Source organism: Pipra filicauda, unplaced genomic scaffold (assembly GCF_003945595.2).
Source record: "Pipra filicauda isolate LSUMZ 115617 unplaced genomic scaffold, ASM394559v2 scaffold82_size2718185_pilon, whole genome shotgun sequence".
Lineage (NCBI taxonomy): Eukaryota > Metazoa > Chordata > Aves > Passeriformes > Pipridae > Pipra > Pipra filicauda.
In genome coordinates, this window is record NW_024105009.1 from 2,212,970 (window position 1) to 2,357,148 (window position 144,179).

At 41.1% G+C, this 144,179-nt stretch overlaps 2 protein-coding genes across 3 annotated transcripts; both read left to right on the forward strand.

The window, feature by feature from the left end:
- The first annotated feature begins 6,234 nt into the window (after positions 1-6,234).
- Positions 6,235-79,666, forward strand: LGR4 (leucine rich repeat containing G protein-coupled receptor 4). Its single transcript, XM_027735704.2, has 18 exons — positions 6,235-6,468; positions 37,779-37,850; positions 51,925-51,996; positions 53,540-53,611; positions 63,240-63,455; positions 64,115-64,186; positions 65,623-65,691; positions 66,284-66,355; positions 66,442-66,513; positions 67,178-67,246; positions 67,689-67,760; positions 68,886-68,951; positions 70,018-70,089; positions 70,980-71,051; positions 71,351-71,476; positions 72,866-72,987; positions 73,595-73,663; positions 76,678-79,666. The coding sequence occupies exons 1-18, from the start codon at positions 6,284-6,286 to the stop codon at positions 77,952-77,954; spliced, it is 2,847 nt and encodes a 948-aa protein (XP_027591505.1). The 5' UTR covers positions 6,235-6,283; the 3' UTR covers positions 77,955-79,666.
- Positions 79,667-85,709: 6,043 nt separating this feature from the next.
- CCDC34 (coiled-coil domain containing 34) lies at positions 85,710-104,731 on the forward strand. Of its 2 annotated transcripts, none has more exons than XM_027735706.2 (6): positions 85,710-85,957; positions 89,472-89,604; positions 92,075-92,182; positions 102,495-102,653; positions 103,074-103,215; positions 104,505-104,731. In XM_027735706.2, the coding sequence occupies exons 1-6, from the start codon at positions 85,767-85,769 to the stop codon at positions 104,717-104,719; spliced, it is 948 nt and encodes a 315-aa protein (XP_027591507.1). In that variant the 5' UTR covers positions 85,710-85,766; the 3' UTR covers positions 104,720-104,731. The 2 variants fall into 2 exon arrangements, with proteins under 2 accessions (XP_027591507.1, XP_027591508.1); XM_027735707.2 differs by having other exon boundaries at positions 85,710-85,887.
- Positions 104,732-144,179: the final 39,448 nt, after the last annotated feature.

A 144,179-nucleotide genomic window follows, 5' to 3' on the forward strand; every position in this document is an offset into this window, starting at 1 on the left:
AAAGTCAATCCTAACGAAACTATGGCACCCACAGATTAGTTGTGTTTATACAGCTTCAAAATATGGATAAAAATATAAATTTTTGTTCCGCTGTTGTATTTGAGTGAGAGACAAAGAACAACACAAAATGTTGGACAGTGATGAGGAATTGTGTGCTACAGGAAAGCAAACCCAACACTTCTGTTCATCTTTGAGGCTCCATGTATAGGAAGAAATCAGTGACCTAGTCATTTCAGAGAATGTGCCAAAGGTATCTGGCGTGTGTGCAACGTGATATAAATCAATGCATTGCACCTAGGATGTTAGTGAGTTAATTTATACTAATAGAAAATTCAAGTCAAAACTTATGGGGTGTGTATCCCCTCAGTCCTCATCACAACACTAAAAAGAAATAATTTGTTAGCAGTGCACTGAAAATTGTTCAGTACTAAATGGTTACATTATGGTTACTTGTTCCCTTATAAGATCCCCCGTATTTCTCCCTATGTATTTCTTTTTCCAGATTGTTTGAGTTATTCTGTGATGACGATAGTTAATGTACCAAATCAAGTCTTCCTTGATAAAGGACTTGAACAAAAGGATTTTATTCAGTCTTACATAGGAGCTTTAATAATATTTGGCTAAACATTTTAGGATCATGGGCATGTGCTGGGAGTAATTTATCATTGAAGATAGTTTACTCCTTTACATGGGCTCTAGTATAATTCTTCAAAATAGTGTTTAAATAGGTTTACAGCTACATAATCCTTAAGCTGGCCCTCTGCAGAGGCAGATTTCCCCCTTAAAGCACTGCTTTGTTTAGGTTTTTTAATTCCTGGTATAATGTCTTGCCTTCAATTTTATACTGGTCAGCACTTCAGTGGCTTATAAAAAAAAGTTAATAACAGGTTGTGTGACTTTAAAAATGTGATTCTTTTTGTTTCCTGTGGAGGATCTCAGAGGAAGGGGTATGGGCAGGATGGGAGCTGCTCCAGGGTGGCGAAGCCCACACTAGATGCTGCCTGAGAGCCCCTGCCTGCCCCTGCCCACCCCTCACCCAAAGTGCTCTCCCTGCTAATCCTCAGTTGGCCACATATGGTGAAATATGCCAGAATGCACAGAATACATATGGGTGGATATGGACGTTGCCTTTTTTGCTTCTGGTCTTAATCTGCATGCTCTCCCACATCAAACCCCCATCAAATCCAAATGAATTCATGTCTTTGAAGGAGGATTTTTGCCAGAAGCAGTTATATTGCTGGACAGTTTTGTGGCAATAAAAGAAAAAAAATCCAATGTCCATACTTTTTGTATTTTTTTCCCTTCCTCTCTCAAGCTTTCCTAATGTCTTTTCAGTGAATGTCTGACAAAAGTTTTACAAACACCTGCCTATACATCAGTCTCTAAATCCTGAAGAATTTATGCAGCGATACAACATCAGTTCGTGGTGCTTTCCAGTTTCCCCAGAGCATAGTTTCTCCACAGCTCAGCTAAAGTGAACCTTTCAACTATTTTTTTAGTTGGCTCGATTGTTAGATCCTCATGTCCTTCACCTGGTTTAAAGCACAGTTTGGGATTTTTCTCTCCTTTGCAGTTATTTTTTTATTAAATAAGCTAATTGCTGCCTTATGCTGTATTTTGAGGGATGCTTCTTGGCATTTGTGACACTAAGGACTAGATTTTTAAACTATGATAATTTCAAATTCCATGGGTACAATTTTTAGTTAAGCGGGTCATTTAGTAAAATGTGCCCATTTTTTTCCCAGCTTAAAACACCTTGTAGATCTTCGTTACGTAAATAAACCAGCCTTGCAAAAAATATTAGAGTTTTCCTTATAAAGGAAAATAAAACCAATAAATGCCTGCAAACAGGTTCCTGCATAAGAAAGCGAGAGAAATGTGGGTTGTTGATGGAGAGGAGAGAGCAGTGCTCTGACAGTACTATCAAGGAAGAGGCAGAGGTTGAAAAACTAAGGAAAGTATTAATTTGCCAGGATGAGTTATGGCCTAAATGGAAACAGCAAAGCAGTATTGACTGTATGGCAAAGTCAAATGGATTGCTCCTAGGACAGGAGTTTCAAATATGGAGACTTGAGAGAGCTGCACTATGGAAAATACACCTGAAGCCATGTTGAGAAAATTAATGGAAAGATTGAAATCAGATAAGGATTTGAGAGGAAAAGCTAAACTGTTCCAGTGTTTCGAAGCATGAAGAGAAAAAAAAACCCAACAACTTTGCTATTCTGCTTTTACTAAAGATTTTTTGTCCTTGTTTTCCAGAAGTTCTGTTTCTGTGGGCATTGCAGGCCACCACTGCTGCGGCACAAAGTAAGCTCCCTGCTACTATTCCTCTTCCAAACGCCAAGCAGGCACTGAGGGCCATTTCTGCTCCCATTATCTTTGGTTAGTCAAGTGAGACTATTTGCAGAGTGAGTATAAGTGCTTTGTTATTTTTCTTTGCCAACTGTGGAAGAAAAAGGTCATTTTTTTCTTATATGGATTGGTTTGAATCTGTTTCATTGGAGTATGTCAAGATAACTCCTTTTAATTTTTTTCCCCTACTATTCTGGTTGCTGCTGCTCCATCACTGTCCCTGAGCACAGGCACAGAGGGTGACATGAATGCACAGTTTTTGACCCTGACATTTCTTAGGACAACATGGCTTTGATGATGCATTTCCCTGCCAAGATCAACCAGGGAGAAGGACAAGAGATAAACATATGTGTCTGTATTTGTATGGCAAAGTTTTAGCATACATTGGTGGATTCAACTTTGAGAGCTTCATATTTCTCACAAGGTACAGAACAAGCACATAGCCTGTTATTAAATGACCTTGCTTTTGCACTGATGATGTCCACACAAAATCAGTGTGTCAGGAGTAGGATTCTGAAATGGAAGAGAATAACATTTTTAGAGACTAGGTAAAATAGTGTTAGCACTTTTAGAAGAGAGAAGTTGAAAAAACTTGAGGAGAAAAGTAGGAGGTGGAGGAGGTGGCTGGAGGATCTATATTTCTAAGGTCCCCACTGTGAACTCTACTTTCTTGGGCACAGGTGATTTTAAATCTTCAGGTCTCTGCTATTTACCTGCTTGATTCTTAATTTTCACCAAACAACCACCTTAAAACCAAGACTTTTCCTTTTTTCCCCCACCTCAGTCAGCACAAGGAAGGTGTCATTAGTCCAGACATCAGCCCGGCGTGGGGTGTCCTCTGGCATGTCAGTGTTGGTACGAGCAGTCCTTGAGAAGATGAAGTGTAAGGGATGGGTGTGAGGAACTGGACTTTTTTAATTGCCTTAAAACATTTGTGAGCTGTGCAAAGAAGCCAGGAGAGTGAAGATAAAGGCTGAGGGGAGGAGGCTTTGGCTCACAAACTGTTAACTCTGATGGCCCGAGGGGGGAGGACTCTTTAGGTGTGCGATTCTTCCCTAAGTGTGTGATGCCTTTCTAAAGACAACCAGCAGCGACTCTCTGGGTGTGTGATGCTTTATCTCCCATGAGCCAGGCTGTGTCAAAAGGGGCCCTTTTGTGCACACACACACCCATTACCCTGCAGAACGCCTCGCTTTTAGCAGGGGTGCCTCGAAAGCGGTCCCCCCACCCTCAAGCCTAAAATGACTTTGCAAAAACCAGCACCTCCAGCTCTCTGCAAAACCAGCATCACTGTGCCAAACAGCCCCCTCCCCACACACATGGGGGAGGCACCAGGAGGGTGTATAAACCCACCGAATTTTATATTTCATGGGCTTCTCTCCCCCCACCACCCCAATGGACAAAGACACCAGCAAAAACAACAACCAAGTTCACCAGAGACCTTTGAGTGGTGAGAATGAACTTTAATTCTTTTTCTCACTCTTTGATTCTCTTTTATTCTTTCTCTCTTTTCCCTTACACATTTTCTTGGGTGATACATTTATACTTTTGCATTGCTATATTACAACCAAAATGGCTAAATACTTGTTTTCCTTTGCAATACCTTTATGCTTTTATATTTCCATGTTACCATAGATAACAACAACCAAAACGGCTACATATTGTTTTCCCTTGCAATCAAATTGTTCTAGAATAAACCATATATATAAATATATATTTATCTGTAAACACTGATACGTGTTTACCTGATTGATACTGATCATCTAGTATCGATTTACTTTAATTCACACCAAGGGATTTATTAGCAAAAAACAAAAGTTACTCCTGCCTGGCAGGGCAGGTCGTAACAATGGTGTCCTCAACTCCTGACTGCCCTGCACCAGTGCCAGGCCAGGGTTGCTGTGAGCTTCACTGTGTGTCTGCTGGGAGCAGTCTGCCTCACCCCTGACATGTTTGACTTACCACGTACGTGTGGGTATTTGGGATTGTTTGGATGCAATTGCAGGAACTTGAAGTAAGTGCTGCCGTGCCATGTGACGCCCTTGCACAGTTGCTTTTGCTTTGCATTGCAAATCTGCTCCTGGCTTCGGGGAAGCTGGCGGAGCTCGGTGTTCGCACAGCGATGTGGTTCATCCCATTTCCCTGCTGCGGTGGAGGCAGGTTGTCAGTCACTGCGCTTTCTGTGCTTCTCCATCACCTACCCACAGAATGAACAGACAGGGACCTGCCTACCTGCACGGATCTGTAGTGTGCTCTCTAGGTGTTTGTGCTGTTTAGGTTGGGCTGCACAGACACCTGCCTGGGTGTGACTCAGGCTGGGCTGGCGGTGGAGCTGGGCAGGCAACTCCCCAGGTAAGTTCAGAGCGTCAAACGAGACATGTTAAGTAGGCGGTGTGAGTGTGCGCCAGGACAAGATCCGGTGCTTTCATAGTGCTTGCTTCAGTCTGATCTGTGGGCTCAGAGCTCGTTATGGAGTCTGGACCAGAGGGAGCCCACAGTAAGAGGTCCCAACTGGCGTTACCCAAGGGCTGCTGTGATATCTCCAGTGAGATGTGGTGATTGTGTGGATCATGACGCACGGCCGAGATGAGCTGAACGTGTGCCAGGCTTATTCCTGGCGGTGGCTGCTGGTTAGAAACATCCAAAAGAAATCATTTGGAAAAAAAGAAAAAACTGGGTTAAAGAGAAAAGCAGCACAAAGAGGGTGATGGAGGGCACTAATGATGGATGGATGGATGGGTTTTCAGCTTTGTTTAGCACTCTTTTTAAGGCAGTAAGGAGAAGAGGACCCAGACTGGCACAGGTTTGGTTTCAACATATAGGTTCTGTAAAAGCCAGGTGCCACGGCGGTGTTTCGTGTGGGAAGCAAACAGTTCTTTAAAAGCAAACCAGCTTTGAGAAGAGCTCGGGCTGCTTCGGGAACAGGAGTGTGAAATGCTTTACGTCCCAGAGGCAGAAGCACGGCACGGCCCCCCGTCCTCGCTTCCAGGGGATGGATGTGCCATGCCGGCTGGGATCCTCTGGTACCGAACCCCCCATGGGGCTGCCTTTGTCTCCTCCCACTGCATGTCAGGTCTCGGTGCCGGTGCCTGCCGGCTGCTGGGGGATGCGGGGCCAGGAGCCCTCACGCTCCCGCCGCGGCAAAGCTAGAGCTGGAAATAGTGTCCTGTGATCCCAGGGCCCGGCGCTGCCCTCATTCACAGGCCCGCCCGGCCCCGGCCCCGCGGCTCCTGCGCTCATCCCGCCCCGTTCCCGCGGGACGAGGCCCCGGTGGTTCCCGGTGGTTCCCGGTGGTCCCGGCGGCGCCCGGGGAGCGGCCCCGGGGCGCGGGGGGCGGGGCTGCCCCGTCGCCAGCCCCGCCCACCGCGCCCATTGGCTAAGGTCGAACTCTGCTTTGCATATTTCCCGCCCCGCCCCCGCCCCGCGCCAATGGGGGCGCGGGGGCGGGGCCTCATTAGCATGCGCACCCCTGCCCTGGGCGCGGAGCCGCCGCAGGACCGAGGTCCGGGAGGGGCGGGGGCGCCGAGCGCAGCCCGGGAGCCGCGGCCGCCGAAGGGCCGGGGACCGGCCCGGGACCGCCACGGCCACGGCCGCCCCCGAGCGCTGCCCGCGGGGCTGAGATGAGCGGCGGCGAGCGGCGCTGCGGGCTGTGCACGGGGTGGGCGGCGAAGGGCTGATTTCCCGCTGAGGCAGCCCTAGAGCCGCGCCGGACGGAGGCGCCTCTTTATTTTCTTTTTTTTTTTTTTCGGTCGTTGTTGGCTTTTTTCTTTTTTTTTTTTTAATTTTTTTTTTTTTTTTTTTTTTGCGGCGGCCGGCGGGGCTCGGTGCGCGAAGGGCGGCGGCGGAGAGCGGCAGGCCGAGCCGAGCCGAGCCGAGCCGGGCCGGGCCGGGCCGGGGCAGGCTGGGCGGCCGGCGGCCGGCGGGGCCGGCGATGCGGTGCCTCGCTCTGCTTGGCCTCGTCGCCTGGGGCCTGGGGAGCTGGGCCGGACCCAGCGGCGGAGCGTCCCCCCCTCCCTGCCCGGCCTCCTGCAGCTGCGACGGCGACCGCGGCGTGGACTGCTCCGGGCGGGGGCTGGCGGCCGTGCCCCCGGGACTCAGCGCCTTCACGCACGCCCTGTGAGTCGGGGCGGGGGCCGGGCGGGCAGGTACCCGCGGCGGGGAGGTACCTGCGGCGGGCACGGGGTGTCTGCGTGTCTGTGTGTCTGTGTCGGTGCGTGTGCGGTTGTTGTCGCTGCTGCGGGTCCAACGCGGCCGCCTCTCCCGGCCCGGTGCGCGGCGGGGCCGCAGGGCCCGCACGCAGGGCCCGGCCCCGCCGGGGCAGGTGAGGGCGGCGGGGACACGGGCGGCTCCCCTGGGCCCCGGCGGGCGGACTGAGACGGCCGAGCCCCGCCAAGGGATCGGTTTAAAAGGCCGGGAGGAAGCTGCCGTGGCAGCGAGAGGGAAGGTCCCGGGGGGTTCGCCGTCCTGAGCCGGGGGGGAGCTGCTGCCCGCACATGTGTGTGCGCAGCGTGAGGTCCTCGCCCCGAATCGCCTTTCTCCTCCTCAGTTTTCTCCAGGAACCAGTTCCCGGGCTAGACAGATTTCTCCCAAGGCATTTTCGGTCCGAAGCATGCACAAGTCTGGTTAAATAAGGTGCCTTCGCTTTTACAAAATCTCTCGCTGCGGTGAAGCACAGGGGGGACCTTGAAAAAAAGAACAGCCCAGCGTAAACAAGCGTCGAAGGTTTATCGAGTTTTGCTTGGAGGTGGAGAAAAATATAAACTCTTAAAACACTTTCTCCCATATTCTATGATAATATTGTAAAGCAGGCACAAACTGGTAGATCTTGTGTTGAGTTTTGGTAACTTTATTATTAAAATTTTAATTGAGGAATGAACACTCTGTTCTGTAGAGACACGACCGAAGAGGGATTTTCAGCTTTCAATATGGTAGCTTTGCTAATCCACAAACTTGTTAAGTTTCACAATAAAACCTGTCAGTCTTGCCCCACTTCTCAGCGCAGATTTCACAGGGTGGAGCGAGGTCTCGTATGGGCCAGTGGTCAAGTCTGGTATTACTAAAGCTTCGCTGCGTTTACAACATGTAACACAGCACACTACGGCAAATGATGGCGTGTGGTTTCACATCGGTACTGAACTGCTGTTTTGTCAGAATACGAGAGTAGTGTATGCTTTTGAAAATTGCACTTTTTTTTTTCTTTCTCTTTGTTTGCCTACACTTAATATGCAAAGGGAGTCTGATTCTTAGTTACTGGACGTTTTGTTTACTGAGGAGGTTTCCGATTTCTCCTACCTATTTAGATTGTTTCTTTCTTTTAATTGTTCAAGCTGGGTGGAGAAAGATTACTAGGCCTTTTCCCCGTGTAGCACTTGATGAATGGCAGAAGTTACAGGTCTCTGTTTTTACGTGGGCTTAAATATCTAATTCCCTTTTTTGTGCTCATATGGTGTTATTGGGACCTCACTTTGTGATTTATTTTTTTTTTTTCCTGTCAGAAATTGTGGTTTGTGAGCGTTTTGGGGTAGGGAGTCAGGAGCTGCCATTCTGAAGCCTTAGACTTGCTGGGAGGTTGTCTTCTCTTTCCTCCGCAGATAAAACAGGGGAGTTACCCAAATTCATAAAGGGCTTGAAGCTTCTTTGGTAAAAGGTGCGTTTAAGCGCCAGGTTTTACGGCTGCTGTGTTGTCTGGCTGCCTTGTGAAACGGGCTCGGTACATTCCTGCGTGTCTGCAACATGGCATTCGTTGTCTAATGGGCACGAGTTGCCATAACCAGCACCCATTAGAGATAAAGCTGCCAAAGGCTTTCAGTTTATAAGTTCCCCCTTACTGTGCAGGCAAATTTCCCGAAGCCAAGGGCGAAAATGAGGGGAGACCTCCCTAGCTTCAGTGTGCTTCGGGATGAGGTTTTGTAGCTGTTGGTTTTATGTTCTTTGAAGAACTGGAGAAACTTTGTAGCTAACTCATTCAGTGGCGGTGAAGGATACTCTTGATCCCCAGTTGTGTTTAGTTCCTGCTTCCTTATTGACAGAAGGAAAAAAATGGGTGACTTCTTGGCACTTCCAAGCTTGACTAATCTCTCTTGTAGCAAGGCCATTAGAACTTTAGGATATGTAGAAGGCAGTTTTGGAGGCAATAAAAAACCCCGTTTCCAACCTGCTGGAATGTGGCAATGTATAGTTTTCCCAGAGATGCAGATTTGGTTTGTGTGGAGAAAAAAACACATGAAAATAAAATCCCCCCCCCCAGCTGACGTGTTGGCATCATGGCAAAGCGCCTTAGCTACGTGAAGAAAGCTCTTCTATGCTCTCTGTAAGGCACCATAACGATGCCAGGAAATCCCCTTAGCATTGCTATGGGCCTTTTTTTTTGATTATAGCCATGGCAGGAGAGAGCCCCTAACGTGGAGATGGTTGCAAGAGTGTCACAACTGATGTTCTGTGATGCTAAAGCAAAGCTGTGCCTGGATTATTGCCAGGAGAGAGCAACTGAAGAGAAGTTGCTCACAATTAAAGTCGGCAGTGATTGAGTTTCTGGCCAGTTGAGAACCATGGAAGGGGCTGCTATTTAATTTTTACTACTTCTGTTTTCCTGCTGTCTTAATCTCTTTGTATTAATTCTAATAATTTAACCAAGCTTCAAGGTGCTGCCATGAATGGTTGGGCAGGGGGTTTATGTAGAGTGTTAAAGGCATAGCCTTTCAGGTTCCCCTTCATTTTCCTTATTTATGTTTACTCAGCTTGCTTTGATTCCCTTGCTGATTCCTTGCTTACTGTGGTGGTTGGAAAGCAGGGAGAGAGGGGCTGGGGTGATAGCAGGGGGTTATATGGTTACCAAAGTACTGGGAGGTCACGTGAGGGTAGTTGCATCAGACCCAGCAGCTTGGAAAGATGGAGTATCTGCTCATTACTTTTGAGTCACCGGGGCGCTTCCAGAGGTGGAATTTGAATAAAGAAAGGTGAGTATGTCATCCCAACCAGTTACCTGGGTAAAGAGATTTTTGGGACACGTAGAAGTGCTCAGAAAGGAGAGGTGAGAGCACTAGAGCCAAACTCTCTTAGGGGGCTGGATGGGATGGGATGAGATGGATGGGGAGGGAGTCAAGAGGACATAACCAGAGATAATTGCTTGATACTTTTACCGTAGGCAACCATTTGTTCTGTATAATTTAGGTAGATGTTTATGTAACTCTTAATTACCATCTACCTATTTTTCTGTTTATGAAGGTTGATTTTGCTTTGCTGCAAAATAAATGTTGTCTGTGCAAGTGATGCCTGTGCTAGAGTGTGAAAATGTTGTTTGTTTGGGTTTTTTCAGTGCATTGTGCTCCTGATCTTTGCTATGATGTTTCACATGCCATATTCTAGAAAACATTCATGCAAGTGAAAGAAAGTTATGGCAGGGCATATGTATGCTGGTATTTCTCATGATGTCAGTTTGAGAACTCGAATTCCAGTTTAGGATTTTTAATGCATGTGTGAGTCTTGTTTAGGAGACGAAAAGCAGATAATTCTGCATAATGACTTCGGAGACATCTTCCATGGGCCTGGCTGCTTTAGGGTCTTGCCTGACAACCATGAGGAATGTAGCCCTGTCTCAGTGCACTTGAATTTTCATTCTAGCGCTTCTTGCTTGTATTTTCAGGGAATGGCAGGGTCCCTTGCTTTAATTTTAGTTTCTTTGAGTTCGGAAAGGCAGGCTTGTGAGCTCTGGCTGCCCCAGACTAGAGGACAGACCTTCAGTCATCTTGGCATTTTGGATTTTATTACTCATTTTTGACCTAATAGTGCTGTCTTTCTGTGTGCTGTGTTATGTACTGGCTTTATAAGATCAAGATATGGCAGTTGAGAAGATCCTTTTTTCACTTGTTTCATACTGCGGGTCGTTTCAGCAGTCACAGGGTGTTTTGGTATGAATGCTATCTGGAAGTGCCTACTTCTCAAGTTTGAATGAGATGCCCTGCTTCATCTATATATAAATGGCAAAATGATATGGTTCTGTGTGGATTGAGCAGAGCTTGCCCTTTTTTTTTTTGTCTCTTCGTCTGTCACTGTTGTTTTTTTGTAGCGTGGTGATAAAATGCAGTAGGGAGATGTGAGATGTCTTCTAATACATGTGGTACAAAGTCACAGATATTTAGCATCCTGCTATGGTCAGATAAGCACAGTAAGGACTTGGTTGAGTTCTGTGAATGCTGTCTAACAGTGTTGTTATGGTGAAAAAAGAAGATGTCCAGACGTGACCTTGATTCTGGAAAATGTGGCATAATTGCAGTCCTCCTGAGATAGGACTTATCTAATTAGAGGTTTGAAGGTTTTACAGTTAAACCATTTAGTTTTTCACTTGCCTGTGCCACATACTGATGGGATCACAAGTAATAATTCCATACTTCTTTTGGAAAGACACAATAATTTCTAAATGATGATTCCCATGACTCAGCAAATGTTGTTACATTTGTACAGGCCCCTGAAATCCCACAGATGGGAGAAGGACTTGAGTTTGGGGCAGCATCCAGTGGCTCCAGCAGCAGTGTCTCCAGCAGATATCACACAAGGATTGGAGTCTTTATGATTCATTTTAAACTGGCTATTCATCTGTCAGTCTTGCAAAAAAGTAGATGCTCTTAGGTAGTACATACAAAAGTGAAGCTGTTGATTCAAAGTTTATTAAATATTTTTACCTTTTTTATGTTTCTGTTGGTAGCAAATTTGGTGTTTTCCTCTTTTCCTTTTATCCCTCCCCTCAAAAACCCCAATACTCTGCCATAGCATGTAATTTCTCAGGTATCTGGCATTTATTTTGTATGTGGAGCTCATTTGTATCAGCAATATATAGTTTCTTGTTTGATGCTTACTGCCAGAGGCTTGTAAGTATGACTTTGGAGAGTAAATACTAAGATAAGTCTGCAGCGTGGAAAAAAGTTGGACTTTAGTGTAAGCAAGTTTATGCTAGTAAATAATTACCTTTTCAGTTCTTGAGAGGAATTTACTAGTAACTATCTGCTCAGGAGGGGAAAATATGGAAGCTGTAATATAAGGACTGAAAAACAAAACAAAACCCAAAGAAACCTCCTCTGCAGGGATCTATCTTTGTTTTGTATTCTACATCTAAGCCAGCAATTTTTGTAGAACACAAGCTCTTATTTACCCAGAGAAAATTACTGGCCTAGATTTTAGGAGGGCTGAGCACCCATATCACATTTTAGGGAGCATGGGAGCTGCGGTGCTCCGGGAGTGTCTCTGAATGTCAGAGGTCCTCTGGCCACCCTTGTGCTTCTAAAAAGCTTGTTCCTAAAGATGAGCCTCTTATTGGGAATGGGCAGGAGCTGATGCTGTGTTTATGTTCTGGAGGATTTGCCAACCACCCGGGTTTGCCTGCTCCTTTTTTTGCAAACAAGCAAGGGATTGAAATGGATGGGGCTCTTTAGCTTCAGCATGGCTACATGAACTTCATGGCCAGCAGTTGTTCTATTGAGAGATAAATGTGTTTCAGGCAGCAGCCCTGTGCTGCCAAATTGTGGGTTTGGGGCTCTTTACAGAAGAGCAGAAAGTCAAAAATCTCTTGAGGAAGAATTAGAGAGCTGTGTATGATCATAGAAATAGGAGACAAAGGTGGGAGAGGGCACATAAGAGATGAGGAGAAGCAGCCACTCCTATTTGAAGAAACCTGTAAATTGAAGCAGAGATTTAAATGTTACAAGACCTTTGCTAACAGAGGTATCAACAGCATTTTGTGGGTTAGAGGTCCCTGGCCATCCTCCCCAGATGGTGGTAGGACTCACCATCTGCCTCAGCAGTGACCTGGGATTTTGCTACAGAGAAGTGCTCTTCTGTAGTCTTTCATACCTGCTGCAGTTTTCTGATAACATGTTCTCAAACTTTGGTCTGAAAAGAGATTTCTGGTCACGTGATATTGGTTCTTAGTGCTCTCCCACCACTAGCTTGCCCTGCTCAACCCTTTTGGGAAAACAGAGGTAGCTTTGCTGATAGATGGGCAGCCAGTCTGGTGATGCAAAATCGCAGCAACAGATGTCACAGGAGCTCACACAGGGGAGAGGAAGATCTTGGTGTTACCATATAAATACTGTCCTCACTATAAATATGTGTGAAAGTTCTTGTTTCAGAATCAGGCCCAGATTTATTAGGTTTTTTTGTTCCAAATAAAGCTGGTATGTCCAAACTGGGAACATGTAGCAGTAGATATAGAAGGTGCCTGGAAAGTGTAATTAAATAATGAAAAAACGCCCTGTGATCTACCTGGCAGAACAATTGACCTTTTTACTTTTTTTTTTTGTTTAAGTGCTGAGTTATTGTACCTGTCAGTGAGTTTCACGGAAGTTGAAATTTCCCAATATTGTCAAATCGTATGCCATTTGTTTTAAAATACATAGTTGAAATAGCAGAATCCATTTTATTTCACTGTTGAGTGATTTAACTGTTACAGGATTGTGACAAGGTCAGAATTTTCCACTTCCCAGAAACATATTACTGTTGCTGAAAGATTAGGGCTTCGCCATGAATTTGAATGATATTATACAGCTCTTCCAAAACAACAGAGGGGACTGTAGTGATCTCAAAAATAACAGCTTAAAGTTGGTGTCTGAAAACTGCTGTTGAATTTGAACGTGTAATAGCCAACTGATGGCATCACACATAACGTCAGCCAATGTGATAACATGATTTAAAAAATCCAGATAGCTATTTTTGAACAGGTGATATTGAGATATGTTCCCTGGTGGACTGTGAGGGATGTTTGTTTTTAGGAAATAAGAATATCACTTCATGAATTTTTATCAGCCTCTTTTTCCCCCATGTGTTTTTCATATCTGCCATTTATACTTACTGAGCCAGAGGAAAGTCATATATTTGTTTGGTGGCCTGTTTTGGAGTTAGTAAAACTTTGGTGAACCTTTGGACATTAATTTTTTAAAACCTATTAAAAAGTATATTATTAAATATATCTTGTTTAATTCGATGTCTTCACAAAGGAAGAATGGTCTCCATAGCATGGCAAAAATAAAAAAGTTAATTCCTTAGGTTTCCCTTGTTTTTTTTGCATTTCTGTCTGATGAGTACAATCAGCAAGGACACCTGTGAAGTAACAAGTGTGTGGAAGATAAGTGATATATTTTTTACAATTGAAAAAGGTTTCTTGTGTTTCTCAAGTCATAGCAGTTTTAAATGTATTCAGAGGTTTCTGGTATAATGTGAGATAAATATAAAACATCTAAGGTCTGTTGCTGAAATTTGTTTTTTTGTTGATGTTCGAATCTAATATTGATAAATACACATGTAATTAAAAATCTTGCTTTATAACTTGGTTACCTGTTGGTAATTCAAACAATGGCTGGTGAGTTTTGACAACTCAACCTCAAGATTTTGGCACAGTAAAGGTATAATTAAAGTAATTTCTGGATCTGAAGATTTTTTGTTTTGTTTTTGATCTGAAAATCAAAATTAAAGTTAAAAATTATGAAAAAAATTTTTTTTTTTCATTAGGGGTAGGGAAACTATTACAAACCCCAAAAATACTATCACTTTTTTTTTTTTTTTCTAAATGTAGTAATTAATTCCTGTAAGCTTTGCACTAAAGATGAAGGAGGAGCCTCTAATCATTATGGTCTGGCAGATGGGACTGAAGTTGCACAGAAGGTGCTGTCTTTGGGGCAGAAAAAGAGATCTTCTTTCCAAGAGAGCACGTGCTAATTATTTACCTTGAAGAAAAGGCGAAGAAGAATCCAAAGTCAGGTGAAGTTGTCGAGAGGCCTCTGGAGAGCACGCTCAGAAGTCAGGCCCTCGGAAAGTAAATAGCTCTCAGTTGAGCATTTTCTTCCTAAAATATAAAGACTTTTTTTTTTTTTTTTTTTTTTTTTTAAAGTGGTGTACCTCCTCCTCCTTTCTTCTCTCTCTCCAGCCAATCGTGGTGGAATGCTAGGTCTTGCAAGGACATTTTTTTTCCACCCTAAAACTTTTTAAGCAAATGCGTCTGGACTTTTAAATGGTGAACGATTAGCAGTGAATCATAAATGAATGTGCAATTTCAGAGGTATGCAGGGGAGGCCCAAACCTGTTTAATTTGGCTTAATAACGCAACTGCAGATGCAGTTGCGTGTTTTACAAGGCTGCTCTGCGAAGATGTTGTTATTTGGGAGTTTTCCCATCACCTCCCTGCAGATGAACGGCCTGACCCAGCGGCCGCGCTTTCAGCAGGCGTGTCGCCGGCAAAGGCAGCATGTGGAACATCTCATTCCCATCTTTGCGAGCGATGCGTGGGGCTGTAAGGGCAGGGGGGTGTGGGGACTTCCCACCTTCGTGGTGGGTTGGCCATAGGGTTTTGCCACGAGCCGTCAAAACGCTCTCGCTGAGGGCGCCGTGCTGCGCCTGGCGCTGGGCGTTGCTGCGGCACCAGAACCCCGGGTGTCAAACAGCACTGTTGTGGCATTGCAGTGTCACTGGTGCAGTGCAGCTCACCGTGGCTGTGTTTCATTGTTCCCTGTGTGTGATACCAAGCAATGGTTTTTCTCGATCTTTTGGGTGTGGGGGTGGTCGGTATTTGGTGTTCAGGAGGTGTGAAAGATGTGAGTGCGGATGTGGGACGTACCTGGGGATCAGTCTCCTCCTGTGCCCGTTGCTTCCCCTTTCAGAGCACAGAGTGAGACCTGCTGTTCCCTGCCATCCAAACAGGACAAGGCAGCGTGTTGGCTTGTAAAGTGAGAGTTTGTTTCTCCTGCACTCAGGACTTTGGGGTTCTGGCAGGAAAGTAGGACAGTTTACTCCTATTGCAGGAGGAGAACACAGTTGCAAGTCAGGAAAGGACATTTGGGGAAGTTTGTTGCTCCATGTCAGAAGGACTTGGTGGTGTCTAACTTCAGTCCTTCCTTTGTTACTAGAATTTGATGAAAGGGATGTCCTGACTGTCCTTTTTAAAACTTTGTCTTGTGTTACTTTAAAAATAACTACTACTTCAGAAGTTTCCTTGCTGTTTTTCTAAATGCTGATCCAGAATAGTAGCTGATGTAGTTGGTTCATCTGGAACAGTGAAGAGACTGTGAAACCTGTGACTTCGGAGTGCAGACCTCTCTCTCTGGGGCAGAGGGTCTTTCTGTGTGGAAATGTGTCTGGTGTTCTTCGCTTGGAGGAACTAGTGGATCTGCTCTTCACTCTTGCACATAAAAGCTGTAAAGAGGCTGTCATCTTTTTCAGGTGCTCTGGTTGGAAGCTCTAGAAACGTGCTGAGGTTTTTTAACTAGGGGAAACCTTTCCCACACTGGGGCACATGCTTGTAGTGCTCTTAGCATTTCTCTGAGCTGCTCCTGCAGATTAGGAGCCCTTAAACCTACTGAAGGGAGCCCTGCACTATTTGAAAGTTTGGTGCCAGGCTTACGTGTTCTTAAAGGGAATTTTGCAAAGCCACTGCCAGCAGCAGTATGTTCATCTCTCTCTAATGGCAGTTTCATTCAGAGCAGCTGCTCTCTTGAGGCATTAAATGCTCACTGTGCTGGGTGGCCCTTTGGGGTCTTGGTGACCTTCATGGAACTAGGTAGGGAAAGCTGAGCTGGGGAGAGAAAAGGATATAGTCCTGTGTAAGGAGTCCTACTCTGAGAATGCAGTTACTGATGGTTTGGGCCTACACAGGCTTTTGGTAATTTTTTAATGCTGTTGGTTTTAACACTTGGGTTAAAAAAAAGAAAGAAAAAAGAAAAAAGAAAAAAGTGGATGTGCTAATATTGACCAAACTGTTAATATTTTACAGAACTAGTGTGAGTCTTGCTAGGTGTAGAAAATCCATGTCTTTCCCAAGGGCAAATCTCTGGCTCTGTGCTAAGTGTTTACTAGCGGCATTGTATCTCTTCAATATCCAGGTCAATCGTTTATTTATCATTGACTTGCTCTTGCTTGACATTTTAAACAAAATTTCAACTAGTTTGTTTACATGTTGGGTTTTTTTGACCTGCTTACTGCAAAGACAGGTCTCTAGTTTCCAGACTAAAAACGTACAATATCTTGATGTTTAGGAGCCTTAAGCAGGAATTTAATTTGTTTTCAGGATAATAAATGGCAGTTGTTTATTTCTTCAGCAGAATCCTTTGCAACTGTGCAACAAGACCAGTTTTTCCTCCTTAAAGTTCTTCAGCTCTCCTAAGTAACTGTGCCAGTAAAATAAATGTACACATTCAAAAAAGGCTGTTGTTAAAACGATAATATATAAGAAATCCTGCTTAAGAGTAGGACTGCTTGCACTGTCACTTTATCTTCACTTACATAAGATAATTTTTTTTCCCCTAGTAACTTGCTGCATCAATGGGAGAAATTCTGTAACATGCATCAGATAAATATCCAAATGCCCTGAATATTTTTCTTTCCAAATATATTCCCTATGTCCTTCGGGCAAAGTCCATCACCTGGTCTCGGTTGATTCAGTGCCATCACAAATAGAGACCAGTGGAATGATAATGTAAACATTAGAAAATATTCCTCCTTCATGCCATTTTTCAGCGAATCTGCCCCAGTGAATTTGGTGTCCTCTCTGATTTATTTACTATAAAGGGGTTACTGAAGGTTTTCTCCGCTGTGGGGGAGTGTGTGTGTGTGTGTGTGTAGGGGAAAGTGAACATTATGCAGAGAATGTGAATGGAGTTTGGGGAGACTGCCTTCGTGTTGCCTAAACAATCCCACTTCAGATCGCCCCTACCTTAATTTCCTTCCAAGAAGATTGTAGATAGGTCTTGCTAAGACACTCGAATATTTCAGTGTTCACTCCCCCTATGTGATTTAACACGCACAAGCTTAATTATTCTTTTCTGGCCTAGGGAGAGATTTCCTTCCAATAATTACCTTCACTGCCCTTTACCCTTCTGCACATTAGTTTGTTTGGAGAAACATAGTTGCTCGGTAAGCAATTCCAAACAAGGCAGTGCCTGGAGCTGTCTTGGAAACGTAAATTATACCTTTTAAATAGCATGTTAAGCTTCAGTTTGCAGAAACTCAGCTACTAGATGTACTGAATTAGCAAGCCCTAAACATTTCTTCCTTAACTAAAGGCCCCATGAGTTCAGCGGGAAAGCACCAGTTTACATTGCACTTCAATACTGTAGTGGGGCAATACAGGTACAAAGGAAAAGACATTCAGGTTAGCAAACAACATCCATTATTTCAACCATTTCTTTCTACTAGCAGCCGTTTAGTCATACAGTATTTAAATGTCAAAAGAAAATGACTCCTTATGAGATGAATGTGATGCAATGCTGCCAGACTGATTGCTCCTGTGATAGCAAAGAAATTTAATTTTAATCTTTTTAATCTTAATTTAATCTTGTGGAAATTTCTCGGGATCATATCCTTCTGTTTGCCTCCCATGCTGTCCTTCCTAATGCATAGTATGGATGAAAGAAAAGAAAATACGAATAATAAAGACCAACGGGAATAGAGTGTATACATTCTTTGTTAAAACCTTTTTCATTTGAAGTCAGTGGTAGTTAGAAGAGATGTGATTGATCACCTCTTGGTACAGAATTATTTCTAAAAGCTTTTTCTTTTGAAACTTTTATTAATCTATAAGATTTACAAAATACAATCTGATACGTCAAAGGGATGGGATGCTTCCCTTTCTATCATATTTACCATAAACAGTACTTACGTCATTTTAGCTATTTTGTGGTAAATATAAAGAAAAGTAGCAAAAGGTTCCATTGGTCTTGGACCTTTGAATATTTTGTGCTCTTATTAAGATGGACTAATTATATAACTCTAGTTTAATGACACAGTATTTGTAAAATTTACTGTCTCTGTGTATATGGAAAAAATAAACTGTTTTGAACTTGAGAAAGCTATCTGTGTTTTTAAATTACGCTGCCTTCTTCATTGTATCCTGGTGCTTGTTCAAAAACAGCCAAAAAGTGATCATGTTTTACATGTTTTCTCACCTTTTTCTTTAAGGTAGTCTCTTAAAGCTCTAATCTGATCAGGTGGGGGAATACCTGTCCCTCAGCTGAAGGTTAAAATAAACCACTGCATCTGGTTTATACCTTTCAGGTTTGGTAGCCAATATAAGATGTGTTGTTATTTATTGTGGAATCTGACACCATAAATGCAGAGTACTACTTAATTTCTGGTAGCTTAAATATTGACTTTAGTAGGTGTGTTGTGTTAAAAACGAGAAGAGGTCACGGTTTGCCAGTTTCAATAAAACCCTTTTCACCCTCTCAACTTTCAGGGCATTAATTTTTTTTTTTATTTTGTTTTAATATTATCATCATAATTTTGCTGGTGATAAATTGGAAAAATCGGTGTGTTAATGGTAGTGAAGGATTAAATTGGTAATGAGGAAGCAGGGTGTCAATAGCACTAAGGTGACTGTACGAGGAGCAGGTTTCAAGCTGCATGGCAAGTTTTACTGGCCCCAGTTTACTGATTCAGTAAAACTCATAGTCTTTCAAAGTAGAAGAAACCAGACTTCTTTGAAACGAGCAAGAACAAGACAAACCAGATCTCTTTATTAATGGAGCCTGGGAAGGATATGTTTTGTCCACCTTGCATCCATTATAGTTGTCTTAATGTCAATTTACATTGATCAGTGGCCTTTAGGTAAGACCTACAGTGTATTTCCTTCCCTGTAGGATAGCTATGATGAAGTAAAAATATGCCCATTTTTGTCATGTGGAGATAGCCAAGGAGATAAGGGTTCACAGGGCAATTTTTTTTTCTTGGATTTCATGTGTAAAATGCATATTTCTGGAAAGATGCATGTGCTATTTCTATCTATGAGCGGGCTAGAAATTCAGGCAGATTACCTGATTGCCTTTTGTGGGTCGCTTGCTTTTCCCTCACACACGAATTAGATGTGTTTATATAAAAATTGATCCTATGTACATGATTAAACTTGACAAGCCTTAATCTCTGTTGCAAAGAGTGTGGACTGGATAGTTAACGTGGTAGGTCTTTGTTTTTCATGTAAATACTTGTAATGTTCTGCTTGCATTAAGTATGCTGATTTTTTTTCTTGACAATTTAGTGATTAAAATCTGCTCAGTTTTAAATAGGTGTAGTCATTTAAGTACTGAGAACAAAGTTAAGCTGAAGGGAGAACTTAACTTTTTCAAGGAAATTACTAGTAATAAGTGCTTCTTTGACCTCTTACTTATAATTGCAAGTGATGGCTAGTGGTTCTTTTTGGCAGAGGGTTACTGGAAAGATTTCATATGCTTGTATACATTTTCCTTAAAAATTAGAAAATATGCTAATTTTTAATTGGTTTATATTCTTGGGTCAGCAATGGTAAGTATTATTATTTTTATTTATGTTAGGGTGGAATCCTGAAGTCCAGAGCTGTCCTACTAAATTTGGTTATCACAGCTATCCAGTTTGAGGTGCAATTCCTGACTGACAAAGTCATTCTGGTGAGTGCCTCCGATGTCTGGATAGTTTTTGGAGGATTGTCTGGTTTCATGTTTTTTCACAGAATCACATCATTGTTAGAATTGGAAGGGACCTCTGGAGATCATCCAGTCCAAACCCCCCTACCAAGACAGGGTCACCTAGGGCTGGTGACACAGGAACACATCCAGGTGGATTTGGAATCTCTCCAGAGGGGGAGAGTCCATGCCCTCCCTGGGCAGCCTGTTCCAGTGCTCTGCCACTCTTAATGGAAAGAAGTTCTTCCTCATGTTGAGGTAGAACATCTCGTATTTTAGTTTATGGCCATATTTTCTTGTTTGCTTTGGTTTAGGTTGGTTTTTTTTTTTCCCCTAGACCACTGCAGTTTAGGCACAGAGCCATGCAAGCAGTGAGAGGCAGAGCCTTACCCTTGTGTGGGCTTTAGGGTGCATGGACACGCTGGGTCTTGCTTTGCTTTTTTACATTATATTGCAGTGGCATATTTTCACATTATATCGCAGTTTTATCAGATATTCTTGCAACATTTTTATCAGCTTGATATGGATTTGGATTGTAGTTTATGCATCGGGTGCACTTAGGATGACATTTCACGCTTGTTCTTTTAGAATGTGAATTGCTTTTCTTGCTCTTTGCTGCTAGAGAGGAGCCCCTCCTGAACTGCTCTGGTAAATAATCACAGAAATTGTCAATAACGTAACAGAACTTGAGTGCAAACTCCTCCTTGATCAACACTGAACTTTGTCAAGGTCAATGATGCAAGATGTTCCGATAAAGGCTTGTGAACAGGCTTTCCAAAAATGTGTGCTTGGAGTTAGGCCTTCAAACCAAGTCATGCAGACATGGCTGTGTTTTTTTTTCCTCCTTGTATTTTAGTATAGTTACATCATATTTTCTTGTAGGAGGAAACAGGAACACCATGTAAGACAAGTGATAGTCATGTAGTGTTTGTTGGGGCCTTAATTCAGTGGTCTAAGGTAAGACTAGAAAGAGATTTTGATGTATAATACGTAAGTAGGCAGTCTGATCTTTGAAAAGCAAAATCACTGAGTACCATTGGATTACCATTCCTGAAAGGCAAGTTACTTCCTTGATTATGTGAAAGAGAATTACAAGAAGTTGACTCTTTGGTGTATTTTTTAAAAAATAAGTCAATAAAGGTCTTAGCTGATTTGTACTCAGTTGCGTTTTCATAAAATCCTAGAATGGTTTAGGTTGGAAGCGACCCTTAAAGATCATCTTGTTCCAAACCCCCTGCCATGGGCAGGTTCACCTTCCACTAGACCAGGTTGCTCAGCCCCCCATCCAACCTGACCTTGAACACTTCCAGGGATGAGGCATCCACAGCTCCTCTGGGCTGTGTGCCTGTTCCAGTGCCTCACCACCCTCACAGTAAAGAATATCTTCCTAGTATCTAATCTAAACCTACTGGCTTTTGCTTTGAAGCCATCCCCCCTTGCCCTGTCACTACACAGTCTTAAATAGTCTTTAATAGTCTTTAAAGACTTAAATAGTCTTTTTCCATTTCTTTTGTAGGCTCGTACCGGAAGGCCGCAATTTGGTCACCCCAAAGCCTTCTCTTTCCCAGTTTTTGCCCAGATGCATTCAGTTCTCTTTATAGCATGTGGTGCTTGTTAAAGAGTGCCTGCCGGATACACAGGTAGTGTAGAGAGGAGGATTTTAAACCATTGCTTTTTGTATTCATTCAGGTCGGTGCTTGTAATAAAAACCATCTTTGTTCTGTTCTCTCCTTGTGTTTTGTGGGGTTTCCGTCAATCATAAAAAGGCTGTTCCGGTTTTCTTGCGGGGGAGAATTCCCAAAGCTTCAGCCTGTGGTTCTTTGACGTGAAAAATACCCTCTGCTAATGATTTTGGTAGTTTTTGGCTGGACTGGCACGGCCGGTCCTGTGAGGAAGCTGCCTGTGTGCAGCCTTTCACAGGACAAGGGCATTTACAACATAATGGACTGAGGCTGCAGCACACTGAGGGGCTTGGCCCGCGGTTGGCGGGGTGATGGCTTTGTTAGGTGGTGCTTGTACCTGGTGCTCCCCACCCACCCCTGTGCCCTTCACCGCATGCGCTGGATGCCCCACAAAAACCAGCAGCCACGTTATCCTGCGGTTTGGAATGGTTTGGAGTGGGAAAGGATTAGGTGACTGGGTTTCCGCCAACCACAGCCTGCATCTGTGAGGATGATATTTCAATAGCATTTTCTTAAAACCGCTTTGTTTCCTATTTGTGGCTCAAACACTGCAAGTCTCTGTAGCATTTCTGTTAAGCAGCGTCCACCTGTGCTGCTGAAAAGCAGAGGCAGTCCTCAAATGTCCTTTTTGGTGCACAAACATCGTTTCGGTCCTAAGTAGCGGAGTACAGATTACCTTCATGCTTATTAAACGCAAGCAGATATTTAGTTGTACACGAGGCCACTTACCCATCAGGGTTTAATACCTTAGCCTTCACCAGCTCTATTTCCAAACAATGACAGCGTGTCATGTGCAGCCTCAGCACTACCCGGTCCTTTCTCAGCTGTCTGCTTCAGGATGCCCAGGGATGTTTCAGCAACATGCTTTGTTCCACTTGCCTTCGTTTTGGAAGCTGCTGTCTTGTGATGGATTTGAGCGAGCTGTTGCAGTTGGGCCAGTTTTCTGCCTGCCTGTATTTACTTTTTTTTTCTTGACGTAGCAAGGGAGGTACAGCAGAGAGTGGGAACAGTAAGCTTGAACTTCTTGTTATTGACGATAATATTTAAAAGCTAAAATGTAACAGTATTTCAGTTGTGAATACATGGAAATTGTGTGTACTGCTTAATGTGTTTCAGAAATCCCTGTTACTTTTCTTCCTTAAATACAAGAAAACAGGCGTGTAATGCCTCATTGAAAGAAGCCTGTAGGGGTGCTTTGTGAGGGTCTTAATTAAGGGCTTTGAAAGACTAAACAAAAGGAAAAAGAAAATGCTACAGGGTTATTGTTATTCCAGCCCATTGGCTCGGAGAGCTGACCATCCATTGGTGCCTTCTGTCCTTTTGGGAGCTGAATGACACTTTTGTTCGTGGTTAACAGAGGTGAAAGAAGCCAATTATTGGCTGTCTTTTCCACAGGGCAGCTGCAGACGGATTTCACTGCAGGCAAATATGGACTCTTCTGCCACAAGGATGGTTGTGATGACAGTTATTTTTGTGGAATTGTATGAAAGAAAACAGATTTTTTTTTTTTTTCCTCTTCCAGTGACTTGTGTAGATGTTTATTGAAAACTACTGTGAATATGCTGGTACGGAATGGGAATGTGTGAGGGACTGGATTCCCCATGCTAGCAGCGTACTCGGCTTTTTCTGTGGGCGTGTGAGTGAGTGAGGTTTTTTGGGTTTCTTTTTCTCCTCATACTTTATTTTTTTTTCTTTGAAATTGCAGTTGATTTTAGCTGTAGGTTTTTCTAACTGGTGTGCAGTGTGCATTAACCCTCTTGTGACTGCCAGCTCAGGCAGTGCTGGCTCCTTTGTGTGCCACAGTGATGGAGAGACAACCTGTGCAGGTCAGTGGGAAGCCCTACAAAGGCAGAATACGTGTCTGCATGCCGTTAAGGACCTCAAAAAGTGCCTCTGTGCCTGAAACTTGTCACCCCTTCTCCCACATCCCTATTGCTTGGTCCAGTACATTATAAAAATATTTTTCCAAAACTCTTTCTTTTATAATTCAAAGTTAATTGTTTTCCCCCCAAAATTTTCTTTGTTTAAGCCTCTAGTTGTAGTTTAAATGTGTGAAGAGACTCAGCTGATTATGAGCCATGTTCACTGACTGGATTCTGGAGAAATCTCTTCCGGTTTGGGGCAAATTTTGAGCAAGGATCCATGTCTCAGTCAGAGTTGATCCAGCTTTGTTTGGTTAGCTGCTCAGCAGGCCTGTCAGGGGATGGGGTGCTTGTGGTGGCCTCTTTGCATTTAGGCAGAGTTCATAATAATAGTATTAAACAAAAGGGAAAAGGTGATGTTCCTCACCTTACCTCTGCTGCAGGTGAGAGGAGAGTCTGTCTGCCTTTTGTCCTCAGACCTTTGGAGGTGGAAGTGCATGTGAGTTCATTCCTCCTTCACCTCTTTTTGCATAAAGAGGAGTTTTTGTGCAGCTCTTCTCTAGGAGTGTCCTGGCGGATGTTTTGAGCAGCTTTCATTTCAATTCATGTCTAATGTTTACTGGAAGCTCAGGTGGATGCTCAACCCGTGTCTTCATATACATAAGGGACTTGGACGTCCATCTCAAATCCAAAAAAAAGGAAAAATGTAGCTGAAACCAGAATAAAGATCAGGAAGCTTATACAAAGCTGCTGAGGCTGTATGGATTCTGGTATTCATCCACACTCCTTGTCAATAGGCAGCAACCCTCACTTTGCTGTTTGCTAAAGGTACCCTTTCCTGAGAGGAATACAAGGGTTGTGTGTTGGCACACGTGAATGCTGCCATGTGAGAAACTTGAGACAGACTTTAATCCTTTAAATGTCCCAAAGTGGAAATTACTCTTATGTTAAAATGCCGTGTGATTAATGACCAAGAATTTCCAAAACTCAAGTTTTACATCTTATCAGAACTGCTCGTGCTTCGTCAGCTAATTTAAGATGCCATGAAAATTGCTACACAAAAGCATGTTTGGTTCTAAAAAGGCCATTCCAGGTGCTGCCATGAAGTCTATTTTGGCACTAGGAAGCTGTACTATGTGCTTTTAGTTTTCCCACAGCTTATAGATAATTATAGTGCTTTTTGCCAGAAATAATTTTTAGTTACATCCAAGTTACATGTTATATGTAATTGAAAAAAATTCTTAAATGCTGAAGCTGTTGTATATAGGTTTGGATTGATTGAGGCATTTACATTTTGTCATCTGGCATCATCATATCAGTGACTGTGTTCATGCACCAATTTTGTTTTGCTTTTTTGCTTTTAGTCATCTAAAAATGTAGCTCTTGCCCAAACTTTTGAGGCTCTGGTTGCTTTCTAAACATTGGGTGGGACAGACTAGAAGACCAAAATAAACCAGAAGAAAATGAATAAAATTCAAAGTACTTAGAGTTACTAAAGTTGGCATTTTTATGAAACTGGATTTGTGGCTGTTTATGTTCTCTTTTTGCAACAGCAGAAACACTCAGTGAAACTGCAACAGAAGACTTTTGTATGAATATGTGTGCAATGATAGCAGTGCTTTTCTATCAGTAAACAGATTTAAGTGCAGGGCTCTGTCTAGGCAGCATTAACCTCCTCCTTCCTCACGGAGATGCAGAAAGATTATTCTCCTTTGAACCGGAGGTTTGGGAAAGGAAAACAACCTATCCAAACCCACGAAATGAGTCTCTGCTGGGGCAAGTCGCTGAACCTCGCTGGGTCTGTGTCCGGAGTTGTAACGGGGAGCTTTTGGTGCGAAACATTTGTTGTTGGTAAATACAGTGTTGCTAGGTGGAGAGAGATGTGTCCTTGGAGTCCAGAGGGTGAGCGTGGCTCCTGATGCTCCCGTTGAGGTGGTTTAAGTTTTATGGAATTGCCCTTGAAGCTGTTAAATGGAATGAAACGTGCCTCGTAGGTGTTGGTGGTTATGCAGCAGAAACCTGAGACTGGAGCAGGGCGGGGGGACCCAGATCTCATTAAACTGGTTAGATTACATACTTTGGTGATGTTCCTAGTGTTTCAGCAATGGTTGCTCACTGAGGTTTTCGATAAGGAAAAAATGCTTGAGAACTTCCTCAACTGTAATGAACAAAACCTTGTCTTGATCACGTGTGAAGTGTCGGTGTCAGGTTTAGCAATATGTACTTAAATCAAAACTCAGATTATGTGTTAAATTTGGGACTGACAGCTCGTTAAAGGAAATTCAAAGTTAGAGTCGTTTAAAAATGACATAGTTAACCTTGGTGATTGATGGTTCAATTTGATTCCACGATGGTAAGGACAATTGATACAACTGGCAGTGCTGCCCTATTTTAACTCAGTTGCAGATATAGTGTTAAACTTTATTTACTTAAAACATGACAAATATCTTTCCATAGAACTCCTTTAGGGCATCCGGTGTGGATTTCATTGCAGGCGTAGCTACATGTTATATTTTCTCTTAGCATGAACTTCCCACTGTCTTCAGTACTTCTGCTCTGTCCTGTTACCATAGGAGTCTGCTGCTTCATAGTTGGGCTGATATGGCTCTTTCTGGGGCCATAGTATGTTGACAGCTAACCCCTGATTTCATCTGATTAAAAAAAAAAGGGGGGGGGGGGGGGAAGGCCACAGCCTAGAAATACACCTGGAGGGTGTGACTGATTGAAGCCTTAAGCGTGTAACCTGTTGCTGCATTCTGTTTTTCCCGATGTGTGGAGACCTATGGATTAAAAAAAATTAGAAATCTTTCTGCTTTCCTTTCCTGGCTTTACAGATAATCTCAAGCTTTGCCAGAAACGATGATTGTAATGCGTGGTTTTAGATGCGTGTGTTTTGAGCTAAGATTATCTTACTTTGTATAAATGATTTTAAAAAACTTTAAAGTCAGAGGGTAGCTGTGATGTAACCGTGCTTCCCTACCAGGAGTGTGCGTGAGAGCAGCCCATGCAAATTGGTTACAGATGCGGATGATCCGAGTTCCCATTTGGTTTTGACCATGGACCTCTTCGTGGTTTTGCACAGGTTATTTGCATTTTGTGATGAATACTCAAAGGTACAGGAGTATCTCGGCATAGGCTTGCCTTCAGACTGCTTGATTAGCATGCCTGTCACACGATTTGATTTTTTTGTACTTAAATTCCCTGGCATTACTGTATTCCACAGAGTAAATAATTATGAAACTGTGAATAATACGTAATTTTACTCTCCGCTGTAAAAAATCTCTAAGTATGTAAATCTCTAACTGTGTAAAAGAAATGCTCCTGCACTGAAAGACATTTTGTTTCCTCCTCCAGTTTACAATAAGCCCTTCCTTTAGCCCTGTAATCTGCACCAAAAGTGTGGCTCTTAAAAATTAACTGAAAAGCGTGTTAATTTGCGCTATATTCCTATTGTGGGATAGGATCGCTTTCATAATAATGCAGTGGAATTTTTTTCTAGGTTAATTCCCCACCATGTGTCAACATAGGCCATTAACCGTATGTGTGATTGCTTAATGGCTGGCATGCAGTGACTCAAATACCAGTTCAAAATAGGGCTTTGCATACAAGTATTGTTCCCTCTAAGATCTTGATGATGGCTTGATTGGCACATGAATAGGGTACATTACAGCTAGTTACTGTGTCTGAAAGAAAGCTAAGACATCACGTTGGAAGGAAAAAAAAAAAAAAAAACCAAAACAACAGGTTGATGTGGCATGGGAAAGAGAAGGCAGGAGAAATAACTTGGAGATACGGTGGGAGAAAGAGGGGGATGTTACTTCTGTTGCAGGAACAGACCTGTCTGAAATTTTGCAGCTTTTCTGTTGTTGTCAGTAAAAATGTTGTAGGTCCTGCTTCAGCAAAGTGCTAAAAGCTTTACTGGAATAGGCAGGATTTTTTTTTTTAATTTATACTGAAAAAGGGCTCCATGCACTGCTGTTTTCTAAAACCTCTGATAATCAATATCCCCTTTAACAGCCGGGGGTGGTGGGTAATCTGAAGTTTGATTGTTTCCATGAAAAAACAGGTTAAGAGCCTCATCCCCACTGATGGGGCACTGCCACACGCTTTCCAGCTAGTTAGAGCCACAGAAAAGTGGATGAAAACGTCGCATATAAGCCGCTTGCATAGCAGTTAGAGCTTAATTTCTTTCCGCCGCTACCAAATGGGAGAGAACCTCCACATCCAGCAAACGACGAATTGTCAGAACCATCTCCTCTCCTGTTTTCCTGCTAAAAAGAAAAAGCCGGGAGGGGGTCAGGGGCGGGGAGAAGGGGAAGAAAGGTAATTAATTTGTTTTGGAGATGACACGGTGGGCAGTAGCTGGGAGCAGAACAGGGGAGCAGCACTGGGCAACTGGAGGGTCTCCAGGCTCTCTGGGTGATTTTGGGCAGCTCGCTTCACCCCTGCCTGCCTGATTCCCCTCCCGCGCTGGTTGTTCCGTCCACTGAAGCAGCAAGCTCTCGTGGGTGAGGAGTGTCTCCAGCTGTGTATTTGTCCAGCGCCGGGCCCGTTGACATGTTGAACAGGGCCCTTGGCTTCTCGTCGCAGTACAAACAGCGGATGATAAGGCGCTGCGCTCATTAGCGAGATAGCGCGGGCACTCAGGGAATGGCAAGTGTGTTTGCTGGGTGGGAAGGCAACCTGGGTCTTTCTCAGCCAGCCACAGCAGGTACTGACTGAGGCTTGAAGTATTTGGGTATTTCCTTTTGTATGGGAGCGTTTCCTGGAAGAATTGAAAAATGAAACGTGCTCATAAATGGAAAATGGCACGTCTGATAGGGTTTTAGTGACTGCAGAATGGGCTATGAGTACAGAACCGGTTTCTGTGCTTTTTTAAGTTTTGGAGGTCTCTGTGATCATGTCAGAGGCAGTAGGGACATGCTTGAGGTTGTTGGGGAGAGATGGAATCACAAGGAGAAAAGTCTACATTAATGCAAAAATTGGGTTTAAATCTTCCATTTTATCATTAACAGATTTGCCCATGTTAAAAGGAACAGTAGATGAATATCAGGAGGAGAAAATTGTGCTGGGATGTGGTAGTAAGGATTGGAAATAAGGGATAGTTAATACTGCAGAGTTTTGGCTGTTGGCCTACTCAGGGGGCCCTTTCCACTGGGAGATGGGCACTGGCAGTTGTGGAGACCTTGTCAGAAAGTGAGAGAATGTAAATTTTAAATACAATACCAGTCTAACACTGGGACATTGGGGTCCTATTACCATATAAATGTTAGTATAGGTTTTATACTATTATACTATTACCTTGCAGTAATAGACGTAGGTAGTATATGAAAGGTAAGAAATTAATTTCCCAACATGTTATTTCAACTTTATTTTGAACGCAAACATCACTGTGAACTCAAACACTTTCCGAGCGTAGGCTCCTCTCTAAACATCATCTTTGTCTGGTACTTCTTTGATTCCTGTTCATGATTTCTTGCTGTTGGGGTTGGCATGTTTGCATGTAATGCATATCCTTGGATTTTAGCTGCATCACTGGATTCACAGTGCAGACAGTCACCGTTCAAAGCAGTAGTTGTGAGATGGTGCTTCTAGAAGAGAATTGTTTGCTTCTTGTCATCAGGATAAAAAAAGCAAAACACTACCACCAAATTTCTTTCTTTTTAATTGAATGAAATGAATTAGAATTTTCTTGCTGATCCTCTAGGCCTTCTATGCTTTCATTACATACTGAATACAATTAAGACATGGGCACTATTAATGCAAACTCATTTACTCCGTCCCTTCAGTGGGACATCTTCATCCTGAAGGAACTGGCTAAATGGGAAAGTGGATCTAAACCAGGGATGTAATTCAGCTCCTGCTCTCCCCTGGGACTGGCTGCTGAAGGGTGTGATTTGGATGAAAATTATGTTGGTTTTCATCAAGAGAACATGTTCCTACAAGGAGTTCGGCACTGAATGTGTTTCTTGAGGACTGTAGCACCACAGTACAATTTAAATTACTTTAACTTCGAGTTTCCCTGATTTTGTGTCTTCCCCTTGCCCACTTTTGGCTCCAGCTTCTCTGCCTCTCCCTCCCTGCTGCCACAACAGCAGGAAGTTCTCTTGGTTAACACAGATGGGACCTGGACCAAGTTTAAGGCACTGACCATCACCATTCAGCTGCATATGCTTCTGTCCCTTTTTTGGGGTTTTTTTTTGATCATTGGCAAAGAACCATTGGTCTCGTATTCTAAGAAGAATATATGTTGCTTTGTCTTTTTTATCTTCACCAATGTTACCTTAATTAGGTTAATCCACGTATCAGTGGTCCAAATGGTAACGAGTGGCGGGTTGTTGCTGAGTATTTTCCAGCAATGTCATGTTGACATTCGTTTGCAGTATCCTGGCTTATTTAATCTAGTTGCTAAAAATATTAACAGCCTCAGCTTTTCCTAGTACTGCTGAAGCTGGATCATAGTTACTACCTGGGGAATTTTATATAAGATTAAGACCTATTACCTAATGGTTTTGTACAAGTAGGTAGGAGGGCTTTATTCAAATATAGATAGCTCTGCCTAAGTAATTTTGTAAGTGTTATAATTAAATAACTCAGTGGCAGAGGGCCCAGACCTTGGAAAAGACTGAATGGAGCCTACAGTATTACATGCTATTATCTATCAGCAAACAGGTTAAGCTTGCTCAGAGGCAGTATTTTATAGGATTTTAAAGGTGCCTTGTTGAAACATGATCTTCTTTACTTCAACCAACACTCCTCTCTCTTTTTTCTCTCCCTCCTTCCCTCTCTCCCATCCTTTCTAAACTTCACAGAGTCAAAAAGCCAAAAAGTAGATAGCTAATAAAGAAATGCAGGGAAGTCCAGGGGTGTGTGTCAGTTTTATTTTTTAAACAGCAGATCTCAGTTTGGTTTTGCTGAGATAAAATTTTGCTTTGCTGTAGCTGGGCATTTCATGTTTTTTTCGGCCTAAGATCTGTCTTACAAAGGGGTGTGTTTTGGGTCGTTAGCATTCCTTGGGATGCCGGGTGTGAGTGTGGTGGGAAGGTGCCCGTGCCCCCAGCTCGGTGCAGATCCGAGGGTTGAGAGAGGAGCCTGTGAGCCAGGATGGAAAGTGTAGCACCGGCATCTCCTGTGAGTTTTAGGAGACGCTGGGTAGTGAGGAAGGTTTCTTTGCCTAAAATGTGCACACCTTTGGCTGGAGAGATGCAGTGATGCATGGAAGGTATTGTCAGAAAAGACAAGACTGTTGCAACTAAATGTCCCTCCGTTCAGAGAGACTGGCGTTGTTTTCCTTTTCAATGCCCATCAGTAATTGTGGGTCATTTGCTTTCATTCTCTGCTTACATCTTGGGCTAATTTATCTATCATTTTGTTGTCCTTTCTGTCCTACAGGAAGTCTATACTTCCCATTTTGTGGTCCCTCTTTGTTGTTGCAGCTTTTCTTCTCATGCAACAATTATTGTTCCCCTCCTCCCTTTCCATCGCCTCTTGCCCATCACTTTCTAGCCAGAATCACCCTCTGGCCATCGGTAACAAAGATGTTTAAGGTAAATGTAACAAGGATCAGGCTACTTTATGGTAGAGGCAGTACTTCAAAATGAGAGAGAAGGCTACCTGTGCCTGCAGGAGACACTGTGACATGCTGTGCATTGCATCTAATTCTCTTTTGTGTGAGGCCACTGATGAAAGCTGTGACTGAAACCGCTTTCAAAAGATAAGAGTTTCTATTTTTAAAATGTGAGAGAATTAGTAAGTTGCTATTCAAGAGACAAAGTATTTCTGCTCATCGTGAAGCCTGTGGAAGTTTGACTTTGGTTAGTGGTAAAATAAAGAATCCTTAAAAAAAAAATCCAACCAATCAAAACTTCACATCAGGAACTGGAATTCTTGCATAGAAGGAGTATAATTAAAAGTTTAGGTGCATTATATTTCCTAGTTTATGTTTCTGAAATCTCCACTGCTGGTTGATTTAAAAGTGATTAAATCTCTGGCTTCATGCAAGACAAGATATGGTGCTCTGTGTTTTTACTGTGTCCAGCAAAGATGCTTTCCTCTTCCAAGGAAAATGGACACAACGGCTTTAAGTTGGGGAAAAAACCCATCTTTTCATTTTCCTAAGGAAACATAAATCTCATTTGATGCCTGTTTTCAACAGAGGGAGGTTTTTGTAGCTTTTACTGTCCTTGCCAGCTAGTGTAAGTATTTTTAAAGACTTTAAAGTGTTTCTGTGTTAGGTGAAAGCAGGGAACTTTACTAAACTAAGCTAGAAAGGAAGATTCAAGTAGTTGTCAGAATAACCTGAAGGGATATCCTTGAGCAGGCTGGAGACAGCAAATGACTGCTGGAGAACCATGGCTTGATTCTTCACCTTTTGCCTTTAAAAATTAGTATCTGCAGTACCTGGGATGGTGAAATAACATTTACAGTAGGTTTCTTCAATCTACTAGTTTTAGTTGGTTTTATTCTTTTCTGTGGTACCTTCCTGGAAGAAGGACAAAGCTTCTGAGAGAGTGTGAGGAGCTTTACTTATCATTCAAAACTGCAGCCAGGGCAGCAGTAGTGTTGCAGGAGGGAGTGCAGTCGTGTTTGTTTTCTGGTGTTACCTCTGTTCTGCCTGAAATGGCGAAACTAATTGTAACTATAAGGCTGTGATTCATGTTATCCCCGAGATGCAGCCTCTTCTTGCTAAAGAGGTTACCACCTTCAGCAGTTCATCCTTTTAGTTTCAATGCTTCTTGCCCCATCACGTTTCCAGGGATGGGGCATCTGCCACCTCTGCCTTGGTTAAGGTAGGTTAGTGAGTGAAGAGCTAGCCTGGCTGCTTAGTACAGATAAACCCAGTTAATGGCTACCTACTGAAAGGTGCAGGTCTACCACAGCTTCTCCTTCATTTGCCTGATGAACCTACAGTGTAAAACCGTGGCATTACTGTCATCTCTTCTCTCTTAGAGTTGTTGTGTTGGTTTTGCGCTCTCTGGGGAAAACCTCCCAGATGTGAGTGTGGGTCTGAATTTAAATTCAAGTCAGAGCTGTAGTTTACTGGGCTGACAGCAAACTGGGGAGTTGTTGGAAGAACAAGAAACTTAATATAAGCCTTTGAGATAACTGAGTCTGAACATCAGTGTACCACTAAAGTTTAGGGCAGACGTAGGGAGGTTTTGGTGGTTTGTTTGTTGGGAGTTTTGTGTGCGTTTGTGTGTGGTGGCACTCGAAAGGTTTAGAGGTGTTGGGGGCTTACATCTGGATGTAATAACCCAGTCCATAGTGGGTCCTTTAGCTTGGTCCTGCTGAAACAGGGCCTTAGGCAACTGCTGACACGATCCTTCTGTTGTGTGATAGCATCGTTCCCACGGAATCATTCGCAACTACTAGAGGTTGGGAAAGTACTGCTAGTATTGATTTTGTTCATTCTTAGAACTTTATTTTATGTATTAGGGCCTTAAATAAACTCTGGGCTCTTAGACCTGAGGTCTTTTTAGTAGAAGTGGAGGTACAGGTGGAGTAGGACAGCTTCTCGGAGGAGATGTCTTTGATGTATCTAAGGCACATACTAATATTTATCTTCATTAAATGGACAGCCTTCTTGATACTGCATAGACTGATTTTTTTTTTTTTTAATTTTAGGATTAGCAAAATGACTATTTCCTAAAGTACAAGTAGCAAGGGCTATTTTTGTTTTGGACTGTGGTTTCGGGGGATTATTCGTCATTATTTTGTCATAATATATGGTGCTAGTCCACTTTTGTTGCAATTCTTCTATTAAGCATGTGTTATTAAAAGTATCTTCCCAAATTAACTAGGTAAGCTTCTTAGAGAGTAGTTATTAAGCCATCTAATTTTAGTGACCTGGGTGTTCCTAATGGTTGTAAATTCTTGTGTTGAAGCTGTCACGTGAAAGGCGGGGCTGTGCCTGACCCTTAGAGTGGGGAGATTTGCTCAACCCACAGAGATTTATTTGTCTGTTAGTGCCTCAGGGAAAACAAAACCATGTCTGTCCAACCCAGTCTGTCAGGTATCCCACACGGGAACCCTTCTCCAAACAGATTCACAAGGTCAGAGTGATTCGATTGCCCTTTTTCGGGGACTGCTGGGTAACAGCCTAAGGGAGAACCCCTCAGCAGGCCTTCCCATGTGTTATTCAGCACCTTATAAGGGACTCACCCCAACAGTTTACAGAATAACATACTTTATTAATACAAACTGTGACAAGTTAATGAGGTTCCTGGTTGTCGGTGACAGGGTCTAGCTGCAAGAACACACTTCAAGCAATCTAATAATACTACAAAGCAAGGCACAAGCACAAACTCTGATACAAAACAATCTACTAATATACAGAGCAAAACATGAGATCTAGTCCTTAAAGCAGTAATTAGCACATACAGCATAAGTTTCTCCCCCAGTAGGTGTCCCTGAAGTGGGAGGGAAAGACATGTTCAGCCCATCAGCTGATCCAGCAGTTTTGGTGGAAACTTTCCTCTGCTATTTCCCCATTTCCTTCCTTCCTTTTATACTATTTCTTTAGGTTTAGGTGGAGTTCGAGTGAATGGAGTCATAAGTGCTTAACTGGGTAGTTGTCCTTGGCATCAGTCTTTCTTGGTGGACAGGTATGGCACGGTCAGAGTGTCACCATGTTCCCCTTCCTGCAGGATGTTTGTGGAGGGAGGTCACAGTGCCTTCACAGCGCTCCCCTTTCTGGTGCATCCTCCAGAACAGGTGTTTATCAGAGTTTGGGGAACCTTTGTGGGGCATCGTGACCACGTTTCATCCGAGAAGCAGCAACTGGGTCTCCTTCTGTAATTCTTATTTTCCTTTAACTTTTAACCCTATCCATTACTCCACAGAAGCTCATGAACTATTTAATATTTTATTACCAACATATAATGCCTAAGAACTCATTCTCTGAGGTTATTCTGTAGAGTGAAATGAAAAGAAAAAATATTTCACACCTATATCTAGATATCTCTGTGTGTGTATGTCTATATATATATATATCTGCATCTATCTCAGCAAAGCTGCTTTTACAGAATGTTTTGAATTAAGCAAAAATTGCTTTAAAACTCACATGGCGATCGTTAAGAAACTGAAAGTTGGTGTTTTGATGTTCCCCAAAGCTTGTGAGTCAGTGCTATGAAGATTGGCTTATTTACTGACTAAGAGTGTCAGCTTATTTACTGTCACTAAGAGTGACAGACTAGTGTGCTGTATTGAAGACCAATACAGAAACTTTGTAATAATTCCAGCTTTTTGTAATAATTCCAGCTTTTTAGCGAGGCATCATGATGAGCAATCTCTAAAGATTCACATGATAAATACAATCTCAATTCATATTTGTGTCTGTTTTTGTTGTAAATTCAGCTTCACTGAAAATAAATTTCAGTGGAATTTGAGGATATTGATGATGTTTCTCAGAGCCTCATTTTTTAAGGTGATCTGTTTCGTGTTTACATCCAAAGAATCTACTTCCCATATTAAAATTGTAGAGCTAACTCTTGGAGCTACAGGCAAAAAAACATTCTTTGCTAATTTCAGATCCCAGAGAAAGCCAAAATTGCGTAGAATTTGGATGTCAGCCATGCTGTATGACTGCATGGTTTCCATTGACTTTGTTTAGGATTGCATATGACACTTCTGAAATTGGGCGTTTATAGCTGTGGAAGTTTCAAGACTGCTTCTTTCAGGTGGATGTGGTTTCTTTACCTCAGCTGTCCTAAAGAGCTGTTATGTAGTGCAAAAAACGTGGCTGCAGCCAAAATCTTTGCCAAAGTGGTGCATAGGCATTCATAAGGTGCTTTCTGGTGATAAGTACTGTTGACTTATTTTTACTACTGCCGTTTAATACCGCGTGTATGATAGTAGGGTTTTGTGTCACCTGGACAGTCTTTTGAGAGAGTTGTGATTTTCTTGCACAGGTTACTATTTTTTAGGGATTAGGGTCTCCACTCCCTTCTTACCCTCCTACCTTTTCCGTAAATGCTTCCCAGTTGATACTGGAAGGAGATTTGCAGTCCTTTGAGAAGGAGAGGATGTGTGAAATGTGTGTTTTTTATGACAATTTGAAAAATGTCTATGGGGGTAGAGAGAACAGAAGTTGTAGTCTCCCGTGGAGCAGGCAGCTGACGATCCATGTATCTGATACTTTTATTTACTTTCCTGCACAAGAAGAAAAATGTCCCCCACAACAACTGCAGCATCGCACGGTAACCGGGCTGCTGCTGAGACACAAAGCAGCTCTTAAAGCATGTGGGCTGTAGAGTTCAGGGATAAATCACCTCCAGTTCAGCTCCTTCTGGACCTCAGTAAAGGAGCTTCTTGTGCTGTAGTGGATTTTCTTGGGCTTCTCTCACAGTCGGGTTTGTTTTGTCTGTGCTGAACCTTATTTTGATCTCATTGCTCTTGAGTTACGTTAGTGTGCTGTTAACAGCTGCTGAGGAATAACTCTTGGTTTACATTGGGAAATGAGGAATGAAGTTTTGGACTACTATTTAATAAACATTTAGTTTAAAGAAACAGTTGCCTCTAGATTTAATGTTAGAGTGCAGTGATCACGTTGGTGGCGACCTGTGCCGCACAGTTGGGCCAGCAGACCAGTTGCCAGCTACTTGTTAACGTCAAAATGAATTCACTGACATCAGTTGACATTGTCAACTGCTGTGGAGAAAAAAATAATTTTTCCTCAGTAACTATGGATTTTTTTATTTTTTTTTTTTTTACAAACTGAATTCTGTTGTCAGTGTAAATAATTTATTTTTTTTAAAGAATTATTTTAGACATTATGGTCTGGTGACGGGAGAAATAATGTGAGTACTCTGCAAAATGTGATTCAAGTAGCTACTGCAACATTTTTGGCAGGTTATATGGTACTGGACATGGCATTTGGTTCATCACAGCATGAAAGAAGGCACAAATGTCCTGAGACACTGTTTCCTCAGAAGCAGCACCAACCCCTCCACGTGCTCCTTGCTCCCCTTAGGGGCCTGGCTTAGAATCTCCTGAGTCCTCTCTGAGAGCCATGGAAGATATCCTGAATGTGATTGGTTTTGCTGCCCTTCCAGGATAGTAGGAAAAGTCTAAACCAGCCTTTCTCTGCCTCATCAGAAACAGTGGGAATTCCAGTTGGGGCAGATAGTGGTGGCTATGGATGGGCTAAGAATGTCTACCCCAGCAGCAAGCAGGGATTGGTACTTTATTCCAAGGTCAAGCATTTCAGGTGTCAACCAACATCTGTTGTCCTGCATGAAGTCACTCACCAGCCCTTCAAATCTTTGTGGAGGAGGTTCAGTGGTACTGGTTGGCTGTCAGTGAGATGAAAGGAGTGTTTTGACTGTTTGCTTTTTACCTGAATTATGTAGAGAGGTAGCACATAGCTGCTAGAGAAAATTGAGTGGAAGACAGCAAGCAGGGAGGGCTCTGGTAACAAGTCTTACTGAATTGCTCGTTATACTAAAAAAAATAAATAAAAAGTCAATAACAAAGTGGAAAGTAAGGACTTGGGTTATGTCACAAATTGTTAGGCAGTTATTAGCTTAATTATCAAACTGAATTGTTTTCGTGCTGCTTTTATTCACATTGAGTAATAACTAGCTTCAGGACTGGATTATCTGTGATGGTTGTGTAGGTGTGAACTGAGGTGATGGCACCAAGTTTGCCACTTACTGCTCCTTTGTGAAGAAAAAAGCCGAGCAGGTCTGCATACCTATCGTGTAGGCACTTGCTGCTGGCCTGTCTCTGCTCACGGACTGAGAATGAAATCTGCTTAAAACTATTACCTCGAGGACTTTCATAGGTTTTGCTGAAGGAAAACAAAAAGCAAAAAACAAGCAAACAGAAAAATCACACACGCACACAAAAACTCAACCCCCTCCCGAAAAACACACACACACCAACCCCCCCCTCCAAACCAAACAAAAAAACCTGTGGTAGGGCTAGGACATGTTTCTGCTATTCTTGTCAGTTGTTCCAGAAGCCATATTTGCCAGGAGCTATTTATTAAGTCCTAATGCATGTATTTTTTTTTTTTTTTTTTAAGACACTGTGGGATGAAAATTTGCATGCTGGGTGGTCACATTTTTTTTTTCCCCCTATGCTGTGGTTTTAGAGCAGTCTTAATTATCTGAATTAAAACTGTATGCACATCTAAGTTGGTAAAAATTAGTACTGGGGATAACAGTACTGTAGAGACTCTTCCATGCGTGCCTTCCCTCTAGTTTTACAGTATTTATTTTTGTTTAGAGGTTTTGTAAAACTTGATTTAGTCAACTTCCCTTTTGGTAGGTCTTTGCTGCAACTGGATTCTCAAATTACAGTGATTTGAAAGTTTAGCATGCAAATTTCTGGAAAGAGATAATACTGTGTGATACTGGAATATTTTTTTCTGTTACTATACCATCTGATTAGGTTTTCTTCTTCTCATCCTTCTCCTAGAGTGTAAAAATTCCTTACAGGTTATTGATAAATCTGTATTTCCTCTTCTCTAGAGACATCAGCATGAATAACATCACAAGGCTACCAGAAGATGCCTTCAAGAACTTTCCCTACTTGGAAGAGCTGTAAGTATTTCACACGTGTTAAAGTTTTGCTACAACATCATATGGCTGTGTAAAGTGGAAGGTGGGTGGAGAAACAGTGTTGAGGTGAGCTGTGAACAGAAAAAGCAATTATACTTTAAAAATATAATCCTGTATATGTTTGGAAACCGGAACAGTAAATGCTACTTACAAGGGACTTTTTACAGTAATTATTTTAATCACGGCTAGAGTGATGACATATAATAATTACAGTGTTATCCAAAGATAACACAAGAGGTGTGTAATTACCATTGTTTCTGAAGGAGCTACAGTATAGCTGTTGCATAAGTTCCATGAAATAGATGTTGCTTCACTTAGTGAGCAGCTGGCTTCCATTGGCCTTGTAGGCTGGAGATGCCGTGCTCACAAGCCCATCCTGACCTAGATCAGAAATTCAGCTTCTGTAGTACAGGGCTTCTTGCTCTTAGTTTCTCTGGCAGAAATTTTTTCTCCACTTCCCGCCCCTCATTTGTCCCACTCTCTTTTTAGATTCGTTTTGTTTTACTTAGTTGATACTTAAGACTTCTGAATCCTTGAGCTGCACCGAGGCTCATGTGCCCAGTACTTTGCTGAACTGAAGGCTTACTGAGATGCCTTTGCAAAGTTGAAGCAGCATAGCCCTGAATTAGGTTGGGTTTCAGAGTCAATAAACAGGGAGGCAGCTTTGACGTTCAATTACTGCTTTAGTAAGTCCTATTATATGGCATGGGACTTCTGTGTGCCCTAGTTTCCTTATCTGTGAAGAGAGGGTAAGGCTAATGGTTCAACCTTTGCTAAAGAGCTTTAAGAACTTCCAGTACTAGGCAAATAGATAAGACAAAACTACTGCAATTTGCATTGCTTCTCTTGCATTCTCAGTGATAAAGTAGCATTTCTTACATCAAAGTGCATTTAAAATGCAAAAGTAAGGCTGTCTCTTTGTGACTTTGGCAAGACTGGGACTATGAATGCTGTGTTGAGAGGTTTTTTTAATGAAGGCACCTTACGGAAAGAACAGCTCCTGTCGCCGAAGAGACAAACCCTTATGAGGTAGGGAAGTGGTGTCCTGACTTTACCAATGAGGGAGCAAGCGAAGAATGAAAACCATTTGTAGAGGGCAAAAGGATAAATTAACCCTATAGCAGAACTGCAGATAAAGCCCTGAACCCTTTGACTCTGGTAATCTACCACTGCACCTCACTGGAACAAAGATATTGAGCAATGGATAAGGGATGGATTGCCTGCTGCTGAAGAAAGACTTGGGTTCCTGAAAGCTTCTCTAGTTTTATTTTTTGCACCTCAGCCTCACTGGTTGCTCTAATAAGATGTTCTACCTCTCCTTACAATTTTGATCTCTCTTATATCCTGGTAATGTAGCAGCTACCATTACTAATGCACTTAAATACCTCCATTTTCTCTGGTTCTTAAGTAGTTTTGACTCAAGTCAGTACAATTCTGAAGCACAGTTGAGCTTATTTATGTCAGATGAATTGTGTGCGATATCTTATTTCATGCTTAACAGGTTCTGCTTTACTCCCTCTGATTTTAGGTATTGCTTAAATTTGCAGTATAGCTGAGAATGCTTCATGAAGAAAAATAGATTTTCAGATGGTGCATTTGTGGAATTGACATGATTTAAGAAAAGCTCTATGGCATGAGTAGTAAACTGGAAAAAAATAAGCCTAGGAAGGCTTGGTTGGCTTCAGAATATATACTAGCCAACATTCCCTATGTGCTTCATGATGTGCTGCTGTGTGTCTGTGTGTTTTGTTGAATTAGATTTGTAGTCCCCCTTTTTTCTTTTTTGAAATTCTTCACAGTCATATTTCACGCCAAAATTTGAAAAAAATGCAAACAATTCTCTTTTCCCAACTTGTATGACTATGGGAGACTTTTTTTTTTTCCCCAATAAGTAATTAGAGCAATAAAACCTAACTGGTGGGTGTGCATGTTGTGTAACTTCCATAAACCCTGGGGTGTGTCAGGAGGTAAAGAGAAAAGGCAGAGCCTTCAGCCATCATCTGTTGTGCTTATTGCCTAAGAGCCATTTGCTACATGTACCTCTAAATCCAGCTTTTTAGTTTGAAAAAAAATAGGCTAGCATTAAGCTCAGAATTGTGTGTGAACACCCAGAAGCTGTAAATCATTCTTAGCATGCTTACTTGATGTGTTAAAGCAACTTCTGGGGGGAAAAGAAACTCCAACCAAAACAATAAACCCCCCCAACAAGTCAAGTCCAGGTTCTCTTTGTTTCAGCTCACGTTCATCTTAATTGGGAACATAATGAAGTAGATTCAAAGAAAAGCATTTCTTTAATAGAAATGACCAGCACCAGCTATGGCATGTTTTTGCTTCATTCTGTCCATTCCTTTTTCTCTGTGGAACAGGGTACAAAAATCTTTCAGCCTTTATTTTTGGTGGTTGTGAACAGAAACAACTATTGTAACTTCCCACTGTACAACCACAATATTTCTTCTCTACTCTGTGATTTTCAAACTTTCTTCCTGGATTTTATTTATACTTGAACAGATCCAAATTCTGACTGCCAGGCATTAACAAAGTTGCTTTTTCAGCACACAAAGCTGGATGTGAGTCTCCACACCAAAGAAAAATAACTTAAAGGAAAAAGTTAAAGTGGTGTTGAAATCTGTGGTAGGAGTGACTTTTCCATCAAGTTCTCCCAAGAATTATATGTCTAAAGCAAATGAAAATCCTATAAACTAATGGGAATGCAATAAGTACCCACACCAGCATGGACTCTAGTAGGTCTCCATCGAGGAGGCAGCCCCAGACACCCTTATCTTCATACCATGCTTTAGCCCTGCCATTGTCAAATGCTCTGGCCAATTAGCCCCTGGCAGAGTTAGTTAATTAATATTGCAAAATAGTATCACAGAATTTAATTGAATGTAAATGCCAGGCAATTAGATGTATTATGTAGGCAACTGAATTGCACATATGGAGCAGCTGAGATTAAAAATGCAGCAGGAGCCGCTTAAAATGAGGGTTGTCATTTCCTCAATGCAATGAATTATTTGGTAGTCTGGAGAGACTCCAGGGGATCATTTTCTGAATCCTAAAAAGAACACTGGTGAAAGAGGCAAAGTACCAGCCTTGGGAAAGGCTGGCTGCTGGATTCAGAGGTGCCTCCTGCGTCACCAAGGGGGGAGCGGGTCGGGCGCTTCGATGTGTCAGTCCCGGTCTGTTTTTAGATGTGCTGAGTTATCCGAGACACCCTCCCTGGAGTGGCAGGGCTGACACAGACAGGGAACCCAGGGCTGCTGTGAATGGCACTTGGGGCCAGGTGGAGGAAGACATCTGAAATGGCACCAAAGGGCTGTGTTCAGGAGACTGACTCCCCAGAAAAGTATCCAATTGGCGTGTATAACCTTGAGGTTTTGTGCCTCTGAGATAGTACCCTGTCTGAGTGTTACCTGCAGGTACACACAAGGGGGTTCCAGCTTGTCCATGGGTGGAATCCACCCACTGGGCTGTGTGCTCCATGTACCCCCATTCACAGCCTCATCATGCATGTCGCTGCATAGCACACTTATCATATGTCTGTAGGATTCTAGCACTATTTATAAATGTTATAAAAATTCTCCATGTCTGTGTAACTGATACCCATCTGGAAGTAATTTGCAAATTATTGAAATGGCAACGGTCAGAGTCAGTGAGGAACAGACCACCAAGGGTTTTGCCTCAGCAGTTACTGACGTGTATTCTCCAGAAAATGCTAACGTAAATATGCTGCAGCCCTGAACATGATATGGAAGCTAAAAATCCTTGAAGAACTTGGCCATGATTTTCTAACCACACCTTAAAGTATTTATAGAAAGCCAGAAGAGGAAAATACAGCTAAATAATGCAGTGTTTTTAGAAAGCAGAAACCATTTTCCAGGCTGTGTTATGTTTTGATGGCCTTTTAAAAGGTGTTAGTCCCTTCTAGTTATCTGAAGTAGTCTGAAGGATTTTAACTATATGATTGCCATTCACTGTAATTGTGAATGATCTGCTAGATCATTCACAAAAAGGCACTCTCTCATCAAGGAAGGCAAATCAAAATGGTTTTTTTCTTGTCCAGTTTTCCAGTTTCCAGAAGTTTCTTCAGAAACCTGAACCACTTGAATAAAGCAAAAGTATCCTTGACTTAATCACCTTTTAACCTTGTTTCGATTTCCACTCTTAACCCTTTAAAATGTTGTTGTCTCGTTTGCCCTGCACTCATGGGCAAGGTTTAGATGATAAGGTCTTGGCTGGCTGGCTGCTGGTCCACATGAGAGGTAGAGCAAACTGTCCTGTGTCTGTAGGTTGCCCCTTACAGAAGGATGTGTTGTCCTAAGGGGAGCACTGGTCACTTCCCAACCAGTCAGCCTCGGGGCAGGACTGTGACCTTCTCCAGCAAGGGTCAGGGAGGATACTCTCTGACTGCTGGGATTTTGAAGACCGTATCGTGCCCAGTAATACTGCAAGGAAAATAATCCCTCCTGAAAGCACCAATGCCTCAGTTAACTTCCAGATGTGGACTGATACCATGATCTGTTGTCGAGGGCTGTTGTGTTTCTGTTGTGTTTGCTCATACATGGTGTGAAACAGTCTCTCTTCTGTGTCACTACCCTCAGACATTGGGGGTATTTTTTATCAGGTGGGGGCAAAACTTTGTTATGTTTTTTATTTAATGGCTGATTGAAAATGGTTCAGGAAATAAAGTGATAAAAGGAAGACTTAGATCGATGAAAGTTTTCTCTTTTCTGAAACACTAATGCTGATCTGCTTTCTGAGAGGTGAATAAACAGAGAGCGAGAGACCGCACACATGCAAACTGTAATTTTTGCAAGAAAAGCAAGAGTACTGCAACCGAGTATTTGCTCGACTATTTAATGATATCCATGCTGATTACAGCAGTTAAGAGGTCTTGCTTAAATATCTCCTTACCTCCCCTCTCCCAGCCAGTGTCTCTGATCTTGGCTTTTAATTGACGAAGTATATTTTAGGAACATAAGGATTAATTAAAATGCATACTGGCAGTGAAAATGAGGTGGGTTTTTGCCATAAGGTTGTAATCAGGAAGTATCTGCAAGGGAAATGTCTAGTTATTTTCCCTCTTGACTGCAGCTGAAGATGACCACCTGGCTGAAATGGCACAGCTGCTTGCTTTTGTAGTATCTATTTCAGTGTGTAATTTAGATGGTACCCTTCCTTCTAATTTCTGCATCAGCACCAAGTTGCATTATCCTTGGGGAGGGAGGGGGGATTATCATGTCTCCTTTATTACTTGGGTTTTATGAATAAGACTGGTCTTGGAGTTATGCCAAGGCTGAGCTGTTAGTTCAGGATGCTGTGTCTTTCCTCACCTGGCTGTGGAACATTTGATGGAAGAACCTTTTTTTTGTCCTTCAGTGCTAGGTCTTTTAAAGCCAGGTCTTTCAAGGTAGAGTGTTGATGAGATGGTGCAATTCCTTTCTCTTTCATAAACATGGGTAGTCCCAAGGTTTGCAGTGAGAAGCTGGAGATGAAGGACTTGTTTTGAGTAGAAAAGGTAAGGATGAATCTTCCTGAGAAATCTGTCCTGATGCCTTGTGTTAGCTGACCTGTGGTAACTAAAACTGTGGTTAAACATTCTGTAAAACAGGCTGGCATGATTGGAGACATTACCACCCCATCTCTGTCCACTCAGCCCCTCCAGCAGACTCTGAATGGCTGAGAGCTTTCTTCAGCTGCTTTGTTATGAAGGCAGCCAGTGTAGGTGCCTTCTGTTGGTCTTTCAAAAATAGCTGTCTGAAGTTGTGTTGGAAGCCGATGAGTGCCCTTCATCCATCTACCAGCTCTGAATATTTGAACAGCTGGAGGAGGTGATTTCCTCAGTTGCTCCAGCTTGAATTCCAAGAGATAAAGTTTTAATGAAAAAAATGCAAGGTGTAGGTTTCACGTGTGGTAGCAAGTTAAGAGCCTAAGCTTTAACTTGACCAGCCAGCACACATTAGAAATGCATGCTGCCTTGTGTGCACTGGAGCTTTAGAAAGTGCACTGGCATGTTGTAACTTGCACCTTCAAATTCTAGTCAAGACAAACCTTTAGGCAAAGACTCCCAAGTAGAATTAACCACAGTCAGCTAAGATATTTTTAAACATCACTTGTTTGGTCTGCACTAGATGCTAAATGATGTTTAAAAACATGTTGGCTAGCTCGTGTTTAATTAGTGTTTGCTTATCTCTGCGAGTCCTAAATCAGTTTGATTCTGGATGAGTTTTAATCATGCTGATACGAGAATAATATTTCTGTAGTTTAGGAGGTTCTTGCTCTGTTTAACAGCCGCATGTTTTTTCCTGTTTGTGGGGACAGATGCTAGTAGACTGAGTAAGTTCTATTGTTTTTAGAAGATGAGGAAGTTTCTTTCCAGTCTCCTTTTCTACATATTAATTTCCAGTCGGCGTGGTTGTGTATAAGGATCCTAAGACTGGTTATTCTGCTGCAAGTACTTTTAGAGGACAATGAGACTTTATCTGTCCTTTTTTTTGCATCTTGCTCAATTCGCCTGCGCGCACACACACACACGGGAGCTGGGTTAGCTGAACGGCCTGGAGGCTGAACTTGCGGTGTTATTACACTTCAAGACCAGTCTTACGAGCCTGAATTTATTATGCTGCCAGGTTGGGGCTGTCTGAAGGTATAACCAGATAAGAAACTTCTGGAGGCTGAGCAGTAGCCTGAGAAGCTCTCAGGCTGGGTCTCTCCAGGTAAAGTTCCCCAAACGGTGCTCATGGCATGCAGTCCTCCTCCTCCTTCAGGTTTCAGAAATTGGGAGTGTGGGACAAAAGATGTACGTGTATGAGCGAGCAGGGAGCCAGTTCCAGGGTTAGGTGTCAGGAAGAGTCATATGAACTCAGCAAAAACCTTACACAGACGGAAAAGGAGGAAAACCAAATCCTCTATGTTGAAGGTAAATGCCTTATCCTCTAGAAAGTAATTGAATGCCTTCTGTCCTCATAGTATCATAGTATGACACTGTATGTTACCATAAAAAGACACAGTGATGTCATTCTTTTGCCTCCTTTCCTCTGTTCCTCTTGGGTATTTTTTTTTTTTTTTGTATTTTTTTTTGTTCATACAGAGGTACTCTTGCCTAATTAATGGATTTTATCCTAGCATAGAAGTAGTAACCAGCACTCCTGTAAAGTTCTTTTCCTGCCCTTCCTATATAGAATTGAAATTCTAGATGATTCTGTTAAAATATTTGCTCTTATTTCAGGTGTAAAAAAGTAAACAGTTGATTTAAATCTGAATCAAAGAATCGTACTGAAAATTACTCCCATTTCCTTAAGGTCATTCATCGTGAAGGTGTCTACAGAACCTGGGTCTTGCATTTACCCAGTATGTATCAGAAGGGGTTAGAAAACTAGTAACAGAAGTTTAATTGCCAAATATATGTAGATTTAATCCGCTTCCCCATTTTGCAGTGTCACTTGCTAGATGCATGGTCATTCAAAAAAGATCCCATGCCTGCATAGCCAATAAATGCCAGGACAAGAGACAAGGCTGTATGGACAGACCAAAGCAACTTTGAGGATTTATTATATCAACAGTAATTTTTTCATCCTTATGTCTGACCATCAACATATTTCATGGTCGTGGAAACCTGAGCATCCAAACAGCACTATCTGCTAAAAGCACAAATCTGAAGTTGGTTCAGTTGTTGCATCCCAGTTGATCAAAACCAGGCTTGGGTGCTTTTATCTCTGTGTCTCTGCTGAACAGACTGGGTGAGTGAAATGCATTTCCACCTGAGTGTCAGGGGAGAGCTGTCCAGGGAAAGGTCTGCCTGGCCTGAGGTAGAGCAGAGCAGAGTTACCACAACATCGTCCAAGATGTGCAAAGGCAAGTGGGGAGAAGAGGTTTGTGTTTTATAAAACGTGTTCTGCAGTCTTCTTTGGAAGTGAGAGGAATCAAGGTTTCTTACAGCAACAACTCAGTATTACTACTGTAGACTAGCTGTTAACCAGTTTTCAAGACAACGCAGTATAGTTGCTTATGTTTGAGACATACATGTCTATGTTCAAAAATTTATGCAAACTTCTGGGTTTTTTTGTTGTTTTGTTTTTTTTTTCTGAACTACAAAGGCAGCTTGCTTCAACAGCTCGTACTGTATAATAATTGTTTTAGGTTATATAATTTCCTTCAGTGCATGTGTGTTGTAGCCTGTGGGGTCTACTTCAGGAAGGTCTTGCCCAAATACAGTACTGCTTGAAAATAGAATGATAGAGCATATTTTGCATGGTTGGGGATGCTTGTTTTCTTCAAAATCCATAATAATCTATTTTCCTGTTAACAAAAAAAAAAACCAACTCTGATAGTCCATGAAAAGCAATATCATAGAACCACATTTTGTCTTGCAGTAGATGCTGGTGACTCTAGCTACGATTTACCCATAGAACTTATGGATAGGCTTTAGACTTTTTTTACTCAGTCAGTTTAGTTTACTTAGATATTTTAGCTTTTTAGACCATAGATGCATTTTGGAAATTACAACTATCTTAAAGTTCAGTATAACTTTGAGAAAGCTGTAAATGCTGGAACGGGAAGGCTCAGGACAAGAAGTGCTGGATGGAGTTGGTGCTGTTTTGGTGTTGGTTGTAGTCACAGTTGTCTTTTTTCAGTCATGGTGTGTCTTGGCATACATACTCAGGATCAAATAAATAATGCTTGAGGTTGTATAATACTGAAACTACTGCAAGAAAAGGAGAAGGAGACAAATGTATTTTCCAGTAGCAGCAGTAGAATAAAGTACCCATTTAGTTTTGTTTGATAGGTGTGGAGGAATTTGGAGTAATCTGTAGATTATTGATTGGTTTCCCAGCAGTGCAGCAGGCTGCAGCTGACAAAAGTCCCAAAGGGGCTGTTTGCTAATAACAGATAAGCAAAGCCAAATTTAGTCTGGGGATGCAGCTTCCATTTACCAGCCCTTCCCCTTCTGCAGCTGCCCAGCTTGGGCAGGAGCTGTTTGCAAAGGTGTGTGCCCTTGCCAGGCAGGCCATCCATCCCTCCAGGGGGGATGCAGTGAACCCCTGTATTTTCCTGCAAATGGCTGTACCTCTCCTGTAGAGCTTTAAACCTTGATGAATAAATTGTAGCACGTAACTATGCATCATCTGTTAAGAAAAACAGAACTCTCTTCCAGAATGACTGCTCTTCTGGAATAGGTGGAAACTGAAGCTCTTTTCATAGGTTTGAGAAAACTTAATCCATGCTGCCCAGCAGGTGTTACCTGTGAGGCGTTTTCAAAGGTTACTTCTGTTGTGGGAGAACTTGAAGGAAAACTCAAGCTTGTATGGGAAGCACAGAGAGCCCTGAAAAAGTGAATGTTAGGGACAGTCACGTAAGGATGGCAAAATAGTTTGATATAAGACAGCAAAAAAAAGTAAAGAGGTGGCAAAAATACAAGTGGGGAAACAGTGGAATATTTTCCAGTGGGGTGAAAATAGGTAGGTAAAAGTTGGAGAGCTAAAAGGAGAGGTTGGGTGGGCAGAGAGACAGTGATGGATGGTCTGTGAGGGATATGGAAGGTTCAGTCTTGACTACACCTTAAAGTAGGAGTCCTGGGTCTTACCAGAAAGCAGCTAATGTAGAAATAATAAATCAGGTGCTTTTTTATTATGACATGTCAGGATTTTGCGGTCTGTGTCACTATTGGCATTGTCAGTGAGGAAGTAAAATTAGAGTTGATCCATGGAAAAAGCAGCCATTGTATTGTTATCAGAGACAAGATAGACAGATAAGGTTATTAGGATCCCAGAATACAACCAAAATGAAAAAAAACACCCCAAAACAAAAACCCAACCCAGAATCCACAGCAAAAACGTTTTCTGTATGAGCACAAGACTTTCAGAAGGACAAAAGGAGGTGAAACTCTTTGCTCAGATATCCTGAGGTTCACTACCATCTGGGATGCAAGACAAGCAGAAAGGTTTCCAACAAGTTTGTGTTTGCATCCTGTCATAATAAGAGCGGTTCTAATTGTTACAGACAAAAATGTATCCCTGGGACATCTTCCCTAATTTCTGGAGTGACACCAGTGATTAACTTGGCTTGGTTAACATGCAGCCGGGTTGCCAGGCTCATAATTGCAGAAGTTTTAATTTCCCCAAAGAGGGAAAACAGTCTTAGCTGCAGTTTCAGTGCAAGAAGCTAAGCTTACTATGTCCTCTGGGAATGAGATACCATGGAAGGTTAGTCCTTGGCCAGATTGTATCCTGATGTCTGTAATAACAAAAAGGTGTCCTCTACATCTGGAGATCGTTTACTGTGTCACTTAAAATAATGATTAGAGGGTATTGCTCACCACTGTATGACAGGCTAGAAGAGGTATTTCTTTCCTCTGTGCGTCCTGCTCTGTTATCCTGCTATGCTGACATCGATTCTGTAAATTTGAGTTTGTCCAAATTTGCAGAAATTTTGTCCCTTTGAAGCATTCATTTTTTTATTTTTTAAAGTAAAAGTAGAGGACTACAAAATTCAATGGTAAGCAATTACAAGATTGCCCACCTAAAAGAAAGGTACCTACTGTGGTAATACATGGCAGCAGAAACTTCCAAGCTTTAACTCAGATGCACTAAGCTCTTGGTGCACTAAGCTCAGGAAAGCTCTTGGTCAGTGTGATACACATTTACACCCTACTTTGGATGATGTCTGATGCTGTGTCTCTATGCCTTGGAAAAGTAAGAGGCAGCAAATAAAGTTTTTGTGGCCTTATAGCATGTCAGGACACTTTGCAACGGTTTATTTAACTAAGTCTTTACTGCCTTAGTGTCTCTGCTTGGCTCAGTAGCAAGAGATAGACTTTCAGACCAGGTCTCTACCCATTTCCACTCAGAATGGAGGGAAGTACTTGGCTCTTGACAGTGTACATGTAGGGCTGCTTCCAGGTGCTGCTTCATGGCAGTGTGAAGCTGTCCTGCCATAGAGCAGAAATTTCCAGGGCAGTTCCCAAGCAGGTTAGTGAGTGTTGCTACGAGGAGAAGAAGGTTGTGTCCTTTCTGTTGTGCTAGAGTTTTGCCCTTGGTAAAGCTGTGATTTCCCTTAGCCCGTTTACTGTGTGCATGAGAGAGAGAGAGGTGCTTTTAAAATATTTAATAATAAATACTTTGAAGACTTGCTGAAAGGAGATAACATGGAAAACCTGACTGGATGATTTCAGTGACATCTTAATTTATAACGCTGTATGTGCGCTATGTACTACATGCTGTTAATTTTTCAGTTCTCTCTTTAAAATGAACCTGGTTATGTAAAGAGACCTTTCCATCCTCCCAGTTGCTGCATGTTGCTGCAGAGGGAAGCGTGTTGAGAGCAGCGTGTGATATGTTGGTCTTCGCCTGTTTGAGAGCTGCAGTTGGAACCTCCTCACGAGCAGCTCCCCAAGGCCAGGATGTGAATGATAAATGTGTATTTGGCAAACTGATTAGTAGAGCCTTTGCACACTTCCTGGAAAGCTGCCAGCTAGAGGAGAAACGGAAATGTAATGGATTGTAGGGGTTGGCTTTTTTTCTGTTGGTTGGTTGCAGAAAGGTTGAATAAACAGGAGTTGCCTTGAGGTAGGTGAAGTCTCGCTGTTTGAAGTCACGCAAGCCTTGCTCTGGCTCAGCTGTATTTTATTTCCAGTGCTTCTTAGGTTGTTGTTAGTGACACTCAGTGGGGTTGGGGGAGGCTATTCAACTGTATTTAGTTTAGTTTAGGGGTTTTTTTAATAATCCCCAGCCTCTCTGGGAGAGGGAGCAGTTAGAGCAGATGCCTGAGAAGCCACACACCCACCGGATTAATGGCGAACCTTGGCCGAGCTGCAGCCAGAGCTGCCTGACACACATTTACCAGGGCTGCCACTCCTTGAATTGTGTAATATGTAATCAGCATCAACTAGTTCTGTTTGTGTGCAAAATAATGAGGAGTTACAGCCTCGGTTAAATTTCACTTGATTTAAGGATTTATGTTTTGCTGTTTCAAGTACGTTTTAAAATAAATGTGTTTTGCAGATCACTGGTTCTCTGCTGTAGAGACCCAGCATGTTGCATCGCTATTTCTTTCTGTTTACAGTGAAATTAATAGGAAATTGTTTAAAAGAAAGTCATGAAATACTGCAAACCTCCCTCCCCGTCACCCCAGATGAAGTTAATAAAGTTGATTTGGACAGCTACTGACAACAAAATGAATTTTAGGGGAATGTTTAGTTGCCACCTGGAATCTTTCATTAATGTTCAAAATTCGAAGTGTTTGAAAAATCACATCCCAGCTCTGAAATTCTGAGGTCGTTTGCAGACCAGAGATTAAAAACATAAGTATACATAGATTCTTTTTAGTTTTCTTCTGGTTTCAGAGCTGTTTGTCTGCGTGGCTTGTGTATAACCAAACTTCTCAGCAGTCAGCACATGTGGGGTTTTTTTTTAGGCAGGCTTGTAATGATGTCAGAGCCATAACTATGGCAATTGGGGGGGGGGGGTGTGTGTGAAAATACCGGGGTAAATATTAAGGTCTGCCTTAACAAGCAAGAGTAACAGAGTTTTCTAAAAAGAAGTAGTATCTGCTGCTGTCACCTTCCTGTGCATGAGAAACCATCCTTTTCTCCCTTGATTTATAAATAAAACCATCTACCTTTGAGAAATGGATTTGATAAACATAGCTAGCACCCTCTCTATTAGGCAGCATTTTATGAAGTAATTAATTCTGTTGCAAGGAGATTTATGTAGGCATTAAATGCTTTGGGTAATCTCTTTTATGTAGTTAGAGACTAAGATAAAAATGTAATAACGTTGCTATGTTCTGGCAAGCTGATACTTTAAATGTTGCTCTCATTATTTCCTTCATTTGCCTCTTTGAAATAGTATTTTCCCCTTAGTGTTCTGGCTTGCTTCACAGTGCCCTGTAACAGCAGAGGCGGGTTTTGATATTCTGTAACCGTTGTTAAAGCACATTGATTGTTTTTTAATTATTAACACTTATTGGACCCTGCACGGTATTTCCACGGATGATTTCATTGCACAACCTTGTCCAACATTGCTTTTGCTTAGTCTTGGATACGAAACCAAGTCTGAAAGCAAATACTTTGGCTGAAATTATAGCATCTTTTGGCAGTTATGGGTTACCAGGTGTTTTGCATTATTGTCTTTACCCTTCATAAAATACAACTATTAGCAGCTCAACAAAGGCTGGACCACACAGGGTCTGCTGGTCAGAGGAGAGGTAAAAAGGTTGAAGAAAAAAAAAGAGTGGGGGAAGGAGGAAAGAACTGTTTGGAAGCAGCTGTTTTGGCTGCTGTTTCTGCTTTCCTGCTTTGTATTCTGCAGCATCTCCTGTATTTATTACTTTTAATATCACAGTGGTTTTCACAATTTACTTTGTGTTAGTGTCTAGCAGTCCAAGTTTGAAACCAGCTGTGTACCTTGAGAGACAGTGAGCACAGATGAGAATCCTGGTCCCTTTCTCCCTCCCCCAAAGCAGTTTCCTTTCCTAAAAAAGTTCCTCCAGATAACTGACCGAAAAGCTGAAATATTACCAAGGTGATATCTTGGTCACATCAACAGGCGTCCTGTCAACTGTCAGCACTGTGAACTTCCAATCTGCTTGTGAATATTGTTTCCACATTTGGGATTCTCATAAGGACTCTTCCTGCTTTGCTGTAGCATCTAGCTATTTTTACTTAGCTTCATACTTTCTTTAGAGACTGCTGCATAGATTAAAAACACGTGGGTACCAGAGCTTGTGTTTCAGCAGAGCGATGCTGAAAGCCAGAGGATCATGTTGGTAAATGCACTCTTCAAACCTAGTACCATAAGAAGATTCTTTATCATTCCGAGGTGTGGTTTTTCTTGCACATCTGCAGAAGAACATCCATGAGGCTGAGTTGTTCTCGTTGTTTAAAAATGTGCAATGGCAAAAATAAGTGTTAAAAAACTTGGAAGATGATGAATACAGCGTACTCGAATGCAAAATGTGTAATAGCTGCAAGATTTGATGTATCAGTGATTTTCCTTGTTAGATGGTTGTAGAAGTACTGTATTTTGTGACTGAAATTATTATTGCAATTTTTTTCCAGGCGACTGGCTGGCAATGACCTTTCTTTTATCCATCCAAAGGCCTTGTCTGGTTTGAAAGAACTCAAAGTTCTGTAAGTAATTGGGTTTTAGAGCTTCATAGCTAGCTGTACGCTTTCTTAGTGCACAGCCAGACTGTTTACTGGTAGGCTGGAGGAAATTTTTTTGCCCTCCCTCCCCCTAAATTATAGTCCTCCTACTTTTGTTTTGTTTTAATAATTTTTTGATAAAACCTGCTGTAAGTGGTTAAGGTGAGCCATGGTGAACTTGACTAAACTGTAATTATTGCATTTAATTAGAACACTTACTTGCTTCTGAAGTATATCTTGTAGCACAAGAACTGGAGGAAAAATCCTAAAAAGGGCATGTAAAACTTTTTGTTGTTTTCTACCCCTTCAGATTAGTCTGTCAGGTGCCCTGACATTATCAGATAGTACTAGTGCTTAGAGATTTATTACATTGTTTGACCTTTGACTTATTCTCTACTGGTGATAGAAATAATTTCTATGGTTTGAGGCTTCTTTAGGTGAAAATGGGTTACTATTAAAAAAAGTTTTTATTTTTCTTTCTGAGATAAGAATTTTCATGTCAACTTTTTTTTTCCCCCATAGCTAAGGAGAAAAAAAGCTTTCTGTTGTTTGGGATTTTAAAAACCTTTGTTCAAAAATTGTAGCATTTCTGATGATGTAAATATTTCCAAATGCTAGCAGGGTAATAGGTAGTTAATTAGACAGATATTTTTAAAAAACAGTGGACTCTGAGGTTGTAGAGGGAAAAAACCCCATAAACAGACACTATAAGCAGGGTACAGATTAGGGAACTGCCCACCTGCAATACTCCTTAATATGATATTTTGTAAGATGAATGCAGAGTGTCAAAGCTGTTGGGGGTATATCCATTGTGATACTCAACACTGGAGATGCCTGAAATTCTAGCAGTTCTTGAAAAATTTGGGACATGGATCTTAATTAACAACTTACTTGCCCACTTGCATTTTACCCCAGTGTGCACCAAAACCTAGTAAGATTTATTAAGATGTGAGATCTCTGTTATTTACGTTCTCTTTATAGAAGAACTCATCATGCTATAATACACTGTCCCATTAGAAAATTCTTAAGAAAACCCCAAACAGTATAGCTTAATTCAGCTTGGCCCAAAGGTGCCTTGTTGTGAACACACTTTGTAAATTAGATTGTTAATGTATTGTGTATTCATGTGGCTTCAGGAAAAAAATAGAGGTTTATGTGTTTTGTAGCATGTATTAGGATGATTCCACAAGAAAACAAGAAAATATCTATTGTAGCAAATTTCTACTAGTATTAAGTTGTTCAACTTCAGTGAGTTCCCAAGGGAATTTCAGCCTATTATGTCAGAGGCTTGTTCTCTGCAAATTAATGCTGTTAATTAATGAGATTAATGTGTCGCAAATAAAACTGAAATAGAACATTTTCTTGTTTCATTGTAGCCTTTGGGTATCTGGTCTTGATAATTTTACGTGCTTTCATGAACACTAGAAATCTGTGAAACCATAACAGGACTGTGGGCTTTTCTGTCACCTCGACTGTTGATAAAGATGACTGTCAAATTCTACTTTATTAATACAGTGGATTTTTACAGAACCCTCCAGAACAACCAGCTGAAGACTGTACCTAATGAGGCCATCAGAGGATTAAGCGGTTTGCAGTCCCTGTAAGTTTTCTTACTTTGCTTTTGTGTTTGGATTGTTCTCCAGGTTCCACTTCCAGTCACTCTTTGTACCCCTTAGCTTCGTTCTGTAGGGTTGTGACGTGTAATCGTGCATGTGTAGGAATGTGCCTGGAGTTTCTGATAGTGCAGCTGCAACCGGAGCAAAGTTTCACAAGTAAAAGTCAGAAGGAATTTTGTCATCTTTGGTGGGGTGACCCAAATGCAAAACTCTTTCAAAACGCAACCGCGGGTACAAGATTGCTGCGTAAATGCGGTGGTGATGGAGTTAAACCATCACCCTTCTTGCGTGTCCCGAGGCGTTTAGGCAGTTTTGAAACGTTGTGCAAAAATGAACGATGCCCAAGTCTTTTGTATCCAGAGGAGGGAAAGGGGTTTCTGGGAAGGAGTATTGCTTGAGACACGCACGGTATTGGTTTTACGGGAAGGTGTTGAAATCTCACAGACAGTTATGAATACCTCAGCCATTATTGCTAGTTGCTCATAAGGTATTTCGTACGTGTTTATACTATCTCCTGGCTTATTATGTTTTATAAAGCATTTTAATCAGACCTTAATAGTTAGTTACAGCTCTCTAGGTGGTAGATGCTTATCACTGTGATGAGGAGGCGGAGGTGGGAAGGGCCTCAAAATTTTTCCTCCTTTCTGCTTACCTACAGAGAGACAGAGGGTAGATTAGCTCTTCCCCCTGTGCCAAAATTCATGTTTCTGGTCTAAGATCCTGTTTCTTTCAGTGTTGCATCAGATTATGGATTTTTTTTGGGGGGGAAAAAATTAATTAGTTTTGAAAAATAGCTTTCCAGACTGTTGCACAACTTTTGCAAAGGTGCTTTCTGCACTCACTAAGCTTGGATCTTGGCCACTGCCTTCTCGTAGCTGCTTGGATATTCCTGCCTTTTCCACCTGAAGAAAGCACAGTAAGCAGCAAATTTAGTGTCCACATTACCCTCTTGTTTTAGCTTGTGTGTAGAAGAAACAATAACTTGGTCTTGGTGCAAATATTATGCATTGTAGTAAAAATCCTCCAAATTGCATGATGTGAGTAACCCTTTAGTAATTATTAAAACAAAGAACCAAACCCAGAAACTCCTTCCTTGCTTCCAACACTTTTGTGATGCCAAAAAGAGGAGCTGCTTTAGTAAATATGTTTGTTGACAAATCATCCATTGCATTTTCAGTGAACATTCTTTTTTCTCTACTTATTTACAGTAATGTTTGTTCTCTAATTAAAGTTTAAAATATTAAATATCCAACTGCTGGTTTGATGATAATTTTATGTGCAAAAGGGAACGGACAAAAGTAGGGGGAAAATAACGAATGTGTAAATTAAGTAATTGTATGTATCTATTTTTAAAAAATCCATATACTTTTAATATTATTGGAAAGAAAATTGTTAGAACCATTTAAAAGAATCAGACATTATAGATGCTGAAAAAAATAATGGAATGATTATGTGATATTGTATAATGTAATCAGTATAATTGCTTGGCCAAAACATCCTTACAATTAAAATATAAGAGTAACAATTTAAAGTGTGGTGAAGTTTCCTTTTCTGAGAGCTTCTTTGTTTAAGGGCAAATGCTAAACTATATCAATTTTAGGATGGTGAAAAAGGAGGAAATTTGGTTAATAAGTAGTAGCAAGCTTCTTGTTACTTTTATTTCTGAGGAAAACCAAACTGAGATTTCCAAATAGCTGCTAGAAATGTGGTGGGCAGATCCAGTCTGGAAGTCACTGGTGTCAGAATCACAGAATATTCTGAATTGGAAGGGACCCACAAGGATCATCCAGTGCAGCTCTTAAGTGAGTGGCCCATACAGGGATCAAACCCATGACTGTGGTGTTTTTAGCTCTAACCAACTGAGCTAATCTGAAGCTCCAAGTTTTTATTATGGGGGGTTTTTTCCACTGATGTGGATCAGGCTTTGGTTTACTCCTTTGTCTGCTCCTGAGGAGGATACCTGTCTGTACTGCAAGACCGCCATAATTTATTAGAATGGACAGGAATTTGAGAATAAATTGGTTTTTGAGACAAGTATAGTAAGAAATGTGTAAGGCATTTTTTCTATGCAATGTTTACCTCACCAGAATGCATTTCTGTGATTTTAACAAATTTCAGAAAAGCTTTGTTTATTGCACTACTCATGAATAATTACACTAATTATGCATATCCCCTGGTAATGCAGGTAGCACCTTCTGGCAAAGGAATGTAGTACTGGTCCTCTGAATTTTGTGCCTGAGCATGGAAGCATAAATGTCAGCATGCTGCTTTATTTAATTTATTAAAAAGAAAAAGATAAAAAAAAAGGAAAAAAGATATTTATTCCCCTCCCAAAGGAATCTGTGTGGATTCAAAACTCCCAAGTTTTGTGACCTTCTTTTAAAACAAATTGCAGAATATATTTTAGAAAACCTGCTTTCTACCCTTTTAATATATAATCTCCATCCCAAAGCTGCAAGTTTAAACATTACTGAACTGACTCCCTTTTTGGCAGCTTTCCATTTTACTCTGAAGTAGGGCTTGGGGGATTTTTTTCTTAGTGAAGACACAAATTGCTTGCTCATAAAGCTTTATAGTATATTGATAATCACTTGATTTGAAACTCCTTTAGAACTGTCTGTTTTCTCCCTTAATGTGCTCCAGTTTTTAGCTCCATAGGAAGACAGTTGCCATACTGTATGCATTAACAAGTTCAGTAAACATACCTGGGTGGAAAGAAGGAAGATGGTTATAGAACCTTCATTTCATGATCTCTAATGTTTATATTAGAGCTGGTGAGTAGCCAGCCTGGCTCAGAATAATGAATGACAGCTCTTTATTTTCTGTTTGCATTGGATATTTTCTCAGCTCTGGCCTCCAAAAGAGAGTTAGAATGGAGTTCTTTTTTTCTAATGGAGGTGAAATTTAGCAAAATTAAAGAGTTTTACTGAGTGGAAACTCGCTGTGTAACATCCCAGGAAAGTTTATCTGGCAGGATGTGTTCTCACACTGGAAGACACTGTGGCAGGTGGGGACTGTGGCACTGCGCTGCCAAAGGAGAAGGCACTGGTTGTCCACCTTGTGCCTGCCTCTTTTGGTAGCAGAAAAACATGGCAAATAAAGAGCTTCACAAATGCAAACAGTAGTCTTGGGGCGTTTCAATTGCTGCAAAGCATCAGCAGCATGTTTTTGTGAGCACGAGGTGCTGAGGTGGCGTACTTGGTGTTTTCGATCTGGAAATGGTGTTGTTGAGGTTTAGGGGCGATCCAGGGGTGACACAGAGAGCCGTGGGCAGCACAGCCCTGCTCCTTGGCAGCGTGTGCAGAGCCAGGAAGGACCAGGAAGCCATCAAAGTCACTCCTTTTAATGCCTTAGCATCTGTGACTGCAATGATTTGCTTGGTAGCACCGCTTATACTGAGCTTTGACCCAGAATCTGGGTGTTTGTAAAGTGGGTCTCTAAGCTGCAGCAACTTTTAGGGTTGCTCTGATTCTCCCCGGATTCTCTCCAGCTACATAGGAGTTTTAAGTCATAACACAGAGTATTCTAGTGCAATCCTCAGTGTGTGACAAATAGTGGAACTACACTGTTTAAACAAAGATGCTTTGGAAAGGAAAACTGTATTCCACTTGAATTAAAAAAAAACCATCCTAACTTGCCACTGACCAAGAGTCATTTTTGAAAGCCTGTCAATAGCTGCTAATGTACTGGGGACAATTTTATTATAGCTGCAGTTCAGGAATGACCAAGTTACTGTCCCAGCACGTGTGCACACATGCCCACATGCAGGGAACATCAGAGCGTTCTGCAGCAATAGTTCAAAGCACTGCAGGTTAGCTGTTCTGCCACATTCCCAAACTGTGGGATTTGGGATCATGCCAGTGTGGTACTCAGCTGTGATAGCTCCTGCCTTTCTTGTTGTGTGGATGTTCACCTGAGCTGCAAGGGTAAGTGTCTTCATGCATGTGGTCAGCAGTCACTTTGTGCTGTCCCTGGTGGCAGTTCTGGCTCCCTGAACAGCCTGCTCTGCTCACAGCCTCTGCTGCAGGATCCTAACCAATTTTTCAGCCTGTTTTCCTATCTCAGGAGGCTGGAGCAGGCTTGAGGCAAGGTGAAGCAGGAGATGTGAATGTGCTTAACCGGGATGTGACTGTATTTTCTGAGAGTGGGAATCATCTTGGCCCAGGCAGGAAACACTAGGGTCCTAAAGTGGAAGTGAAAGGAATGAGAGTGGGATCTTGCTTTGCAGGGTAAGGGTGTATGGTAAAAGCATGGGGACAGAGAATGGAGGTGTATTTCAGCCAGGACATATTTAAAATATGTGCCGTAGCCCATATATGCTCCAGCCTTTCATTTCTAGCATTTTCTTATTTTAGATCAAGTTACATCTGCATTTATTAAAAAAAAAACCAAAAAACAAACAATCAAATCTAGAAACATTCTGCTGGTAGTGAAACTGCCCATTTTTAAGCCGTAGTTCATGTTGGTGGCAATTTCAGGAATGTAAACCCATAAGCATGTTGAAATGTATCAGAAGGGAAGATCCCTGAATTTTTAGAGGACAATGCAAACATAGTCCTATACCAAAAATACACAATTCTGTTCCAATTCTGCTATTTTCTTCTTGATGAGTGCTTTTATGGCTTTAGTGATTTTGGATTACAGAGTTGGGAAGGACAAGGGGTATCTGTAAGGATAGTGTTGTCTGGGAGGCTGTGGAAGGTGTTCATCAACAGCAATGACTGGATGAAGTTAAGCATTAGATGGTTTTGTATGTAGTATGTACCTTTAACAGTGGCAGGTGGTTTTTCAACTAAGTAACTTTTAATGGGATGTCTTCAGGGGTTTTCTAGTTTCCTGCTTTGCTGTTAATAAAGGGTTAAAGGGGATCAGACCTCAGGTTGAGTCTGTGTTAAGCTGTGGAATTAATCAGAACGGGAAACAAAGAAATTCACACGTTTTCTTTTTAACCTGCAAAACCAATACAAACTGAAATTTGCTGAATATGTCTTTTTTCCTTGAATGTTTAAAGTACGTATAAGAGCTCTCCTGAGCACATTTGATTGTGCTGAAAAATCTTTAAATATGCAGCAGTTTAAATATACTGCTTAGTACAGTTCACGTACTTGCTGAATGACAAGAATCTTATTTTTCTATGCCATGTTCACCTTTAGAAGCTGTTATGGTTTACTTGAAACTGAAGTATGGGTGTTTCTTGTGAGCTTCAGGAATTTCTGGGATTTTTGTAGCTTCTTTTTTTTAACTGTCTGGGCTTGCTTAAGGAATTGCTGATGTTTAAATAAAATCAGGGAATTATTTAGAAATTGAATGATCAGGGAATTAATTGAGATGGTGGAAGTTAAACAGCATGTAGGCAAAGATCACCTGAATCATCTGTGGGTAATTTGCAGAAAACTTCATGATCCCTCACTGGTACCATGTTAAACATTTAGATGGAAGAAACAGATGTGCTGGCACATCAGTACCAGTGATTGAGATAGCTTTGGCAGGGATCATTAGTTTCTGAGAGCTGCTGCAAATTTGTCTTTGAATAAAGCAAATCCTTGTGCTGATGTTCTCGACACCTAATGCACAGAGAGCCACCGCTTGACACTGTGAGCAAACTCGCAGAGTGTTTTGAAGTGCCTCTGTTAACACGGGGGGTTACTGCCTCCCATTGTAGCAGGATTTCCGAGGTACCAGGCTTATCAGTACTCAACTGCAAAACTCAAAAATCTATTCCACTTTGAGTGATTTCTTTGTGGTTTTTGAAGGAGCACTTTAAAGTTCTTTAATAATCACCACTGAGCAGAAGTGGCTTAACACAAGAGTTGGGAGTGATTTGTCTTTTATTGACATCAGCAGTAAACTCCTGCTGTAAGCCCAAGGCTGTTAAAATTTCCCAGTCAGTGAAGCCTGGAAGACTGAAGTGGTCACAGATGAGAGCTAGCAAGGCTGGTCCTGGAAGGCCCCACAGGGGATGCAGGCTGTAGGGCACTTGCCCTTAGCAGTGTGCGTGTGTATATGTGTAAAATTTCATTTACATGTGTGTGTTAGGCTTGGAACTCTTACTCATTTGAATTGAGGTAGGAGTTCATGTTAGTCCTAGTTTCCCTAAAGCAGAGATAATTGTTTGATAGACCTTTCAGTTGCTATGTCCTTGTTTTAACGATATATCAAATACTGAGGTAAGAACTGCTGAATGTATAGGTTTCTGTCATCCTCCTGCTCTTTTCTTCTTGTGGAGCTGGTATTTGTGTGAGGAGGGAACCTGAAAGGTAATAAAAGTGAAGATGACAGCTCCCCAAGTGAACTCTGAATTTACAGACTAAAATGTAAAGGTCTCTCACAAGCCAGTGCCTATAGGAAAGCTGGAATTGGAATAGCTTTGGAAGATTAAGGAACTAAGTACATGCTGCAAGCTCTCATTTAAAGAACATAGTCTTATCTTCAACACTGCAAAGGAAAAACACAGTCTTTGTACAAAGTTCAGTCCAAGCAAAGAATATTACTTGTACTTTGTTAGTTATCGTAGCTAGGGAATACTCCCTTATCCACCTTGAAGAAAAGGTGTGGTCCTTAATTGTTAATATTTTGTGAAAGTTGTCAAATATTTTAGGTCTGGTTTTCAGTTGTTTCACTAAATGCTTCATTATATGCATTTCACACTAAATAGAAGCATTTCAGCCATGTTTTGTGCATTCAGCATCTCGAGGATAAGTTTTGACTGTTTGGAAAAGAAGAATAGCATATTAAGCTTTACACTAAGGGACATGAAGGAACACAAAAGAAATATGGGTAAGACAGAAATGTCCAAATAAGTTAAAAACTTCTCTTTCACCCTCCAAACCTCCCTGCTCAATGTCAGTGGGTGGGTGGTGGTGTTCTTTCCCCCCCACCCACATCTTCACTGCTCTGGGCAGGAGCAGACAAGCACAATGGACTGCATGGCTGTGAAGAGCCATCAGTTTAAGGTGCAGTTACTTGGGTACTGGGTCTGCCTGTGCTGGGGGACAGAGGTCTTGGCAAAGCAAACTAAGAATTCGGAGTCCAGCACCTTCTCCTTGACCCTCTTTGTTCTCCCTGGCTGAGAGCTCGACTCCCTCGTTGCAGGCACCCCCCCTTCCCCTGGTTATCTTCTGCTTTAAGGGCGAGGGAGGAGGAGCAGGACTTGGGGCTTCCTTGTGTGTTTTTGTTTTCCAGAGCCTGCTAGAATAAATGGAATTTAGCAAAGAGCCAGGGGAAGTGCAAATGCACTTGACAACCAGGCACAATGATTGAGGCCTGCCTCTTGAGTGTACTGCTTCTCTTAAAAGAACCATAACCACCCCCACCCCCCCCAAAAAAAACCCTCAGAACAAAACCAAGAAAAAAAAAACACAATTGGGGGGGCAGGACAGGGAGAAATTAGAAGACTCAGATATGTTTATTCCACTGGGAAATAATTCTTTTGATCTTCAGGGAGCTCTATGAATTTAGGAGAGAAGAAAGACAGGTAATTTCTAGTTGCCTTTTTTTTTTTCTGAAGCAGAGCCGCAGGCTTTTTTCCTCTCCCCCCTCCTTTTTTTTTTTTTTTTCGTTTATTATCATCAGACTTTAATTTCTCTGAAATGTTCTAGTGTCAGTACAGCCTAAGAACATTCAAACAGAATATCATACACACCTGTCAGACCATGGGGCAAATGATAAGGGGATGCCAGTATAAGAACCATAGGAATTAGCTCTTTGATGTACAGTTTTAGAGCTAATGGCACCTCACTCATCTTAAGAGAGAGTTTTGACTACAGACAGTTTTGTAAGTTTTCACTTGTATTAGTATATTTGTTGCTTAATTTGATGTACTTTTTGACTTTTTATTAAATGGAAATGCAGCTGCTGACTGTTCTTCCCTAATAATTTGAAATATGTAAACCAAGTGCATCACAACAAACTGTTTTAAGGAAATAGATTGTGTTAATTCATGATCAAGCTTGTCTTCTGCATTAATTCTTTGTGCTGCCCAGCTTCTCCCTTTGAATTCTACATGTCCTTTAAGTGTTGGGATCCAGAACCACTTTCAGTACTGTGACTGTGCCTGGGGACAAGCACAGCAGTCACTTGGTCCACGCTGCCTGCCCGGAGAGGGTTGAGATGAACGGCTGGAGGCAATGGCTTCTGAAACTACCAGCTAGACTTTCAAGAGAATGTCTGATCATGGCTTTAGAAACAAAGTGAACGATTAATGTAACTCCAAACCTGTGCTGATTTGTATCATAGTAAGCATCAATGCTAGTGGAGGAGGGTGTGTCTGTTCTGTCTCCCCAGACAGCAGCACACTGCCATGGCTGGTACAGCACTCATTTCAGAACAGTTATGCAAGGTGTCTTTTTCTGTGTTTGCAGTGAAATCACTGTGTGTGCAGCAACGTGGTTCAGCTGTGTGTTGGCCTAGAGAAGACAGCCTCTAGGTCAGAGGACAGTCAAGAGTTGCCTGGTGCTCTCAGCCCTATGCCTTCTCAGATCCATTACAGTCCATTTTTTTAATCTCCTGGGCTATCACTGCTTTATAAATGTTTTGCTTCTTCCTGGGTTATCCCTTTCCTCTTCTCATTCCCGGGACTTCCACATGCTTAAATCCAAGCCCAGGCTTTTAGTAGGGTGGTTTTCCACTTTTGTCCCAAGCATATCTTGTTACGTGGCATAGCACAGACAAATCTGAACCGGTCTCTGTCTGTGTCCTTTGCCCACCCTGGCTGCCAGTGGTGCTGTCCAAACAACTGCACTGCTAGTGAAGGAAGATGAAAAAACAAATTGACTCAGAACGTGCTGCATGAGGAAAAATCACATGTCATTTTGCGTGAGAGTTTCAGCTGTCACTGCCAAAGCCTGACCGAGTTGCAGGATCAGGTTTGTCAGTTGTCATGGATCGGGATTCTGGTCTGACAGTAACACCTGTGCCTCCTGCCATGAGGGCTTCACATCTGGAGCTGAGCACATGCATTTTGGCAACCTGGCTTTCCAGGTGTGGAGTTCTTTTGTTTGATGCTTTGAAACCTGAAGCAGAGGTGAAACCCTGTAGCACAGGTAAGCTGGTAACTGTAGCAGTTGCGTGTGGTTTGATTTTTTTCTCTATGAAAGGTAGGTATGTCACCTTCCATGTGTGTCACTGTTGTGGTTTAAGAATGGTATTCTCCAATACAGTACTCCCACTGAAACCACACATTGCCCACTCACTCCTCCCCCTGCAGTGGGCTGGAGAGGAGAACTGGAGCCACAAAAGGTGAAGGTAACAGTTTGAGAGCAGAACAATTTACTGGAAACTACAATGAGATAATAAACGGTAACGACAACAATACTAATGACAGAGGGTACAAGAAAGAGGTGAATATTTCACATGGAAACAACACCACCCAACTGCTCCCCCCCAGCACTATGTGGACCTGGCAGGGACCCCTTCTTCCCAGAAGAGTCTCCCTTCCTCCTGCCTCCAGCAATGGCATCGGGTGGTATAGAACAACCTCCAGGTTATTTCAGTAAAACCCATATAAGCGTGGGGGGGGAGGAAAAAAAAAAAGAGTAATAGGACTTCAACTGATATCTCTGCTGATCTGTAGTTTGTGAGTTTGCTACAGGACTTCTTTCTGTTTCAATACAGGCGTTTAGATGCCAACCACATCACTGCCATACCAGAGGACAGCTTCGAGGGCCTGGTGCAGCTGCGTCACCTCTGGCTGGATGACAACAGTCTGACAGAAGTTCCCATCTACCCGCTCAGCAACCTGCCCTCTCTGCAGGCGTTAACGCTGGCCCTCAACAAGATAACACACGTCCCTGACTATGCATTTACAAACCTCTCCAGTCTTGTTGTCCTGTGAGTATTTGTATTTCGTGGGTCACTTCGCCTTCCCCCTCCGTTACAGTTTTGATTAGTCTGAGCTGGCGCTGAAAATGGTTGTTTTGCTGCATTTTAGCTCAGTTGTCTAGAAACACCCTGTGCTGCCAACACCAGATGATACCATGTGCACTAGAGAACCCACCCAAGGTTTGCTCAAGACTTTCCCCTAAACAGAAAGTCAAATGGGCTGTGGGTAGTGAAACTTGATTTATATATTCCTGATATCTCATTATAGGAATGAACATTTCAAACCAGTGGTTGTCAGAGAAAGCTTTCAGAGATATTAAAAGAAGAAAAAATGATGTTTTATCTGAAACGTGTTTCTGTGTAGGCTTAAAAACCTCCAAGAAATAGTGTGAAAAACTAGTTTGATTTATATGTTTAAATCATATTTTTATCACACTTCTGGATAGTGAATAAAGAATTAAAATAGGTTGTCTTGACTGCAGGCAATCTATTCTGTTCCAATATGAGGATGATATATTTCTGTCTGGGAGTGAAAGATATTCTTCTACATAATCTACCCCATGCAATGGTTTTTTCTAAACCATTTAACTCTCTTGAGTTCATAGAAATATCTACTAATGTGTTAACTTATAGGAAATAATTCACTTTGTTTTGGTTTTGCTTTTTAGACATCTTCATAATAATAAAATAAAAACTATAGGAAAGCACTGTTTTGATGGATTAGACAACCTTGAAACCTTGTAAGTATGTTTCTTAAAACAATTTCTTGTTCAGTGTTTGTCTCGTTCTCAGCTTAATCAAGGTTACCATACTGTTATGATGAAGGTTTTGCAAATCAGGCACTGTGCAACACATGCCACTAACACTTAGGTCCAGCTCAGGTTTTGGAAACTGAAGGCTGGTATCAGTGCAGTGCTCCACCAAAACTAATTAACTCTGTTGAGAAGCAGGTAAATATTAGCCTGGGTGAAATGTCATGCTGGATGATGTGGCTCTAATGTTCTTAGCCCTGATCTAGCTGGTGTATCTTTGCATAGCACTCCACTGAGTCAGGTGGATGTATCACAAGTGTTTGAGTGGCCCCAGGCGTGATAAGGGACAAATATTTGTTTCTCAGGTTTGCTGTAGGATTAAACATATTTAAGATACATTGCCAAAACTGTTGTGTGACAACAGGAGGTTTCCGAGGGGGCCCCAGTGGGCTGTTTCTTCACTGCTCCCCCTCCTCCAGAGTGCCTCATGGGCAAAGAAGGGCTTTCAGCTGCCTGGGTTACATCTCCCATTTCCCTTGCTCACTCAGTGAATATCCAATAAGCAGTATCTCCCTCAGCCGTGCATTTTGTTATGCTTAGGAGAACGTTAAATAAATGAAACTGAGGAAGGAGGGCAAGGGCAAGCCAGTGACAGCCTCTGTTAACTTGAGGAATTTGGATGAGTCCAGAAATGCTGCTTACTCCATCTTGTCAGTCTCTTAGAACCTCAGTTAACTAATGACATTCTGTGTAAATACACGCAGCTGGTGTGAGACTGAAAATGGGTTTTGCTGCTTGTAAAGGAATCCCTTTTGCAGAAAAAAAGACTGTGACAAGTCCTGACATTACTGCTAGAACAGTGCAGTGTTAACTGAGAATTCAACAGATCCCTGTCACCCGTGTATTGATTCGGTGTCATGAGACTTCCCTGTGCTTCTAATTTATTTTATTTGTAATTTCTTTTGCTATGAGGTCTGCTGTTACCTAATGGCTTCTTTACTATTTGTTTTATAAAACCTGGACAGAAAGTTTTCTTAGTAAATTAATAAAGAGTAATCATTTTTACTAGGGTTTTTTTTATTATTATTTAATAATCTTTGAAATCATAGTTCATTTCCATGTAAATTCTGATGAAGAAAAATCTGTGAGGTATTGAAAAATACTGAGCTTTGCCGTAAGGAAATATTATTTGACTTAATATGAATAATCCTCTGGATAATATTAAATATCTTACCTAAGTTATTAGTTGGTTATAAAACATGTAAAACATCAGAAGACTAAATCTAAGTTGAAGTTATTCTTTGGTCTAGTTAAAGGTGTTCTGAGAACTTTTTACTTTCATTGGACTGTCTTAAAGAAAAACTGTTTTGACAATTCATGACTACTATTAAAATTTTTTAATGTTCTTACTTTGTTTCTTCTAGGGATTTAAATTATAATAACATGGTAGAGTTCCCTGAAGCCATAAAAGCACTCCCAAGTCTAAAGGAGTTGTGAGTATTGCTTATTCTCCCTTTTCACTGGTTTCTTTCTCCTTTCCATAAATAAAAAAAGAAAAGAAATTCCTGGATTTAAGAGTGTTTGTCTCATTATGCAGCAGCCTAAATCAGTTTAAGTTATGCTAAGTGAAGCTATAATTAAAGAAAAATATAATCATCATCTAGAGAGGGAATGTGTTGAAAATTATTTTGGAGTTACATAAGCAAGCAATTTATTCAGGAGAACCATTAGCATAGATCTTAATCACAAGCTGGTTTTGGCTTCCAGTAGCAGAATTAAGTATTCATTGATCATGCATGTTTTCTTTGTCCCCTTCTTAAGAGAGGAGTAAGAAAAGTGAAAGTACAGCATCATGTTTGGACAGAATAATGTCTTTCTAATGAAATATTTTCAGTTTAGCTGATGTGCAGTGGGCAGAAATCATACCTTTAAAGTTATTCCTACAGTTTAACTTATTCCTATTTAATTGCAATCTTGGTTTTGGCAGGATTGGGAATTGAGTAGATGTGAAGAAAATAACTCTTGGTTGAATCTGCTGGCAGTGTATTTTTAAGTGTTGATTTTCTTCTTTGCTGATCTCTTTAGGGGATTTCACAGTAACTACATTTCCATAATTCCTGATGGTGCATTTGCAGGAAACCCCCTTCTACGAACGATGTAAGTAATTTTCATGCATCTATTTTTAGCTGTTAGCAGACAGTGACTCTAAGAACAACCATTGAAACATGTTTTTCATTTCCCAGACATTTGTATGATAATCCTTTGTCTTTTGTGGGGAACTCAGCGTTTCAGAATCTGTCAGATCTGCATTCCCTGTAAGTACTCTCTTGACAATATAGTACAATGAATGGGTATGAAATATGGTGGCTGAGAACTCAAAATAAATAAATTTGCTGACTCCCTCTTACCTTATAATTTTCTTGCAGTAAGTTTTAACAAAATTGTTATTGTTGGGAATACCAGTTTCTTCAGAAGCTCTAGTAAATATCCTCTACAAACTTTTTTGTTATTACCTTTCATAAGACACATAACCCCAGGCTAAAAGCTCAGGTTCTTACTTAAACAAACTGCAATATGTCCTCAGTGTGTTTTTTGAACAGGGATGTACATTGTGAGAATGTTTTGCAGGTTAGTGCATGCATGCCCTCAAAAGATATCAGTTCTGGGGGTGACAAATAAGCAAAATGGAGTGAAACTTTGAACTGCAGACTATACTTTTCATAAGTGTATTGATATCACTCTTTCCAGTTTGATGAATTCCAGTTGTTTGCTCGTGGAGGAGTAATTCATCAAGCAAAGAAGTATAAAAAGCAGTGAAAAGACCATCTTTCACACACTATTCAAGTGTAAAATTTAAATGAAAGCAGTGAGAGCGTTAGAATGTCTCCTTAGTGCAAGTATCTACCTGATAATAAGATTGAATGTCACAACTCAATTTCATAACAGTTTACAGCTAATTTCCGTGGGGATTTGTTTTAGGGTCATTCGGGGTGCCAGCATGGTGCAGTGGTTTCCTAACTTGACAGGAACCATAAACCTGGAGAGCTTGTAAGTATCTTCTACAGAAATAAATTTCAGTAATTTCTTGGGTTTGCTTCTTGTGAAGTAATAGAAATACAATAAGTGGATCTGGAGAGGAACTGCATATATTTCTCTTCCTGTCAATAGATGTAATGATACAGCTTTTCTTACTCTGATACCTGGGTACCTCTTGAGATTTTGAGGCACTGTTTTTTCAGTAGGGTAAGCTGATAAAAGCCTATGAAAAGGCCATTGGTACTAAACCCCTCTCACAGAACTGAAAACCAGAAAAGTTGTCCTCTTCCAAAAAAAAAAAAAACAAAGAAAAAATTTGGTGAGTGAATCTAGCACCCCGATAGCTGAGGCACCATCCTTATTCTGCTCTTATATATGCTTGTTGTGCCATCTGCCATCAACAATACAGGCATTTAGATATGTGACTTTGTTGGTGTGGGGTTTTTTTCCACAGAACTCTAACAGGGACCAAGATAAACAGTATTCCTGTTAATTTATGCCAGGAGCAGAAGGTCCTTCGAACTTTGTAAGTAGACATATTGTGCCTCTCTTTTCATCTGCATCAGAATGCTTTGAAAGAAACTTTAATTTAGAGCAAAAGTATTGCTTTGAATTGCTCATCCTAGTAGTTCTTTCAAAGTTGGAAATTTTGGTTTTTTGGTTCTTCACATCAAGACGTTTGGCAGAGTTGATGTAATGCCTTACATTCCCTAAACAGAGTCCCCTTTGTAGGGATGCACTATATTTCTCTCATATGTTATAAGAGATATGTAAGATGGTGCTGCAGAGAACAGTCTTTGCATGTTCAGATTCACTCTGCCACCATTCATCCCTAACACAACATCTACATTCAGAGGTTAAGGAAGAGTTTAGTTATAGTGCTTTGACTTTTCATGTCCAGGAACGTGGGACAGAACATCAGGACCCAAGAGAAATGGAGATGAGGATTAGGAAGAAGGTAGCAATACAAAGCTCAAACAGAAAAAGCAGTAAGGATGTGTTAAAATTAATGCAAAACCCCCCAAACTGGTAACTGAAGCCATCAGGACAGTAGGGATAAACCATGTTTGTGAAGGATACACACAGGAAAACGTGGAACAAAAGCAAATCCTGAAAAAGGGAGGAGAAAAAGTATGCTCTGTTTTATATAAGTAAAAATGGGGAGAAGGAATGATAGGGTGGGATTTATTTTCAAACAGCAGTTTATCTTTTGAATAGAAATTTTAAGATTATTAGCTTGTTCTAGTTTCTTTTTTTTTTTTTTGCTGCATAGTTTCAGAGAACATTCTGAGCTTTCCTAGCTCTGCTTAAGGAGATACCAGCACACTACATCAAAACTGGCACCAAATCCCTGCATTACATACAATTTATCCAGTTTATTCTGAAAAAAGCAGGTTATCAATAGGCTTTTTTATATTACAACTCTCAAAATTCGGGGAACTTGTACACTACGTTTTTAGGGTATGTGTATACCCAGATATACACTTGGGGTTCCTTCTGTGATTTTCTCTAAACTGCTCTTAGTTTTTCCACAGAATGGTGCTAACAGGAAGATTTTTCTGTCAGTCTGTTTAACAGTTACCAGTGATGGGAGGTTTCAAATAGAAAGGAGTGTGAACTAAGCGTCTTTTTCCTATTTTCTGTTTTGAAGGGACTTGTCTTATAACAATATAAAGGACCTCCCAAGTTTTAAGGGCTGCCATTCCTTGGAAGAAATGTAAGTTGAAATAAGTGTCGTTTATCTTTATTAACTCCTTAGCATGCTGAGTCCACGTCCCTAGAAACTTTTTTGCTTCATGTTTGATTGTAAGTTTCTAAAATTAAGGACAGAGATGACCACGTTCTGTGAGGAGTGGAGTGTGCTGGACAGAGAATTCAACCACGTGTGTTTTCCTCAACTAGCCAATGTTTAATTATCCCTCTGGCACAAAAGAAATGAAAGACACACCTCAATCCCACGTTTCATGGCAGTATTGCTGTGCACATAAATGGAACGAGCATTTATATCTTTTCCTTCCTGCCTGTTATCCCTTCCACTCTTTGGTTCCCTCCAGCCATCAGCATGGGCTTGTGTAAAATGAGTTTTTTCCCCAGTCCCTGTAAGACACATTTAAAGCCCATCTTTGTTTTTCCTTATTTCACTGCTTTAAATCTACTTAAGCTTAATTGCCAGACCCTACGCAATTTTTCCACTTGTGTATGTTCTTACTTCTCCTTCTACCTCTCAAGTTTCTATCCCCTTAATCAGAGTGGGGCTAGCAGGCCTATGGACCTTTGTTGTACTCATGACATCTCCAGGCTCATACCCATTGTTCATTGTAAAGGGAGCTAGTGAACTGGAATTAAAATTTTCCCACTAGCTCTTGAGGCATTTGTCAATATTTTCCTTTCATAAATCTGCATTTTGGAAAATGGAAGTGTACCTGTGGTTAAAATATGCCTAAAGACTTCCTGCAGAATGGAGTACAGTTGTTTTAAATCTTAGTGTGACTCTTCAACATTCACAGTGTTATATTTAGCTTGAAAGTAATTCAGTCCACACTTAACAGTCTTTTCTAAATTAAATGAGTTGTGCATTGGACAGAGGTGCCACAAAAGTGCTTCATGGTTGTATTAATGTAACTAATGCAAAACAGTTAAACAGTCTGCCCACCAGGGGAAATGAGAAAAATCCTACCATTGATAAGGCTAAATACATGCATTAGCAGGTACCAAGCTCTCCCTTGGTTTGAAGTCAGCTGAGTTAGCTAATAAAGTTCTGTTTCTGCTTCTTCCCTTTGCAGTTCCTTACAACATAATCAAATACATGAAATTGCAGAGGACACCTTTCAAGGACTGTCCTCCCTTCGTATCCTGTAAGTGTACATAGCTACAGTGCTGAGTAAAACAAGATCATGTTTTTGATTCCCATGTAAATGGATGTCAGGGTTTGGTGCTATAAATTTGATTGATGGCAAAAGGCCAGGTATGCTGGATCCTAAGATAAAGTAAACCAAGTACAAGAGATACTAGCAGCAGCCAGTTTCAGCCCTGTTCCTTCTACTCTCTATTTTTTGTAGCCTATATTTTTATATATATGAAGACTGAAAATGAGATCTTTTTTCCCAGTGCTCCACTATTTTGCATTATAACCATATTATTCCATTATGTAATACTTATTGGAGAGATCCTATCTGTTTTCTTCAGGAGGAGCAGATCAGTAAACAAAATTATCCTGTCCCTTTACATCTCTAGGTATATGAAGATTATATGAGAAACATTTTAAATTATCAGGAAAAAAATCCACAAATTGACAGGTATTTTCAATAGAGTAAGTCATGGTGGCCCAGCAGAAGCTGGAGCTGGATTTTGACATCCAAAAATGCAGATGCTCTTCTGCCTGTTCTTTTGGTTTCTTCCCCACCTCTGCCAGTTACCCTGCTAGAGGTGCAGTTGTCACCAAAGTGGTTGTCCTGGCACCTTCATGCTGGGAATAGGTGGTGCCAGAGCCAGCCTCTGCCTTGGGAGCACAGGCTGTGCTCCTGGCAGCAGAAAGGAAGGGAAAGGGAGCAGGAGTGGGAGATGGATTCAACTGTGGGGATGAGGTGAAGCAGGATACAGCTGCCTTACCAAGGGATTTGGCTGCTACTGCACCTGGCTGACTGGGAAGAGAGGGGAAATGATCTTAGCTTTTTTTCTTAGTACAGTGGCTGTTACAAAGATTTGGTGAAACTGCTAAAATAATCTCCCTTGGCATTCATTGCAGGGACCTCAGTAGAAATCGGATTCGTCAGATCCACAAAGAAGCTTTTATCTCTGTTGGAGCTCTTGTTAACCTGTAAGTAGGCTATTTGTGCAGTCACCTCCTCTCTCTATTATAAAACTTCTGAGATAGTGAATATTTTTAGCTTAAAACTGATATATGCCCATCATTTAATATCTGTAAATCAGGAAGCCTCTTGCTAGCTGAACATATGCAGGGCACACTTCTTTAGAGTGCCTGCTGCACTGACAGGTATATGCCAGACCACAGCCTTCTGGGAGACTTCAAAAGTCCTTCCTGCTTCAATGAAGTGCATGCTATAGGGTCTCCAAACTTACTTTGTTTGTAACACTGTCTTAATATTCACATTCCAGAGACCTAAGTTTCAACGAACTCACTTCAGTTCCAACTGAAGGACTGAGTGGGCTGAACCAGCTTAAACTCACGGGCAATTCTGAGTTGAAAGAAGCTTTGGCAGCAAAGAACTTCGCAAAGCTCCGGTAGGTTGGTAAATAACACCACAGAGTGCCTCCTTTGTTCTCACAGCAACAAGCAATGTGACAATAAATGAAGCCAGTTTAGACAGTACTCATGACAAATGATCAGGCCCTTTGCTGAGTCCTGTAGTGCCTCACTGTTGGTATATATAAATGGGCATCTGACTCTTCTGGTGTAAGAAACCATTTGCAGACAATTTTCGCGGTATCTTTTCTGTTTTTCCTCCACCACTTTCCAGGCAGACACCCTCTCACTTGGGAGGAGTGATTTGGGTGGATTGCCATTTGTTATTGAACTGAGCACTTCTGTCTTTTACTGTGGAAAATGGGAGCAGATGCACAGGTGTCTCGTTCCATGACCACCGTGCTTTATACATATGCCATTTGTTCTTGGAGGCAAATGATAAGAGTAACAATAATCACTCAAATGGAAACTTGTGACTGATTTCTGTGGGAGGTGGATCAGATAGGGATGAACTGCTTTCCATTTTCAAAGATCTTTCTGCACGTTAAGAAGAAGCAGTTATAAATTATTTCCCACACTGTCCAATGGAAAAAGTGGAGATGAAGCTACTGTTAATTTGTCTAAGGCCAGTAAAAGAATCCATGTCACTTTTAGAATCAAGCTTCAGCAGTACTGTGGAAACAGCAGATTGTTTTTCAGGTTTTGATCCGTGCTTGAGAATTCATGCTTTCTGGGATTCTTTAGACTGACGTCCCTCCTAAATATTTACAAGAAGAGAATTCAGGAGCAATACTGCAGATAGTTGATAATGTAGTCTTGAGTCAGAAAAATTAGCTTCTGGTCTGCTATTACTTCATTGCTTATGTGGGTTATGTGGGTTTTTTAGAACTCTGTGTGCAGGTGTACTTCTCTGCCGGAATAATAGTATGCACCATTTCTGCCAAACACGTGTAAAAAAAATTAGAAATCTTATTTTGGTACCACAAACGAAGAGTGAGAAGGAAAGACGTAACTTAAAAGCTTGTAGTCATCTGGGAATTAACTTTCTTACAAAACAGTTACTCTTTAATTAGCGTGCTTATTTAGTTTTCAGTTTCATTTGTACAGCAACGCCACAAACACTGATCAGAATTTGGTTTGTATACGGAATAGAATGAATAGTAGAGGGCTAAACATAGTAACATTTTCTTTGTGCTTCTCACAGCAGGCAAGACTTGTATACATCACCTGTCCTTTATCTCAGTGTAAGAGTTTGTCAGAAATGGTTATGCCTGCTCCAAATTGAAGTAGAGTTTTTTATTGGCAACTGCAAAAAAAGAAGCTTTCAGTTTAGCACTGAAGTGTGCTATCTAAATATTTTTAATAGATGGTAATCTTAACTTTGGTTACAATGCTTACCAGTCTTCGTTGTTCTGCCTGTATTTCAGGTCACTCTCTGTACCATATGCTTACCAGTGCTGTGCATTTTGGGGTTGTGATTCTTATTTAAACTCTAATGCTGAAGATTCCAGTCACCAAGATCAAGGTGCCTTGATGGATCGTGAGAAGGGTAAATGTTTCATTGTACTTAACCAGCATTATTGTTTTGTGCTGGACTCAAATAACAGTGTATGTTGTCTTTGAATAAGGGAGTATGAGAAATGTAAATCTTGATAGGGCTACAAAAGCTGAAAGTGCTTAGCAATTGCTAACAAACAGCAGTACCTTGTTCCTTCTAAATATGTGAAAGGTATTTGTTGGGCGCTGTAAGACTTGCCTGTATGGGAAAAAAAATCAACTTTAAAAAAAAAAAATTCAAACTGCAAATATTGCTTCTGTCATGGTTTTATTGTTCTCAGTGTTTCGACCTTCCTATTCAGACAGGGCTTGTCCCTTCCACTGTCTGTTTCAGAGTCCTGGTGATCAAAGATGTTGCTTTGTTATAAGGCATTGTGAGTACCTGGGTCAGGCAGGAGTAACTCAAACTGCTGCAGCCATTTCTGCACTGAGCTTTTGACCTTATGTGGCAAACCAGAGCAACTCCACTTGTTGAAGGCTGGAGAGCTGGTGAACTGTTAGGTGTTTGATCCCTCAAAAGACTACTCCCATCCTAGGCAGCTTCACTGCATTTCACTTTTATTTTCTTTCTATGACTAACGTGTTTTTCACTTTTACAGCTGATGTTCTGAGAAATGAGGAAAATGAGGAACTGGGACAGACTATTATTCACTGTACACCAGCAACAGGTAAATCCTGTAACGTGCTTTAGCCACACTGTGAACTTCAGGCATGGTGTTACGCAAAGAGCTGGCTGCAGAATTACATGTTTTATTCCTGGTAATCATTCTGTGCACAGGAGATTAATTTATACAATGCTTTGGGTGAAACATCACTTGATGTCAGTTTTGGATGAGCAATCACAAAGATTCGACTGAGCTTTAGACACGTAGCACTTTATTGGAGAACTATGCTAGGAAAAATACTGGAGTTTCTTTCCATAAGCAGAACAATCAAGATTGTAATACTTATATTTGGAGTCTGCTGTATTTAATGCACTGTGCCCCGTAATTCTGCTTTATTTTTGCCAAGGAGATGTCTGTGGGGCAGACTGTATGAATGCTCACCTGTTTCAGTGGCAGTTCAGCCCATGTTCTAAAAGCTTGACTCAGACTGCTGTCATTGGTGGCTTTAACGAAGCTTGATGTCTTTGCAGGAGAGTGGATGAGGAACACTCACCTGATCTGTCCCCCAGCCCTGCTGTAGCTGCATTAAGTGAGAGCAGAGGGCTGTTACAAGTAGTTGGAGTAGGCAGTAGCATCTTAAACTGCTAGAGACACTTGTGCAATGAACAGTCTTATTGGCATACCAGAACTACCAATTCAGGCTTGAACGGTCCATGAGTGTTGAAAGTCTTTGATTTTGCAATGAATATTTCCATTCCAGGCTTTTCTTCTGCCCTTCTGCTTCTCTTTCTCAAACTGCAAATTTCCATACATAGTTCCACTCAGCTCCTGAAAGCAATTATGGTGGTGCTTCCTACTTCCTTGCCTTTGCCACAGCCTCTCCAGAGGATTCCTTCCGTACATCTTGTATGCTCCTGTTTGCATAAAAGGGAACACATAGATGGGGGAAACAGTATGCTTCCAGTAAAGTTACTTCTGGATGAGCAGGAGTTATCCAACTCTTATTTCATTCTTTTCTCCTAACTTGTATTTTACATTATGAAAATCTGTTCATCCTCCATCTTTTGGGCTAGCTCGAGCTTTAGTATCCAGCATATCTCAAGGATTTCTTGATCACAGCCAAAAAGAACTGTGGTCAGACAGTCAAAGATATTATTAATGTAATTGTACATAATCTGAGAGTTAATTTGTTAATGCTGCTTATTTGCTTTTGATCTCCTGTTCACAGAATGAGAATTCAGATGGTGTGTTACATGGGTTAAATCTTTGAAGTCTTCAGTTCTGTCTTTTTGCCCATGCCAGAAATGCTGTAGTAGATCTAAAAGGAATGAAGAGCTTGTTTTACAAGTTCAAAATTTGCCTTGTTTTTCACCAGTCCCTCCCATACTAACAAGTTTCTGTGCCATGTTGTCATCTGGTCATAAGTAAGATTCTCCACCCACCATGTAAGTTCTGAATCACTGCTCAACTCGTAGATCCACCTTTATTTTGCCTAATGGCAGGAATGGATTGCTGAACAGTGGTGTTCAAGTAGCTCAGGTCCTCTGAAAGATGTGAAACTCATCCTTGTGAGAATGAATTTTTCCCCTCCTCCCACATGGGCTGGAAATATCAGTGAGAGAGGAGGGTAGCTTTTAACTCTAAGGATAGCAAGGCTTCAGGAGAAAGATAGGACAGGGTGGTGGGTTTTGTTTGTCTAAAGTACAGCTACTAGAAAAATGGCTTCAAATTGATTTTTGTAAGCACAGAATTGACATTTTTAAGTTTCCTAAGTGGGAAGTTGTTTTTATTTTTCTGTAGATCAGCTTAGCAGGTATTGTTGTGTCATGTGAGTGTATTGTAAAACTGATTATTCTGGCATGGATGCCTTACTTGGGAATACCTGCTAAAAAGGGATATTACTGCTGATTTTACTGGTCTGTTAATCCAGCGAGCACCATTATTTCATGCCCATAAATGAAGCTTACTCATTTAAACGAGCAAAATATTAATTTTTGTCTTGTCAGTTCATTAATTGCTGGAAGTTGCGTTAGGCCTTGGGAGACCCTTGCACTGACGTTTAGTCGTTCTGTGCAGTTCTGCTTCAGCCCACGTTAGGGATGGGTTGTCCTCATCTTTCCCCTGCCAAAAGGGAAGGCATGTGCTGTGCAGAGCCAGGGTCACAGGCTGAGTCTGGCTCAGAAGCTCCAGCCTTTGGACAGTTTGGCTTTTTCCTTCAGCTCCCTGACTGCAGGGAGGGATCCCGAGCTGCTGAGCTTTGGACAGTTAGCGGTGCCTAATGGGGATACAGGAGAGGTTCAACTCTTCCAACTGTTACTTAAAATCAGTAGGACTTCCCTGTGGAATAAATAGCAATTAGAAGGATTAGAAGGGTAAGCAATAGTAGTGACCTTTCTTCCTTGTCTTGCCTTCTGTTATTTTGCTTGCTGGGCTTTTTTTACTATTTAAGCATTTTTAAGTGGCGAAAGAAGAAGAAAAAAATCTTTTTCCCATATGGCTTTTCAAGCTCACAGTGTGTTTCAGTGACAAGGCAGGGCTTGTGGTAAATTCCTGTCCTTATTGAAGCTGATTAAATTGAATTTGTCGGCTGTTTTACGGATGTTTCCTTGTGACCAAAAGTTACACCAGAAGGCATGTTTGTGAATCATTTTTTGAGAGAACATGTTCCTTCTAAAAAAGTCCTTCCCCTTACAAGTGGGTTGTGAACATTTGCTTTCACATTTTTTGCCAATCTTTTTTTATGATGTATAAAATCTCAATAAAATAAAGTATTTGGGTGGCACTACTAAAAGCTATTTTGAGTAGCTAAAAGTAATTAAGTTCGTTTAGCTAGCTTGTTTATACAAAGTGTTCTCAAGTGACCATTCACTTTGGTAATTATTATTTCAGGCATAATTAATTAGTAAATAGCTTCAGCAGAATAGTTTACTTTCAACTGACCTATTTAGCAGTTGAGCTGTGTACTCTATTCATTAATTAATGAGTACTCTTGTAATACCTTTTCAAAATCCTGCTTGTTAAGGCAGAATTTTTTCCTAAATTGGTTGTTCTTCTCTTTGTTTTTTGTTTTCTTCTAGGTGCCTTTAAGCCTTGTGAATATTTATTGGGCAGCTGGATGATTCGACTTACTGTCTGGTTTATTTTTTTGGTTGCTTTGTTCTTCAACCTGCTTGTCATGTTAACAATATTTGCATCCTGTACTACATTGCCATCTTCCAAACTGTTTATAAGCCTGATTTCTGTCTCTAACTTATTTATGGGAGTCTATACTGGTATTTTAACTTTCTTGGATGCTGTCTCTTGGGGAAGATTTGCTGAATTTGGCATATGGTGGGAGACTGGCAGTGGTTGCAGAGTTGCTGGGTTTCTTGCAGTCTTTTCATCAGAAAGTGCCATTTTTTTCCTGATGTTGGCAGCTGTTGAACGGAGCTTCTCTGCGAAGGAGTTCATTAAAAAGGGGAAAAGCAATCGCCAGAAACAATTTCAAATTGCAGCAGTTTTTGCTTTCCTGTGTGCCGTGGTAGCGGGATGCTTACCACTTTTTTATAAAGCTGAGTACTCGGCATCCCCCCTTTGCTTGCCCTTCCCCACTGGAGAAACGCCTTCACTTGGTTTCACAGTAACTTTAGTGCTCCTGAATTCGTTAGCGTTTTTGCTGATGGCTGTTATCTACACTAAACTGTATTGCAACCTGGAAAAAGAGGATCTCTCCGAAAACTCCCAGTCCAGCACGATTAAGCATGTTGCTTGGCTAATCTTCACGAACTGCATCTTTTTCTGCCCTGTTGCGTTTTTCTCCTTCGCGCCGTTGATCACTGCGATTTCTATCAGCCCCGAAATCATGAAGTCTGTTACTTTGATATTTTTCCCGCTGCCCGCTTGCCTGAACCCGGTCCTGTACGTGTTCTTCAACCCGAAGTTCAAAGAAGACTGGAAGATGCTCAGGCGCCACCTGACCAGGAAGAACGGCGCGGTAGCGATCGCCGTCAACGCTCAAGGGGGCTGCCCCGCGCAGGATTTTTACTACGACTGCGGCGTTTACTCCCACCTGCAGGGTAACATCGCCGTGTGCGAGTGCTGCGAGTCGCTCCTTCTGTCCAAGCCCGTGCCCTGTAAACATTTAATAAAGTCTCAGAGCTGCCCCACGCTGGCAGTGGTGCCTTGCCAAAGGCCGGATGGCTACTGGTCGGACTGTGGCACCCAGTCGGCCCACTCGGACTACGCGGACGAGGACGACTCCTTCGTGTCGGACAGCTCGGACCAAGTGCAGGCCTGTGGCCGCGCGTGTTTCTACCAAAGCCGAGGGTTCCCTTTGGTCCGTTACGCCTACAACATACCAAGAATTAAAGACTGAAAAGGCTTTCTGCCACCAGCTGTTCCAATAAAGAGGTATAATGCTTTGCAGACTGTTGCCTGTTCTGACCTTTCGAGCAGGAAGCACTTTTTGTAATCATTGTTTAGTGTCGTTTGTAAAGAAGGGAAGCGGGCAGCAACTTCTTGAGCCATACGTTTTAAAAAAAAAAAAATTAAACAAATAAATCAATTGCCCTGACTGTAAATAATTGGTAAACCAAATTTGTTACCCGATATTTTTACTCTTTCCACGCAACAGTGGTTTCTTTTATACAGTTTTTACATGCTAATGGTGTGTTTCCACATTGTGCTCCAGTTGTACTTTGCTTCTGCTGTTGGCGAGGTAAGTTCTGTTGATTTCCCTCCCACCCCCCCCCGCCAAAGCACAATATAAAGGACAGCTGTTTGATATTATAGAAATTATTTTTAAATGTAACTTTTCTATAATTAAGCAAAAAAAAAAAATCTCTTGCTAGCTTTGTATAGTGTATTCAGCGTTGAATCTCAGGATGAATTTTATTGCAGGGCCAAAAAAGGGATTAATTCTCCCATACGTAACTGTGACAGCAATATAGGAATACTATGTTTGTTTTGTATTTTAAGCCAATATTCAATTAAAAGAAAAAAGGGTTTGTTGCAGTAAAGCACTTGTAATCCACAATATTCTATAGATTAGGGGAATAAGAATATGAGGTTGTCAGGAATAGTAGGGTTGAACATGTTTTTCCAGTGATGATGCATTACTTCAGGTGAACCACAGCAAGTTTCTTCAGTATTATGCAGTCAAGTCATACCATTGGAAGGAATGTTGATGTATCAGGGGGTGTTAGCAGTGCTGTCAGTGTACACAGCTCATGTCTTTGCAGAAAGACTGACTAATGCTCTGCAGCCTATTGAATGTTACAGCACTCCAGTGATACTTATGGATAGACCGAGCAAATGGAGGGAAAATGCAAAGCAATTTGGCAATGAAGAAAAGCATTTTTCCAATTATTTTACTGAGAGTGAAGTACACTCTGTGAAGTCACTGATTTTCACATAAATCAGTGCAATCTTTTTAAACCATTAAAGTCCTGAGACCCTAATGATTTAAGTACAATCAGTGATCCATTTTTTCTATATTTAGTTTGAAATCTGATGGATATAAATTTATGAATGCATGATTAAGTATTTATGTATGTTTCTTGAACAATACACTAAATCAAGAGCAAATCCACTGCCGTCCCAGTCACTCTGGAGACATTCTCAGTAAGAATTAAAGCTAGATTGCTGTTTTGAGAATTAAACTGTACATACTGTTCATACAATGAATTTTTATCTTTGTATTGTAAGTTATTTGATAGAACCCATGATGGAAAATGTGGCTTCAGTTCATTTTGTTAATTAAAGCTACCTCCTAAACAATAGTGGCTGCCAGTAGCAGAGTGTTTAAAATGTGGTTTATATACTTTTTGCATTGTAAATAGATGTGGTTGTATATTGTCACTGTAATAAAAACAGAATCCTTGTATATCAAAATCATGTAGTTTGTACAAAGTATGGGAGGATTATTTACTGTATGCTGTTAATTTTGTAAGCCAAAATATTCACGTGTAAAAAGGGAAGAAAACCAACCCAGAGTTGTTAATTCTTATATTTACACTCATGAATATTACATCTGCAATTAGCATGGAATGTTACACTGAAAGCAAATAAAGGGTACATGAACATTGATTGTTATTTATCTCTGTTTTTCAAAAGTTAAGGCTGAAAATGATGCACAAGTAGAATTATTGAGCATAAATAATGTGTCATCTGCTCTTGGCTGCATGTGGTGAGTTCAGGAAAGAACTGCCAGAAAATTAAGAAAGCTGCCAATTTACATGTGGATTTATGATCTCTGACTAATGCTGTCTTGGCATTCAAAAGATTAAAACCTTCAGTGAGGTGTTTGCCCTCTTACAAAGCAATCTCGTGATTATAGATATTATGTATTGTATTTGAGTTAAAATGTTTTTAGTATGGCTTGGATAATCATACAGATTATAATTTTCATATTGGTACTTTTTTATGTTGAGAGTTGGGTGGTTTGTTTTTTTTTTAATCTATCATTTTGTTAGAGTCACAGTCTGTCCCACATTCCCTCTGTTAAGGTGACACGAACGCTTCTCAAAAAGGACTATAAATGTCAGCTGCCATTTATAATCAGTAGAGAAGGAAATCCAAGCATCAAGCTTCCAAAAAGCAGTGTCAAATATATGGACACCTTGCCTTAAAGCGGTGTTGCGTTAGCAATGTGTGGGATTTTTGTTACCTTTGTACCAGTGGCTTTTTGAGCTGTCCCCTCAGCAGCCTCCTCCTCAGCTAGGCAAAGCTTCCTAACTTCAGTTTTGAGACTCAAACAAGTGAAACCTCACGTTACACCCCTCTGGAGGTCTGCAGAAAATAAATGCTCCGATTTTCTAGAGTCTAAAGCAAGCTGGAACTGTTCTTACGGTGACAGTGTCACATACCTTGCTTCTAGACCTCCAACAAACTGTCATACTGAATTCCAGTGCTGGATTTAGCAGTCAAAAAGGATTTGCTGTTGAATTTAAATGAAAAAATTAGGGCAAGGAGAGAGCATTTTTTTGTTGTTGTTTTTCTTCCTCATCTGCCATTGTGAGGAAGCAGTTTTTTGCAGGGAGACAGAGTCACAAATAGTATTGCCAAAGGTATTCCCAACCTTTCCCCCATTAAGAGTAATTTCTTACTTATGGCTATTAGCCTGCTCTGTGGCAGTATGGTGGGGAAAGTGAGCATTTTCATTCTCTTACAAAAATTATGCATCTGCTTTGCAACTTTTTTGTCTAGAGTCCTTCTGCCTCTTTTCATTTCTTTCCAGTGGGATTTCCTGTGTTTATTCATAAATTTACTCAGAAATTTCAAACTTGCACAAAGATACCTCAGTAATTCTTTTCACTTTGACTACTGTTTTTAAGCCTTCAGCTTTAGTTTACAGGGTAATGTTTTTAATTAAAAACTCAGTGCAGAGTTTGTTCATATGTACTCTCAATAATTTTTAATTTCATAAATGTTTTTGATCTTTTACTGGTAGCATAAGTTTATTTTTTAGCAGGAGACTTGTAATATTACCTTTCACATATTGTACTGTAGAGTCTGACTGATTTAGCACTAGATGTCAGTTAAAGATGATTCAATAAATAAGGAAAGGAAATCTGAAATGACATAATACATCACAAATTGCTGTTTTCTGTACTGTTGTGTACTCTAAGAACTTGGAGGGTGAATGGACTCATATGTTATGTTTCATGGCACTACAGTAATATAAAATATAATTATTTAGATTTTACTTTAGGAATACTAGTTAGTGGTCACTGTGGCGTTTGCTGTAGGGAAATTATTTTGATTTGAGGGTAACAAAATATGAAGTGGTCTCACTGGTTTCCAGTAACAAAAGCATAACCTGTGTCTTGAAAATTTCAACCCAAAAATGAGCAAGTAAATCTGTTACTATCCGATGCTTTAAAAGAAAGACTTTAGGCAGAAGAATAAACTAGCTAAAGAAGTGAAGGCTGTTCAAAAGCAGGAGGACTGTGATCTCCAACTCACAAAAAAAAAAAAGCTGGGTTGAGTGGGAATCCTACCAGTTATTGAAAAAGGTGTGATTTTAAAATAACAAGAGAAAAATTCTCATCTCTAGGCCCTGCTCCTTGGAAGAGATGGCTCCACATCTGCAGTCAGCAGAACCTGGGCTGGGGCTAGTGGTGCGTGCAGTGTACTGCAGCCATGGGAATACACCGTACTGCGGAGGGAAGTGAAGCAATCCAGGACCTCTCAGGTTTCACAGCCTCTAATCAAGCAGAACTACACACTCAGGCACAAAAATAGCCAGTAGACAAGTATAGGCAGTGCTTGTTCAGCTCTGACATGGAGTGTGAGCCAAGTTTCTCCCTCACTCCCGTGCCTGCCGCACTATTTTTTATCACAGTGGAAAATCGGAAGACTTGGGAAACTTCTTAAATTCATCTATATTTGGTTCAAATTTTCTACTCTTTTTAAGGTCACAAGTAAAATTAAGATCTATATTCTTCAAGCTTAAGGCATGTTGTCTAAGCCTCTGTTTCTGTCTAAATTTAGTAATTTTTTTTCCTATAGGATTATGTTTCTATGTTCCTGAATACAAGTGTGGAACTAGACATTACATCTGATCTGATTCTTTTCATTAAATCTGGGTAGTATTCATCAAGTTGAACTGAGAAGATTCCTTCTGCTGGCTTTTGTGTTTTCAGAGATTGTTTATCATATTACAGTTGAATTTCTAAAATTGAAGTACTTCATAAAGAGGAGTTGGCAATTCAAGGTACTTAGTGATTCAGACTAGTTGATTTGTGCCTAGAGTTTAATTCATTTCTATGTCTTTTACCTGTCAAATTGCCTTCTTGATATTTTCTGCAGAAAAGGTTTTCTCAAATATTGTGGATGGCAGTTAGGGAGTACTTGTGAGAAATTTGCCAGGAGCATTGGGATGTTCAGACACATTGATTGGCATGACCAAACAGGTAGAAGGTATAGGTCTGTGAATACATCATGCTGTGTTTACTCTGAATTTTACTCCCTGTTGCTAGATAACTCCAAATGCTTATTCAGTAGTCTGTGGCGGTGTTGGTTCAGTTAGCACTGAAAGACTGAACTGTAGTTTCTTTAGTGAAAAATTAGGATGATTTTGCACGCTGGCATCAACCGTAGGGATGCGTGTGTGTATTTATTCACTACACTCAGTTGTTTGCAGCAACTTCTGTGCTTCACTGTGGCAGTTTGATTTTGCCTGTGGGCTTTAGCACTGTTGGCACTTAATTCTTACCAGGGCAGATGCTTTCTGGCACTCAGTTCACAGAATTAAGGATTTGCCATGAAGCACTGTCCTTGTAACATGCCATTTGCCTGCTTTGTAAGTCCTGCTATGGCCATAGGAGTTGTGTACCTGAACCTGCAGGATTGTTGTTTCAATCCTTAGTATTTTGTTAAATTACGTTGTTTGGGCTCTTACCTTGCCTGTGTTAACTAGGACACAGTGGCTGTGGAGGTGGCTTGACAAGTTGGGCAGAACGGTAAGAGGGATAATAACAATATTATTTTATACTTTCACATCTCTTAGAAGTTGGATGCTTCTGCCATTCCAGTAGCAATGCTTTGATTCCCCATAAGGTGAACTGGCTTTTGCCACCTTCTCTGTGGGCAGTCTTGCCCGACGCCGGTAGCTTGTCACAATGCTAAAGTTTGTTAATAAAAACTATTTGCCCAATATCTGCTCCTGAACCCTAAGAAATTCTCTTAATCTGTATTACAGTATATGGAAGGAAGAGGCAGACTCAAATGTTTGTGTCTTTGGCAAGATTGCTGCTGCCTTGCCGTGAGACACCCATTTCATAGTTTCTGGCCATCCCAGATGATGTGATATGGGCCTCCATCAGAAATGAGAGATGCCCAGTGCAGTGAGCTCCAGAATTCCTCAATTTAGTGACACAAGACGGGGCAACATTTTTTCTATTCATTTAAGACTGTTATTAGTCTTCACTATGAGACAGGCTTTAAGATCGGGGAGATTTTAAAGCCTTCCTAAGATGTTCTGAAATTACCTTGATCTGCAACCTGTTGAAATACTTGAAATTTTCCTGCTTGGAGGAAATGGAGCTTTGCTAGCAGTGCTTGTGTAGCCATGGAGTAAGCAACTTTTATACTACTTTTATTTTTTAGCTGCATGTGGCACATACACAAAACTTCTTGTAAAACCATAGGTGGCTAGTGTTTAACAAAGCTGAGGCACTGGACTGTGTAACTTGTGTCCTAAGAATTCAATCCAATTTGAAATTGTCTTCTTCTTGTAACTTTAATTGGCATGAAACTTAGGTTCTAGTGATATTCTGTTGTCTCCAATACTTAAGTCACCAGCTTAAATTATTTTATTTGTTATTTATTTTAATGATTTTAAATTATTTTAATGGGTGTAATTCATTTGTTAGACACCGTGGCTAGTCATACTTGCTTCTTTGTTGAGCCTGATTATCATCAAATAATCTACTGCAAGTGACTGGAGTTATTTCAGCATCATCAGCATCGATTTGCTGCATAGTGGTGTCGTCAGTATTCTGGGGATGCTTAGATCAGAGATGCATTCAGGCCTTTTTTGTGGGTTTTCTTCAGTTTGCTGGAAAACCATTCCAGATGATCAGCTGGTTATCAGCACATGTGATCCGCGATGGGATAATATTTAGGTTTTTTTCTTTCAGGAACCATAAGGGTATTTCTCCAACCTGCCAAAACTGCAGTTCCCACGAGATGGTAAGACAAATGGAGAAGCTCTACCACTGGAAGGGGAAAGTCACCTCTGCCTCTCCCTTCCAGTTTGTGGCTCTGCATCCCTGGGGCTTGCCTGGTTTTGGCCTCAGCAGATGACAGACTGTGCTAGGACACAGACATATCCCTGAGCTTTAACTTGCTCAGACGAAAGAGTTTGCTTGGCCAAAGAGTTTTCTACTACATTAGTAAGGTTTTGTGGGTCAGTGAAGGGTCTGGTGAGCAAGAGGGAGGGAGAAGTATGTGCTCCTGAGGGACAGGAGAGATGCAGCTCCTTTGGCTGAGAAATTATAGACTGGGGTGCGTGTGGCTCTGCAGCCCAAGAACCAAACAGCCCATCTTAAAATTTCCAAATTATGACCATTTGGGCATTTTTTACATTCAACCTTTATTCAACTAAAATATATATTTCTTGCTAAACTCATACACCTGGAGAATCACCTTCAAACTTCTGTATCTCATGTTAATATCAGTAATGCTTCTGCTTAGTCAGCCACAGCAAAATGAGTCAATGAAGTTTTATAAAAATTTGCCCATTGCTAGTCAGCAGTTATTTCCTTGGTTGATGAAATCTGAAGGCAGTGAAAAGCTTTGGTGATACGTGTTTGTTGCTGATCCTGGGTCAAGGTGGCCCAGCATCAGCAATGAAGAAGGGACTGTGTACCTGGGATTTGGAACCACACTGGAATACTGACAAAAAAATCTACTGGTAAACAAGGATAGGAATATATATATATATATATAAAAAATCTGATTTATTTATAACAGATAATTGTTGCTCATTGGAGAATTAACTGAGAGGAGGGAAGGGAAAGGACACCATTTGCCCAGCAGAGATGTATGAAAACCAAAAGTCTTTAGAATTTTAAATCGGAAACGAGAACAACGGTGGCGACCGAAAGGGGATTTTTGCAATTCAATACAAGTGCGGGCTACAAACTCCGGCTGGGCCGTTAGCAAACGTAACGCCGCCTCCTCCTGATCCATTGCTGTTGTCACCTGCAGGTGAGGCGGCTGGTTCCCGTCTAGTGAACTGGTACACGCGCAAAAACATCACTAAGAAAAGGACAACTGTGAAAAAGTTCCCACAGAACAGATCGCGCGTCAGCCACCGCGCTGCAGATGCTCGGGGCCGGGCCGGGGCGCTGAGGCGGGGCCGGAGGGGCACTGAGGCGGGGCCGGAGGGGCACTGAGGCGGGGCCGGAGGGGCACTGAGGCGGGGCCGGAGGGGCGCTGAGGCGGGGCCGGAGGGGCGCTGAGGCGGGGCCGGAGGGGCGCTGAGGCGGGGCCGGAGGGGCGCTGAGGCGGGGCCGGAGGGGCGCTGAGGCGGGGCCGGAGGGGCGCTGAGGCGGGGCCGGGCCGGGCGGGGATGCGCGTCCCGGTTGCCGGGGCGGTGGGGGCGGCGGGGCCGCGGGTGCCGCCGGGAGCGCCGGGCCCGCCGGTAACCGCCGGGCGCTCCCGCAGGGGCCGCCCCGCCATGAGCGGCGGCGACACTGCCCTCGGCCCGCCGTGCTCCCCCGGCTCCGGGGGCGAGGAGCCCCCCAGTCCCTCTGGCGGCTCCTCGCTGTGCCCCGCGTCCCGCTCCAGCTGCCCGAGCGGTGAGGAGGAGGAGGAGGAGGGGCAGGAGGAGGAAGGGGCGGCGGCCGCCCGGAGCCCGCCGGGCCATAGGTAACCCTGCGGCTGGGACCGGGCTCCGGCAGCGAGCTCAGCGCTGCCCGTGCGCGACCAGCCGGGCCCTCCGCTGGAGACCCTGGGGACAGAGGATTGTTTTACATAAATATAGAATTGTTTGCATAGATAAGCGCTTTAAGCGCTTTGTTCCGGTTTTGTTTGTTTGTTTGTTTTGGTTTTGGTTGTTGGTGTTTTTTTCTTGGGAAGTCTTCTTGGGGGGGCAGCTGAGTATTTTTTAGGGGTTTGTAAACTGTCTGCAAGCAGTTGACCCGAGCCTCGGGGTCTTTGCCAGATGAAAAGCTGCAGCCTTTCCTGTCATCCTTTTAAAAGCTCTTGGAGACCAAAGGGCTCCTCTTTGCCTAGCGTATGCAGCTGCGTCCAGAGTCAGTGTTGCCTGTATGCATTGCACAGTGCCCTCTCCTGTGGTTTAACTTTATTCCCTTTGAATAATATGCAAGCCTAGCGTATCTTCTTTTTATTTGGGATCTCACCAGCTTGACAGGAAGATAAATAATTCTTATTCTTCCCTTTAAAACAGAAGGAGGAAGAGCAGGCAGTGCCTGTCTTATTCTGTAGTACAGCCTTTGCCATGGAAACTTAACTAACTTGTGCATTAACTGGTGGTGAATGTAATTAGTAAGGCTGAACTGGGCTAAAAGTGCAGGTGGGACACGGGTTCAGGATTCCAGCCTGGTTCTCACACCTCCAAGGAGAGCAGTGGAGGAATATGAACCACACTGAACTTTGCTTACAAGCACTTCTTGAAAAAAGCACTGAGAGTTCAGGAAAAGCATGTTGAAGCGTAGTCAGAAGCTTCAGAATGAAAAAGATAGTAGCCAGCTTATGGTCCCTTTTCTTTCAGCTTTTCTGTTACCTCACCATTTACTTCTTCCCAAGAAGGAATTTGTTAACATACCTTGAAGTTCAGTAGCACTTTGTTCAAGTTACAGCATGTCCTTACAGCTTGAGATGCTCTTTGAAACAGCTTTCAGTTTTGGGGCCTGTTGCTGCAGTATTCTCTGGCAGCACTGAGGTGCAGTTGAAGATGACCTCTCTTAGGCCCTGAGTTAGCACAGCCTCGTTCAGCTGTGGGCACAGTATATACTTCCCTCACGCAGACACCACTTCTGAGTAACTGTGTTGTACTAAGTGCCTACCAAATGTTCACAGAGCAGATTCCGGGTACAGGTGCCAGGATCTCAAAAGTATAATAATAAAGAGCACTCCTTACGTAGCCACTGCCCTCTCTACGTATGCACATACTCTGAATCTTTTTGTTGTTGTTGTCCTCTTAAAACTACACAAAAATTAGCTGGAGGCAGACGTCCAATGTGGGAAACGCAATGTTTGCAGAAGAGAAAGGATGTAAACAAGGCCTTGTGAAACGGTGTTAGGCATTTTCATACTTTCATTATGGACCAGTAGTGTTGTGTTTGATGGTGTGACGTAAGTGAATATATGGCAAATGATAATCACAGCGTTTTCTGTTAATCAGACTTCACTTCTAATGCCAAATATGTCTGCCTTCTGGTACAGTCTGAGAGCTTGAGACACAATACTGGGGAGGTGTTTCTCCCAAATTCACATTGAGGTCTTCATATTGAGTGTATTTTCCTCTGTTGAAGCTTCATGCTTATTTGTCTACAATAAATCTTCAATCTATTACTGTGAATCATTTTTTTGAGAAGTTGACAGCTTGAACTTCATAATTACTGAAACACATAGCAAATGTTATTTTTCTTAAATTGTTCCTTCTCCTAGTACTTTTTCTAAGGTTGCTTTAATGTGTCAGCCTTGTTCTAGTACTAGGTGCCATGATGCAAATCACGCAAAGCAGAAGAATGCGTTGAGGAAGTATCCCTGCCCAAAATGTCAAGTCTGTACAATTTTGTGGGTTTTTTCCTGCATTTGAATGCTTAATACTTTTATCCTTATATTTAATAAACTTCCAGAGAGTTACTGTCTAACAAAATGTGTTATTATGCATTCTTAAGTTGCATCCCTTATTATGTGTACGTGTTAAATTTTTGGTCTTTGGTAACGCTGCAGCAGAATGTGTTGGACAACGCCAGGCTTGGGAGTGTTTGGCCTGTGCTGCCTCTGTCCTTGCACTGTCTGCGTGTCAGGGTGTCCCTGTCAGTTCTGTTATGCTACATGTCTGTGGCAGCACAGTGTAAGAGAGGGCTGGGGGCTGATGTGAGGAGGAACAAACCTTTTCCAGGTGAGTTTTGGCGTGAATCAGTTCCCCCGAACGTGTCACGACCTGAGCAGCGAACAGTCGTGTTAGCACAAACACACCTGGGTAAAACAACAGAGAAGAGCAGGACAAAACTCCTTGGCATTGACATCGCCCCCAAATGCTTCCTGTCACAGAAATATATTCTAAAGATGACTGGGACAGAAAATGTTTTGCAACATAGTGTTGGAGTGTTGCTGTTTCCTGTGAATATGTTACACTTTCATATTGATAAAACCCAGATATATTATGTTTAAAATATTTATGTCTGGGGCCATTAGCATAATGGATCCTACTTTTGTAGCTTAAATTCAGCAAACACTTCACTGTTGTGAAGTAAATATATAGGTAGGTATTTCCAGAGCCCGTACATCTGTGTAAAATACTAAAGTGGAGTCTTGTTTCACTGTTTGTTATTAAGAAGAAATTCTGTGTCAGATAGAAGAAATCTTTTAAAGAAATCTTTCGGTATGTTTTCAATTTTTGTTGACTTAGAGCCTAATATACTGTCTTACTTAAGAAATAGTATGTGTATAGAATATTATAAAAGACATTTCTGACCTGGGGCTAGGACTGCTTCATTATTCATGAGTAAAGAAGTTATAAGTGAGTTATGTAAGGTATTCTCTTAAAAGTCTAATAGAACCTTGTATAATACCATCAAGTGTTGTATGCTTTCTGCAGTTCTTAAGCACGTTTCCTGTGAAAGCTTTTTAAGGTGGAAGACTTCACCTCTTCGAGTGAACGGATTCATAATGCTGAGGTGGCTTGATATCATGAATCCACTTCGATGGTACTTGAAAGAGGAAGAAATATTCTTGCTCTTTCTTTGCTTGTGCTAAAGGCCACTTGATACATGAGGCCTCTCTGTGGGCAAGGACAGGATGTTAATTTTAATCTGCTTTTCCTTGTTTTCCATGTGTGAGAAGGAAGGTGACGCTGATGTTACTGGTGTTCTGTTTGTTTAGGTTCTAAAAGGTAACAATTAGATCTGTTCCACAGTTTGGAGCGGGGGAGGACGGGGGTGTGCCGGGGTGGGGAAATCACTAACAAGCTAGAATTTAACGAGTAGAATGTAGAATATAAGGGGGATGGTCAGAGGTGCACTATAAATGCCATTTATCAGTTAAGGAGGTTACTGAGCAAGTAGAAAAATGATGTCATTGTTGTCACATTATGCCATAAAAGTAAGTTTTCAAGACAGTAGCACTGCTTAACCTTTCAATCCAATACATTACAGATAATATTCCCTTACGTTTCTCATTTTTAATTCAGGAAGGCTGAAGACTCTGAAATAGTAGGAGGGACAAAAGAGTCACCTTTGAAAGATAATCTTTCGCCATGGGAAGAGTGGTTCATTGGCAAAGAGAAGGAACTGCGTGCCCGCTTCCAGGCTAGAGCTGAAGAGGTGAATACATCCGACTGGCTTGATGTTAAATCTAATAGAAGACAGGAAACACCAGGATTTTTTTTTCCTTTGTGGAAACATGAGTAGTGTTGTCCACTTTTTTTTAGCGTCTTAGGTCTGCACTATGTTTGCGTTTGACAGTGCTGGCATGATTCGTGTTATGTGCATTCCCCTTTGCTAAATGTTATGCTTCATTGAAGTGGTGCTGTATAATATTTTGCTTGTCCAACTGTCAGGTAATGGTTCAAGTTTAAAAGATTAAAACATAGTTATATAATTGGTACCTCGATTTTTCATCTCGGGTACATACACCTGCACAGAGGTAGTAAAACACAGCAGGGTGTGTGCTGGCTGTAAGTATGCCAAGCTCCTTGGTTAGATTTGAGGCACAGTATTGTTACCCACCTAGCATGTAATTTTACAGCTGTTTGGTGTCCCTTCCCAGGATAGGGTTCCCTGTTACAGCATTTTTTCCCCCTCATTCTGTCTTTTGCCCCCTTGCAAATGAACAGTTCTTGAATACCGGGGCTGGGGCACAATTAAGTGAGAGCACTATATCTTTTCTTGATTAATATGTTTGTAGTTGCAGTTGATTAAATGATACTGGTGTTGAAAATCAAACTGGAAGTATTGGATAGTGATTAGAACAATCACATCAAAGTTAGATAATTTCTCACTTTAGTTACTGATTTACTGTTTGACCTTGAACAGTGCCCTAGCTCTTCTGTGATTATCTGTAAAAGTGCATATAGCATACAACTGTTTTATGTGGGCTACCTCATGTTATTTATAAAACACCTACTGATGGAAGGTTCTGGAACAGTCTTTTAGAGGTCAGCAGAACACCAAAGTAGTTCCTTAAGCTTGAGGAATATGTTCTGATCCGTTAATATCCACCCAATGTTTCCTGACTTCCCCTTTATATTCTAATTTGGTAATTGTCTTTCCCTATTTTGATTTTTAGGTACAAAAAACGAGCCAAAGCAATTTTAGGCATTATGTAGAAAATGTGGTTTGTGTATGGATCTCTCATGTGGTCTTGATGAGGAACCAAAACAATTTATTCTTGAGTATCACACAATAACATTTACACCATACTAAACGTAATCTAGCAGATGTCTCTCTACTATGTATTGAGAGGAATTATGGGACAAACATTACTTAAAGCCATGTAGAAAATGACTGTATAGGTAAGAGTTTTATTTTTAATTTGTAAGATTTTGAAAACATTAGGTATTAAACTGCAACATAGGCAGCACAAAAAGCTTATATTTGGGGGAAAAAATACAATCAGCATTTTTGTAAGATGCCAGAAGACAATGAAGTATATGATGATAGTGATATAAAAATTTATTACTACATCTGCATATAAAAAGTACTCTAAAGTGATATCATAAGAAACAACTGTGAAGTCCCAGATCTTTTGCTGGCAGCAGCAAGAAGTCTGTCCTGATTGTCAAAAATGTAGATAAACATTTGGAGTAGATAGTGGATTGGGTCTTCTAAAGTAATTATAGTGCCATCAGCTTTTACAGAAACCAGGATCCCTGCAACACAGATGTCTCAGAACTCAAAGGAGTGGTACTTGCTGTAACTTTGCCTCAATACAGCGACAACTGTATTTTCACACTATCTATTGTGGGTATTTGAGCTTTCTGTAGGCTCCTCTTGATGTCCTGCTAAACTGAATTCAATTCATAAGATAAAAGGGTTCTCTCTGAGACTGGCTGCAGTGTAGGAACCATAAAGTCAGTTTTGTGGAAATGATTCCATCTGTCTATGTTTGAAGGTATGAATTTTCATTGAAAAAGAGCACTTTGTGCTAATGCTCCTGTTGGAGAAGCCAGACTTCTCAAACTGTATTCTTAGTCATGTCTTTCCTTTATCAGTTAACTTCACTGGGGATACATAAGTGATTGCATATACACTGTATGTCATATAAAGATATTTGGGAATTTCTTCTCTCATCTTCAAAATAAAGCTCCTGTTTCAAAGTTTTCTAAAATCTGCAATAATTTTGGTTTTAATGAGCTTTGGGTTAAGCCTAGGTTCCTGTAGCTCTGGTACTAAAACTCACCAGTGAGTAATATTTCACTTAGCTTTTGATACCATCCACAATGCAGAGCATTACACAATGTAAATTTTAAGTGTTGTAGAAAAGTACTGCTGCAGATTAAGATTCTGCTGACTGAAAAGGCGTTTCAATAAGCTGAGGAGTGATTTGTTCCATTGATTTGCTTCCAAAGCTTAATTAAAATATGTATTTCCAGTTAATACTCTAAAAATTATACATTTCCACTGAATGTATTTCATAATATTTCTGTGTTGACTGTCATTTGTCTTTTCCAAAGTCTTAATGAAGGAAAAATACCAAAACCTAATGCTTACATTGTTTAAACTGCAACACTATTTCCAGTGTTGGTGTAGATGGTCACCACAGATTTAAGAGGTATACTTTTTCTTTAATTAGGTAATGAATATACAGCTTGAGAAGATGAAGCAAAAGCAAGAACGTGAAAGGAGGAAAAGGATAGCTGAAGAGAAACACAAGGAATGGGTCCAAAAAAAGAGAGAAGAGGTAAACATTGCTTTGGCTGCAAATATTCTAGTACATGCCATGTTTGAGTAAATCTATGTAAAATTTACTCAGTCTGTTTGGGCACCCATGTTTAAAGTTTGCTGAGTGAATGGCTGCTTTAACTGAAAATTATAAAACAGTTAAACATTTTTCCAAGACTGATCTGTTTTCTTCCTTAAGGTGTTAAGGGATTTGTTTTCTGAGTAGTCAGGTAACTGACAACTGGCCTACATCTTGTGCAGTGGCCTTCTGCTGGTTATAGCTGTGGTTCTGGTCTTCAGTGTACCCAACTCTTTCAGACTTCCTAGGTTCAGTGCCCAGGCATTTTGGGTAAAGTGTACACCCTGACTGTGTGCAATGTCTTGTACAGCAAGCAGAGACAGAAGAAGGATTTAGTGAAGTACTGTTGTGGACAGGCAAATAGTATGGTAAAGTTTAGAGGGATAATTGAGGTTTGGGGCCAGATTCAGGAAATTCTCAGTAGACCACAGTTAGCAACTGGGAATTCCTTCATACAAAAAGTAATTTCTGAGTGGGATCAAAACATTTTTTTAAGTTTTTTAAGAGAGGAGTGCCTTAGTCGAGGATCAGAAGCAGACAGAATCTTGGTCTCAGTGGGGCTCTTTACAACTCTGTGTCACATGATGTGAGCATATGCACTGGGTGACAAAAATGGGAATGCTTGGGAGACTTGGGCATGTTCAGCCCCTGGTAGTTCATGGGCATATGCATTCATTGTCTAATGGTCTGGAGCACAACCAATTGTTCACTGTTCTGTACTTCTGGTTCTGAATAAAATCAAATGAAAAGTGGTTAAAAATATCATAACGGCATCTAGCTGGGCTAGATATCCAGACCTTACAGAATCACAGAATATGCCAAGCTGGAAGGGACCCACAAGGATCATGGAGTCCAACCCCTGGCCCTGCAGAGGACCACCCCCAAGAGTTGCACCTTGTGCCTGAGAGTATAATCCAAACACTTCTTGAACTCTGTCAGGCTTGGTGCTGTAACCACTGCCCTGGGGAGCCTGTTCAGTGCCCAGCCACCCTCTGAGTGAAGAGCCTTTTCCTGATATCCAACCTAATCCTCCCCTGACACAACTTCAGGGTCCTGTCACTGGTCACCACAGAGATCAATGTCTGCCCCTCCTCTTCCCCTCAGGAAACTGTAGACTGCAGTGAGGTTTCCCCCTCAGTCTCCTCCAGGCTGAACACACCAAGTGCCCTCAGCTGCTCCTCACACGGCTTCCCCTCAAGGCCCTTCACCATCCTCATTGCCCTCCTTTGGATGCTCTCTAACAGCTTAATATCTTCCTTGTATTGCAGACACCAAAACTGCCACAATATTCAAGGTGAGGCCGCCCCAGGTCAGAGCAGAGCAGGACAATCCCCTCCCTCAACCGCCTGGTGATGCTTTGCCTGATGTCCCCCAGGACACGGTTGGCCCTCCTGGCTGCCAGGGCACTGCTGGCTCATCTTCAACTTGCCTTTGACCAGGACCCCCAGGTCCCTTTCCAGCACTGCTTTCCAGCATCTCATTCCCCAGTCTGTCTGTACATTTGGGGTTGCCCCATCCCAGGTGCAGAATCCAGCACTTTCCCTTGTTGAACTTCACACAGTTGGTGATTGCCCAGCCCTCTCATTTGTCCAGGTCTCTCTGAGGGCCTCTCTGCCTGCCAGGGAGTCAACAGCTCCTCCCAGTTCTGTGTCATGTGCAAACTTGCTCAGTGTCCCTTCCAGTCCTGCATCCAAGTCATTTATGAGGATGTTGAGGAGCTCAGGGCCTGAGATGGAGCCCTGCAGAACCCCACTAGTGACAGGTCACCAGTCTGATGTTGCCCCAGTCACTGTTACCCTCTGTGCTCGACCCGTGAGCCAATTGCTCCCCCACCCCCTGATGTGTTTATCCAGCTGTGAGCTGGACATTTTGTCCAGAAGGATCCTGAAAGCTTTGCTGAAATCCAAAAAGATTCCATCAACTGGCTTCCCTTGATCAACTAGTTGGGTTACCCAGGTTTGATAAGCAGGACTTTCCTCTCATGCATTTGTCTTCTTCCTTTCATAAGTCTCTCTTCAGATTCAACCTAGAATGACTAGAATAACCTATGTTTGGATCTAATCTAATTAGTCTTAGTCTTAATGCTGACTGGATTATTGGCATAAACCCGTTGCAGAATCTATCCTGCTCTGATCATTTATTATGCTTCAGGAATGATCCTTCCTAATTAAAGTACACAGCAAAAAGTGAAAGATTTATTACTCAGCACAAACAATGCCATTTTCCTCTTCTAAAATGAAAATTAAATTATAGGTGTCTGTAACTGTTCATTGTCTGCCTGTTAAAATAGTTCCCAGTTCAAAACTGGAAGTTCTCATTCTGTCTCCTCCCCACTGCCCCCACCCCCTCCTTCAACTTCTGTGGACTTCTACTTTTTTGGGGCCTCCGTGGACCTTCATCTTTGTGGATTTACTGACTAACATCTTCTATTGTCAGTGGGAATAGGAGGACTTTTTTTATGGTAATCACATCAGCCCAGAGGACAACAAAAACCCAGTTGTGTCTAGACTTTATCATATTATATTTTGGAAGCATAAGGTCATCCTTAGAGCGTGTCCCAAGCTTTTACCAAAAGTAATCTGCTTTTCATTTAAATTGGGTGATTCATTGCCTCGTCTTTTCTGTAAACCACACCCAAATGAAGAACAAACTGAACTTAAAAGCTTAGCTGTCTTTAGGATATTAATATTTGAGCTGCATAGATCTTAGCACTTCAAGTTTCCACAAGAGTATTTGTGGATCTGGTCACAGACCAAAGGATAAATATGTCAATTCAGTGACTATGAAGGTGTTTAAAATTGCATCAAGATTTCACCTGTAGTTTAAGGTTAGAGTCATGAACGCTGACAGTTGCTGTAATTTTCTTAGGGGCTGTTTATGCATCTACTATTTGGAAAACTCACTTCATTTCCTCATGGAAGTCTCAAAAGGTGCTTCTTGAGGCAAAACTTGCAGTATTCTTTACTGAAATGTGCATTAAGCACTCACCTTTTTCATATTCAACTATTGATTCTGAGCCCCTGTGTGTAGACTGCAGAAAAAGCTTTATTTGGCAAGGGGCAGTACTTTCAGGGATGTTATCTCTGTGATCTCCACAAGTCTGTATCCTTTTCCAGGGCTCAGTACTGTACTGATGAAGGAAGCAAGGCATGGTTGAGCGTACCTGATACTTTTTCCTTCATCTTGAGCATCCAGCACAAGGAGACACTGCTGGAATAGTCTTTATACCGTGAATGTGAGAGAATTTATGTCAGAAGTAAAATGTTTGTATATGCATAAAAGAATTCTGCCATTTTTCTGTATGTCAAGCCAGTTTTCTTGCATTTTGTCGCATGGCAACGTCAGTTGTGATGCTCTTACTGTTAAATATACTCCTCATATAGTCAGGTTAGGAAGTAAAGCATTGTGAATGCATAAACTGTGAAGAGTCTGTAAACTGCCATGACTGTTTAATTATTTAGAACATTGTCATAGCAGTCAGAACCTCTTATGAATTAATGCTGAACAAAATATTAGGATTAAAGGTCAGGCCTGATGACAACAGAGTTTTGATTAAATATTAAAAAAATTAACACTGCTACAGTGCACTCCACCCTCTACGCTCTAATTTGGTATCTTCCAATCATATTTAGTTCACCTTTACTGACTCTGCAAAGCTACTTCCTTCTTAGAATGCCAATAGAATATGAACTTAGAAATATCTGGAGTATTCAATTCATATATGTACATGTCTTTTCACTTAAATATTTATATATTGTTGTGGGTTAGCCCCAGCAGGCAGCTGAGATCCCACACAGCCACTTGCTCATCCCCCCACTGTGGGAGGGGGAGAGAGTCAGGAGGGTAAAAGTGAGAAAACTTGTGAGCTGAGATAAAGACAGTATAGTAGGTAAAACAAAACAAGGAATTCATCCCCCACTTCCCATGGGCAGGCAGGTGTTCAGCCATCCCCAGGAAAGCGGGGTGGCTTGGGAAGACAAATGCCCTAACTCCTAATGTCCCTCCCTTTCCTCTTCTCTCCAGCTTTTGTAGCTGAGCACAGCTACAAAATACAGAAAGTATTAGAAATGCATCCCAAAATAGCTAACTCTGAAACTCACGTTGTTAACATCCTTGTATTTAGTCTTTGCATGTAATTCTTTGTGTTATATCAACATGATATTTAGCAAAGTTGTAAGAGCATGAGTAGTGAATTTACACATTTTTAACTGGAAAAACTAATTAATACCAATGTGAATTTGACTGTAGCATTTCTAATACTTTCTGCATTGCAGAACAGAGAATAAGGCATCACTTGTTTTTTCAGCATATATGAACAAAGCAGGCATTAGTCATAAAATGTGAATGTTCAACTTTTTTTTCTTCTTTTTTTTTCAGTAAGACCCCTTTACTCACTGAAAAATATAATTTTAATGGAAACTAGGTACAGGATGGGAAAATTCTGTTTCAACGCCTTTTCACTGAAAATTTTGGTCTCACAATTTACTGTGCCCTTGGCTGATAGTCTTTCTGGGAAGCAGAGAGCAGTAAGAAGTATGAAGGCCTGGAACCAGCACAGTATATAGCAATGAATGAGAGTGTTCCTGGAGCAGACTTCCCTTCCTTGGTGTGCTGTGTGATTCCTCCCAGAAGAGACACCGAGATTCCAACTCTTACTCCAGAGACTTTCTGTTTAATGTGTGCTTTATCTCAACATTGGTAATGAAGAGCACAGATTGTTCAACAGCTTGAGCATGACTTTCAGGTTCAAAAGCCATGCTCGCTCATGCTCTCTTTCATCCAATGAGTTGTTAATTATCTTATGAGGAGTGGGACCCTTTCAGCAGAAGGGGTGAAGAATCCTGTCTTCCCAGCCTGCAGTCTGATAGGTGGAGACTTCTCCTCTCAGTGGGACATGTTAACTGGAATGCCCTCAGGGAGAAAAGTAGTGAAATCCAGATCTTCCCTGTCCCAGGTTAACGTTCTAACAGCTGAACTACTGTTCTGAGTCGAAGCAGTGGTTGCTAATACAGACCCTGATGTACTATGGCTTTCCCTGACAGTTTAGGCTTGAAAGAGATACTAAGATATCTGCTTTTTTCAAGACTGAACCCTTTCAAGAAGTGTGTTTATGAGGGCATCTTCTAGCAGAAATGCTTTCCAATATTGAGAACCAACTGCATTTAACAGTTAAAATTTTCTGTTTGCATAAAAGTCTATGTATCTAAATTTTTTGTGACTCTGGGATAAATTTGTTTAGGATATTTTTCTGCATATTGTGGATCTTTCACTCTCTGAACCTGGAGTGTCTTTACACAAAACCATTCTGTGACATCATGCCTAACCAGTGCCATAGTTATTATTTTAGGTTGTACCTGAATCTTAATTACCTTTAGATTTCTGTAAGTAGAATGAACTAATTTCTCGTGGTTAGTGTTAGAATGAGTTTTAGATAGAGCTGTGGAGGAGGAATTCAGGGTGACAGATGAATAAAATATGAGTGCTCATGTATTTCAGCAGCATTTGTGGACTCTGCATTCTTCTGAAGACCCTGAGAGTGTTCCAGGGACCAAGTACATTAAAACTTCCTGCTTGTCACATACATTGAGTACCCACATGAAATGAGCATGGCTGGGGAGAAAGATCCAATAATTCTCCAGTTCCTAGACTGCGGTGGGGTCTGCACTGACTTTATGTGAACTTGAGCAGTAAATCGTTGTAAACCTGCCTATCTGGAGACAACTGCAGCTCAGTGTTGTTTCACTGACCTCTTCTCTAGCCTCTTGTTCTTTACACCTGCCAGTTCAGGAGAGATTAAAGAGGTACTTCTGTGGGCTGGTTTGGTGACCAAATTGTGTTACAGGGCAAAATGCAAAAGATAATTACAATTGTCTGAACAACCCAGAATTCCAAGATTGCTAAATGTGGTTGATGTTCAGGATTAGTATGAGGATAAACAAGGAAATTTGGGTGTATATTCTGATGTTGGCAATGTGGACTTTTCCTATATTTTGCCATCAGTCAGCATTAAATCATGCTAGAATATGGTAGCTAAGATGTCAGGGCAAACAGCTGTGAAATAGAACCATTATCTGTGAGAAGAAAAATGTTGTCACATTCTGCAGACATATAGTGGAAAAGGATTGCTGTGAGAAGTGTCTTAAAAATATCAGTCACAACATTAATTTCTGGAAATGTTTCTACTCAGTGTCAATCTACATAGAAAACGCAGAACAGAAGCATCTCTGCGCTTCACCCTCTCCAGCCTCTCATTTAAGCATTGATGTGAAAATACAGAAGTATATATTTTATTAGTTTTCTTCCAGTTGGATATAGTGCCTCCAATTCTAAGGCAATTAGGCTTTTTTTCCTGCATGGAAAATGATTTAACATTTCTGCCTTCTGTCAAGAAGGAAGCGGGGTGCTTCTTCAAATTTTAAAATCCTGTGACCGCTCACCACATACGTGTAGGTCTGATTTTTCTTGAAAAGTTAGTAGTTAATCCTGACTCAGTGAGACTGCGTCACCAGCACTGCTTTGTGGGACAGAATGATTTGGTTTGGGTGGGGGATTTCCAAGTACAGACCTAGCCCAGCCTTCATTAGGTTCTGAGGCTTGATAGGATCACAGCCCAGAGCAGTGAACCCTCAGGGTAGATTTGTATCCTCTCCTTAATTACGTGCTTGGGTAGGGTGGCAGGAGAACAAGCCTTTCTTGCAATGGGTAATTGGATGTTTTACAATCAATACCTTAGTTTATGTAATACCTCTAATCATACTTTAATGTATGTAAGTTTACTAGTGGTTTAGCGAATGGATCATGTCTGTTTTGAACACAAGATCAAAGAGAATTTTTAAAACCCAATCTGACAACACCAAGCATAAACAAGTGGTTTCTCCCTCCCATATATACATGGAAGGAAAGTACAAGAAGGATTGAAGAACATGTACATTAATATGCACATTCATAGCATTTTTGGTAGACCTGTATAAGGGAAAGTAATGAGTAAGGGGGGGAAGCTGGGAAGGCCAGGGTGACAGGAGTTTGACATGAAACAGGTTCCTAAAGCAGCTGGGAATGTGGTGTACACTAAGTTTGTGAAGGAAAAGCTGTTCTGATTGTGAGAGAAAGAGGAAGCGTTTCTGATTTGTCTGCAGAATAATTTCTAGGCAGCTGCAAAGTCTGCAGTTCTGCAGGGAGTCTCCCCTTCTTAACGATGTCTCACTGGAAGTAAAACTTAGCAATTGTTGTGGCTTTCATGGTAGTGTGAATGGCATATTATTGTTTACATAGGACCTAATTTAACTTTGGGTTGGCCTAGATACTAGCTAAACTCATCTGAAGTATTGTGATTAAAGATACATAATTTCAGAAGCTTCCCTGCATTTCATTTGGAGCATTTAGAAAGATTTTAGGTCTATTTGCTGCTTATAATAGTTTTCCATTATTGAACAATTCCCCTAGGTATGGAAGGGGCCCAATTTTTTCAGTTTTGTCCTGTATTTGTTTTCATGCCTTTTATATGCCAAGACTTTAGCTAAAGACTGTAGTTTTGGAAGATCCTTAGTTTTGTAACCCACATTCATGTACATCAGAGGTAAGTCAGCAAACAACAAAATATGTGAAGTCTTTGTAAGGCACCTTCACCAATAGTTTGACTCACTGATTTAACCTTTATCTCTCATCTATGTTAATGCTTCTTTTGTGTCACAGACTGCCACTGTCTTGAAACAGGAGTTGTTGAGAGGTGCATGTGGGGAATATTTGTAATGGAGAGACAGAGAAACAGCTCCGGATAAATGAGATTAGGATGAATTTTAGATGATGGAGGAAGAGTTTAGACAATGGATTATTTGCTTTTTTCAGGAAGGTGATACTTAGAATGCATAATTTGTCAAAAATACATTAATTTTCCTCTTCAACATTTTTAAGTATGGAAACATTTGTTTCATGTTAAGAAAGATCTTATTTCCATTCTCTACTAGTACAAAAACATTTCAGAATCTCAACTTTTTTTTTTTCCAAAATGAAATTCTTTTTTTCATTGGTCTTAGTATTAGTAAAAGTATTAGTAAATAATTTTATTACATGTACAGGCCTCAGTGCTGCGAAATCATATTAATAAGACTTCAATTACATCGTAATTCTATGGAGTTTTGCATTCCAGAATGTACCCTGACATTGGAGTGTATTCATATTGGACCACTTTCCCTACACTACAGCACAGATTCAGCTGATATTTGCTAGACTGTATTAGAAGTGAAATGGAAACAAACACAAGAGAGACCAAACAACAACAAAACAAAACAAAACAAATCCAAACAAAAAAAAAAGGAGAAAACAGAGTTATTAGCTAATTGTAATAGTTTTGTGAAATTGTGAGCAGTATGTACATTAAATAAATCTTTGTTGTCAAATAAGACTATTTGACAAGAGTATACCAAAACAGTAGTACTGAAAGTATCATTCTGATTTAGGTGAAGAAACATCCACCTCAGAGATTATAGCAGAATTAATAAAGTACAGCTTCTAAGAGGGGGGAGGGGAAATAGTTTAGCTGCTGGTTGATAAAATTGTAGTAATGCTTCTTGTGTTGGCAAACACAGAACAAGACACACTAACTCAAGCAGCTCTGTAAATTGGTTTCTTTTCTGGTAGAAATGAGGTAGTGTCTTGCAGGGCAACATAAGCTGAAGTTTTTATTCTGTATGAAGCCACTTTATTGGGTTGCTGGTAAGTTTGGTGTGGGGGACAAGCACTGAACCATCAGATATCCTGTTTAGACCTGACTGAGGGAATCATGCTGGTACCCAGCTCCAGTATTATGGCTTCTGCTTCATTATGCATAATTGGATTTTGCAGAAAGGCAGTAAGTCTGGGGGGAAAGATGGGGGAGGGAGACATGGGGAGAGCTCTAGTTTCTGCCTTCTTGTGCTTATAATGGGAAAAATGGTGATATATAATGGTAAAATGGGAATGGGGGTATATTTCTGGTTTTCTTGTGAATGTGTTTTTCCTCTATTTCATTTATTTATTATACTTTGCAGCTGTAGTTCTAGGCATTTGACACCCATTCTGCCAACTATAGCAATTTTGAGTCAAAGTTTCTGCTGAACTACACATCTCCTTTGTTCCAGAAGAGTACGCAGGGAAGCATACAAGTAAAAGGTTTCTTAGAAGAAAAACAACATTTTTTTTTTCAGCAGCTCTTTTCTATAAAGATGAAACTGCTCTTAAGTCTTCTGCCTCTCCTCCAAGTCACATACACAGCTTGTCTGGTAGATTTTTGCTTCTACACGTGTATGCAGCTGCTTCAGAGCTAAGCGAGCTAAGCAGGAGTAGTATGGAATCGATAGAATTCCAGACATTTCATAAAGGTTACAGAGAATGGAAGGAAGAGCTGTTGTTACTCTTCAAATGGAAATACCTCCCTCTCCAGATCAAGACCAGACCATCAGCACGTGGTTGTTTGCTTAGAGCAAGGTCCCCAAAACGTTGGGTCCCGTTGGGTACACACACACTGAACAGAAGCAGAGGTGAATGACACCTCTGTATGTTCTGTCTCCCAAATCATGCAGGTCAGGTAGCAATTGCACTTCTCACTCAGTTACCACTCTTTTCCTACCCTAGAACGTGTTTTCTCGTTTTCCCTTTGATAATTTTGAGAGGAGAAACACGTGGATGGATTCAGTGAAGCAGTCCCTATGTGAATGAACTAAAGAATATAAAAAATTTAGAGACTTCCACAGGACATGAACTGGATTTTCATGTGAACTTTTTATTTTCCTATCAATTTATGCTCAAGGGTGCTGAACAATCTGCATATCTCAATGACTTAGGAGGGGACAGTTTGCCTGTCTTCCATTTGGAACTGTAGTTTGCTCTAGATTTCACTGACAAGTGGAACTAACACACCACTGTTGAGAATTGAAACATATATTTCTTTCCCAGAAATACTGAGAAGTGTCTGAAGTGTTTTAACAAATGTCTGAAGAGATAAAACAGAATAGTAAACATAATAGTATAAGGAGACCTGAAAGTAAAATTTTTGTCATCTTTTTCTGACAGGTTTATGTGTCTAAAACTATTTTATCCGGAACCTAAAGATGAATAGGTTCTGTCTTCAAAGAGGTTACAATGTTACATATTTTTTCAGATTCATGATAATTTTATTTGTAATTATGTAGTAAAATTAACTGTATTCCTCAGAAGAATTGCTCATGGAGGTATACTGAAAAGTTTGTATTCTGTTCCTTTGGTGTGTTTCACATAGGAAAGAAGAGAAAAGAAACGAAAGCTGAGCAAAGAAATGGCAGAAAAAGCCACAAGGGAACTAGAAAAAATGCAGTTACAAGAAAAGGCTGAGGTAAAGTATAAAGAATGGTTAAAGAAGAAGAGAGCTGAAGAGGCTGAAAAGAAGAAAAAAGAGAAGGTATTAATGAACTGATCATTTATTTAGATTAAGTTACTTAATCTGAAACCTATATTAAATATGTTGATATCAAATGCCAGTGTTGTACATGAAAAATAAACTTTTCAAAGTTGCAATGTTAGTGCATTGAAGACATTGTGGTGTGTTCAGCAAAGCAAGATACACATTAATGCATTTTTTTATAACCTTTGAGCTTTTTTGTCAGAAACAGTGGAGTAAACATGGAGGTTGGGTTTTTTGAAATTTTTTTTCAGACTGAAAAGATTGCATCCTTTCTATCATTGGGGAAATTGTGTTTGTAGTTGAAGACCTTTAAAATATATTCAGCAGCCTGAAAATCTGCAAAAAAATTGTTTACCATTTTGTGTATATTGTACAAAGCTTTGTCTATAAGTATCTTAGATTTTCTTTTATTTATAGGAAAAAGAAAAAGAACGGGAAGCTGAGCTACAGGAGAAGAAAACAAGATCAGAGAAAATCTTTAAGGAATGGCTACAAAATGCTAGAAATAAACCACGCCCTGTTTTAAATGATCATGGTTGCCCACATGGGAAGCCCAGAGGTTTGTACTTCTAGGACACAAATATGTAGTGACTTAGATTTGTGGTTCCTTCCCTCTAATATTTTCATGCAAAATGAAGCCTGTTTGAGATACTTGTCCAGTATCTAATTTTGGCACATAGGGATGACTACCTCATATGGTATAACTCAGAGAAATACACTCTGAGACCTTTTGTGCACTTTTCTTAGCTTTTTTACCAGGCACAGGAATCACCAGAGCCAATCCCTGGTTCCTGTGAAGCAAATCAGTTATGTTATCATCCTGGTAAAGGTGATGTTCGTGCCACAGAAGGCGTGTGCCAGCTTAGCACACAGGAATCCCCCTTAGGAAAGAGGTGGGGTTGTGAGGCACAAGAAGACTGACAGAAGACCTGTCTGTGAAAAGAGACATGGGAATCAACCTATTGTGAGCTACAGTTTCCTTTCCATTTTGCTTTTCCCTTGCATTGCACCTCCTTGGCCTCTGTAATCCTGTTCCTTTTTTTTTTTGAAAGCCAAGTGTGAAAGAGAATGCTGTTAATAGTGTGGTGTTTTACAAGTCTCACTATTTTTGGTGGCCTCTGTCATCCCACATGGTACAAAAGCAGAAGAGCAGCAAGAAGTGGTATTGCATTACATGTTTGAGTGCTTTATTATATTTTAATTTATTTTTTCTTTAAAAATAGATAAATATGCTATTTCCTTTTTTTTTCTTGTTTGTACAATTAAAATACTTACCTTTATTTGAATTCAAAACAGAAATAGTGTTGGGACCAAAATTCTGAATGTTTAAACATGTATAAAGCCAGTGAACAACCTTTACTCTTTTGCATACATTTATTTATAGATAGTGATACACTTTGCCTTCATGTTTTGTTTTGGACCTTCATTACTTACTGACAACTGCCATCATTTATTGAAATGATTTTTGAAAAATATTTCTCTACTCACTTGTGTTCATGCAACAGAATATATCACAGACTTTGAAGTGTATCCATCATGTGGTTGGGTAAACAAAGTAGCCAATTCATAGACATTTACAGCTTTTAAGTATGCCAATGACTGAGCATTCAACTTGCTTATTATTTTAGTAAACATGAGCAGTACACCAGTTATTGGTAAAAAAAAAAGGTGGAGTATTTATTATCTTGAATAATTTAAATTATGTGATGTGCCTGTGCTGTCTTTCTCTGAAGATGCTGTTGTGTCTTTGTTAATCCAGATGAATATTATAACTTGCTTGTTTATTATTATAAAAGCTTGCAGTGTAAATATTCATTTTTAGTTATGTGTATTTTCTAAATGTTTTAGGGATTGGTGACAGAAATTCATATCCAGCCCCAGCATATTGTAACCCCATTCCTTGGAAACCAATCCATGTTCCTCCCCCAAAGGAAGACGGTGTCCTTACCATGAAGAAGAATAAGAGACCTGTATCTTGTCAGCCACATGCATCTGCACCTATGGTAGTTTCTAAGCCCAGGAGCAACCCTGGTATTGGATCCTTGTGCAGAAAGAAGTCATAGTTCAGAAAAAAAGTGTTCTTATGATCTGGAGCAAACTGAGCCATACGTGTGAAATTCTATGTAGACATATGTCCAAAGCAGATTGCTTTGTGCTTTTTTTTTTTTTTTTTTTTTTTTTTCATTTTTGTGAATAGGTTTCAGCTAACTGACCAATCAGGTTTTTTATGTTTTTTTCTTTCTATGTTACATTTTTAAAAAAAAAAAAAAAAGGGAAAAGAAAAAGTCATCTTTAATCAATTGTAACGGGACTGTACTTAATACCAATAAAATACACAGGATTGTTTCTTCCTTTCCTCTCTTGTTGTTGAAGGAGTTCTTCTGTGTATGTGATTATTCTTTTGGGCAGCAGTATAACTGGGTTATTTTAAAGATGCTAATTATAGCTGATTTTAAAACAGTTTTTGGCTTAATGCAGAAGGAATTCAAGGCCTGCGTGCAGTTTCAGGGTTTATGGGTGCACTTTTCAGTGTCATTGGGATTGCAGAGATGTAGTGGGATAGCTTCCATTTCTGGAGCGCTGCAATGAATACAAATTTGGATACAAATGCTGGTCCTGATATGTGCAAACCAGGGAGAACTGGTCAGGGATGTGAAGGCTGGGGCAGCCTTGCCTGCAATGGCACACGTGAGTCTACGGGATCTGGCAGTGTGCACCTGAGAGTGCTGAGTGTAAGGGCACTCCCCATTATCTTTGAGAGATCATGGTGATCAGGAGAGGTTCCTGAGGACTAGAAGAAAGCAAATGTCAACCCTGTCTTCAGGGAGGGCATGAAGGTGTGTCTGTAGAACTACAGGCCAGGCAGCCTCACCTCAGTCACCTAGAAAGGTGATGGATGTGGGAAATGCAGCCAGCAGCGTCCTGGGCTGCAGGAGGAAGAGCACTGGCCAGGAAGAGCACTGGCCAGCAAGCTGGGAAGCAATCCTTCCCCTGTTGGAGACCACATTTGGAGTACTATGTCCACTCCTGGGCACTCCAGTGAAAGAGTGACATGGGCGTTCTGGAGCAAGGTCAGTGAAGGGCCACGAAGATGATTGAGGGATTGGAGCATCTGACAGACAGAAGCTGAGAGAGCTGGCACTGTTCAGCATGGAGGAGAGAAAGCTCAGTAGTGTCTGAGCAATGTCTGTGAATACCTGATGGGTGGAGACGTGGAGCAGACCCATCCCAGTAGTGCCCAGTGAGAGGAGAAGAGGCAGCGAGCACAAAAATTAAAATACAGGAAATTCCATTTAAACACAAGGCAAAAGTTTTTAGAAAGGAGAGTCTTTAAATGCTGGAACAGATTTCCCAGAGATATTGTGGAGTTTCATCCTTAGAGGTATTCAGAACCTGACTGGGCACAGCCCTGAGAAACCTGCTCTAGTCGACCTTTGTTTTGAACAAGGTAGTTGGACTAGACCATTTCCAGAGGTCCATTCCAATCTCAACAAGTCTGTGATTAATGGTGAAAAGGAGAAAGCAGAAGGAAAGAAGACTGTTTTTCCTCTTATCATAGTTGTATCACTTTGGGAAATATCTTGTTCTTCTTTAAAAGTTACACTACTAAAAAGTATATTACATATTATAAAATTTACGTGGTAAATAAATGCACTGAGGCACATTCTGGCATGTAAGTATTCTATTAAATTGATTCTACTTCTAGTCTTAATAATATATTTCAAATTCCTCAGAGCAAGTTGTGAACAATACTAAACCATCTCAGGTATTTATGCTTAATGCATTTCTTGTAGCATTACTTTGAGTGAATCAGTTTATACAATATGCCTGTGTCTGTTCTTTCAGGATAGTGACAAATGCTAACAAGACTGCAACACTGTGCAGTAGTTACTGTTAATAGATTATTTGGTTTGTGTTTGCATTTAGACTTTCACAAAGTCTTAATTTTACTGTACACACTTAGGAGAAGTCTGGGCTCCGTAAAATACGTGGAGTGTCAAACTGTGTTCCTGTTAGGTAGAAGCACGTGGGCTTCAGTGAAGAAGTCTGCACATTATCTTCAGGATCTAGAACTCTGTGCCCCAGCTTTTTCTGTAAGGACCTCTGCAACAGATGGGTATGAACCTTGTAGATTCATAGATTAGTTGTTAATCTCTCCATCTGAACTTGCTGTGTTGAGATGTCTAATCAGAGTCAGAAGTTTGACAGTGATGTAAGCTGTGAGAAGCTCGTGAGTGTTTAGGTGAAGGGACAGCATTTTACTGCAATGGAAATTATTAATTTTGGATTGGGACTGATTTAGTTGAAGAGTCATGTACTGTCATGTTAGTGTTTTCTCTAATAGTTTCTCTGAAATAACACGTGGCCACCAAGGAGGTGTGTTGACATAATTACCTGAGTGTATATTTGTGACTTTGTATTTGTTTTAGCATTTATTTGCTTGTAGTGAAACCAAATGATCTAGTGGACTTACAACCCCTAAAACAGAAGCTTTAAGATGAGGCCCTTGCTGTAGTCTATCCATAGCATTGTAAACACAGTTCTGTCCTAACTAAATTATAAAAAAGGTTAAGGCAAGATAGCTCCTGAGTGTACATGCTGACTCTCATTCAGTCCACATAATGGTTTTGCTGAAGAAGAGAAATAGTGTTTGGATTTTTTCCAACAAGGTATCAAACACACAATAAAATGGTCTGGCTGTGTGGCATAGTTTTAGGTTGTGTGCTATGGAAGGCTATAATTTCATGCTGTTGTGGCAACTAATTTACACCATTCTTTCTCAGATATTAGAAAGATAAAATCTTGACACTTTGTTGTAGCTTAAGCAGCATTCTGTTATTAAGGCCTCTCCTGAATTTCTCTGGGCACAAAATTTCACAGTAGATCAAGTTTCAGAGTCGCAAGTTACTCACTGGAACCAGTCCAAGATCTTGCATCTTGATGTCTATGCTGCTAAAATAACAGGAGACTTAACATCAGCTTTTTTTTTCATCCCCATGTTTTCGCAGAACTTCTGGTTGTAAGAATTCATAGACCACTTCCAAATCGTGACTGCTGCGTCCTTCTAGGATTCACAACCTTTCCTCTTCTCCATCTGTTGGTCATAAATAGAGTGCCACACTCAGCTTCACTGTGAAGGGTTACATCTCCTGGGAGCTTTTTCTGGGTCTGAAAATGACTGTGTAGGTGCTCTGTAAAGAAGCGTGTCTTTCCAGAAGCTAACAGTGGATCTTCACACGGTTATTTCAGGGTTGAAAGCCTACAAGCAGAAAACTGGATCAAAAGTCCTGGAAGAGCATACAAAGAGTGGGAGGGCACTGTGATTGTAGGGAGCCTTGCATTGGTGGGAAGTCTGGTTACTGTAGCGCGGTGCAGCTTCACTGTCGCAAGTTTTGTTACTGGTTCTGATGCGGAGCCAAGGATTCACCTGAACCCGATAACTGCATCAGATTCTAATAATGTCCTTCCCAGTGTAGTGTTTGATTGTAAAATTAATTCCTTAATTTATCCTTTTGAAAGTCAGATTGAAGAGCAGTCAGTAGTCCTGATATGATTTTCACTCGGAGATTTTTGTGAGTAAATATGGAAGATTTCAGCCTTTTTTTCTGTTCAAAAGGTGACTGTTCCTCAGGCAACATCAGGGGCTGTGTTTAAATTCAATACTAGAAAGGAAATCTGATCACCCTGATCTAGTAAAGCATATAAACACATGGTTAACTTGAGATGTGCTAGGGAGATCATCGATAAGGAAGGGCTAAAGCAGTCACACTTTCTGGGATTTGAGGCCTCAGACCTAAGGCCTGTTCAGTTAGCAAAGCCTCCATTTGTAAGGTGATGTCCATGTTTTTATACAAGTAACTCATTTTATAATGACGTATTAGACAATTCTCTAAAGTTGTAGTTAAGTGAGGTAAATTTTTGGAAAATGTGTAGACTTTTCCTTAATTGTACAGACTCAAGTATTTGCTTGGTCTGGCTTAGTGACTCAAACGGGGATTGCAAGTGTTTAATTCACAAGCAAATTTGACTTTACAGAAAGTTGGCAGGGTGAGTCATTTGGAAAGTGAAATACTTGAAGTTTTTAAAACCAATTGAACTGTGTTGTAGTGAGATGCAAGGGTGCATTCAATTATGTTTCAGTTATGTTAATGATGTTGTTACAAAGAACTCAGACTTTGGTTTGTTTTACTGAAGCTAAACCTGAAATTATTTCAGTATTATTAGCACTAAACAAGTGCTAAGTTCTTAATCCAGCTCAATAAATATCATAGTAAGTGCTTTTGTGTATAGGTCCTGTGGAAGATGGGTCTTTGACTTTTCCAGCTAATTCATTTAAACAATGTGAGGTCGTGTGTTTTGGGATTAAGGCAGCAAGTTGTTAATAAGTGATCCAGCAATGCCAAAATGTTAATAGATGCTGGAATGTTTTCGCTGTAACTTGGGTCTGACGGAAACAAAAAAAACCACCCTGCAAGTTTTGTTATACAATACCCCCATGTGTGATTGTACAGGTATGAAATCCATAATATATAGGTCTTTTTAGGTAAGATGTTGATCAGGGTAAGAAGAAAGCTCTTCCATTTCCCTTTACATTGGCACATCTATTGTTAAATAACAATTCCTGAAAGCCATGTACTATATCAGTACCTGTGAGGAAAGCAAGATGACCGTGATATGCCTGAGTTCAAAGAGCCCTTCAAAGATACTGGTATAAATCCACACTTCAGCCTTTCCTAACAAAACTGTGATCAAGTTGTAGAAGATGGGTCCCAGGAACTCCTGTGTTGTTCTTGCTAATTCACTAGTTCAAAGGACTAACACCAGTGGCTTTATTTCCACCGTTCAGAAGTGATTTCTCTCTGTTAGGATATCTGTTCCAGTTGGGCAGAGCTCACAGCACACTGAGTTAGGCAGTGGCAGGTGTGTGAAAGGACATGTGGAGTTTGCAAAGACAAGTTTCCATAGCAGATGTAAGTGCCAGGATACTGGACACAAAGATGAAAGGCGGATGGCAGCTGAGGCTGCAGCTGTGACTGGGCAGAACGTGGTACCTGTGCTGCATCATTTACTTCACGTGACATCAAAGTGTGTGCAGTGTGGAGCTGGAACGAGGGAGCTACTGTGCTCACCCAGCACTTTCTCCTGTGCCACCTTATACACAGTTTGCCAGAGGTGTACCAAAATTATCCCAAGCCAAACGTGAATGACAACAGCTTGAAGTGCTCTCATCAGTGGAATCTAGACAGTGACATTTATTTAGCCAAGTGCCAAGGCTGCTGCACTGGTACAGGGCTGAACATTAAAGCCTTTGGCTGGCACATGTTTGTAATGTTCCAGCCCATTGCAGCTGACACAAGCTGTATGAAACTTCCTTGTTTCCTTGTGCATACTTCAACCTCAGCCAGCTTTCCAGACCTTAGTTTTGTTTCATATCCAAATTCTCATACTTCTAAGGAAGGAAAACGGGAGGATAAACTCTACCAGCTTTCTTGGTGTAGAGGAAGTGGGTAATATAGCCCCAATGAATTTAGCAAGGAAAGTATTTTCATACTGGTTTAGGAAGCTCTAGGATCCAGACGCTGCTGATGTTTTTTTCTCTTTTTCCTTTTTTTTTTTTTTTTGTTAACTTGCTTTTTAAGCCAAAGTTATTATTGAACTATGAGCCTATCATGTTTCATGAGATTCCAACACAAACAGGTCTTTGAAAAAAAATCTCCCAACTTTTTTGTTATTTCAGGTGCTCTGGGTGTGTTGCTCATACATAAAATTGTTAGGCTTGTTCTAAGACTGCTTCAGAGGTATAAGATTTCAGGATTAAAGTGCTTAAACAGGAACAGGGACACTAAGCTTCAACTTTATGCCTTTTAAAACTGTTGAAAAGTGTCATTGCAACTTACCTTCAAGCCTTTGATACTTTTAGAGCATAATATTCTTGTAAAGCTGTTCAAATGTTTGGTACAGTCACTTAAAATGTTAACCTACTTCATGCCTAGTCCAGTTGGATCAGTGATTTATTTTTCATTTACTGTCCTTGCCAGTAAATTTACAGAATTTGACTTCCCTCAGACATTCTTTTTGAAATGCTGATGATTTTTCTAGAATAGTTAACAGGTAATAATGATTCCAGAGCCATTGGTCTAGAAAATAAGATATGTGACTTTCAGTACCTGATCAATGAACTTTTACTTAGTGAAAGTAAAGTAAAGCAAAGTAAAATATTTCCAGCAGAAAGGATTAAACAGCTCCTCGTTTGGCTACTAGGTCACTCACCTGAGTACCCCTGTTAAAAGTGAGTGGAAATCACTACTTGACTATTGGGAAATAAAGTGGTTTGATTTTTTTTTTTTCCCCAGAAGTTCTGTGAAAAACCTCTTGTAATCATATTTATGGTAAAAAAAAATTGTTTCATCTTCAAAAGTTAGTGTTGAATTAACAAGATTTTGGGCTTCTGCTCTTCAAGGGCAGTTTTAGCTTGGGTTTGGATGCAGTTTGAATGATATTTTGGGGAAGGGATTGAGGTGGGAAAATGTACTTCCTCTACTGATGCTAAAACCCTAATTATTTTTACAACTGTGTCTCAGTATCTGAGCTACAGTTGAGGTTTCACTGCACGCAGCTAGTTGGCAGGACATGAATGTGTGGATGGTGACTCATATTTGTGCACTGCGACTTGTGTTTCCCTGTGTGCTCAACAGAGAGGCTGTCTGGGAAGAGAAACCGGATTAATTGGCGTTTTGACTTCATTTGTAATGCAAGTGCTGCAGTACTGTGCTACTGTTTCCTTTTAATTTTGCACGTATCCAATCGTTAATTTTGTTTTAAGTCCTCTACAGGAAGGGTTTGCAGTGTAGACTCTCTAGACCAAATCACTGGCAAGCAAAAGACACATCTCACGAGCTAATGGTGCTATCTACAAAGTGTATCCAGGAGTTTGTTTGTTTTCTTCTTTCTGCTAATACTATGAAGCATTTTCATTCTGTTTTATCTTTGGACTTTTTCAACAGTAGACACATGTATGAAATTATATTGTTATTTGCATAAAGATTTCAAATGTGCTCTTCATAGTCTTAATATATATAATATGTGTATTTTTATATGTATGAAAAACATTTGGCTAAGTTTTAGTCTTGCTTTGGTTTCTTCATGCAAAAGGGAAGTAAAATGAATAATCATGAGGTTTTGAATCGTGATCTCAAAAAAGAATTCTTGTCTAGCTGTGTATAGTCTGTAGAATTACCCAGTATACTCTTTAATTAACATTGAGACAATATGGAGTGGGTAAAAAATGCTGCCTTGTGATGAAATCAAAGAACTTGATTTAAAACTCCCGAGTTATGTATCTGACTCTTTGTTAGATCAAGGCCATGCTAAGTAAGTAACTTCTCTCTGCCAAAGTTGTAGCATGTCTGAAAGCTACTAGCTTTCATAAATTGGCACTTTTGATTGCCAGGTAAAAACCACTTGTATGAAACGGGGTGTAGGAAGCTGGGTTACACTGCACAGCTTGAGTGATAAGGGAGATTTTCAGTCATCTGGTAATGGCTGGCATGTAAAGGAGTGCTTTAGCTGCACCAGTGATCCATTGCTGTAAGAGGTACTGTCTCAAGCAGATGCAATTAAATATTATCTAGGAACCGTATCATGACATGTTTTCCATGGCTTTGTTTTAATCTTGTTTCTTACTCTGCTGCCATATCGTTGTTGTTGATTATGAGTTAAAGGCATGCTCTGAGAGGCAACTAAATGCACTTTGGCAATGTGAACTTTTTGGGAAGGTAAAAAATATAATAAAAGCTTACTGGTAGAGCATAAACCAGACTCAAACAATGTCTGGAACTAACATTAGAAGTCAGAAGTGCTCGCCCTTTCAAAAACAAAACCCAAAAAACCCTTGGCAGTAAAGGAAATTATAACCAATTGTGATGTCTGACACCACACAAATAAATACCATGTACAGAGCAGTTATTACTTTGTAAAAGTTTTCCTCTCTCTTCCCTGGTATAAAAGATGGTAACTTTTCTGCACTTTAAGTCCAACCTAAGACCCCTTTTTAGGGGAATCAAAACCAAAAACCACGAGGCAGAAAAGCAACAGCGGCTCAGCCAATCCAATATGAAACCTTGACTCACTGCAGCTTGAGGCAGAGTTCAGAATCCAGCTTTCTGGAAAGACGAGTTCTCCCTGTTGCTGGAGAAGGGAGGGGAAGGTTGAAAGTCTGTGTCATGGATTTCAAATGCAACTTGATTTGCAACTCAAGAATTGGTTGCAGCGCTGTGTACTTTGGAGAGTAGTTTTAAAGGCTGTTTTTTTCCTCAGGTGTCAAAGTGAGTAAATTTTGAGAAATTTGAGAATTTGACAATTCTGAGAATTGCTCATCAGTTTAAATAAGATAAGCCTTTCCTAAAATTTCTCCCAAATAATTGGAAACAAACGAAAAATGAAAGTTACTTGGGCTCACTTTCATCTCACCTAACTTCACATCCCTACCTTGTAAACTACCCCCACTATGTTCTTTTATATCAATGAGTATGTATTGGCATGCTCAGGGTGCAGCAGTGGTCTTTGAGAAAGGCAAATTGAGCTCTAGAAGTGTTTCTTTCCATTGTATATAACTACTCTCTTAAAGGGTATCTACCTCATAGGGGTCTGCTGCTTCATCAGATTTTGTCCTATCTGTGCCTTTTCAGCCCACAGCTTTTGTAGCATGAGCTGTGTCTTGAGTTAAACTGTGTCTGTTATTAGTCACTGTCACAACTTTATTCTGAGACTTGTATTTGGTATTTTTTTATTAAAGTCCTGAATTGAATGTCACTTTTCATTAAAAACAAACAAAACAAAACCTCAAAATGCTACGAAAATAGAGAAAGCTCTGCTGTGATTTGTAAACTAATGTTCCAACAGTGTACTGAGAATCAACTCATGCTTTTTGCACTTTTTGGTGAGAAAGACTACTGTTCAATACAAACTAAGTTTCTATTTGTTTGGGTTCCAGTTCCCCCAGGCATAAGTTGCCCCTGTCTGTCAGATTTAGCTGTTAGTATGTCTCATAGCTAACTTAATTCACAGTCGGATGGAGAAAACCAAGAAGCAGGTCCCAGAAGTAAAAAGACAAATCACAAAACTTGTCTGTATGGTTGTGCAGGTTTTGGGTAGGACAGAGGAGTCACTAGCAGCCTGAATATCCTCAGTCCTCAAGGAGTTTCCAGCATCACTTAAGCAGGACCAAAATGTATCCCAAGTCCATGAGAGGTATGGGTTGTGCCTCTGGTCCCAGCAGCATTACTTGTTGCAAGAAAAGTAACATAACAAAGAAAAGCAAAAAACAGACTCCTAAAACTTTACTCTTTAAAACTGAACTCCCTGCAAATTGTCTGGAAGATGATTTTTGTGAAGAAATCTGTGTGAGATTTCTGAAGCTTGTGCAGTTGGGACAATGATGAGGTAGGTAGCTGATGATATGCATAAATTCTCAGTTTGGTAATGATTTTGCAGTATTGGATATAGTGGTGTGAGAAAAAGCAGATTTTTTTAAAAATGAAATCTAATTAATGTACTTTAGAAAGGATCCTTTCGTAGCAGTAAAATACCCAGTATATAACCCCTGATTCTGGGGTCACTGTCACTAGGCCTGTTACTCACAATGCTTCTGGCTTACCTGACTCTCCATTTCCTCCTGGTTTCCATGCTGCAATTGGTGAACTTACTAGAAATTTCTGAGAAATTCTGGTTTAGGGGCCTCTGGCTGGATTGTGGTACAAGAGATTTGTAAAAGGTAATTTCATGTGTAACAATAACTAATTACAGAATCCTAATCTATGTGAGGAAGAAACTCTCCTAGGTAACTGAAGTCAGACAACTCAAGATTTATGGGATTCTCTTGTTTTTCAATCCAGAATTTTCTCACAAAATTACAAAAAGCGAAGTTCATATACCAAAACCTCTGAAAATACCAGATCAAACGTAAGCAATTAAAACCTAAGGAGTTTCCTGGGTCAAGGCTGTGTGACCCAGCAAAAAGGCCACCCAGTGGATAATGCAAGGTCTATTTACATCTCAGCAGACCAATGCATAAAATGTAGGAGTAGAGACTGAGGTGTTTGTTTTTAAGGGCAAATCCTTTTACTATTGCTCCTATTTTAAAGAATATCTTTTTCTTAATAAAAAATAAATAGGGAAGAAATATAGTTGTATAGATATATATACAGTATATGCTATCTACTGTGTCTATAAGAGAATATTAATTTTTTTTAGGTTAAAAAAGAAATTGATAAAGGCAATGACACAAATAGGGGAATCTGACTTAATTTTCAATTTCAAGGAATCTGAAAGTTTCTTATAATTTCCAACCCTTGTAACTTGTAGTGAACCTGTTATGATACACTACTGGGTTGGTTTTTTTTACCCTCCATTTTTTTCTTTTGATTATTTGATAATTTCAACTTCAGCTTGAAAGAGTACGTTTCCTTAAATGCGAGTCATGTGTTGGTGTTACATCCTCCCAACATATTGTTCCACGTGTGGTTTCTTGGCAGAGCATCTGGGGTTCTGCTCTCTGAACTGATTTTCTTGCTCTTTATTTTAGGAGCCCCAAGAAGAAGTTCTGATGCATTTGAAGCTGATGATGGCAGATTGCTTGAGCTGTGATTGCCAGGCCCATGGGGAAAATAATTAGCTTGATCTTTTCACTGAATCAGGAATTAAGTCATTCCAGGTTTTTGTCATACTTCTTTATGTCAGTGCAGTTGTGGAAAAACTGTGTTTCTTTTAGAAAGAAACGACGGTTCAGGCATCCTGTGCCATATGCTTCATCACAGTTTCTGAATTGGAGTTTAAATACACATGGTCTGTAGTGATAAATGTGCCAGGTATGTGTTTAATGGGCAGGACTTGATGCCAGACCTGCACTATCTGCGAAACTAGTAAACGTGATTTCTCTGACTTCTTATGGTACCAGGTCTTTACTAAAGCAAGAACCTGGTAAAAGACCAGAGCACTGCAATGGGATCCCACAGGGATGGGTTTTGATGCATTTGATCCATTCTTATTGTTTTTTTTCCCCTGGGAACTGTAAGAATTGTAAATGTACAGTGAAAAAATCATATGGTAATAATTCACCTCTCACAATGATCCCATAGAGTTCTTACATCTAATAACTAAACCAAACACTGCTTAGTTTACATAACGTATAGCAATTTTACTTGCAATATATTTTTCACTCACTAGATGTCTTGGTGCTCTGCAAAATTCTGGACATTGTGTGATTCTTGGTAAACTGAGTCTTGAAAAAGAACTGGGGCTATAACTGGATTCTTCAATATTTTTGGTACCATAACTGTTAGCACAACACCCCTCCCCCCATTTGAGAACCTTTTCTGGATTTAGGTATCTGGAATGTACATTCCTTGTTGCCTGCTATGTGATGAGAATTTAATTACACCCTATAGCATTAATTTTGCTTTTTAAGGAGAAAGGAGCACTTTTGAATCTGAAAACAATTCTTTGAAACAAACCAATCCTCACAACAATTAAAGGTCTGTGATGCTTGTCCAGTTATTAACTAACCAGTTATTAAAATTAATGTTACTGTTCCCATTAGCTTTAGTCTTTTATAATATATAATTGTTCAACTTGATTTAGATAATAAAAAGATTGTGGAGCAAATAATTTAAATATCAGTTAATGAGTTCATTAAGCAGACAGCAAGGAGTTTGGCTCTGAAGACATTTTCAATCTATTCTGTCTGGGTGGAAATGCTGATAGCAATGAGTGGGATTTTTCTTTCATCCAGCTGAATTCTGGGTCCTGATGGATCTCTAGGTTCTCTTGTCGTTGTCAGAAGCTCATTCTCCTCAAGTGCTTTGAAAGCAAATGTTTCATCTTTGGGATGCAGCACACGGCGTGCCTTCCAGCCCTTCTCTCCTGGAGCTGACTTCTTAACCCCCATTCATATTTTCTTAATCTCTTATTTCTCCTCCACCTCCTCCAGGTGTGTCTTGGTAGCCCAGGCAGGTTACAGGAGGCTGAGGGAGTACGAGGACTTACCTTTTCTCCTTGTGTCACCAACCGGTGTAAGGTGAGGGGTGCAACAATTAACACGCAGTCAGTTCTGAGGTATCAGCTAGTTTGGCATGGTCTTAATTACATATATAACTAATAGAGCTGCGGCTTTTGGTTTATCCAGGAAAGTAGTATGCTTCTTGGAGACGTTGCACATAAAGTTTTGTGTTGGTATATGTGCGTTCAACAAAACTTTTCCAGATTTCTTCTGACTAAGGAGGCAACTTTTCAACACTGCACAGGGTTCCTTTCATCCCTTGCATAAATCCCAATCTGTGTGTTTTAATCTAACGAAAGCAGAAAGGGAGTTGATATTTCATTAGATTGTCAGATGCTTGATTTTTCACAAAATATTTCATAAAATGCTGTGGAAAGACTAAACTATTATGGAAAGCAAGAATTTGACCTTACTGTTCTTTGTAATGCTGAATATTTCTGACTGGCTAAAGTATTTGCAAAAGAGCTAATCTGCACATTTCAAAGAGGTTTTAAAAATTAAAAGCAGCTGAGGAGAGCAGTTCAATATCTGGCAAAGGATCTGGCTGTATTTTCCAAAGTGCATCTCACATACCTGATATGTGTGTGAAACACAAGAATTTATATTCTACGTGTAAAATCTATGTGGTGAAGATTAAATGTCAAATTCCATGTCTCAATTTTTACATTTGTCGTTAGACTACAAGTATTCAGGCTTCAGCTTGTAAAAAATCAAGCATGTAAACACAGGTATTAACTGTTCATCCTGTTCTTAAGTTGTAAATCCTTGTCTTGGCATCACTTGGAAGGATGTCCCCTAGCTCTAAGAATGAAACCAATGCTGTGGAGCTGGGTGTCTAACCTCTGGCACACACAGTCAGGGAACAGAGGACAGGAGACCCTTAATACCATTCAGCATTTTGGGATGAGCTGATGCTCTGCAGCACCCCCTGCTAGCACAGCTACAACCTTGCATACGTGTGTATATAAATATATATATATATATATCTTGTCACTTCCTGGAAGAGATCCATGGTTGGAAGGCTCAGGAAACCCAGGTTAATGGAAACTTTTAAGAGTGTTCTTTGGGTGCTTGTTTACTTGATAGACCAAGCAAGAGGAAGTTACAAACAGGCAGCCCTTTATTGTGCTCCCCAAACTGCTGGGATGTTGCCAGCCCACAGCATTTCTTGTGGCTTGCCTTTGTGCATTTTTCACTCTGTTTTCTAGCTGTTGTCATGAACTAGGTACCAAAATCCATAAAAAGAACTTGTTATTGCTAAAAAGATTAATTGTCAGGGTGAAAGGAAGGTATGCTGTCTTTGACATCTGTGCTGTCAGCACATTTTATATCTGGTATCTGTAGGAAGGCTCAACATGCGGGGCAGCTGAGATTCAAGTACCTCAGCAAAAGAGAGATTCATATCAAGGACTTCAGAAGTCTGCTCTGACATTTTGCATTTTGGGGGAACCAGATGCTCTGCAACAGGCTTCTGCATTGCAGGTTCCTGCTTGGCCTTGTGCTTGGCAAGCTAATTTTTCCTCCAGAGTTTTCACAAGGGTATATAGTGATAAGACACGGGCGAATGGCTTTAAACTGAAAGAGGGTAGATACAGACTTGATATTAAGAAGAAATTCTTTACTGTGAGGGTGGTGAGGTGCTGGCAAAGGTTGCCCAGAGAAGCTGTGGATGCCCTGCCCCTGGAGGTGTTCAAGGCCAGGCTGGATGGGGCTTTAGACAACCTGGTCTAGTGAAAGATGTCCTTGCCCATGGCAGTGGGGGTTGGAAGTAGGTGGTCTTTAAGGTCCCTTCCAATCCAAACAATTTTATGATTGTAATTAAGATGCTACAGGGAGAGAAAGCATCATTTAGGGTGATTTGTGTCTGAACAGCCAGACAGTTCTGCCAGTGCACATAAACCAAACACACTAGGAAGCCAAGGGAAAGGCAGCTGTAAAAGGGGAGGACTCTTGCTGAGTGTATGAGCCAACGTTATTCCAAGATAGTTTCTGTAATCACGGAGTTGTCTTCAAATGCAGTTAACAAAGCCAAATGCTGACCCAGTATCATGCATTTCTGCTCTGAGGAGTGCTGTATCTATTAGGAAAAAGCATAACTGTGACCATTTTCAATAAGTGTTTCTTGACCAGGCTAAACCTGAATGGTCTTTCCTTCCCTGAGCCGTCGTGTCCAGGATGGGACATCACTAGGCAGGCACTGCCAGGCAACCAACAGTAGGGCAAGAGGGCACAAGAGTCTTAAGCTGTGCCAGGGGAGGTTTAGGTTGGACACTAGGGAGAAGTTCTTTGCAGAAAGAGTGCTTGGGCACTAGAATGGGCTGCCCAGGGAGGTGGTGGAGTCACAGTTTAAGTGTTTAAGAGGAGACTGGATGTGGCACTCGGTGCCATGGTCTGGCAGACAAGGTGGTGTTAGGTCAAAGGTTGGACTCGATGATCTCAGAGATCTCTTCCAGCCTAGTTCATTCTGTCATTCTGTGTGTAAAGGTATCATACTTTGTTAATAGTCATTTTGCGACTCTGATCTGCATTACTGTTAATTTTATTTCATAAAATATTGATATAATCAGAATTATTATGAAGAGTAGAGTGATTATTTGTTACCTTCTGTCTCTTAATGGAAGTATCAGATGAATAGAGGAAAAGTTTTCCCAATCATCCTCTTACTGTGTCTGAAGCCAGACCAATTTTTAAGATGGGAAACTCAGACTATTTTTAGAAAGAAGGCACAGTATACAGAGGAGCTGTATACTGAAAATCAGAAATGAGAGCATCTAAAATCTTGTGTAGATAAAAATTCCTAAGTGATATGGTTTAGTGGTTTAGGGGTTACAGTGATAGTGCTGGATTAATGATTGGACTTGATGATCTTAAAGGACTTTTCCAACCTTGACAATTATAAAGTTCAGTGCTCTGAAGTAAGACCCCTTTACTCAAGCTCTGAATGAAACCTGAATGTTAAGAACTAAAGCTAAGCAGAGCTTATGAAGCAAATGGTACAACACAAGGGAGCAACATAATTTTTGAAGCTGAGGATGTTGGTATTGGTTCAGTTTCCTCTTCCTGTTTGTAGAAGAAGTGTTTGGGAATAGCTTGGTGGTTTGATGGGATGGGAGAGGAGGCACATGAAGAGATGATTTTTTGAAAGATCAGGATCATCCTTCATGTCATAGGACTGTGTAGGTGTCAAAGCTGAAGGATTTATGTCCTAATAATATTAAATTATTGGACTTTTCATTATAATTTAATTCCTTAGAAGACTTTTGAAGAAAGATGTTGCAGCAACTGTTCTCCCCCCCCTCCAAGAGTCACATTTTTACAAAAGAATGCTTTGCAGTGTTATAATGAGAGCATTATGAATGCTGCCAACAGAAGATACAGTACAGGATGGTGGAACAGTGTATTGGTACCAACTGTCATCATCTGGGGTTAGTCCTGTGCCTTGTTGTGTGAGCCACTGTTAGCTCTGTGTGTTCATCTCTGTTATGGTTGTAACCAACAGAGAAGAACAAAATCAGTGTTTTGGATGGATGATAGTAAAACCCCAAAACAATACACAGAAGTATCCCTGGTAACAGAAATATCCAGTTTAGTGAACTCCATGGATTTTAAATTAGGTCCTACAAAGAAGGCATGCCTGTCTTGTGAAGCCTGCAGGAAGTGGTGGTTTATATTTTTAATCTCCTTCTCTCCATCTCAGTTTGAATGGTCTCTACTGGTGTTCAGTGAGTCTGGTCAGATGAAAGTTTGGACTCTGGCCGGCAGTGTTTCTGGCAGGAGTTCACCTGAAGGAAGTAGTACAGTGAAGGATGATCCTGTGCCAAAATCAACTGTTGTGAAACAGTTCATCCTCTGGCCGTCCCATCCTATCTGTGTACGACAAGTGTTTCCATTTTTATGTTTGAATTCCTCATGCATTAACAGACATGTTACTGTCCTTTCCTCTGTGGTCTGGCTGCCACGTCTCTCTTTTATTGTCAAAACTGTTTCTTTTAGAAAACTACCCATTTCAGATAACTACCTCTCCACTAGAGAATGGCAAATTGCACACAGTTTTGGTATTTTTTACCTATTGATTTGCCCACCTCTGCCAGCATCTCTGGTAGCTTCTGCTGCAAGAGTCCTGAAGGATGGGCATGAGGGTATGTCTGTACTCCAGACCTAAAAGGAGCAAGAGATAAAACTATCTTATGTAGTTCTTGTAATGCTTTTCTCTTTATTCCTATGAAACTTTTTAATGAAGGAAATGTCTGTGTTTAAAGAAAATCCTGTCTGTGTTGATGCTGGCATTAGAAGGACTTTCAGCTAGAATGGGATCATGACTTTTCTCCTCTGCTTTTTCCTTTCCTGGTGTCACAGTTGCACATCCTATTGGAAATCTTTCCCAGGAAACACCTCTGTTAATTCCCGAGCAAACCCGAATATCCTTTCTTAGGAATGTAGGTGTCTGCAGTTTGATTTCGTGTCTGGGCCACCTCAGGTATTTAGGTTGGATTGAGGGCAGCATTTGTACTAACAGTTTGCACAGAGATTTAGCTGAGCTTGTGGCAGTAACAGCTACTGAACATCCTGACTGACTGTATATGTAATTTGGGTGGTTATCCAAGGGGCTGTTACCCAACGCTGCCATAGTTTTGTTGCCTGAAGTTACTGCTTGTTGACATATTGTGGCTTCTTTCTTCATCTTCATAAAGATTCCTGGTGGCATAATGCTCTGCACATGGATCTGTACCTAGGGCTCTGATATCTTTGTCAGCAGCAACGTGATCTGCGCATTAGGTTACCGGGATTACAAGTGCTCAGGTTCTACAGGGATGATCTGAGTGTAACTGATAAACATTATTACTTGAATTAAGGGCTGGGTGCAGATCTGAATACAGATGCAGATGCAGAATCTGGGTGCAGGCAGATAACATCTCTGTAAGAAACTTCTTGTTGAAGTTGTGTTGCCAGTGTACTTTAAATGAAAGTTTTTGAGGTGCTTGTTTCAGGCCAGCACCTGAATAACTCTGTATTTTGAAATGTTTAGAACAGAAAATCCACTGGTGTACTTTCCTTTTTGAGGTGGAAACATGGTAGGAGAAACAGGGAATGTCTGCATTCATTGAAACTGCCTGCTGAACTGATTTTGACCATATAAGCTAATAAAGTTCAACTGTGACCTTGTCTAAGCTTGTTCCAAAAGTGAAGTAATTTCTGGCGTCTGAAGCAAGTCCATGGAGCTTTAAAATCATGGCTCTGTAAACTGGGCTCTTCTGAGCTACAAATAAACTAGTAGTATGCACCATTTAGGATGTGATTATGGGCTGTTTTGCTTCAGCCCACATGCACAGTTCAGAAGGTCAGGCATTGCCACAGTATCTCTCCTGCTATTTTAGGGCTCTCCTGTGTTATGGTTGGCCCTGATCACATGGCATTTGGTTTCACTTATTTTTCCGATGGGTTTGGCTTTTAAGAACAGACACATTTGAAGAAAAATCCAATAAGTTGTAAAGTTCACAAAGACTTAGGACAGTGATCGCTTCTAGACTGAAGCTGTTGAAAGGAGATAAGCATCTTGTTCTAAGGACTGGGACTGTTTAATCTAAATATAGTGTATCTGAGTTATGGGTAATGGAAAGAGCAAAGCTGGGTGTGGGTTGTTGGGTTAAAGAGGCACAAAGAAAAGAGAGGTCCTTAGGGTCATAGTAGCCCTTAGCAACTTTCTTACTTAGACCAACTGTTGCTAAACTACTCAAAATTTAGAGGCAAACAAAACCAAAAGTGGAGAAACAGTGCTCTTGTTGAAGTGAAGTCCAGTAATTAGTTTGATAAATAATACAAGGAGTAGAAGAGGGATTCCCTTCTGGTGAAGATGATCCCCAGCTGTGGTTCATCATTTAAACTGGTGTTTTTCTTGTTTCTGTGGTTTTCAATGTAAGAAATTTTTCCTAACCTCTATACAGCAAATGTAGGCACCCTTTGTTTAAAAGTGCCTGGGGGTAGAGTAAAAATTCCAAGGACCTAATTTCAAAATGTATGTGGCTGTTTAAATGGTCAAATACTAGTGGTACTCAAAGGAGTGTGTCTCCTCTGTTGTCACAGAACTGAAAATTTGCCTAGGGGCTCATAGACTGGCTGTCTAAACAATGTGGCAAGATTTTCAAAACCAGAAACTGCTTAATACTTTAGAAAATCTGTTTGTCTCAGACTCATTCCTGAAAATGCTTTTGAAAATAGAATGAAATGCCAGAATGAAGGAAGTGCAGTTTGCGTAGCTGTGAATTGGTAGAGACTCTGGCTGCCCATGTAGAAATATTAGAAGGCAAGGGAGGTCTGAGGCAATGCGTGCTGAGGTCTTGCAAGTCACGGTGTTATGGTGTTATGTACACATAAATGGAGACAACAAGCTGTTGTGTAAGGAACTGTGGATCTGGAGGCCTGAAAGACCGGTGAATGTGGCAGGGTTTAGTTCAGCTTTTCAGACTCTGCAAATAAACCGCTCAACACAAGTTTGATGCCACTCCTGGTTAGTTCTGGTTTGTATCTCACAGGGATGCACTCAAAGGTCGAGGAAAGACTGAAAAATCCTTCCTGAGAAACTAGAGAATAAGACTATAGCAAGGATCTGCCTCTCCACTACCTCCTACACTTCCTAGAGCACTCGTTGTTCACGCTACAGTAAAGGTGTGTTCTTAACTTACTTTGATTCTTTTGGTGTAACTAATATTGTTTAATGGCACATGAGCTGAGATTTGGGGTTTTTTTTGCAAAATTCACCTCTTCTGTCCCTGTTACTCTGCTTCAATTTAAAAGAATGTACCATTTTGGTTTCCAACACTAATAACATAAGTTCTTTAAGACATCTCATGTCCTCTGTATTTTTTCTATGCACTAGTGTTAACATTGCTAGAGTACAATTAAACATGATACACTTCTCCTCCAGAGAAGAGCACAACAGAGATAATGTAATACATCTGCTGTATTGCTCTGGCTTCCCTCATTGCAGCACCAGACGGAAGTGAGAGAGAATAAGTTGATGGTCAGGTGGAATACAGAAACATATCCTTACTTTCTATTTACATTAAAACCAACTTTGATTTGTTCCTCACCAATTCTCAGTTCTAACTGTTGCTTGCTGGACTTGTGTCACCGTCAGAGAGTGACATCATTGCTGAGTGAAAATTAGAAGCATGTGTTGAATAGTTCAGTGGAGTAACAGGACCTCATCTGCTATAGCACTGGAGGAGTATTGCCATAAACCAAAATGCACCACTAGATAGTGAACAGTTTTTGAATAATGCTGGTTAGCTTTACAGTGAAGTAAGGATTAAAACTGAGAACTATTTCCTTGCTGTCTAAGACTCTAAAAAGAAATAAGAATGTATTTTTCTTTTTTTTTCTTTTTTTTCTTTTCTTTTTTTTTTAATTTTTTTTTATTTCTGCATAGTGTTGCCTAGCTAAACAAGGTAGGCTGGGATGGGAGAGAGGAACTTTGTTGTTAGTGGCAGGAAACTTATTATTTATTGTCAGTCAAAACTAAAAAGTATGTACAAGTCTCCAGAGAGAACAGGGAGGTAAAAGTAGCATCACACTCATTAAGCATCTATCCTGTGCTTGTTTCCTGCTTAACAGTGTGAAAGTGAAGATCCCTGCTCAGCCAAGCCAGCCTTCTGCCTCGCCTGCTTGACTTCCAGTATTTGGGAATCGCCTGCTACTGTGTGCTGTGATTTCTGAAATGTGACCAGCACTGATGGACCCCAGAACCTGCAAAAACATTTTCCCAGGGGACCTTATTTACTAATTCCTGGAGCAACCTGAAGTCTGCTCTCCTCAAGTCTGGATTTGAGGTTTTTCTGACACTTTTTCTCCTGACAAAAGAGATTTTAAACTTGATCCCTTCGTGGTTGCTGTGGCCAAGGCAGCCTCAATCTCCTCTTTGCTCACAAGATCTGCTCTGTGGACAAGCAGCAGATCAAGGAGGGCATCTTTCCAAGTCTGCTCCCTTAGGATCCGTTCCATAAAGTTGTCAATCAGGTTTTTTTAGGAATCTTCTGGCTGGGTTGTACCAGCTGTGTGGTGCTCCCAGTGGATTTCTGGCAAGTTGAATTCCCCCATAAGGACAAGGAGTGTTGACTTGGAAGTGTCCCTCAGTTCCTCAAAGAATAATTCATCAGCTCTGTTGATGAGCCCCACCAGCTCCTACGCTAAAACCCTTTTTCCCCTCTGAGATAGGTGCATCCCACCAGGTGTCAGGAGACCAGGTGTTGCATGGAACATCCCATGGTCAAAAAAACCCAAATTTTTCCCTTTACACCAACCTCGGAGCTGCTCATGGCCCTGATGGATCTGCCTATTCCTATCTGGAACGTGGATGATCAATAGATATTGACAGCTCTCATTTCCTTCAAGGTGCTGCTTGTAGATATTGCTATAGAGACAGAATGTTTGAAATACTTGAATACTGGGGATACAACTGGCTGACTGTTGCTGGTCAGAGTTTTTCTGACAAAATGAGTCAATTCACTGAACTGGAATTGTTGCCAAGGTTCAGCTAGCTGAGGCTGCTGCTTGTAGGGGTTTGGGGTTAAGAGAGAAAAAGGCCCTTTGACATTCCCATCCTTACACTTCCTCTTTTTTTCCATTCCAGCATTGAAATACCGCTTTCACTTGCATGAACGAGGTCAAAACCCGATGGAAACATTTCAAAAGCACGGGAAGCAGAACTGCCCTCCCCAGCCATCCCGTTCTGCTGCGAACACTCAGCCCGTGGGTGCTCTTACCTCCAAATTTTCAGCTCCTTTTTTGGTAAGGAAAAATGTTTGGGTTCTTAAGTGCTGACAGGTTAGGAAAACTGTTTCCCTTGCTGCTCTCCCCCTGTGACTGTGCAGCCCTTGTTGGAGGGTTGATGGTGCTGGGACAGCAGCCAGGACTGAGGCGTTCTGCTGGGGCTCCGCTGCAGTGGCACTGGTGGAGGAGCTGCTCTGAGATGCCTTTGTTTGGCTGTCATCAATGTCCCATTGTTTGCCAGGATAATTGGCTAGTTAATCCTAGCTGGTGGGATAATTATATAAAGCTCATGTCCAATGTAAACAGGAAAAAAAAAAATAGACTTTGCTAATCTTTACTAGGCATGAAGTTCCCTTCACTTCTATCAGCCTTCTGGGACTGGCTGGTAATTGTTTGCTGGCAAGGAATATGGGGTGACAAATTAATATCAGGGACATGGGATCAAAACCTAATCTCCCTTTTTATTCAGGTGGAATACCTATTTTTAGGGATCCCTAGCTTAATTGAAAGGCTGAGAGAACCGTGTCTTTTCAGCCTGTAAAAGAGAAGGCTAAGGTGTGACTTAATTTTGGCCTTCCAGTACCTGCAGGGAGCCTATAAGAAAGATGGAGAGGAACTTTTTACAAGAACATGTTGTGACAAGACAAGGGGGAATGGCTTCAAACTGAGAGTAGGCTTAGATTAGATATTAGTAAGAAATTCTTTACTGTGAAGGTGGTGAGGCTCTGGAACAGGTTGCCCAGAGAAGCTGTGGATGCCCCATCCCTGGAGGTGTTCAAGGCCAGGTTGAGTGGAACTGAGAAACCTGGTCTAGTTAAAGGTGTCCCTGTACACAGCAGGAGAGGTTGGAACTAGATGACCTTTAAGGTCCCTTCCAAACCAGGCCATTCAATGATTCATTCTATGATTTTATGATTACTCCAAATTAGATAATTTCCTATATCTATAGTTGTTCAGCTGGTTTTTCTAGCTTGGAAACAAATAGCTACCAAAGTTCATGCTTTAAAAAGACTTTTCTACTAGCAGTTCTGCTACTGTGAAAAGGTAAAGTGTAATTTTTTTTTTTTACACTCAGTAGTAATACAGCTCTCAGTGAATAAAATGCTTACTATTACTATGGAGAATTCTTGAACACTTGTTTCAATAAATGTTTCAAAACACTTAATGTTAACAACTAACAATTTTAAATCAGTCACTTAACTGATTACTATTAGGAGAAGCAGTTATAATTGAAAAGAGTCTCATAGTTACTGAAAAATCACGGGTTTATTTTCTTCTATTTTAACCCTTGAGGTCTAGGAACAATTTTCCTTTGCATTCTCACATTGAATAATTGGAGACTTACAGCATGAGAGAGGCAGTTTGCTTCAATGGCACTGTTTGTACTGGTTAGCATTTCAACCTTTGACTCATAACAACAACTGTTTCAACAGTTGCTGTGTGCAACTGGTTAAATATTGGTGAAAAATTGGATTGGGAAGTCCAAAAAGTCTCACTCTTTATTTCCAGGTCATGAGTAGCACAGAACTACATCAGTGCACACAGTACAGTCAGATATTGGCCCTAATTTTACAAGCTAAGGGGGTGCAAGGAATATCTGCTGGGTACCTCTCCTGCTGCCCATTGCTTTGCTCCATAAAATCTCTTGTATTTCCAAGGCTTGCTGGAAGTACAAGTGATGAATCAGGCTCTGAATAACATCACCTCACCCCTGGGCTCTCTGACCTTGAGCAGCAGAGCCTTGCACACTCTGATTTAGGTGCCTGTAGTGTGCACAAGGTCACTGACACTCTTTTCATTCCAGTTCTCCCCCTACAGCTTTTGTGGTGGGTGGAGTTGAGCCAGTGGTGGAAGTAGGAGGAATATTCCCTATGATAGCCTGAGGGGACTGTTTTAATTTGCTAGCATTTCCCACTTAGGTTAATGGGAAAGGCATGTCAAAATTAGCTTCAGAAAAGGCATTTTAAAGGCTTATGTAAAACTTCCTCACTATCCTGGTATGTTAGAAAGACTTGACGACTAATATGGAAATCAATCCTTTTATTTTCAAACACCCTTTCCTTTCCCTTGCAGATAACATCTTGCAGGTCCAAAGGCTACTCCACCATTTTAACATTTATTAATTTTGATTTTTATTAACTATGTTATCCCCTGTTTCATCTGAATTCCTAGCTGGAAGCTCTGTATGATGTTTCTCCTGTAAATCTTTCTGCCACATTTTAATCATCAAAATTTTGATTTCTCAACTCACTGTAAACATTCCAAAAGTGCCTCCAGGAGAATCAGTGAATCCACATTTCTCTCATCCATCTTTTTGAGGATCTTGGAAGCTCTACTACTGGGCAGGCCAGCAAATCAGACCTTTTGCCATTTGGCTCATTCCCAACCACTGTTGAGAAAACAAGAGTGTGTACTGCTGCCTGTTTGGTAACTTGCTGGAATAAGATGGAGTTTGGCAGAAATTAAGATTTGTTTTTTTTTTTTAACCAGCAGTACAACTCCAGTGGAATGCTGCCTTCCAGACAGGTTTTTAATGGGCTCTGGCCTCGTTCTCTTTACCTGGCTGGCTCCTCCATAACCAGGTCCCTCTGAATGGTGACCTTCCCCAAGCTTTAGAACCTGCATCTGCAGGGATGTCCAGGAGACAAGAGCTGAGATGCCCATGGCCTGGGCTGGGCCAAGGGTCCCAGGTGAAGCAGTGAGGGAGCAGGGCAGTCAGAAACTCCTAATGAGCAGCTCTGAAAGGCTATTTTGTTAAAGCACCCGTGTTTCCAGAGCAGCAGCAACAAAGCTGCATGTGCATTAACAACTTTGTTTCAGAGAACAAAGGGTATTTCACTATATGTATGTCCTTTATCAGATTGCTGGAATATTTAAAAAAAAAAAAAAAGTGGTGTCAGTTGAAAGTCTTGAATTTCAGAGATGTGCAGCAATATCTGAGTGGGGGGAAAGAGTGCAAATGCACGTTAACTTCAGTTTCTGAAATAGAATTTGCTATGTATTTGCTATGGCTAATGCTAGAATTTGTCCTATTAATCAGCCCACATATTTTTTCTTATTCCAGCCTGTGAATAAATGAAGTTAAATGTTCCATAACTTCTGAGGAGGATGTGCAGTAAATTAAGACTATCAACTTCACAGTATCTTCTGCTATCAGTTTCCTTGCTTTTCCCTTTCTGTTCTTTGTCTTTGCTGCTGCTGTTCTTGTTCTGTGAACTGGCAGCCTGTTCTGCACAAGCTCAGCCTCAGTCAGCAGGCATTAGCTCTGACAGTGCTGTGTCTGCAAACCTTTCCCCTGATGAATGAGACTGTCATGGCACTCTAGGAAAGAACAAGTTATTTCTGAAGACCTTAGTTTGGCCTCTTCAATGAAAACAAAGATATGAGCAGTGAATGTTGAGCTGTATCCTGAGATGTGTTCAGCCCTTCCTGCCACCAGCGGCAGTCTGAGGTTGCATCACCTGGCCCTGTGTTCACACCTACAGAGAGAAAACAAGCTTTGCTGTTTTGCCTCATGGATTGATTTCAAACTTGGCTCGGGAAGATGCTTCCCAGAACATGCAGTGTTGAGCCTTGTGAATAGAGCTGAGTTGTGCCTGGCTGCAGTCACTGGCAGAACCACGGCTCTCTCCTGATCTGCAGGCGTAGTTGGAATTCTGCACTGCCAATTGCTGATGGAGTTTCTTTCTCCATATGACCATCTAAGGCTTATTTTCCAAGCTGTTGTTGTTGGGTTCAAACCCTTAGCTAGAAGTCAGAAAACAAACATTTGAGAGGAAGGAAGGGCCTGTTGCACTTGGTGTTATGATTGCAGGCAGAAGATGGAGGTTCAGATTCTGGCTTTGCTGCAGACTTCCTACCCTTGTGACCCTGCACAAACATCCTGGTGTGTCAGTTGCCATAGCAAACAGAGATATGGTTTCCTTCCTTCCACTGTCTGTCTTCCATGCAAACTTTTGAGGACAAACATTTTTACTTAGGGTTTTACAGAACACTTGATGCAGTGTGCTCCTGACTTTTGGCTGGGGCCATTAGCTGCCTCCATGTTACCAGTAATAAACAGAAAACAAAGCAGCCTTGTTCTGCAGCAGCAACAGTGCCAGCAAGCCTGATTAGAAGCACATGCACTGTCTAAAAACTATTTTATATCTTATTACCAATTCTCTGGTTCATATAGCCTTCCAATTATTCAGGTATAAAGAAAGAGCCAGTGTCAAAAACCAACAAGTGAAGCTGTAGATTCCTCCCTTCGCTACTTGAAAGGGACATGAAGAAGTAGCAGCTGCTCATCATGTTCTGGCATCATGGTGATGCCAAAGTCCTCCTAGTTGTAGTGGTTCCCAAGGGCTGGAAGTGGGATCAGCAGCCCAACCAGTGTCTCTTTCTTTGGTGTGTGCTAACAGACATGACAGAAGGTTCATCCTGACCTGCATCTCCAGTGGAAGATGCACAGAACTGGTTGTGTGTTGGGGATCATCTGCAAGGCAGGGGCTTGGAATGGGGTCATCTCCTGTGATGCTGCCCTGAATGCTGTGTTGGGCATCAGCCACGAGTACATTTCCCATGAGGTAGGTGTCAGAGTCTGTAATGTTTTAAACTGCTGGAGAAAAAGAGCCTTAAATATATGATCACGTATTTGTCTGAAAAGAGCTTTAAAACCAGGGTGTTACAGGCGAGTCTCTACAGGCACCAGTCTCTGAGAGTGGAAAATGGCAACTGACCCATTATTCCACATAAGTACCTCTTGCCTGGAAGTGGATAAAAATGCCCTGCACTCTGAGGAAACTGTGTAGGAAGATGTTGAAGGTTAGACTTGATGATCTTGGAGGTCTTTTCCAACCTTAGTGTTTCAATGGTTCTATGAGTCTGACATTAGCAATGTCTACACCAGGCAAGGGTGCTCCTATTAAGCTGCTCACTTCCATGGAAGATTGCAGGGGTCTCCGGGACTTTTGTGGTGCATAATGTGACGTTTTGAGAGATTTGTAGTAGTTGGGTGGTAGAAAGGGCATAGTTCTGCTGGTGTGGTGATGCCTTAGCAAATAGGCTGCACTGTGAACTGGACCTAAGGCAGCTGGTACGAGACCACTGGTATTGGAGTGGTGTCTCCTAATGGCATGGTGGGATGCTAACAGAACAGTAATTCAAAGGGAGGAGCGCCCTCTGCAAAACTACAATGTCTCCCTTTTAGGTTCTTGGTATGTCTCTGGAGGTTTTCATCAGCCAAACGTTGGCACAGTGTTGTTTATCCTATCTGAGGATATCACAGCTTGAAGCGATTGTAGGACACTTGAGTTATAGTAAAGGGGGAATATTTTGAGCACGTTTGCAGACTTTAAGAAACATGTTGACTAAGGAGCCAACACTTTGGTCAGGTTCCAAGAAGAGCGTATAAATACCCCTTTTGATTAAAATAAATCTCAGTTCTGCAGAAAGGTGAGAGAGGGAAGGAAAAATGCTTGCTAAAGTAATTCCTGACAGATACCTCTGCTTCCTTTCTGAGCTGCCCATTTCCTTCTGTTTGCTGATGGATAAAAGATCTCTTGCTCCTGCTGCCTGCCTGTGAACTCATCACACCAGTGACGTTCCCTCCCAACCTTCATCCATTCTCCTTTGTTTTCAGTCTTACTCATCCTTTTTCTTTCTGGCTGCTCTGTCTCCTGTCCCTTCCTGCCCACCCTATATACCCATCATCATTTTGTCCAGTTTTGATTCTTGCTCCCCCAAACGAAGAGGAATTTTGAATCTACCCGTGGACTCCCATAAAGGAGGAGTATTTTGAAGCGTTCACTTTGCTGTCCCTGTTCCCATCAATCAGGGTTTCCGTAAAGGTCACTGAAGGTCAATTCAGTGCCTGAACATTTGTGACTTATGTACAAAAGGTTTTCAATCGGTCACTCTCATGTGGCTCTAAAAATCATGTTGTTAAAGGTGTCTGTAAGGTCTGGTGGGCTTCATGCCAGAGCTATGCTTGCCACAGTCAGGTCCTTTAGCTCTTAGAGCTGTGGTTGCGACTTGGTTCTTAGCTGATCTTGACAATCAGCCAACCATACAGCTTGTCTGGGGCTATTCCTTCATCTTCCACAAACAGAAACTAAGTTTGTGTTTAAATGTTGGACAAATACTTTCAGGAGTGTACGTGTGTTTGTCTGCCCTGACAAACACCAGCTTCCTGAGGAAGAGCTCTTGCTCCCAAGTAAGCACAAAGGACAAATTCCCTCGTTCCTAAAGAGGAAGGTTTGACAGTAAATTAATGTTACAAGATGGGAATCAGTCTGAAGTTGAGAATTAAATTTGTTGCCCATCCATGGGAGGATACTTTTCAGGCTGGAATGTGTTTTGCTATATTATGAAATGTGTGACTTCTGTTTAAGGAAAGTTGTCAGTTAACACTGGACCGGTGGTAATTTTATTAGCCTCAGAATCATCCAGTGTAATTTGGAAGAATTTGCTTCATATTCTATCCACACATCTGTGTAGCAGCTGCATACACATACTTCCCAGGGGCTCAGTCTAATTTGTAGAATTACAGGGGTTGTGCCTGGCTATAGAAAAGGTCTATTAGTGTTGCTCATGTTGGAAATTTAGGCTTGATGCCTTCCACATGTTTTGTTTTGGGGTTTTTTTGTTAGTTTTTTTTCTGGGTCCATAATTAACTCTTTGGAGATATCTCTCTTAAAGCAAGGCAACTATAGTACTATCTATAGTACTATAGTTTTGTACCATGTTTTGTACCATGTCCACTCTGAGGACAGTGGTGTCAGATGAACTGTGAATTCATTTGGATTTTTTTCTTTCTTTCTCTATTAATTGCATCCAGAAATCAATTTCTCCATTCCTGGAAAGCAGCCACTCTAACCAAAATAGCAGTTGACAGAAGAAGTGTGTGCAAAGCACACAGAGAAGACTATATCAGCCAAAATAAACCTTGAATGTATTTTTGGATGGCAGAATGATGTTGACAAGGTTTGAATTTGGTCAGAACACCAAACACAAGCCTTCACTGCAATATTTGCCAGCCCCCAGCAGCAGCCTGCACCTCCCATTCTGAGTACAGTGGCAGGGTCAGCTGAAATCCACCATATGTTTATGTTCTTCAAGTGAAAAACATCAGGGGGGAAAAAAAAAATTAAAAAAAAAAATAAAAATTTCCATTTCTGAACCTTTGGACAATATATCTGCTGTCTGGGGTCTGGCTGACTGTGGCTTCTTGCCAGACTGGAACCCCACAGAGAAAAGTGCCACTGGACTGAATAACCACCACCACATCCCACCCTCTGCCTGTTGTGCTCACCCACTCCCACAGCAGCTGGCAGCTTCACCTCAGGCACGTGAATTTTCAAGTGGGAAAGCACGGCCCTTCTGTGCGAGCTTGTGGGTATTGCTCTGTCAGCTGGTGGGAAGCGAAATGAGGTGCTTCCAAAATTATTTTGCTGGAGTTCTGGATTTGCTACTGGAAAAGAAATTGCAGCTGGGGAGAAAGCACTTAACTTTTTGCCAGACAAGCTTTCAAAACATCAGCTCGTAGACCTAAGCCAATCCTTTTACTTGTAGATCTGCTTCATATTAATCTGTGTTGATCTCTGTTGTTGTGATACCTTCCCAGTGCCTTGACTCACTCCTGCTGCAGGGCCTGGGTTCCCTGGAAGAGCCACATCTTTCATGCCAGACTGTGGCCACTCAACCCAGTTTGTATCACAGAAATCCTATCCCAATGGAAAGTGTAGTCCATGGAGACACTTGGCACAAAAATGCAGAAATGGGATTCAAGCACACTTCATGAGGTGAAAATTGAATGGAAAATAGTCTAAAGAAAATATTTTAACATTTCATGGTATTTTGGTCCATATTTTCATATATTCTATATTACTTTCTCTTCCATTCCTGAACCACACAAACACACACATATATATATATATACACACACACACATAGATATATGTAAGAAATAATCATGCTATTTTAATTTCATTGATCTTGTGGTAACCATTTGAAGAGATAACTACTCAATCACAGCATTCTTTTTCTGGAATAATCATCAAAATTTTAATGAAGAAGGAGCAAATTATCTTATTTTGTTTTTACCACAAAATTCTTTATTACCAGCCAGCTTTCTGCTCAGTATGCTATTGTGTGAATTGTTCAAGAGATTAATACAAAGATGATTAACCTAATTTTTATGGAAATGGGGTTTATAATTGGATAATCTAAGCAATTTTATATTGAATTTCAAGTATAAAGGCAATTTCAAGAAATGAACTGCATGTGGACTAGTGATATCTGACATTCATATGAAATTTGTTGTACAAGATCCAAGTGAACATTAACCACGATTTCCATACTGATCCTGCTGAAGTAGTTGATTAAACTCTCATAATCTTCAGTGAAGCACAGAATTCATCCTCACTTGGGGTCTTTGAGCCCTTTTGCTTTCTTTCCTTAACGTCTGCCCTCTCCCTTTCTCTCTCCCACCCTAAATTCCCCAATCTGTCTTTATGGGCTTAACTGCATCCGTCACTGCAATACAGTTATTCCTGTTTGTCAGCTCGCAGCAGGGTTACATAAACAAATGAAGAGAAACGTAGGAACTGGGGGATCAAATATCGTAGGGGGCCTTGAAACTTTGGGTTTCACATTTAAAATATGAATAAACCATATTTCAAGATTTAAAATCACACCACCTTGCCTCTGCAGGTACTCTTTCTCCAGACTGAGCCAGTCCTGGAAGAATAGCTCAAGTGCTGGAGTGCCTGTCAGCAGGGGCAGCCAGAAGCTTGCTACAACATCAGCAGGCCCATACAATGGATTCAAGACTCTCTCTCACCTACAGTTAAGGGTAGTTTTACCATAAATTTAGGTAACAAGAAATACCAGGCCTAGCAAAATAAATGAAGTTGATTAATCATGTTTTCGTGTTCATTGTTTGCTTTTCGTACATCATCTGTTCTTTAACTATGAGCTCATTATTTTATGTTCCTTCAGCTGAATTTGTGCAAAAGAAATATATTCTCACCTGCTGTTTAACTCTCTGTTTGGTCTGACGTGTTATATAGTTTTGTCTTTCAGGAGGTGGTCATGATATTATGCAAACATGTCTGTTTATTTGGCACATTATCATGCTTACCACTTCAGCTGTATTCTCTGTTCCAGCTTTCACATCTGTATTTCTGACTGTATTTGTGTCCAGACTTAAGCCAACTTCATTACTATTTGGAGAACTTCAAAATGAAAGAAAAAGATTAATGGTCATTTAATAACCTATGAGCAAAACCCTCTGTTTTGATTGTTGTTTTACATTAGGTGATGTATGTGCAAAAGAGAAAGTGAAATAATGGGAACAAACTCAATTAAGGCAAGAGGTGTTTTGGAGTCTGATGCACTTTTGGTTTATAGAGGGCCTAAAAAAAGGGGTAGATCTGTGGGAAACATGAAAATATGTGCATTAAAGCAAACAGAGTCTCGATGGATCAGCTGTACTAAAATACATTGGTAGATTGGACAGTACTATATTTATGGTCTGAAAAACAAATAAACACCAGGTCACGGTCTTAGGATGTGCCTGTAAGCAGATCTTTGAAATCAGTAAACTTTAGCTAAAATCTGTCCCTGCATCCAAATTAAAGTGGTGATGATCAGTCCTTTTTAATGACTGCATAGGTCAAATTTAGGTTTCTCGAAGTCTCTGCTGAAACTAGTAAGTATTTACTGCCCTTCAGCAGGATGAATAAAGGAAGACAGGTTGTATATACTATTGTGCTATGGGTATTTTTTTTCCTATTGTCATACTGATTGGCTCTTACTTTCTTCTTTTTTCACCCTTTTTTATTTTTTTTTTTCTGTTAGCAGCAAACTACATAAAATGGATGGCTGCTGTTACACACCCCTGCAAAGCTCAGCTCCTGGACTGGACTGCCCCAAAGCCTGTGTTCAGTGTGAGTACTGGTTCTGGAGAGCCCTCCAGTGATGGGCACCAGTGGAATTGTTGGTTAGGTGAAGTACTGTCACTCTTAGACCTGCACCAGAAATGGAAGACGAAGCTGATGTTTGGCTTGTGCCAAGGCACTGTTAGGTACTGTAGGGCTTCAAGATGTTTTTAAGGAAGTATCTTTTCCTAGCTAACTTTGAAAACAGAAAGTTCAAAGGAGCTTAATGCTTATTGGGGCAAATTTTGCACAGGCCACATATTATTGTGTAAATCAGGAATAACTCAGCTGGAGAAAATAAGGCCGTAGTAGAAGGCACCTCATCTTTTGTTTTTGCAGTATCATATTTGCCGGCATAAAACACATACCAGCTTTGTTTTCGTTAAGAACTATTGGAACATGGATTTTCTGGGCTTTATTTTTGAGTCCTTCACTGTGGGGCATCCCATAAAATTTGTCTCAGTGAAAAAGTGTTCAGGGACCTCTAACAAGCCCCACTGAGCAGTAATACCACTCTGCCAGGGAAGGGGTGAGGAGCCTTTGCATTCAAGGGAAACATTCATGACATTGAGAAACATTAGTGGAAAATTCAGTCAAGTTATTTAAGCTGCTTGGCCTTACAAACTAAAAGTAGGTAAAAGTAAAAAGGCATTATAGAACTAAAGAATATACTGTTCTGGGGAAAATACTGTTATGCATTTGGTTTGGTTTAATATTGGATCAAGAGGTTCCCTGGTTTTTTACCACTGCTGGGTCCAGATCTGGAATGTTGTTGTCACATCAGTGGGCTTCAGAAAATGGCTAGTAATTAGAGGGAAATACAGGCAGAAGTAATACATTTTATTTAGAGGCAGGGAAGAGTCCTCTTTTTGTAAAAGCAATAGAAAAATCTGTATTAATAGTTTGGCTAAAACAGTTGATACTTTTCAGGTGTCTGTGCACATGGGTATATATCAAGGCAAGTGACTGTTTATATTTGTCTTGTTTGTGATTATTTCCCTCTACACTCTCCCAAAGAGGACAATTATTGCAAACTATCAAGAAACTGATATTAAAGTTTCTTTCCTATGATGGTCTTTCTCTTCAAGAAGTTGACTATAGTCAGTCTGGTGCTCTTTGCAGCTGGGCCCAGACAGTTGGACAAGCATTCCACTGGGAGAGGAATTAGGGAGATGGCTTTAGCAAAAGGCCCTCCAGTTCTCTGCCCTATATGTCCTAAAGCAGTTTCTCCCTTACAAGGAATATTGGGAAGTACAGGGCTCGTAACAACCCTCAGAGGGCATCTGCAAGTTGTCCCCAGGTGGTGTTGTTCTCATCAGGTATAAAAGGGGACATGAGTCTGTTCCAAAAACAAAGCAGGCTCTCAGTCACTTCATGTGACTTGTTGGCAAATTGCTGTGCCACCAGGGCAAATTTGCTAGAACCAGTGGGCAGGTGTCCATGGCAAATCTCCAGAACTACTAAAACTTTCCTTCTCGTGTAATTCACAGCAATTCTTGAAAGCTTCCCAACTTTTCCCTCTGTTGCTATTTTTATTTTGAATGGGAAAGGGGGAGAGAGCATATGAACAGTACCAGATGTAGGCACCTTTTATGTAAATGATACTCTGCTTTTTTGAATAGCGCACAGAGACGAATTCATGATGTGCATTGGCATCAGTGCACGGTCTGCAGTCACAAGTACTTTGTGATTCCAAACCAAACACTGGCATTCCACCTGGGAGAAAGGGCCTTGGTTGGCTGTCGATGTGCAGACTGCATTTTTAGAATAATGATGGCATTGCCTTGCCTGCAGTGTTCATTTCCAAAAACCAGGATCGGTTCCAATTTTGCTTAAGTCTATTTTGGGAAAGAGCAGTTCTTGGCCCTTCAAGGATTCGCACTAGCAAGGAATTTGGTTGATTCACTGGAACAACGGCGAAGGGTCTGGAGGGGAAGCCTTGTGAGGAGCAGCTGAGGTCACTTGGTTTGTTCAGCCTGGAGAGACTGAGGACAGACCTCATCGTGGTCTTCAACATCCTCCTCAGGGGAAGTGGAGGGGCAAGTACCAATCTCTTCACTCTTGTGACCAGGTCTCGAGGAAACAGCACGAAGCTGAACAGGGGGAGGTTTAGGTTGGATATTAGAAAAAGGTTCTTCACCCAGAGGGTGGTTGGGTGCTGGAACAGGCTCCCCAGGGCAGTGGTCACAGCACCAGGCCTGATAGAGCTCAAGAAATGTTTGGACAATGCTCTCAGGCACATGGTGGGATTCCTGGGATGTCCTGCACAGGGCCAGAAGCTGGATTCTGTGATCCTGATGGGTCCCTTCCAACTGTGATTCTATGAACTAATTTGGCAAGTCTAATAATGTTTTCTCCAAGCTTTCTAGTTTAATTTTGAGTAATTTTCAAGACACTTGGGAAGCTGGCTGCAATCAAGGATGTGAGTGGCAGCTACAGACAAGCTGGGGAGCTGGCTGCTCCACAGGTGGGGGTTTGGGGATGGTTCCTCCCCAGCTGAGTGGAAGAGCAAGTGGGGTCCAGAGCATGACCCCCAGCCCTCTCCAGCAGCTGGTAAAGCTTTCTCCAGAAAACAACTCCTCAGTGGCAAAAAAACCTGTGGCACCTCCTCTGTGCTATCCGGATATGAGGGCTTGTCAAATAGTACAGTAACACCTGAGAAAAAGGGAAGGCAACTGCTTGGTTGTTCATCTGTTGACACCAGTGCTCTCCTTCCCCTACACAGCTCACCCTGAGTTGAGACTGGCTGTTCTGTGATGTAAATTGTAGGTATGTACTGACCATAACCACACCATGTTTTGAGGACTGTACACTGAACCTACTCGGGAATTTACAACTATCAGTTTCTAAACCACTTAAAATCACCGGATGGAGCCTTCAGTGCTTTTAATGCACAGTGGAGCCATGTTTAATGAATGTGCCTGGTTTGAGTGGTTGCCAAATATGCCAGTTAGCTTATATATCACTGTATTCATCCTTCTTATCATTTCCTTAACATGTAACTGCTTTCTTACTCTGCTACATTCACATGCACACACCTCAAGAGCCATTCTCTGGAGTGGGGATTGTGTAAGCCAAGAGGTTTTGTGACTCTACCTGTGCAAAACCCTTATGAGTCTAAAGCACTTTTTATTTAAAAGATATGTAGAATTTCTTGGCTCTTGGTAACATCTCTCTTTCTCTCTCCCTCCATTTTCCAGGAGGGTGATTTCTACATTATCTCTCATGTTGACCCGTGAGATGTCCAGTGATTTAAATAATCTGGGAAATCTGTTTAAAGACAAATTCCTCATAGTTTAGTTAATATTGACTTTGAATGAGGAAGCTAGGGAAAGAATGGTAATCACAGAGAGCAAAACAAGTAATGATGATTTGACTGTATTTTATCTTGAGGAAGAAGTTAACAGTTGGGCTCAATGATCTTGGAGGTATTTTCCAACCTTAATGATTCTATGATTCTAAGTTCCAGAACTAAGCAGACATACCATCTCCAGAAGACTATGCCATGAATACTTGTTTCTCTCTTGGGATGATGGGAGGAGGAAGACAGATTCTACCTCCAGATAGGAACACACATATGTGTCATTTTTTCACACCCAGTTTCTCACTTGATGGTAACTGCAGTAACTCAGACAGAGGGAGATGGACTGCAGGCACTAGAGAGCTCTGGACAGATTTCAACAATCAGTAGAATTTATAGCAACGTGCAGAAGAGGCATCAGCTCCAGGAGTTCTTCAATTCATGTACCAGAAAGAATAACAGGGTAAGGTCTAACTGAGGAAAATACTAAGTGTTTTCCCTAAATGTGGCAAGTTCTTACTTGTTCCTGCCTGAGGTCAATATTTATTTAAATGAATAGAGCAAATGTATAAATGTGGCTTCTTGAGCATCCCAAATGCTACATCTATTTGTAAAGTACTGGCAGAGGATATTTAAAGTACTTACAATTATTCAGTGATAGAAGTCCCTGCAGTAGCAAGTTGTTTGCTTCTATAACTGCCACGTGCAGAATCAAAGGCTAAGCAGAGCTTTCCCTGCCTTCAAAGATTTATGATCGTACTTATTTCTTATTTTAACAGAATTTTATACAGTACATGGTGTGTGCACTGTGTATTTTGGGAAATGAAAGCAATTACTGCTTTAATAAACATTGAGGAGAATGTGATTACTTAAGCCCACCTGGAGGTGATGTTTTTAATCCCTAATGCAAGCAGTGACAAAGATACTCTAATCACCTGTAGGAAAAGCAAAACAAACAAAAGCACAGCAGAAAAAGCCTATTTCTGATTTAACCCATGGAATTGATTAGCCAAAGCAAGCTGTGTGATATAACAGGAAAGGCCTGATGCTAGGTTAGTCTCAGTAAAATTACTAGGGTTTGCAAGATAACTTGGGTCCAACATGCTCTTTGTTAACATGTTAATCCTGTTCCAGGATCCTCAGAGGTAAGAAAAGTAACCTCCTAATGGGATTAAAGATGGGATTGGATGCCATGGTATCTGTTATATTACCCCTAATGTAAGTGGAGTCATAATTTCATCCTTTTAATAATACCCAGCTCCTGGAAGTTCAGTCGTTGTGATCTCACTGGGGTCTTCTCTGTCTTTCTTTTTAATTTCCACGGTATTGCAACTTTGAAACTTCCTGTGTAGGTCCCTAAAGTTATGGTTTATGCAGCACCCTCTGAAGTAGGTGACTGTATGGCCTCACACAAATTGAGAAACTGCAGTTCACCTGTTCTGTAACATTTCCTGGGTTAAAGGAAGAACACCACAAATATTCTGTCTGGGAAGGTAGTCTGTGTTGGTTTTGCCATTCTAGGTATGTCTTCAGAATTTACATTTGCATGTCACTCTGAAGATTTACGGTGTTATCCACCATTTGCTAATTTACAGACTATATTTACATTTGGGACTGGGTGTTTGACTTCTGCCATAGAATAGTATTGTAGGGCAGTCTGAGTCATACTCATAGCTAACAGAAGCCTTATTTTACTTTTTCCTTTGTGATTTTTTTTTCTTCTTTAAATCATATGTTGCAATTTCCATATCTTTCTACTGTGATGCTGTCAAAGTTTAGAGTAGCTGTTTGTGCACTGATTTAGGCTGTTCTGACAAAAGGCCTGCAGTTCATCTTGATTCAGCAGCCATTAAATTTTATGCAGGCTATTGTTTAAACATCCCTAAAAGCTACCCTGAAGCTTAAATAATTTTAAATTTAAAAAAGAAGAATTTTATAGAATATCCCCAGTTTGTACAAAATAGAAGCTAGATACGATCCACACTTTCTCATTAAAAAAAAAAATCAGTTTGAAAATTATTTGAAGTCATAAACCAAAGTTTATTCATCACATTCTGAATGCTAGTTGCCTGCTCAAGCAAGCAGTAGAAGTACTTGCCCCAGGCATCAAATTGACACACCTGATCACCTGAACCTGTGAACCACCAAACGATATGTTACATGTGTGTAATCCATCAAACTTTTTTCCCATGTTTTCCAGTGCCCCACACAGCACAGAAAATTTGCTGATAGCTTTAGCTCTAAAGCAAGGGTTGCAGAAAAGGACATGAGGCCATAACTGCAAAGTGTTATGAGAAGACTGCAGGAGGGACTGAAAAACGTGGGGGTTTTATGATACTGAGTGCATTTTAGGTCCACGGGTATTTGCTTGATAAATCTGGCAGGGGGAGTTGGAGCTTGCCTCTCCGATATGGAGGAAAAGTTAGTAAAATTTGAGCCCAGATTTGGCCCTCAGTAAAGCTTTGTGCCATTCAGTAAAATACAGTAACCATTTCGGTGCTTCAGGTTGCTACTGGTTGTCTGTGCTTTAAGCAAAATAGAAATACTGAGCTGGATTCACAAGTTATTCTGAGTTGGAAGGGACCCACAAAGATCATCAGGTCCAGCTCTTAAGTGAATGGCCTGTATGGGGTTTGAACCCACAACCTTGGCATTATTAGCACTGTGCTCTAACCAACTGAGTCAACAACCCAGAAGGAGTTAAAACTTAGTAGCACACATTCTTTGGGAAAAAGTGTAGGGAGGAAGGTTGTGGTACCTGATTTGTTTATTTTTGCAGCTGAGGTTTTTCCCTCTGAGGATGCCAGCTTGCCAGAGCAGTGCTCTGTGTGCAGAAGGCTCATTTACAGTGGCAGGCAGCTGTGGTCTGAGCTCTATTTAGTTTATGTTGTGATGGATGACTTGAGTAGGAGACGTGAAGAGTGAATTAACAGCCTTAGTAAACACACAGTTTGTCTTCCCGTTGACTTTCTACTTTGTGTTACCTTGCTGTCATACCTCCCTTGGGTCACTGTCTATTCTGCTCTCTCCTCGTGCCTCCTGTCTTTCAGAATTTCTTTCCTACCTTGTCTGTATTGCTGAGTTTCTTTTATTTCTTTTTTTTTTTCTTTCCCTTTTTTCCCAAGTGAGTTTGCTTGAAGAAGTCAGACATCATTGCTTCTGCTGCCTGTGGTCTGGGTGGCAGCTCACTTCCCAGCCACTGTTCTCAGTTAAGACCTCAGGAATCCAGTAATGCCGATATGGGTAAGTAGTCCATAGCTGGAGGGAAAGGCACCTTCAAACACCTTTTCCAGCTGTGTTTGTCCTAAAAGGTGGCTGAAGGAGATCGCTAATGCCTTCTGCCTGCTCCCCAGCGATAACTGGTTTAGCTCACGAGTCACAGAAATGGTTTAGATTGCCTCTTAGCAAGCCCCACTCTGGTTTACAGTCAGCCACCAAAATATGCCAGAGGAGTCAAGGCAAGCCCAGCCTGTCTCTTTAGAAAATAATTCTGTAGGAGAATTGAGTTAGGGCATATTCAAAGGGTAGCACATCTGTTTGGGTTGTTGCCAGGAATCCAGGAGGCTGATGTGCAGGCTTTTAATTCTTCTGGAGGCTTTTTGTGGTGCCCTGTAATAGAAAAATGTAACTGCCCTGCAGAGAAATGTCCTATTGGAATTTCGCTGTGGTTTAACCTCAGCCAGCAATGCAGCCACTCACTCACTCCCACACCACCAGTAGGATCAGGGAGACAATCAGAGGCATAAAAAGCTAGAAAACTTGTGGGTTGGGATAAAGACAGTTTAATAGGGAAAGCAAAAGCTGCACACACAAGCAAAGCAAAACAAGGAATTAGTTTGCTGTTTCCCAAGTGCAGACAGGTGTTCAGCCCTCTCCAGGAGAGCAGGGCCCATCATGCATAATGGTTACTCAGAAAGACAAAAGCCATCACTCCAAAAGTCCCCCTCTTCCTCCTTCTTCCCCTCACTTTATATACTGAGCAACATATCATATGATCTGGACTGTCCCTTTGGTCAGCTGGGGTCACCTGTCCTGCCTGTGTCTCCTCCCAACCTCCCACACACCCTCAGCATCCTTGCCAGCCTGGCAGCCCAAAAGCAGAAAAGGCCTTGGCTCTGTGTAAGCACTGCTGAGCAACAACAAAAACATCTCTACGTTATCAACACTGTGTTCAGCACAAACCCAAAACACAGCCCCACACCAGCCACTGTGAAGAAAAACAACTCTACCCCGGCCAAAAGCAGCACAATTTTGTTTTTTCCTTTTTCTTTCCTTGTAGTACCCAGCCTACAAGGTGACTAACTCCAAGTGAATTACATCACCCCTAGCTTGAGATTTATAGAACTGAAAGTTCTGACTTCTGGTTTTATATTGTTTTGGGTTTTTTTTTGTTTAACTGTTGAATACCAAAGAAGCATAGGACTAAACTGGACCTCGACATATTCTGTAATTTTTTCCCCAGTGCACGGCCAGACAGCCTGTATTTATGAGTACTCACAGATGTTTTCCTGCTTATTCTTAGATATCTTCAAGAATGAATGCACTGTAGTCTGATGCATTCTTGACTTGTACTATGACAAAAATGAGATTTTTCTTAATTTTCTTAACCCTTGAGTCTCCTGGGATGAAAGGTAATCCCCACTACTTTTATTCATCACACATCTCGAGAACAGATTTCCTTTTCTTTCTGCAACATCCTTCTGTTTAATATTCTACCTACCCCCTGCACTCTCATCTACAGGCTAAGCAGTCCGAGTTGCATCCTGGTTTTCATTCGACTTTTGTCCAGCTCCTTCTCTCTCCTGAAATGCAGCGCCCTGAAATTAAGTATTGAGCTTCGAAGGCCTGAGTCTCGTGGAAGTGATGCTTCCCACCTCAGCCCAACAGATTGTAGCTGGCTATACATTTCAGTGGAGACATTCACCCAGTCCAGGGGTTGACCTGCACTGACTTGGGCTGACAACATCACTGCATCCCTCTTTTTAGCCTGTGGTTCCCCGGTTGGTATTTGTAAGGCTGATTATTCCCACGTACTCACAGCACCTTGCACTTGTCCTTACGGAAGAACATCCTCTTCTTTACGGTTGGCCTTCCAACTTCTCGGTCACCCCTCCTTATCTTCATGTCATTCATCAATTAATAACCTCGGTTTTTTCACTGTCATGACTCTTGGATGCCTGCTTCTGGTCATATAGTCGTAGTAAAAATCCCATGGCAATCCTTGGCAGAATCCTAGCTTCCATTTCCATTAAACACTGATAAATAATCCCAGTTTTGTAACTGACCTATTACTTTTTAACGTAGAGTGTGGTTGGTTGGTGTGACTATAAGAAAACACGAAAACTGCACTAAAGTAAAACTATGTGATATATTCTGCACACCTACAAGTCCTTTACCCTCTCACAGCTGGAAACTGAGTAGTTTTACATAATTTGCACATAGCATAGGTCCACACTGACTGCCACTTACGGAGCACT

What these genes read in the sequence shown, in the direction of transcription:
- LGR4 (XM_027735704.2), top strand. Translation starts at nt 6,284, where the DNA reads ATGCGGTGCCTCGCTCTGCTTGGCCTCGTCGCCTGGGGCCTGGGGAGC. An exon ending in TTAAGCGGTTTGCAGTCCCT is followed by an intron (nt 53,612 to 63,239) that starts GTAAGTTTTCTT and finishes GTTTCAATACAG; the next exon opens with GCGTTTAGATGCCAACCACA. An exon ending in CTGTCCTCCCTTCGTATCCT is followed by an intron (nt 70,090 to 70,979) that starts GTAAGTGTACAT and finishes CATTCATTGCAG; the next exon opens with GGACCTCAGTAGAAATCGGA.
- CCDC34 (XM_027735706.2), top strand. Translation starts at nt 85,767, where the DNA reads ATGAGCGGCGGCGACACTGCCCTCGGCCCGCCGTGCTCCCCCGGCTCC. An exon ending in TCCAAAAAAAGAGAGAAGAG is followed by an intron (nt 92,183 to 102,494) that starts GTAAACATTGCT and finishes TGTTTCACATAG; the next exon opens with GAAAGAAGAGAAAAGAAACG. An exon ending in AAAAGAAGAAAAAAGAGAAG is followed by an intron (nt 102,654 to 103,073) that starts GTATTAATGAAC and finishes TTTTATTTATAG; the next exon opens with GAAAAAGAAAAAGAACGGGA.